At 37.6% G+C, this 144,179-nt stretch overlaps 2 protein-coding genes across 3 annotated transcripts; one reads left to right on the forward strand and one right to left on the reverse strand.

The window, feature by feature from the left end:
- Positions 1 to 38,772: 38,772 nt before the first annotated feature.
- On the forward strand, positions 38,773 to 59,026 carry CALB1 (calbindin 1). 2 transcript variants are annotated; one of them, XM_004431154.3, is made up of 11 exons: positions 38,773 to 39,008; positions 39,522 to 39,598; positions 43,487 to 43,561; positions 50,689 to 50,772; positions 50,884 to 50,940; positions 54,116 to 54,193; positions 56,931 to 56,986; positions 57,077 to 57,116; positions 57,247 to 57,300; positions 58,367 to 58,438; positions 58,783 to 59,026. In XM_004431154.3, the coding sequence occupies exons 1-11, from the start codon at positions 38,930 to 38,932 to the stop codon at positions 58,894 to 58,896; spliced, it is 786 nt and encodes a 261-aa protein (XP_004431211.1). In that variant the 5' UTR covers positions 38,773 to 38,929; the 3' UTR covers positions 58,897 to 59,026. The 2 variants fall into 2 exon arrangements, with proteins under 2 accessions (XP_004431211.1, XP_087303819.1); XM_087447693.1 differs by lacking the exon at positions 43,487 to 43,561.
- A 6,755-nt stretch (positions 59,027 to 65,781) lies between these two features.
- On the reverse strand, positions 65,782 to 116,922 carry DECR1 (2,4-dienoyl-CoA reductase 1). Its single transcript, XM_014788043.2, has 10 exons — positions 116,597 to 116,922; positions 103,502 to 103,704; positions 102,250 to 102,307; positions 102,043 to 102,129; positions 100,921 to 101,068; positions 73,903 to 74,002; positions 69,588 to 69,660; positions 66,569 to 66,715; positions 66,057 to 66,119; positions 65,782 to 65,954 (listed from the first exon to the last, which is right to left on the reverse strand). The coding sequence occupies exons 1-10, from the start codon at positions 116,645 to 116,647 to the stop codon at positions 65,895 to 65,897; spliced, it is 990 nt and encodes a 329-aa protein (XP_014643529.1). The 5' UTR covers positions 116,648 to 116,922; the 3' UTR covers positions 65,782 to 65,894.
- Positions 116,923 to 144,179: the final 27,257 nt, after the last annotated feature.

Raw genomic sequence — 144,179 nt, forward strand, 5'->3', positions numbered from 1 at the left:
AATAACACCAATTAGTTTTACATTTTTGTTATGGTAGGAGCTGGAATCAAAGAAGAATTTGATCAATATTTCTGATTAAGAATCTAAGATAACCAAACTCTACTTTTAAAAAAAATAACTTTCAAGTAAGTCATTAGTAATTATTTGGCTAGGTCCTCATTAAATATGCAGTAAAGATTTATGGCTATTCAATAAATTCATTAGAAAAAGTAGTGGAATATTGAAAAATAATATGGATTGAGGGGCCAGACAGACCTATGTTCTACCCAAGTTCTGCCACTAATTAGCTACGTGACAAAGAACAAGGCACTTAAACTCTCTGAACCCCTGTTCCTTCTGTCAAAGGTAATAATAATTTCTACCTCAAAATGACTACCCTACAGAGAAAAATTTAGGGAAACTCAAAGAATCTAGCACTTTCTAATACCTAGTAGGAACTCAGTAACAATAAGTTTCCCTCCTCTTCTCTCTCCTATTGAATAAATGCTCTTCATAATTGCCTAAAATATGCAGACCATTTATTCCTGGTAACTGTGAAGACCAGAGGTGGGTAACTTGTAAAAATATCCATAGGATACAAAAACACTGCAACAATATACACCAAAATGAACAAAAGGAACAGAATATACTTTCCACCATGCTTAAGCCAAGAAGGCCCCAATTTCATATGACAACTTTAAAAAATATCAGCAAAGAACAAGAAAAATTTGACCAAACCTAGGGAGTAAAATCCAGTTCACAAGCACAGGGCTGAGCCACAGAGGTAAATGGAGAACATTCTGAAGGGTTGTACTAATTTCCCCTAGCTGGTTGGTGAGACCGGGAAAAAATCATGAAGTCAAGAGAGTATTGGTCTTTTCTGACCAAAATTAGCTTGAGGAGCAACTAGAGAGAGTAAACTTAAAGATTTTGGGAAACCCACCAGAGCCCGTTAGGTAAAGAATGTAACCACAGCATTTGCGCCCAGGTTTCACTTGGTTTATGTAGCACACAAAATGAAATGGAGCTGTGCTGCCTGAAAATATCCACTATGACTCATGGAGTGGACATGTGTAAGGTGAGGCCTGAGGGCAAAACTATGACCACAGTAGCTCCCAGTGCTTACCAGAGAGGAAGTTTCCATTCATCTGTACAGTGAGAAAATAAAGATCAATGTTGTAAGTATGTACACAGCCAAATTTGCACTATTTAAGAGACTGTGAATTTTTCCTACTTCAGAGGATTAAAATGTTCTTTCTTTTGTAAGTCTGTGATAATAGCAGATAGTAGCTTTTCACTTAACTTGTAGAGGGAATCTAAAAATTAACAATACTATGTCTTTCTCCAATTTTTATAAATTTTATTCTCTGCGAAAAGGTGTAGAACTACTAATCTACATAATTGCTAAGGGATATCATACCTGCTAACATTAACTATCAAATAATCTAAGTTAATCATTTTAATCATTATTAATATGACTAGACAACAGAAAATTCTCAGAAGTGGAAAGAAAAATCAAAAGCCAAAAAAGAAGGCGATCAAGCTGTGTCGTCAGAACAAATAACCCCAGTGACTGTCCAGTTCTGGAAACAGGAGAGAACTTTTGTTAAATTCTAAGTAGAATTCTCAATGAGATGTGAGAAGATAATAATGCACTGTGGGATTTTTTTAAGTAAACATCTATTTTAAAAAAGAGCACAAGAGAAGAGCAGACTTTTTAGTAATGAAAAAAAATGATTGACAACATAGATATATCAATAGAAAAATGATTTTCAGGAAGAGTATTGCTCTGGTAGCCAAGTCTGTGAATCAGAACTTGAGAAATTCTTCCAGAAACAGGATTATGACCCTTTTCCAGTAAACTATCACTCTTGTGTAAAAACAAACATTTGTTGAAGAATGACTATAATAATAAATGAATGAATGAATTATAGGAACAAAGTATCACAAACCTATAACAATTATGAACCTTTACAGCAGAGGCTGTTTCTCTTCATTTTTATGCAGGCCTGACTTCCATCTGCCAGGACCTGAAATTAAAAAAAAAAATACTGGTTTTCTCCAGCTGCCTAAGCACACTCTGACTGCAGATGAAGCAGACCAGAAATGCTGGAGAATTAATGCCTCTTACCCCTGGAGTAGCCCTCAACCAATAACTGATGGGAGAGTATAAATATCCCAGCTCTCTCACCCACTTGGCAAGGATAACTCTGATGTATGTCTTCTACTCTGGCTTCCAGGAATTTCCCAGAAGGATTAAGCTCCAGTTGCTCACAATGGTAAATTGTCCCAATTCCCTAATCCCTTAGTTATACTTCCTAGAAACTACTTGCCCTAGAATCTGAGCTAAAATAACACTTCTGCTCCAAATAATTAGTCAAAATTTATAAGGAACACTATTGTAAATGCACAAAAGTAGACCACAAACGTAATTGGAAATTGAAAACTCCCTTAGAACTTGATACAAGTAGGCATAAAATAACAAACTAGCAGACTTGAGTAACAAATAGCAGATTTGATATAATGAGTTATACAGATGAGAATATTATCAAAGATCTACCTTCTCATACAGCACCAGACAAAGAGGATTTCTCAGACAAATTCAAAGAACAGATAATTTCTGTCATTTAAATTACTACAGAGAATAAAGAGGTTTTCACTGTTAATTTTATGAAACTAGTATAACTTTAATTCTAAAAACTAATTGACTGTATGCCCACCTGTGAGTACACACACACCCACACATTCACTAACTACAAAGCAATCTCATTTGGGAGCATACTGAAAAAAATCTAATTAAAATATCAGCAAATCAAATTGAGCATTATATCAAAAGTATATTGCAGCATGACCAAGTTGACTTTATTCTAGGAGAACAAGGATAACTCAACTTTGGAAGTTCAATTCTATAGTTCATTCTGTTGATAGATCCATAGATTAAAGCCATATATTTATTCTTAGAAATAAATGATGATACAAAAGGTATTAAATGTAACTTATCTATTCCTACATAATGAATAAAACTTCCTTAATATGATTCAGCCTAAAAGAAAAAAATTAGCATCATCATCTTTAATGGTGAAAAAATTAGACGCATTACTATTAAAGTCAGAGATAAAACAAGGATGTTTGCTGTCACTTCCATTGACATTGCTCTGAAATTTCTAGTCAATACAATGAGACAAGAAAAAGATGGGTACACATAGGAAAGCAAGCAAGCAAATTATCATGATTTGCAAATGATATAATTATCTACCCTAAAAAAGACAAGAGAATCAAATAAAAAATTTTGAGAGCCATTACAAAATGTAGTAGGTGAGGGGCCAGCCCGGTGCCTTAGCGGTTAAGTGCGCGCGCTCTGCTGCTGGCAGCCCAGGGTTTGGATCCTAGGCGTGCACTGACGCACCGCTTCTCCGGCCATGTTGAGACGGCGTCCCATGTACAGCAACTAGAAGGATGTGCAAGTATGACATTACAACTATCTACTGGGGCTTTTGGGAGAAAAAGGAGGAGGATTGGCAGTGGATGTTAGCTCAGAGCCGGTCTTCCTCGGCAAAAAGAGGAGGATTAGCATGGATGTTAGCTCAGGGCTGATCTTCCTCACAAAAAAAAAAAAAATGTAGTAGGTGACTAAATTACAGTATTAATAAACAAGAATCAGTAAATTCTAAGCATTAGTAATAATCATTTAGATGTTTGAATGGAACAGTCCCATTCACACTTCTATCGAAATAAAAGCTATATTATTCCTAGATATGAAACTAAAAAGAACTATATAAAACCTCAGTGAAGAAAACTATAAAACTTTACAGGTGAGCATAAAAAGACATTCTGAATAAAGTGTATAATATGCCAGATTCTTAGATGGGAGGACTCAATATTGTAAAGATTTTAGTTTTCTCCAACATAATCTATAAATTGAATGTGCTTCTAATTAAATTTATTATAGAACTAATGGAAATGAAAAATACCAATGTAATTGTTAATTTTATGAAGAAGAACATATTCATGAGGATGACCAAGAAATTCTTGAAAGAGAAAAATAAGAGGAACTGGTTCTACTGACAAGAAGATTCACAAAAAGCTACAATTACTAAAACAATATATCTTTGGCATAGGAGTAGACAAATAGATGAAAAACACAAAATAAGATCCAAATCCTTAAATATATGAACTTTTATATTATAAATGTGGCATTTCAAATCTGTGGTATAAAAGGATGAATAAATCTCTGCCTAACAGGAAAATAGGCAGCGATTAATCACAAGCAATTTACAGAATAAGAAAAATAAATAATGAGCCAAGAATACTCAATAGGGAAAGGATAGCCTCTTCAATAAACGGTGTTGAGAAAACTGGATAACCACATGCAGAAAATGAAATTGGACCTCTATTTTATATCACTCACAAAAATTAACTCAAAGTGGATTAAAGACTTACGTATAAGACCTGAAATCTAACACAACTAGAAGAAAACACAAGGAAAACACTCCTATATTGGTCTTGGCAATGATTTTTTGGACACGACACCAAAAGCACAATCAACAAAAGCAAAAATCAATGAGTGAGACCACATCAAACTAAAAAGCTTCAAAAGGTGCTCAACGTCACTAATTATCAGTGAAATGCAAGTCAGAGCCATAATGAGATATCACTTCACACCTATTACATTGGCTATTATCAAAAAGACATGAAATAAGTATTGGCAAGGGTGTGGAGACAGTGAACCCTTGTGCCCTGTTGGTGGGAATGTGAACTGGTGCAGTCACTATAGAAAACAGTATGGAGGTTCTTCAAAAAATTAAAAATAGAACTACCAGATGATCCAGTAATCCCACTTCTGGGTATTTATCTGAAGAAAACAAAAACACTAACTCAAAAAGACATGTGCCCCCGATGTTTGTTACAGCATTATTTAAAATAGCCAAGATATGAAAACAACCTAAGTGTCCCTCAACAGATGAATAGACAAAGATGTTATATACATGTATATATAAAAAACATCTTTTATAATTAAAATATAATTAAATAATTATATTAGAAAAAATTATATTATAAAAATATAAATTATATAATTTATATAATTACATAATTTAAATATTAAAATAACATATAATTATGTATATATAACATTAATATTCCATCATATATATATGTGTGTATATATATATATATATATACACACATATATATTCGGCCATGAGAAAGAAGGAAATCCAGCCATTTGCAGCATGGATGGAACTTGAGGCATCATGCTAAGTGAGTTAAGCCAGACAGAGACACACAAATACTGAACAATATCACTTATATGTGGAATCTAAAAAAAGCCGAACTCGTAGAAACAGAGAGTAGAACAGTAGTTACCACGGTCGGGGGCAAGGGAATTGGGGAGACGTTGCTGAAGGGTACAAACTTGGAACTAAAAGATGAATAAGTTCTGGAGATCTAATGCACGGCATAGCAATTACAGTCAACAATATTCTATTATATACTTCCAAGTTGCTAAGAGACTAGATCTGAAATATTTTCCACTACAGAAAAGAAGTGATAATTATGTGATGTGATAGAGATGGTAGCTAACACTACGGTGGTAAATCATATTGTAACATATAAATCAAATATATATCAAATGTATAAATCAACACATTGTACACCTTAAACTTACACAATGTTATATGTCAATTATATCTCAAAAAAATTTTTTAAAAAGAAGAAAGAAAGGAAAGCAACAATATGAAAAATTGCTCATTTTAGTTAATAATTTTAAACATTCAAATAAAAATAATAGGATTGTATCATCTTTTAACCTATCAGATTGGCAAAGTTTAAACGTTTTAAGATGCATGGTCCTAGCAAGAATGTGAGACAATAGACACTGATGCATTTTTGATGGAAATGTAGTTTGAAAACATCTTTCAAGAGAGCCATCTCAATATCGTTCAAACTTATATACTATTTGATTCAACAATTTAATTTCTGAGAATATATTCAAAGAAATAATAGGACAAAAGTATATGTACAAAGATGTTTATTGAAACATTACAATAGCAAAGAACAAATGGATTGTTCTTTGTGGAAATAATATTAAATAAGTTCTCAAAAAGATCAATTTTGCATTCACTTGGAAAGGGGTCCACAAAATACCTTTAAGTCAAATAAGCATCTTACAGTCTTACATATATATCATGAATAATTATGAATTTGTATACATATACATAACATATAATTTTAAAGGATGGAAGTATGTAATACATTAACAGCAAATAGCTTTATAAGATGAGATCACCAAAGAACTTTAAAATTTTCTGTTTCATAATTTTTACCATGATTTCTATTACCAGGAAAATATCTTCGATTTTGAAACAAAAAATGAATAAAAAACATCAAATTTTTAAATTTTGAGGAGAGTCCATTTTGACTCACATTTTTATTTCTTTTTTTTTTTTTTTTTTCTTTTTTTTTTTTTCCCCCCCAAAGCCCCAGTAGATAGTTGTATGGCATAGTTGCACATCCTTCTAGTTGCTGTATGTGGGACGTGGCCTCAGCATGGCCGGACAAGCGGTGTGTCAGTGTGCGCCCAGGATCCGAACCCGGGCCGCCAGTAGCGGAGCGCGCACACTTAACCACTAAGCCACGGGGCCAGCCCCACATTTTTATTTCTAAATGTCCTTCCAATGACATCACTGTCTAAATAGAAGTTTACGTCATCCACAAGCAGCAGTAAAGTAGAGGATTGGTTTTTATAGAGCTTATAAAGTTGTGATTTAAAGCAAAGCACACTTTTGATACTAGATCCACAATAAAGCCGAGTTTTGATGGTTTTGAGAAAAAACTTCTACTAACAAAGCGATGTCTATAGCTCCAAGATATTTGAAATTCTTACCAAAGAGACTCTGCATACAGTAGGAAAAACTAATCAAGGGGTTTTTTTTTTGAAGGTTAATGTTGAATAAAAATCAGGAGAAGATAAAGTACAGTTGGTGACTTAATATATTATAGATAACAGAATGACTGATTTTAATATTAGGCTTTTCAACTAGTTTGGGCACAGCAACTCATTTGCTCATTTACGTTTTCTGGATACCCAAGGAGGTCATTTACAAGATCAAAGGAATGTGAATTTTCATTAGATTGATCAAAATAAGCCAGATACATTCTTTCTTTCAAAGACATCCATTAGCTTTAATGGAAAGAACATGTTTGTGTCAAGTGAATATATTTTCTTTGTTAGTCTGCTCAAACAAACATGAAAATACTGTAACATTTTCATTTATACTAAAACTTTACTAACACCACAAAAAGGTATGCACGGTTTTTTATACACAAAGGAGTACATCTAACAGTGTATGTTAGCCTATGTACAATGTAATTCTATGAAATCATAACGAGCCAACAGAGTGAGTCTTTTAAATAAATGTTCTATACCTAGCAGTGTCAAAGCATTTTATGTTCCAAATATATATTTAACCCCTCAAATGCAATAGTTTGTAAAAACAGCACTGTCTGCTGCATAAATAATATGTACAGTCTTTGAAAATTCATAGTTACACAATTATCCTTCAAGTGAATCTCAGGTTTTATCTTGGTAGGCCGATAAAAGGAAGTTGTGTGAAAAAAATATAAGTAATATCTATTTAAAACAGCATGTTTATAACAGGTTCTTCAAGAGCAGAAATATTGCGTGAAATATTTTATTTTATCTTTTTGAGGAAGATTGGCCCTGTGCTAACATCTGTTGCCAATCTTCCTTTTTTTTTTTTCCTCCCCAAAGCCCCAGTACATAGTTGTGTGTCATAGTTGTAGAGTTGTAGCTCTTCTGTGTGGGACGCCGCCTCAGCACGGCCTGATGAGCAGTGAGTGGGTCTGCGCCGAGAATCTGAACCAGTGAAGCCCGGGCTGCCGAAGCGGAACAAGCAAACGTAACCGCTCCGCCGCTGGACCAGCCTCATGTGAAATATTTGTATCTGGAAGATATGGGACTCTGTGCTTGAATTCAACTTTCATGATAAACAATTTAGTTCCATAAACAAACCCTTGGTTGATGATTTCTCTCTATTTAGTAAACTAATTTGTATGCAACCCAAACTTACAGTTTAACTTTCATAAGCAATATTCCTAGCACCTAAGTCTATGTAAAAACCAAAATGCCCATATATTATTTTGATTAAATAGTGGAAAAAGCAGCCAATTTGACGGGAAAAAAAAATGAGCTAAACATATTTTAATTTTAAAATTTAAATTAAATTTTAAATTTAATTTTGATATTAAAAGCCAAAATAATAGGGTTGTTGAGTAAATTTTCACTTTCAAATTTCTCTGGCATTGGTCAACTCTGTCTAATTGTCTCAGGACAAAGTTGTTAGGTTGGATTATTGAGAGGTATCGTGGAGGGGTAGAAGCACACAACACAAGTTAGTTGATTATGACAGAGAAGAAAGGAGGAGAAGCAAGAGAACACCAAGAGGAGAACAGGCAGCTTCCCAGTTAAATCTTTCAACAGCTTAGATAAGTGTTATTGTCCCCATATTACAAATGAGGAAACAGGCATAAGAGAAGTGGAATAATTTTTCCAAAGTCACAAAAGTGATAAATATTGGATTCAAGTTTTAAACCCAAGTTTCTGACCCCAAACCAGAGCTTTTCCTCTTCACCAGGCTGCCTCCATGGGGCTCAAACCAGTCAGTACAGCATAGACATTTTTGGCAATATGGATTTATTTCATATCTAGATCTATTTGAATGTTACATATGAATCACTCTATTCAAGAGACTAGTACAAGTAGGTGGAGACCAAGACCCCTTGGTAAACAAGAAACAGAGCTCAGACTGGAATCTAAGGTCTGGAAAGAATAACCCACCTTTCCCATGCACTTAGCTAATAATCTTTTAAATTCTCTACAGTGACAAAAAAAATAACAAAATATTAAGAGAATTAAACTTCCTAGTTCTGGTATCAGGGAGTTGATTCAACTTCACAGTAGCCTGGGGAAAATTGCTTTGTCTGTCTCAGACTCAGTTTCCTCAACAGGAAAGGATTCAAGATATTGGGCATTTGATTGCTATCTCTATTCTTGCTAAAGAGACAAGAGGGAACACCGACACTGGGGGAAATATAACATCCTAAATAATATCTCTCCCTCTTGAAGTTTTTTAAAAAATAAGAATAGTTGTTGTTTTGTTCCAAAGTAACCATAACTTGATGGAAGAAAAGGAGAGAAGGTAAAATGACTGTTTACCCTGCCTGATTCTCTCCTGGAACTAACAACTCTTCTGGATTCCAGTCAGTTGCCTCTTTCAGGGCACTATCAATACCGTAGTGGCATAAAGGAGTTATTGCATCTTGTTATAGGGAACCATTTCCCCATCACCCTGATTACTCGTACATTGGTTTGCTTTGAACTCCCTGAGTAAAAAGTATTGTACCCTGTATTTTTCTAGGTTCCCATTAGCTGCAGTACTCTCCCTATTTCCCACTAAGCAATGTAATCTTAACTTTTTCTCATCAATAAGAAACCACAGGATGGAGAAACACACTTGCTAATTGCACTAATAATGATAGGGACCATTGAAAATTACCATATTTTGCAGATTAGAAGATACATAAACGAACATGATTAAAACTCAAAGATACTATTCCACTAAACATACTTTTTCTTGGCATTTGCTTGCTTTGTATTATTTACACAAATGTCCTTTGTTCTAACTGTGCCATGACAGTGAAATATCATCAAGTATTAGTGACACTTTAACCACTTAATCTTTTCTAAGCAATGGGGTGAGACACTCTGATTTTAAAGTCTGTGTATTTCTTTTCCCCTGCAGAGCAAGAACAGGAGGAAAAAAGATTTAAAGCTCTACTTATAAGGAAAATTTCATTTTAAATGAAGGTCATTAAATGCTAGAACAAGGATAGAGAAAGGTCAAATTAGAACAAAGATGTGTTTTAACTAGAGAATAGACTTTCCACCTCCTGGAAAGATTCAGTTATGGTTCAAGGACAATCAATTCCTATAAATTTAAAAACTCTTAGTCTGCAACAACACATTAAAAGATGGACCATTGTCACCTCTTCAATTTATAGACAAGGAAACAGAGACACAGAGGGATGAAATGACTGCTCAATACCAAACCATCTATTTGGGAATCACCAAAATTAGATTCATAGCTCAGACTTAAATTTTTCTACCTTGGAAAACTTATTTTCACAGTTATAGTTGACAAAAAATAAACAAAAACATGTTACTTGTGATTTTGGGAACATTGGTTGTAGAGCTGAAAATTCAAATCACAATGCTATGTCACTCTAGAAAATATTGAAGCTACATTTCCATTTTTACCGTTTCTCGTTACATATATATTACTCCTTTTGTATCACTCTATGAACTTTTATTCTTCAGAGAACTGATTATATAGCCAGGGCTGTAGCTTGCTTGGATTTGGGAGTTTGTATTAAATAAAAAGAAGTTTGAACTCCAAATTTAAATATATATGAAAGAAGTACAAGTTTCAAATTTGTACCTCATCAAGTTTTGATGAGGGAAAATATACAGAAAAAATCTAAAAATATGCACTTATTTTATGGCAAAAATTTACAAGGAGAAACATAAAAGTATTTTAACATATAAGACTAAAATAATAATAATAACAACAACAAGATAAGAAAATAGTGCTTTCACTACAAAAGTGAGAAATTAACAGGAAGAAAACTTTGGGTCAAAGCTTTATAGATACATAAAGTTATATATATATATATATATATACTGCTAAAAACAAGACAACGGGCCCAAAATGGAGTTGCTTATGCTGAGCCCCAAGTCACCAACAGAGACTTAATTACAGTTTCGGCTCTCCCAGAAATGGAATCTTAAACCAGCCAATTAGGAATCGCTTGATCAGTGCTAGTTGGTCATTTGCCTGATGGACCCATGTCATCCCCTAAATGAAAATAACCTTACAATAACCAACCTGCTTTTTTATCTAGTATAATGTCCTTGCTCCTGCTCCCTTCTGCCTATAAAAGTCATTCATTGTGTACAGCTCCTCAGAGCTCCTTTCTATTTGCTAGGTTGGATGCTGCCTGATTCTAATCAATTTTTGCTCAAATAAACTCTTAAAATTTTAATATGCTTCAGTTTCTCTTTTAACAGTTCTGGTGTCAGAAGAGGGACCAAGGGAGATCCCTGAAGACCCCCAGGAGCAACAAGCAACCAGACGTAGGTACCTGTTGAGCCCCTTGAGCTCACTGCTTTCTCGTTGCCTCTGGAGGTCGTGGTTAAGTCCCTCTTGGATCCCAGCTCTGCAGCTTTTGTGTTATGAGCTTTCAGACTTCATCTGAGCATTTCTTTTTCCAGATTGGGTCCAGAAAACAACCAGAGTTGGACTAGGTCCAACTTAGAAACCAGACTGGGTTCGGAGTTGGACTGGGTCTGAATTAAGCTGGATTGGGTCCAGTGTGAGGGTGAATAAAATTTTGTTCTAAGGCTGAACAAGCAAGTTCATCTTACCAAAGGTAATCTTGAATTACAGTGGCCACAGTGAAGAACTTATAACCATCTTGGATAAGCTTACCCATTTATGACATACTGTAGAGAAAAAAGGTCTCAGCAAGACACTTACTATAAAGGGTAGAGGGAAAATTATTTTTCCTCCTCTACAGTTTCTGGATGGACCAGGATGGTGGGACCAGGATGAGACCCCTGGGGACACTCCACTCACACCAGGGTCTGGAGACAGGATCCTGGAAAACTGACAAAAGCCGGCAAAGGGTGAGAATTCTTATGAAAGTTAGCTCTCCCAGATCTCTGTCTGTGCGGTGCCTGGTCAAGAGAGGAAGGTAACATTTCACTTTGGCCCTTCCTTTCTAAATTCAGATTGGCAGGCTGTTGAAGGAAGTCATTGAGAGGATGTGACCACCGGTTGACCCACAAGCTGGACCTGGGCAATCGGAGGCTCCTCACCCTCTCCCCTGTCCTTGGAATGCATGTTCTGCACACCATTCTCACAGTGGAAGCCATTTTCAAGGATGCAGCCTTGAGAGAGCCATTTGTTGTTGGGATCAGCTGGACGGTATACATAACTAAACCCAGTTATGGCCTCTATATAAACTTTTAAGATTCCAGCGATGAGATCCTCTCATCTGCAGACACCAAAGACAAGCCTCATATGTAAGTTCCTTTGCTTATTAAACCTGCCACCTGCCAATCTGGAGTGGTCTACCTCTTTCTTGGGTCTCTCCTTGCCCTCCATGTATGGGGACAAGATTCAGATTTCACCGGGGAAGCACCTGAGGTTTCGAACCAACAGTTGGCAAGCCAGGCAGGGGAAATGGGTCTCGAGAAAGAGGCATCCATGGGAGAAATCCTGAGCTGGCCATCGACCTCTATGTGGGGAGAGGGGGCCCATATGTTAGACGCCTGTGGACTGCCATGTGAGTACGAGGATGCCCTGAAAATGCTCACTGGTCTAATGTGCTTGTTTGAGGAACTGTTCACAGCACATTGCAGCAAAGAAGGAAAATAAATGGCTGCTGCAGTGGACTGGCCTCTACCTGGGCAGTTCGGCTGGCCACTGATGCCCAACTGGAGGCTAAAGCTCAAATTAGAAAGTTGGAAGAAGAGCTGAGTTTAGAGAAAGACATACAGTTGTCCACTACTCTGCTATCTTTGGGGCTGACAGATAAGACAGGAGAGCAGGATAATAAATTGGAGACCTGAGTGTGACATTGTGCAAAACTGGGAGGCCACAAACTGCCACAAATTAAGGTTCAAGTGCTTGTGACAAAGCCTAGTTGGGACACTAAGAAGTGGAATGCGTGGGAAAGTGAGGAGAGCCACGAGGAGGATGTGGTGATTGACAGTGAAATGGACGAAACGCCCCATGCCATCTGACTTCTAACGCAAAGCAAAGCGAAAGCACAGTGACAACAGCCCCAGCCAGAAGGGCAGCCCCCGACTCAGGAAACCTTCATGATGAGAGAATGTACTCCCATTGGACTTACTGATGCAGCTGCCAAGTTCCAGCACAGGCCAGGGAAAGTATCCAGACATGGTTAGTGGCTATGGTATACAGGGATGATGGCATTTCTCTAACCAGGCAGGAGACAGAGAAAAGGAACAACATCGCCACACGCCCTGCCTTCTGGCAGCCTCTGCATGGTGCTGGAGGGTTCAAGATACTCATTCCCTTATAGATTGGATTATTCTAGCCTGCAGGGAGGCTTGGCCCAATGAGGGGGATCTCCCTGGGCACGTGGGACCCTGGAAATCTATAGAGGAGGTGCAACAACTTCTTAGGGAGTTGGGAATGAGACAGGCTATCTGTGCCCCTTTATCTGAAGGCTCTGATTGGGCCACATTCACTGCAGGAATGAAAGCCAAGATAGTCTAGTCCTCCCCCCAGCACCTGGTATGGGACGCTGATATCCATGCTGAGCCCAGTCGTAGAACAAGACATTTATGACGTTGGGCAACCCATTGCTGATCTGGGGGAAACTGACAAATCCCAGGAACAGGTATGGGCTGTGGGAAAGACTCAAGACAGAGAGGGAGCTTGAAAAAACAATAGGCTATCCCAATTGGCTATAAAGGCTCTGGCCAACTCCTAAAATTTTTAACATGTCTCAGTTTATCTTTTAGTAGTTCACACACACACACACACACACACATATATATATGCACATATGGATATATGTATATGCATAGACTATATATGTATACATAAATAGAGATTTGTATACACAAATACACATAGTTTATGTGCGTGTGTGTGTGTGTGTGTGTGTGTGTACAGATTAAATAGGTAGATAAATCCTGTTCACTCTAATTTTCATCACATCAATTCCCTCTCACTGAATCCAAAATTTTATATTATTAGGACACTCAACAACCAACAAAGTTCCTAACCGGGCTATGACTTCTGGTCACTTAATATTTGCCTGCATAAAACATTACTAATAATTGTATAAGGTTCACAGTTTGAATACAAAGGAATATTGAAAAATCTAGTCTTCTAACCATTGACAAAGAAACAAAAAAACCTCCAGGGATATTGCTCAGCAAATAAAAATTAAAGAAACATATTTCAGTTGTTTTGCAATGTCTCTCTTTTTGCAATTTTTGATGACTACAAAGGGACGTAATTTTTCCTTCACTATTTACACTTCACACCCACTAATGTCAATGAAAATGACACTTGGGAAACAAATGCCAAATTTGTCTTTAGTGTTGCTGGAGCCCCCAAAGTGGCAAGCCAACAATATGCATAGATGATGACATGGTAAATAAATCTCCCTGGGCTAATTCCACAGCTGAGTAACAAGTTTGCACTAGCAAATTCTAATTATGCTAACTAGTTTCTTTATCATCCCCCATGGCAATATAGACCTGCTTCAAGATCACAGGGGTCAAGTGATGAACTAGGTAACCTTCCCAGGCTGTGGACTTTAGTTACTGTTTTTTCCATATAACACTTTATTTAGATGCCAGTCATTTAATGTATTTGCTTTCGAATCACATGCAATTGACCTATCTCCATAATAAAAGCATTTGGAATTACACAGTTCAGAATTTCTCGTATTCATTTCAGGGCTGCTACTACTTATTAAGAATCCCACAAGCTCTAATATGTTACTAAAAATGAATATTTTCTCAAGGGATAATTATGACCTCTTGGATACCAACAAGTACATAACGGAATATATTAAACACATGTAAGCAAAAATTTGTATTTCATTAGTTAAGATCCAAATGTTCTTAAAGAACTCCAAATACTTTTGTTTTAAATTAACAAACACAGTTATTTTACATAAAGGCCAATACCTTCTCTTTTCTGAAGGATTATACATTATATACAAAAATAATTTGGGCTAAATATCAGAAATATTTTCATTTACAGCCGGTCATGGAGTTCTCAGTTCTCTCAGTGCACAATATAAACATGCCGAAAACATAGCCCAGTCTCTTGGGCTCTTAAAAACTACTTAAATATATGCATTCTGTGTCTATGGTGAATGTTTTCTCTTCCCATCCCTCAACCACCCCTCCATCCTCACTCTGCTATTCTTACAGGGGAGGGACTGTGTAGATAAGAAAACTCCATATGGAAGGATCATGGGATGGATGTTCAAGTTGTGGCACCTCAATGCCACAGTCCTCTGTACTGGTGAAAGCTTTTTGAAGCTGCTGGTTTCAGAATATCATAGAACTTCAGAGTTGGAGGGGACCTTAATGTCAGTTAGTCCAACCCCCTTTCTGGTTCTTGAAGTTCATCTTTGACAGCCCATGATACAGAATATCCCACCTACCAAGATTCCATTTCTGGATAGTTTTGACCTTCAGTCTTTTTCTCAAATTTTGAAATTAAAATCCCCAAACTTTCTATCCATTGGCCTTCTAAGGTAACTTTTTAATATAAGGCAAGAGACAGGCAGATAGTGTAGGACATTTTAAGTGGTGAAGAAGCCAATAACCTAGAAAAGTCAAAGAGAGGAGAAAAAAGCCCCAAGAAAAGCCAGCTCTCTCCAGCCAAAGGATCAAAAGAAGGGACTGTCTATTAAAACGGTAAAATTTTAGACAATAACCACCCTATTCCAACCAAACATCACAAACAAGATAAACCCAAAGTAATCCACGTCAAGATATAGAATACTCAAATTTCTGACAACTAAAGACAGAAAAAAACTGGAAAACAGTCTAAGGCAACACATTACTAATAGTGGAAAAGCTATTGGAATGATAACTCATCTCTCATCGGAAACCATGGAAACAAGAAGAAGGAGGAAAACATCTTTCAAGCACTGAAAGAAAAGAACTATCAATCCCAAATTCTATGCCCAGTGAAAGCATTCTTAAGGAATGAAAGAGAAATCATGACATTCCCAGATGAAGGAAAACTTAAGAATTTGCCACCTGCAGACCCACTCTAAAAGAATAGCTAAATGAAGTTTTTGAAACAGAAAGGAAATGGAACATCAGGAAGGAAGATAGAACAATGACAAAAGTAAAATTATGGGTACATATAACAGACTTTTCTCCTTTTGAGTTTTCTAAATTGTGTTTGACAGTTAAAACAAGACATCTAACATTGTTTTAACAATTACTAATCGAACTGAACATATATATTTATTGAAATCTGCACACACAAAAAAATCCAGTTGTAAAGAAAGAATTCAAACTTAGGAAACAGCTTAACTTGAAAAACCTAAAATGTTGAAGTAAGAGAACTCTAAGTCAGCAGTAAAGTATGACGTTGCAGTTCGGTTGAATCATAAATATTTAGAAAAAGAGTAAAGAGCTAAAATTTAGTGACTGATGGTGTGGAGAAAATATAGGGTTGAAGATGCTGAAGATGGCTAATAGCTAAGCCGAGAAAGGCTGAAAAAGACGTACAGACTGTACACCTGGCTCTACGACTATTAGTTGTAACTTGAGATTCAGTTTCCTGAACTCTAAAAGAGCTGTGCCAAACAATACCAAAGATCTCCTCAAATTCTAAGATTCTAAGTTCTGTCCCCCACAGAACTAAAAGTGTCACACAGTAAAATGAGCTGCTGATTTTGTGAGTATAGAGGTATACACTGGGGTTGAGGAGGTGGGTTTTGGTTACAACCTACAAAAGGAAAGGCTATTAAAACTACTGATGGATTGCAATAACCAGTGCATTTGCCACCCTCTCTCTCTACAGGCTCCATCCTAATATCAGATCACTAATCGTGATCTAGTTGCTAGCAGTTGTGTGCTGGATGAAGATGGCTCAAGCCGGCCCTCAAGAGCCAATTATTAAATATTGAGGAATTTTGCAAGACAATTGTTAAACCTTTGGTAGCATGAAATTAGCCTTGGTAAGAGTATCTACACCACAGAAGTGGGCAAACACTACAAAACAACATTTTATTAAGAGACTAGTTCACCAGCACACCACAGAACAGCAATTCTCCTTCCATAGGCTATAGATTTATTCATATTCTGACCCCTGCCTACATCTCCAGCCTCGCCTCTCACCATCAACATCTCTCCATTCTCCCACGTTAAACCCTTCAGCAATACTTAAAATGTGCAGTTCCCCAAGCACTCTATGCTCCCTCTTGCCTCTATGCTTTTGTAAATGTTGTTCTTTCTGCCCAGAACACCCTCTACCATCACCAACACCACCATCCCTAACTCCCTACATCCACCATCATCACTAAGCCCCTTATATGTACCTTCAACTCTACTTTTGCCTAGATAATTCCTTCTTGTGCTTAGATATGATCTCTTCCAGGAACCTTTCCTTGCCCCAGTTGACTGAGTTAGGTACTCTCTGTATTCTACCATAGTACTCGGCATTATCTTTTTATAACACATATCACATTGTGCGGAAATTTCTTGTTTACTTCTCTGTATCTCTAACTAAAGGATAAACCCCTTGCAGATAGAGAGCTTCTCATTTAGCATTGCATCCCCAGCTTCTATACAGAGGAGGGCACATAGTGATTGCTGAAAAATTGTTGTTGAATAAAAACTTTATTAACAAATTTCAGACCAGTATTTGCTTTTCGGGTTCATTATCTTCCATGGAAAAACATTTTCAATTATATGAATGGGAGAGGTTGGAACATAAGATTTGTTTTATGCAAAATTACTTCAAATTCAACTTCATTCGCACAAATATATTTCACAAAGTGAAAAATGGCTCTTAAACTACATATACTTGCATATATACTTAGTGCATATTCATAGATAGAGCTCTGTCTATTTATCTTCAAATAATTTTTAAATAATGCTCATCATCATTAACATTATGACTATCGGTGCTTCAGTTGATTTGCATTTCCATGGCACCAAACACCACAGTGCTAGTTGCGGTATCTCTAAGCACATTCTAATTGCTTTCCATCCATCTATCAAGATGTTTGTTTACTATTCATCAATGACCTCCCTGGCACATACATGATGTTTTAAGGAAAATAATAAAATAAAAAAATAGCATTTTCCAAGAGGAAACTAAGAGTATAATGTAAAGTCTCAGTCTAATTTAGCCCTAACTATACCAAAGCTTTATTATTCCAAGAAACAAAATAGAAAATGATCCAACTTTCAAATTTTCCTGATGTCAGAGAACATTCTTAATGTTTTGTTTCCAGAAGATATACTCACAAAGGTGCTAGACTAAAATTTGTTATGTATCAAGTAGATTCTCTTTGTTTGCTTTTGTTATGTTTTATTTGTTACTGATTATCGTCTTTTACATTCATTTTTTGGGTGCCTTAAAATATTCCTTTTTTCATCTTCTATGAAAGCTTTTTCCCAAAAGCTTTTTTGATTTTGTGTCATAGATAACTGAAAGGAGATATCCTGAGTCACTGAGACTGCATTCAACTTTATTTATTCATAATTTTTTTTGTGAGGGAGATCAGCCCTGAGCTAACATCCATGCTAATCCTCCTCTTTTTGCCGAGGAAGACCGGCTCTGAGCTGACATCTATTGCGAATCCTCCTCCTTTTTTTCCCCAAAGCCCAGTAGATAGTTGTATGTCATAGCTGCCCATCCTTCTAGTTGCTGTATGTGGGACGCGGCCTCAGCATGGCCGGAAAAGCGGTGCCTCGGTGCGCGCCCGGGATCCAAACCTAGGCCGCCAGTAGCGGAGCACACACACTTAACTGCTAAGCCATGGGGCCGGCCCAGCACTCAACTTTAATAATCACAAAGTACCTCAAAAACATAAAGAGCTCTCATCATGATCCACAGACCTCACCTTCACACTTTACTTTGTGCTGGCATTGTTTCCTATGCAGAAGTCAGAAGGTCATCCAAAACAGCACCTCTAGTTAATGAATTACGATCCATGAATTGAAATTAACAATTACCACCCAATAATCACACACCAATAAAATTGCCATGGAATTTTGCTATCATAAAGGGCATGGAAATGGTTTCCCCAGTCAGTTATAATGGATGAGGGCTGGATGCATCTTAAGATAAGAATCTTGAATCTAATTGAGTACTTTAATATGCTAACCTTAATGAATGCTTATTATAATTGCATTAATCACTAACTACTTGACCTGGCTAACACCTTACCAGGCACTTTACCTATGTTTTTTAATCTTACAATTCCATGAGATAGACATCACATTTTACACATTTTAGAACTACTCTTGACCAAGGTCACAAAATTAGCAAATACAAAAGTCAGGATTTTAAACAGGTCGTCCTAACTGCAAAGCCTGTGCTTTTCCTGATATCCTGTGGTTCCTAATCAGGGATATCTGTTTCCATTTGACGAATAATAGAATAACAGTAAAAGATGTTGAATTTTTAAAAAACTCCTCATATACTCCAAGAAAGATTGTCAGACTGGATAAAAAAGAAAAACCCAATAATATGCTGTCCAAATGAGACATACCTTAGATTCAAAAACTAGAAATAGGTTGAAAGTAAAAGGATAGAAAAACATATAAAATGCAATCAGTAACCATTAGAGAGCTAGAGAGGCTATATTAACATCAGACAAACAGATTTTAAAATAAGAAATATTGTAAGAGACAAAGTATATTTTATAATGATAAAAGCATCAAGACGCCAGGAATATATAACAATCATAAAGGTACACAACTTAAGAACATATTGTCTAAATAAATGAAGCAAAAACTGACAAAATTTAAAGGAGAAATAGATAATTAAACAATAGTTGAATATTTCAATAACCCACTGAATAATTGAAGGAACGTCTAATAGAAATTCAACAAGTATATAGAAGATGTGAAGAACAATATCTACCAACTTGACCAAACTTACGATATTAAAACAGACTATCCAATGACTGCCAATAATGAATTCTTTTCAAATGCACATGAAGTGTTATCCAGGATAGACAATATGATGAGCCATAAAACAAGTCTCAATAAATGTAAAAAGAATGAAATTATACATTACATATTTTATGTCCATAACAGAACTAAATTAGATATCAAAAACAGAAAGAAATAAGGTAAAACTGAAAATATTTGTAAATTAAACAATACACTTCCAAGTATGCTAGGGATAAAAAAGGAATCACAAGGGAAATTTTAAAATACTTTGAACTGAATGAAAACAAAATCACAACATATCAAAAGGTTTGGGATGCAGCTAAAGCAATACTTAGAGGGATATTTATAGCTTTAAACACCTATATCAGAAAAGAAAAGAAGTCTCAAAGAATAACCTAAACTTCCACTATAACAACCAGAAAAAGAAGAGCAACATAAACTGAAAGCAAGCTGAAATAAGGAAATATAAAGTCTAAATTAGAAACAAATGAACTAGAAAATGGAAAATCAGCAGGAAAAAAATCAATGAATTCCAAAGCTGGTCCTTTGAAAATATCAACAAAATTGGCCAACCCTTACTTCAGACTAATCCACAAAATAAGAGAGAAGATCCAAATTACCAAAAATAAAGAATAAAAAGGAGGCCTTACTACCATTCCTACCTAAACTAAAAGCATTATAATAGGATACTGTGAACAATTTTATGCCAACAAATTAAACATCTTAGATGAAATGAACAAATTCCTAGAAAGACACAAATTACAAAAAATGATCAAGAAGAAATAGAAAATCTAAATAGACTTATAACAAGTAATGAAATTGAATTAGTAATTTAAAATCTTCCCAAAAGAAAATTTCAGTCTTAGATGGCTTTACTGGTGAATTCCAACAAATATTTAAATAAAAAATAATACCAATTCTTCACAAACTCTTTCAGAAAACAGAAGAGAAAACACTTCTCAACACATCCTATAAGGCTAGTATTACTCTAATACCTAAACCAGGCAAAGACATCATAAGAAAAGAAAACTACAGACCAATATTTGTCATGAATATTGATTCAAAAATATTAATAAGAATATCAAATAAATAAATATTAAATTTTTTTAAATTAACAAAATATTAGAAAATTGAATTCAGCAATATGCTAAAAGATTATAAAATTGTCCCATTTGCAGCAACATGGATGGACCTTGAGGGTATTATGTTAAGCAAAATAAGAAGGACAAACACTGCATGATTTCACTCATATGTGGAAGATAAACAAACACATGGATAAAGAGAACAGATTAGTGATTACCAGAGGGGAAGGGGATTGTGAGTTGGGTGAAACAGGTAATGGGGCACATATGTAAGATGACGGATTAAAATTAGACTATTGGGGGTGAGCATGATGCATCCACACAGAAACTGATAAATAATAATGTACACCTGAAATTACACAATGTTATAAACAATTATGACCTCAATAAAATAACTGAAAAAAAAAAGATTATATAACATGACCAAGTGGATTTGTTCCTAGGAATATAAGGTTGGTTTAATATCCAAAAATCGAATAATGTAATATACAATATTAACAGAATAAAGAACTAAGAACCAAAATTGAAGAAGACACAAAGAAATGGAAAGATATTCCGTGCTCTTGGATTGGAAGAATTAACATAGTTAAGATGTCCATACTTCCTAAAGCAATCTATAGAGTCAATGCAATCCCTATCAAAGTTCCAACAACATTTTTCACAGAAATAGAACAAAGAATCCTAAAATTCATATGGAACAACAAAAGACCCCGAATAGCTAAAGGAATCCTGAGAAAAAAGAACAAAGCTGGAGGTATCACACTCCCTGATTTCAAAATATACTACAAAGCTATAGTAACCAAAACAGCATGGTACTGGCACAAAAACAGACATACAGATCAATGGAATAGAATCGAAAGCCCAGAAATAAACCCACACATCTATGGACAGCTAATCTTTGACAAAGGAGCCAAGAACATACAATGGAGAAAAGAAAGTCTCCTCAACAAATGGTGTTGGGAAAACTGGACAGCCACATGCAAAAAATGAAAGTAGACCATTACCTTACACCATACACAAAAATTAACTCCAAATGGATTAAAGACTTGAATGTAAGACCTGAAACTATGAAACTTCTAGAAGAAAACATAGGCAGTACGCTCTTCGACATTGGTCTTAACAACATCTTTTCAAACACCATGTCTGACCGGGCAAGAGAAACAATAGAAAAAATAAACACATGGGACTACATCAAACTAAAAAGCTTCTGCACAGCAAAGGAAACCATCAACAAAACGAAAAGACAACCTAACAATTGGGAGAAGATATTTGCAAACCATACATCTGATAAGGGATTAATCTCTAAAAATATATAAAGAACTCATGCATCTCAACAACAAAAAAACTACCAACCCAATTAAAAGATGGGCAAAACACCTGAACAGACATTTCTCCCAAGAAGATATACAGATGGCCAACAGACACATGAAAGGATGTTCAAAATCATTGACTATCAGGGAAATGCAGGTCAAAACTATAATGAGATATCACCTCACGCCCGTCAGAATGGTATAATTAACAAGACAGGAAACAACATGTGTTGCAGAGGATGTGGAGAGAAGGGAACTCTCATACACTGCTGGTGGGAGTGCAAACTGGTGCAGCCACTGTGGAAAACAGTATGGAGATTCTTCGAAAGATCAGGGATAGAACTACCATGTGATCCAGCTATTCCACTGCTGGGTATTTATCCAAAGAACTTGAAAACACCAATGTGTAAAGATACACGCACCCCTCTGTTCATTGCAGTGTTATTCACAATAGCCAAGACTTGGAAGCAACCTAAGTGCCCATCAAGGGACGAATGGATAAAGAAGATGTGGTATATATACACAATGGAATACTACTCAGCCATAAGAAACGATGAAATCCAGCCATTTGTGACAACATGGATGGACATTGAGGGTATTATGCAAAGTGAAATAAGTCAGAGGGAGAAGGTCAAATACCGTATGATTTCCTTCATTAAGTAGTAGATAATAACAACAATAAACAAACACATAGAGACAGAGATTGGATTGGTGGTTACCAGAGGGGAAGGGGGGAGGGAGGAGGGTGAAAGGGATAATTCGGTACATGTGTGTGGTGATGGGTTGTAATTAATATTTGGGTGGTGAACATGATGTAATCTATGCAGAAATAGAAGTATAATGATGTACACCTGAAATTTATACAATGTTATAAACCAATGTTACTGCAATAAACAAAAAATTAAAATAAAATAAAAAAGACAAAGAAGTCAACTTAAAAAATAAAGAAATAAAGAAATAAAGAACTAAGAACCATATGTGTAGTTTGTGTGTCTATATCTGTCATATCAACTGACACACAAGAAAGTATTTGACAAAAATCCAAAACAAATTCATGATTTTAAAAACTCTTAACAAAGCAGGGATAGAAAGGAACTCACTTAAACTGACAAAGGATGTCTCTGAAAAAAATCTATAGCTAGTATCATAATTAATGGAGGAATACTGAATGCTTTCCACCTAGGAAGACAAACAAGGCAAAGATGTCTGCTCTCACCACTTATATTCAAATTGTTCTGGAGGTTCTAAGAAGTGCAATAAGCCAGAGAGAGAAGAAGTAGGAGGAAGGGGAGGAAGAAGAGGAGCAGAGGGAGGAAGAGTGGGAAAGAGGGGAAGGGGAGAAGGGGGAGGAAGAGGAGGAAAGGAAGAAGGAAAAGAAATAAAGAATATCAGATTGGAAATGAAGAAGTAAAAATGTCTTTGTTCACAGGTAAATTATTCAAAATGTAGAAAACCCTATGGAATTCACAAAAGTGCTAGAATTAATGAATGAGTCTGGCAGGGTCACAGGATACAAGAACAAGACACCAAAATCAACTGTATTTCTACATACTACCAATAAATAATCTGAAAGTGAAATTAAAAAGTTCTCACCACAAGAGGAAAAAATTTTGTAACTAGGTATGATGATGGATGTTAACTAGACTTATTGTGGTGATCATTTTGCAATATACGCAAATATCAAATCACTGTGCTGTACAAGTGAAACTAATATAAGGTTATATGTCAATTATACCTCAATAAAAAAAATTAATTCAAAAGGATTATAGAACTAAATGTAAGAAATAGAATTTAAGAACTAAAAAATAACTTCAGAGAAAATTTTTATGACCTTGAATTAAGTAAATATCTCCTAGATACAACCCCAAAATATAAGCCATAAGAGAAAAGGATGATAAATTAAACTTCATTAAAACTTAAAACTTTTGCACTTCAAAAGACACCATTAACAAAATAAAAAGGCAAGCCACAGACTGAAATGAAATATTTGCATATCATATATCTGGTGACAGACTTGTATACAGTATAAATAAAGAATTCAACATTTAAGAGAAAGACAAACAACCCAACTCACAAAAGGACAAAGGCTTGAGTAGACATTTCACCTAGGTAGACATATGCTTGACTAATAAGAACATGAAGGACGCACAAAATTATTAATAATAAGGAAAATGCAAATGAAAATCACAATGAGATACCACTATACACCAACTGGAATGGCTATAATCAAAAAGACAGACAATAACAACTGCTGGTGAGAATGTGGAAGAACCAAAACCCTCAAGATTGCTAATGGGAATGTAAATGTAAATGACACAGCCACTTTGGAAAACAGTTTGGAAGTTTCTTAAAAAGTTAAATCTCAATTTATCATATGGTTTTGCAATTCCATTCCCAAGAATCTACCCAAGAGCAATTAGAACATATGCCTACACAGAGTCTTGTATGTGAAGGTTCATACCTGCATTGGTCATAATAACCAATAACTGGAAACAATTCAAATGTCCACTAACCGGTAAATGAATAAGCAAAATGTGCTATATCCATACAATGGAATACTATTCAGCAATAAAAAGGAAGGAAATATTAACACATGCCACAACAGGAATGAACCTCAAGAACGTTAGAAGCCAGATGCTAAAGACTACACATTCTATGATTCCATTAATATGAAATATCAAGAAAAGTGAAATTTATAGAGACAGAAGCAGATCAGTGATTGCCTGGGACTAGTGGAATGTAAGTAGAGATTTACAACAAACAGGCTTAAGATAAATTCAAGAGGTAAGGGAAAATTTCTTAAACTGTATTGTGGTGGTAGTCTCAAACTCTGTAAATCTATTAAATGTCACTGAATTATACACTAACATTGGGTGAACTTTATCATATATTTTAATAAAGCCATTAAAAAGTACTAAATAAACAGGATTCCTCAACTTTGGTTGTTTATTTGAATAACCTGGGTAATTTTAAGATATACTCAGTTCTGGGACCCATTGTCTGATATTCTGATTTAATATTCTTGAGAGCTGGGCATCAGGCAGTTTTTAAAGCTTTCTAGGTGATTCCAACATGCAGTCATTGTCAAGAATCACTGCAATAAAGGTTTGTCCTTCCTTGAAGCCCTTAATATATGGTATGCTAATCTCACCATTCCCACTCTCTATTAATTTATTCAACAATTTATTCAACATTCATTATATCCCAGACACGGTGTTTGACACTGAGGAGACAAAAAATAAGGAAGACCTCATCTCTGTCTCCACGGACTAATGGACAGGTGAGAGGTACAATTCAATAATTATGGCAGTATAATAAATTTTATAACAAAAGTAAGTACACAGTTAGTGGAAGTACAAATAAAAGAATGGTCAGTTCTGAGCGACAAAAGGAAAAGTCAAGAAAAGCTTAAGGGATAGTGATTCTTAATCCTGGAAGATTAGAAGGAGAGGAAATGGTGGACAAAAATATACAAAGCACAGAGTATCGGAGGAAAAGCAAGAAATTCACTGCAGCTGAAAAACTAGTGAAAGAAAAAGGAACATTGAGAGAACCTATGGAGGCGGGCAAAGTGAAATTACAGAGGATTTCATATGCCACATAATGGGAATCCACTGAATGAAAGTGACATGGTCATATCTGTCCTTCAGAAAGTGCACCCTAGCAGCATTGTAACTAATGAATTAGAGGATTTCCACTTCTGGCCAAAATGGAGCAATAAGAACCAAATTTACACACACATTTGAACACACACACCTGTAAAAAACAGAAAAACTGTACAAATTATATATGAAACAATAGTTTTCAAGACAATAGAGATCAGGCAACAAAAAACAGGTATCCCTGAGAGACAGGAAACAAATAAGCTCAATCATTGCTCTAGCTCACTGCCTTGAGAAAGTTCCAGTCCATGGTGTAGGGAAGAAGAATCCAGACAGAATATAGTAGACTTCTGAGCTGAGGAGACAATGCCTAAAGGCTGAGGAGAACAAGGTGGCTCAAGTTTACAGGCCAATTTTATTAGAGAGGAGAACGTTGCACAGAGAGAGAACTCTGGAAATCTATAGAGGGTCCTTTTAGAATCTTCAGCTAAGTACTGACCAGTAGTTGCATGTGAGGAGACTAATCTGAGGCTGGGAAGAAAGCACACCAGAAAGGATGAGGAAAAGGAATACTCAGTGCTCACATATGGCTGAAAACAATACCTCTTCCCACCAGACAGACTGGAAAACCTCATAATTTGTGGGGTATTGGGTAAAGTACAACAAGAAGATCTTATCTAAGTAGTAGGGAATAATTAGCCTTAGACTAAACACTGCTCTGGCCTCACCTAACAAATCTTCAAAGCAGGACACAAACAGATCAAACTGTATACCATAATATGAAGTGTCCCACAATAGTGTTCAAGAATATATATAGGAATACAAAAATATGCCCCACCCAACAAGGTAAATGTACAATGTCTGGAATCCAATAAAAATTACCAGGCATGCAAAGAACCATGCAAATATAATCCATACTGAGGAGATAAGTCAATTGATCAAAACTGACCAAGAAGCGACACAGATATTAGAATTTGCAGATGAGAACATTAAAACAGTTATAACCGTACTGTATGTATTCCAGAAATCAAGTAGAGACATTGAAGATATAAAAAAGACTTAAACTGAACTAGTAGAGATGAAAACTACAATGTTTGAGATGAAAAATACACTGGATAAGGTTAACATTGAATTAGAGATTGCAGAGCAAAGATCAGTGAACTCGCAAACAGAGCAATAGAAACTCCAAAATGAAACATACACAGAAAAAAATAATTTTAAAAACTGAAAATAGCATCAGTGAACTGTGGAACAACTTCTAGTGACCTAATATACATATAATTGGAGTTTTCAAAAGGATGGAGGGCGAAGGAAAAGACAGAAAGAAAGATGAAAAATTTTCCAAATTTTAAGAAAAATCAAACCTACAAATCCAAGAAGGAAAGTGAAAACTAAGCACAAGAAACATAAAGTAAATTATACCAAGGCACATCATAATCAAACTTCTCAAAACCAGTGCCAATGACAAATCTTAAAAGCAACCAGAAAACAAAAGCCACTTTACATATAGAGAAACGAAGATAAAGCAGATTTCTCATCAAAAACAAGGCAAGTGAGAAGATAGTGGAGCAACATTTTTAAGTACTGAAAAAAAGTCTACTGTCAAAAAAACTTGGGAAAGGATAGTCTTTTCAATGTTTGGATATTCATATGCAAAAAAATGAGCTTTGAGACATACCTCATGTCATACACAAAAATTAGCTCAAAATGGATCATAGACTTAAATGTAAAACCTAAAACTACAAAAATTTTAGAAGCATAAGAATTTATGAACTTGCATTAGGCAAAGATTTCTTAGATACAAACCAAGAGCATAAGCCATAAAAGAAAATACTGAAAAAATAGACTTCATCAAAATTAAAAAGTTTCAATCTTCAAAAGACAGTGTTAAGAGAATAAAAAGACAAGCCACACACTGAGGGAAAATATTTGCAAATCACATATCCAATAAGGACTTATATTCGGAATATATGTTAAAAAATAAAACCTCAAAATTCAATAAGAAGAAGGCAAGCACTCCAATTTATAAAAAGCTTTAATAGACATTTCAGCAAAGAAGACACGCAGATGGCAAATAAGCACGTGAAAAGATGCTCAGCATCGTTAGTCATCAGTGAAATGCAAATCAAAACCACAATCACAGTAAGATACCACTATATACCTGTTATAATACCTAAAATAAAAAGATGACTACACCAAGTGTTGGCAAAAATGTGAAAGAACTGGAAATCTAATACAGTGCTGGTGGGAATACAAAAATAGGACAACCACTTTGGAAAGCAATTTAGCAGTTTCTTAAAAATTCAGATATATACCTCCCACATAACTCGGCCATTCTACATCTAGGTGTTTTTCTAAGAGAAATGAAAACGTATATTTATACAAAGACTTGTGCATGGATGTCCACAGCAGCTTTATTTGTAATGGCCAAAATTGAAAACAAACCAAATGAATATCAATAGGTGAATGGATAAACAAATTGTGGTGTATTCATACAATAGAATACTATTCAGCAATAAAAAAATGAACTATTGATATACATAGCAACATAAATGAATCTCAAAATACATTATGCTAAATTTAAAAAGCCAGACAAAAAAAGTGTCTATTGTATGATCTCATTTACATAAAACCCTAGAAAATGCAAACTGATCTATAGTGACATAAACCCATCAGGAGTTGCCTGGAGATGAGGAAGAGGTGATCAGGAGGAGTAGGAGGTAAGAAAGGGCACAAAAAAGTGAGTATGAAGACATTTTTGAGGTGGTGGATATGTTCACAATCTTGATTGTGGTGATGGTTTCACAAGAGTTATTCATTTGTCAAAACTCGTCAAATTGTACACTATAAATATGTGCAGTTTATTGTATGGTAATTATACCTCTATAAAGCTATTTTTTAGAGGAAGAATGAATTAGAGAAGGCATCCAGAGGAGAGGCAGGGAACCATCTAAGAGGCTATTGTAATAGTCTAGGAACTGAATGGGCTGAAGGGGCAGACTAAAGAGTGGCCATGGGGGTGAAGGAGAGGATTTTATCATTATTTTGGAATAAACAAATTGGAGGTGGTGGGCAGGATAGTCCAGACTCATAGACCTGTGGCTTGGGAAACTGAATAGCCATTAACCAAAATGTGAAATATAGAATGGGAGCACATTGGTTGAGATAAGAGTTGGAATATAATGAGTTCAATTTTGGGTGTGAATTCTGCAGATTTAATATCTCTGAGTATTTTCAGCCATACTTCCATACAGCTATTTAATCAGTTTTTAAATTTGCCTTCAATAATTCAGTATGTTTTTTCCCCATGATCCTCTTCCCTTCTTGTCTATCCTCCCTATCCATTTGAATTTAGATCTCAGACAGGCAGAATACAAGCAATATATAATGTATTGAAGATTCAGATCCTTAATTAAGAATCCATACATCTTTATACTTAAATCACTTTTAAAAATATTTATTGATGATGTACTATGTGTCAGGCACTTATGAAACAATGAAGGAAAAGATAGACTTGGTCCCTGTCCTCATAGAACTTGGAATCTGGTGAGAAAAAGAGATGTTAAAAGCTAGAGTGATGAGGTTATGATAGAGGTAGTATACACGGTTCTCTCTGGCCATATAGCAGGATTATATAACCTGACAGAAAATTTAGAACAGGACTTCTTGAAAAAGTGATACTTAATTTTAGTCCCAAATGGTGATTAGGAGTTGGCCCAGCAAAGAGAGTACATGAAGATGCTCCAGGAAGAGGGAAGCACATGTGCGAATGCCCTGGAGAAAAAAAAAGAGAGTCTTGAAGAACCAAAAAAAGTTCGCTATGAACGGAGCACAGAATACAAGAGGTCAAGTGTGCTGGAAAGAGATGATTCTAAAAAGAAGTCAGACACAAGACTTTGTTAATGACTTTGAAATTCTTGAACAGTACATACTCATTTCATTGATTAACTTGTTATCCATTTTCAATTTCCTATTACATTTTTTTAAAAGGCTAATTTTTTAATTCATTGCATGTATTGATGAGAACTTTCCACCTTTTGTACTTTTAAATGTTAACAAAAGTCTATTGGGAAAAAAAGTGCAATAATAAAATCAAAGATATTACCATATAATGACTTTCTTCAAGTCAAGTATTAATTCAGATTAAAATCGAGATGTGATAAATTTCCTGCCTGTTATTAGCCAGATGAAGTTCCTGAATATAGTTCCTTTTATCTGGGCTTTTAAAACCACTTTATAAATAACTGCATAATCCAGTTGAGAGGCCAGGCAGAGAAGACAGAGAACAGTAAGCTACTCAAAGTTACTTTACAGACAGAAGTATTATCTCTTTGAGAAAGACCAAGAGAGAGAGCAACCTGGCAAGATCCAAACCCGAATGAAGCTGCTGACGGGCAGCCCTCCAACAGGGAAATACTGGGCGAAAAGGGACAATTATCCCAAAAAGAGAATAACATGGGCAAATGCACATTCCAAATATTCAGGTGGTTTTTTGTGACTAGAGAGCTGTATATTACAGGAATGGTGTTGGAAATAAGGCTGAAAACATATTGTATAGGTCTTTGGATTCTAGGATGAGAGATTTAAATTCTATTCTTCATGTAAATGGGTAGCCACTGAAATTTTTTAAAGGGAATTAACAATTTCATCAAGTTTAAAATATCATTGACTTAAGATACATGATTATCATGTATCAACTTGCCAATCATAGAACACTAATTGTAAGATGCCTCACAATATCAGATAGTAAAATACGAAAATATATGGAGTTTAGAATTTATGAAAATTGTGGTTAGTTGAAGAAGGCTGATGACTTTAGATAACTACTCTAAAGAAAAAAACTTGATAAAATCTGCCTTTTGTGTTTTATATCCCTTTCTCTTCATAAATCAAGTGATTCTATGTCTGCAAAAGTGAAAACACAGTTAATACAAATGAAAATATATGTAACAGTATTTGCTGGTGTTTGTAACTAAGGAGGTTAGATAATGGGTTTAATGAGGCCAGCGATTTCAGAATTATCCTAAGTAGGCCAGTAAATCACCAAGAAGATCATTTTTGCTCAAGGCCATAGTCTGTACTCCTTACTAGATATCTATTTAACAAATGCATACTACCTACCGCAAAAACACCAGATCAAGCAGAGTCACAAAATTATAGAACTGAAGAGTTGGGAAGGATCATAGAAGTTATAAAGTCAAAATGCCCTCAGTGAGTGCCTCCCCTCGACAACCCTCCTCACAGCCTGCGATTCAGCCTTCCACATTCTTTCTTGCTAAACTATAACTCCCATGAGGATGAGACTGTCTTCTTCACCACTGTAGTCACCTAAATAATGTAGTATGGTCAATAAATATTTTTGAGCAAGTGAATGAGTGTTGTAGCACCCAGGCAGCAGTGCCCATCTTTGTAGAAGAGCTCAAATCAATAGAAGAGTCTGTTTAAACTGCAGTAAAAGCCACCTTTGGGGCCTTCTGATAAAGTCTGCCCCATTTTCCACAGGTAAGCCTTGCAAGTACGTGAAGGAAGCTTCTTCCACAAGCCAAACTTAGCTATTTCATTCCACAATTTGCTGTATATCATTGTTTCCAAGACTTTCTACTGTCCCCTATATGAGCTACATTTGATCATTTCTTTTTCTGAAACGTGTGGCACTCAAAATGAAATGTAATTCTTTCCAGTGGTTGCCTACCTGGACCAGAGTACAGAATTCTCTGTGACTAAATCTACACAAGTCCTTCAATACCCAGGAAAACTACATCAAATGGCAAGATGACGCTGATGAGGTATCTTGCAAAGAACATATGTAGGTAAAACCATGAACTCCTCCCAAAAAACGTAATTTGTCTATTAAGGACATGTCTCTGAGGAGCTAGGATGTGAAGAGAGAGTGATTCATTATATTCCACATGCAATTGGACCCGTAGTAAAAGATTTCTGGGAGTCTTCTGAATGGAGGCTAAGTAAGCATTCATTAAACCTGGGAAGTTCAGAGTCTTCCAATTTGTATAGTGAATTGGAACCGCAGTAGCCTGAATATGAATGGAGATGTAGTAATTCAGTAACATGAAATGGGAAATACAGTTTAATTATCCTGGAGATTTTTTTTTGCCAATAAATTGCTTCTACTTTTATGACAATATTGGATGATGAACCCTTTCACCTTAATGTTGGGTAACGAGGCCTATAAAGTAAGTCACAGAAATGCTTTGTTTGCAATGCTGTTTTTAGAAACTCCAATCTTATGGGAAAATCTTTTTCACTATTAAAAGCTTTTGTAGTTCTTCGAGAATGCTAGAAATGAAATGATTCCCATGCATTTAAGATCCTTCCTACCTTAATTAAGGAATCAAAAGTTTTGGGGACAGTAGTGAGAAGTATTTCTTAAGTTACCTCAAATCTATATAGAACATACACTTCGTTACTGGCACTATCAAGTAGGATTTTATCTAGAAATGTCTGAAAATAGTTTGAAAAAAGATATTGTTTTGGGGTGACAGTCTAGGATAATAGACCAATAATAGTTTCAAGGAAAAACATTTTCCACGGAATTATTTTTCCGACATTAAAAATATATATGGGATAAAAATTCCACCTTAAAAAAATAAAAGGTAAATGTTAAGAATTAATAGTGAATGCAAATTTAGGGGAGAATAACAATCTATTTTTACCCATTAGATTAACACAAAGTTTAAAAGGCAATAACATTCATAGCTATTGGAGATAAGTTATCCTCAGATTTTATTCATTTGAGTATAAGTTGCTACAAATTGGAGAAAATAATCTGGAAGTGTGTATTAAAATTTAAAATATGCATACTTCTAAATAGCAATACTACTTTTGGAAACTCTGTCCTGTTGTAATCTAAAACACATGTACCTAAGATAAATGGATAAAGATGTTTGCTGTATCACGATTTGTCACAGTAAACAACTAGAAATAACTTGAATGTCTATAATTATGTTTAATCAACAAAAAAATATTATTTGACCATAAAAAAGTATGAATTAGATGTTGGTGTTAATATTATAGGGATGCCCTTGAATTAATAACAAAAAATTACAGAGTAATATACAGAATATAATCTCTTTTCTGTGAAACCAAATAACAAAAATCTCCATTTGTACATTTGTATATGCATGGAGCTTTTACTATTGATTACCTCAGAATAGTGACAGCACTAAGAGATGATTTAAAAAGAGGTTTTAGTTCTCCAAACTACATTAGTTCCCTCAAAACCACTCCACATAAACAGAAAAAGAAGTAAAAAGAGTGTGCTTGCTATTTGCAAATAGCTCCAAGAAAGTCACCTATTCCTTTCCCACCTCCCTCCTATGAAATCACCACACCTAAACATTGCTACATGGAAATTCTGAAGTCGTCATAGCTTCGGAGAAGTAAAATGGAAAAGAGATGGCTTTTTCATATACATCTTTTCAAAAATTTTTTAAATAGTCATGTAATATTTTTGGAATTTAAAATGAAACTCTCGACTCACCAAGAAAAAAAGAGAGAAGGCACAAATAAGTAAAATCAGAAATGAAAGAGGAGAGGTTACAACAGAAACCTCAGAAATACAAAAGATTATAAGAGAATACTATGAAAAACTATATGCCAACCAATTCGACAATCTGGAAGAAATGGATAAATTCTTAGAATCATACAACCTTCCAAAACTGGATCAAGAAGAAGTAGAGAATTTGAATAGACCAATCACCAGTAAGGAGATCGAAACAGTAATCACAAACCTCCCCAAAAATAAAAGTCCAGGACCAGACGGCTTCCCTGGTGAATTCTACCAAACATTCAAAGAAGACTTAATACCTATCCTTCTCAAACTCTTCCAAAAAATTGAGGAGGGGGGGAAGCTCCCTAACTCATTCTACGAAGCTGACATTACCCTGATACCAAAACCAGACAAGGACAACACAAAAAAAGAAAATTACAGGCCAATATCACTGATGAACATCGATGCGAAAATCCTCAACAAAATACTAGCAAATCGCATACAACAATACGTTAAAAAGATTATACACCATGATCAAGTGGGATTTATTCCAGGTATGCAGGGATGGTTTAACATTCGAAAATCAATCAACGTAATACACCACATTAATAAAATGAAGAACAAAAATCACATGATCATCTCAATAGGTGCAGAGAAAGCATTTGACAAGATCCAGCATCCATTTATGATAAAAACTCTGAATAAAATGGGTATAGAAGGAAAGTACCTCAACATAATAAAGACCATATATGAGAAACCCACAGCTAATATCATCCTCAATGGTGAAAAACTGAAAGCTATCCCTCTAAGAACAGGAACCAGACAAGGATGCCCACTGTCACCACTCCTATTTAACATAGTATTGGAAGTCCTAGCCAGAGCAATCATGCAAGAGAAAGAAATAAAAGGGATCCAAATTGGAAAGGAAGAAGTGAAACTGTCACTATTTGCAGATGACATGATTTTATATATAGAAAACCCTAAAGAATCCACCAGAAAACTTTTAGAAGTAATAAACGAATATGGTAAAGCTGCAGGATACAAAATCAACATACAAAAATCAGTTGCATTTCTGTACACTAACAACGAAGTAGCAGAAAGAGAAATTAAGAATACCATCCCATTTACAATTGCAACAAAAAGAATAAAATACCTAGGAATAAACTTAACCAAAGAGGTGAAAGATCTGTACACCAAAAACTATAAAACATTGCTGAAAGAAATTGAAGAAGACACAAAGAAATGGAAAGATATTCCGTGCTCTTGGATTGGAAGAATTAACATAGTTAAGATGTTCATACTTCCTAAAGCCATCTATAGATTCAATGCAATCCCTATCAAAGTTCCAACAACATTTTTCACAGAAATAGAACAAAGAATCCTAAAATTCATATGGAACAACAAAAGACCCCGAATAGCTAAAGGAATCCTGAGAAAAAAGAACAAAGCTGGAGGTATCACACTCCCTGATTTCAAAATATACTACAAAGCTATAGTAACCAAAACAGCATGGTACTGGCACAAAAACAGACACACAGATCAATGGAACAGAATCGAAAGCCCAGAAATAAACCCACACATCTATGGACAGCTAATCTTTGACAAAGGAGCCAAGAACATACAATGGGGAAAAGAAAGTCTCTTCAACAAATGGTGTTTGGAAAACTGGACAGCCATATGCAAAAAAATGAAAGTAGATCCTTACCTTACACCATACACAAAAATTAACTCCAAATGGATTAAACACTTGAATGTAAGACCTGAAACTGTGAAAGTTCTAGAAGAAAACATAGGCAGTACGCTCTTCGACATCGGTCTTAGCAACATCTTTTCAAACACCACATCTGACCGGGCAAGGGAAACAATAGAAAAAATAAACAAATGGGACTACATCAAACTAAAAAGCTTCTGCACAGCAAAGGAAACCATCAACAAAATGAAAAGACAACCTAACAATTGGGAGAAGATATTTGCAAACCATACATCTGATAAGGGCTTAATCTCCAAAATATATAAAGAACTCATGCATCTCAACAACAAAAAAACTACCAACCCGATTAAAAAATGGGCAAAACACCTGAACAGACATTTCTCCAAAGAAGATATACAGATGGCAACAGACACATGAAAAGATGTTGAAAATCACTAACTATCAGGGAAATGCAAATCAAAACTACAATGAGATATCACCTCACGCCCGTCAGAATGGCTTTAATTAACAAGACAGGAAACAACATGTGTTGGAGAGGATGTGGAGAGAAGGGAACTCTCATACACTGCTGGTGGGAGTGCAAACTGGTGCAGCCACTATGGAAAACAGTATGGAGATTCCTCAAAAAATCAAGGATAGAACTACCATATGATCCAGCTATTCCACTGTTGGGTATTTATCCAAAGAACTTGAAAACACCAATTTGCAAAGGTACATGCACCCCTGTGTTCATTGCAGCCTTATTCACAATAGCCAAGACTTGGAAGCAACCTAAGTGCCCATAAAGGGACGAATGGATAAACAAGCTGTGGTATATATACACAATGGAATACTACTCAGCCATAAGAAACGATGAAATCCAGCCATTTGTGACAACATGGATGGACATTGAGGGTATAATGCAAAGTGAAATAAGTCAGAGGGAGAAGGCCAAATACCGTATGATTTCCTTCATTAAGTAGTAGATAATAACAACAATAAACAAACACATAGAGACAGAGATTGGATTGGTGGTTACCAGAGGGGAAGGGGGGAGGGAGGAGGGTGAAAGGGATAATTCGGTACATGTGTGTGGTGATGGGTTGTAATTAGTATTTTGGTGTTGAACATGATGTAGTCCATGCAGAAATAGAAGTACAATGATGTACACCTGAATTTTTTGCAATGTTATAAACCAATGTTACTGCAATAAACAAAAAATTAAAAAAAAAATAAAATAAAATAAAATGAAACTCTCAAAAAAAGTTGTGGTGGAACTATTTAGGAATTTATACCACTGTATGTGTGTGTGTGTGTGCGCGCGCGCGCATGGTGGGGGGAAGGGAGGTTCAGGAAGGAAATTAGTTGTAATTACTAAAAACAATAGAAATATTAGTTCTCTTTTCATTGGTTTGTTCGATTCATGTTTCTTCGTTTTTTTTTTTTTTTTTCCTGGTATTTTTCTTTGTCTCAGAACTGTACCCGAAGTCTAAACATTGTTAACTGTTAGGACTAGAACGAGTCAGAGTGTTTCCTCAAATCATTCCATAGTCAATGCTTTCTCATCCTCTCTTTAAGGTTTATTCTCTAGCATTTGCTTCCAAGGTCACATACCATATTTTTCATACAAAGTTCCTGCTGCTAATATAGTGGCAAACAGGACCTTTTTTAGAATTAGTTTTCCAGGAGTTATGATGAGCTTGCACAAGCTATCCATCTTTCACTCCCATGACCATTTCTCCTTATAACTAAAAGTGCTCACCATGGAACAAAGTTTTCTCTGTGCTTGTTTAAGCAAAGTTAGACACCTTAAGCTTCAACTCCCGCACATGCAGAAAAATTAGGAGGTTTATGGATATATAGTAGCTTGTACATACTGTCATTATATCAACATATACTGTCATATGTATGCATGTGACTGTATCCTCCTAAGTCTAAGCTTCAAGAAGGCAAGCACCGTGCATTTTATTTTACTGTTTTCCACTGTCTAGCAGAGTGCTTGACATAATAAGTACTAATAAATGTTCATTGGATGAATGAAAGTATAAATAACTGAACATTTAATGAGTGCCTGTTTAGTCCAAGAATACAGTTATTTACCGCCTGTGTAAAATAAGAAAAATGGTATTGCTCTGTATATCAGCCTCGGAGACTAAAGGTGAGAATCAGATAAGGTAACTCAAGTGAACATAATTTGTGTCCTGCAAAGTACTATGGAAGTGAGAACTCCGTTGAAAAGACTATTCAAATAGGCCAGCTTTGAAACAATGAGTCTCTGAAAAGGACACACATAAAAGGTTCTACAAATCCACTACTGGGTAGAGTTATAGGCTCAGAAACATAAAATTGGGAGTTCTCATGCTCAATTACAAACAGCTAAAAAAACAGAGCTGGGTGAATTCACTTTCATTCACTTTAATTCTATTTTGGCTGTATTTGAGAAATCTTGTTGCTTCATTTTGTTTATACCACTGTAACCAGACACTTAAGATATATCTTCAGGGCTGGCCCTGTGGCTTGGTGGTTAAGTGCGCGCGCTGCGATGCTGGTGGCCCGGGTTCGGATCCCGGTTGCGCATCGAGGCACCACTTCTCCGTTCATCCTGAGGCCGAGTCCCACATACAGCAACTAGAAGGATGTGCAGCTACGACACACAACTATCCACTGGGGCTTTGGGGGGAAAAATAAAATAAATAAAATCTTTAAAAAAAAAAAAAAAAAAAAAAGATATATCTTCAGTGGACCTCAAGGTCTCCAAAGATTCAAAACCAAATATTTTAGAAGTATCTATGTTAATAATAAATTATCTAAATACATAATTTATTACAGTAAAATATACAACATGTATTCAGTTAGGTAGTTTTTTCTAACTCTGATGGTAACTTCCAATTTCTGAAAAATTCTTCAATAGGGATTGCTTGGCATAGCAAATAGGAGAGAGAGATGTGTCTTAAGGCCACAGAAGGGGGCCTTGGCTGGGTCCCTAACTCACCTAAGAGGGAACTTGGACCACATCCTTAGTTTTTCTTTGCTTTAGTTTACTCACTCTTTCTAAACTCAAAGGAGGGAAACCATAGTATCTCTAAGATCACTTCCTTCTCTAACATTTTAAGATTTTATAATTTAATTCCATCACTTTCCAATTATAATTCTACTTCAAGCCGAAAAAAATGTATACAATCCTGCTTTCTCACATTGCAAGACTTTTTCATATAAACCATCTTAAGAAACATTCATATGATGGTCCTCACAAACACAAAATAGAGTGGATACCGATATCAATAGATTCATTGTATACATTAAGAAAATTAATACTTGCCAAGCTTTCACCTGACTTTGTTCAAACAAATACTAAAATGTCTTGGAGAAATTATGCATACACACACCACAAAAGCGTCATTTATGCAGTTCTACCCTTCATCAGCTTTCCTCTTCCATCTGAAAATCAAAATCTCTCCACTTATTTTACTATAATATTCAAGAATAAGATTCTTTATGGACTAGGAGAATGTGGGGGTAAATGAGTCTCTGTTTTCAGCATCCAGTCTCTGAGCTAAAGATCTCCCACCACCTGCTGCTTCCTACACTCCAAAACTCCTGCTCCAGCTAGCTTTCTTGGGAGGAGAGGAGAAAACTGGAAGGGAGGGGAAGAAGATTAGTGCGAGCAAGAGGCGGGAGCGAGGAATGGGAGGCAGGAGGAGGCGTGGCCCGGCTCAGGCAGTCAGGATAAATACTGAGAACTGGGTGCGGGGTGCGGAGAGAGAACTCCGGAGGAACGCCTGAGCTGAGCAGCACCGAGGACAGCGCCCGGCAGCTCCCGCGCCTTGGTCTTCCTCGGCAGCCCAGAATCTCTCTTACACATACACATACGCACACAGGCACACACACCCCGAGGCTCTCGCTCACCCCACACTCGCAGACACACTCACACACACAGACACGTACTCACACGCAGACACACACTCGCTGTACAATGGCAGAATCCCACCTGCAATCATCCCTGATCACAGCCTCACAGTTTTTCGAGATCTGGCTTCATTTCGACGTTGACGGTGATTATCTTCTCTCTTTTTAACTGTTTGAAGACCCTTGTCCATGCCCTCTCCTACCCTTTCCTTCCCCTGAGGCTCCTGATCCCATTAACCCTCTTTTCTTTACTTCTTCCCCCGTCTCCCTAATCGTCTGTCTCCAGCTGGCTGCTGAGCCATCAACTTGAAAGTTTGTATATTGTTTCTATGTTATCTCAAAACCTTAAACTTTTTCCTCTCCAAGAATAGTAATAGTAGAAGGGAGGAGTGAGAGAGATCAGGAATTGGGGGACACTGCTCCTCAAAGTTTCTATGGCTACTCTCAGTATCCCTACCATACTCCTTTGCCCTTAGTGGGTCTAAAGTTTGACACCCCGGGAGGGGAGCACTGCCATGTCCGTATGCTTTGCGGGTCAATCAACTTGGAGGCAAGAGAGAGCCTCTCGGGCTGACAGAAAGATAGCTATCGTGGAAATTGAACGGGGAAGAAACTCAGAATGAGATGTCTGACTCCTCGGTGCCTCTTTGTCTTTGCAGGAAGTGGTTACCTGGAAGGAAAGGAGCTGCAGAACTTGATTCAGGAACTCCAGCAGGCGCGGAAGAAGGCTGGATTGGTAGGTTCAAGTTTGCAGAGGAAAAAAACCTTGACCTTAAAATAAAAATATTCTAGCGTTTTTGTAAAGAGTCAGCGGGATCCAGTAGTTTCCAGGGAATGTAAACATGTATTGACTGAGAAAGGGGACAAAGAGCGCCTTTCCAAATTGTGTAGGGGAAAACAGAAGGAGAAAGACAGGAAGAGAGAGAGATTCCCTAAAGGGAAAAACCTTACAATCTGAAATCGGAGCTTTTAAAATATAGATTCTATACTTGAACTTGTTTTAATAGTGCTTAAAAAGAAAGTTGGGGTGCCTGAGATCTCTTAGCAGATCACTACCTCCACGATTGAGTTCAGTTAGGTAATATTTAACTTCTGTTTAACTGCGTGAGAAGTAAGGGGGTAGAAATACATTTCTGCCCCTTGGTGGTCAGCAAACAGATCTGCAGACTATGGATCTCGTATTCTACTGCCAGTTATTACATTTGTGATGTTGATGTGGTTGGAGAGATGAGAAAATATCTTGTCTTGACCTTCCTCACTGAGGGAAGGGTAGACAACTTGTAACATAATAATGAACAAGAATTTAGCAAGAAAGGGGTTTATTTCTGTTGAGAAGTAAAAACCCAAAAGTTAGAGATGTAAAAAGTAAAGTAATTTTAAGAATTTCCTGTATTTTTAAAAAGCAAAGTGATACTCTGATGGGAAGCAATTAATAGTGTTTTGAACATAAGCTATATTTGTGATTTAAGCCATTAGTTAATTAAACAAATGACACTTCTTACTAATTATGAATGATGTCCTTTGGGCATAAATTAACCTGTTAAGAAAAGATGTTGTCAGCATAAAAGTAAAATACACTTAGCTTTAATATATAGATGAGATAATTGTATAAAGAAAAATAGGCTAAGAATTTTACTAATCTATTGGAGTTTATGTAAGACTGCATTTCAGAAGGCAGTATTGGATTTAGGTTAGTTAGATGATAAGGATCTTTGGCCTTTTTGAAAGAGATTTTACAGATTATATATCTTTAGAGGAAAATATAGGTGTGTGTGATCCTTTAGCAGATCACCACCTCTAGCACTGATATATGTGTCAGTAACATATATATCAAGAATATATATCAGTGCTATATATCTCATGAATCACCTTTTTGTTCTATGTAGATTCAAAATTGTATGATATACAGCTCTGTACAACATATTCAAAAGAATCTCAAAGGACTCTAAAATGTATTATAATGCATTACATAACTATCATTGCTAAAAGCATTGACTAAATTGATTTCAAATCAGATAATGCTCTAGAGATTGTTTTACCCACATTTAATATTACACAAATCTGAAAGTATAATAGAATGGAATCAAATAAAATAGAAAATATTTTATACACTCTCTCTCCACACACTCCTCCTACCTTACATGTTGCCATGTAAATAAATTCATGCAATACTATCATTACAGCTCTATGTATCTTTGACTAATAAAACAAAAACAATTCTCTTCCTCACTTAAAAATATATAATTAACATAGCTAATTGGAAGACTCCTACTTGCCATAAAATTTAGAATTAAAACCTTGGAAGATGCTTCCAGCAGCTAAATTATGATATTTTAATTTTTCTAGAAGTAATTTTAATGTTGAGATTGATTTTCATCTTAGAAATTCGAATATTTAGAAGCTCTATACATTTTTTCAGATTTTTCTTTTCCTTTTCCCATTTTAACATTTGTGCTTTTCTGTAAACAATGACTTTGTGTTAGAGTTTTAAAGATTTTAGAGTTTATTTTTTCCTACTGCCTACACTCAAATTTTAGAATATTTGAAGCTCTAATTATTAGACTATAATTCAATAATACCAAACTTGAGCATAGGTACAGGATTATAGCACGGTTGCTTAGTACTTTGATAATTGAAGATTTTTCTGGATTAGGTATATAGGCTTTGGATAGTTAAAATCTAATCAAGATCTGGATTGAGAGGTTCATGTACTAGACAAATATTTCACTATACTACTGGCCCCATTGCAGTAAACCTACTTTTATGTATTTCATCTCTTTTTTTAGAACATAAAGATTGACCTTATCAACCAGATTTCTTTGCATTTCTGGCCGTAGGATAACAGATTTCACTGTAATAATGAATGAATTGTTTGGCTTGTCATATTAATAATACGAAATTGCAAAAATTTCACTAATATTAACTATCAGTGAACATTAACATTAATGAAATATAACCACCCAATATATTTTCAGATCTATCCTTTTACACTAAAGATGGTATTCAGTCTTTAAATTTGCATTCATTTTTATAAAGCTTTAATTTATTTTGTTATTATTATCATTATCATTATGTTTTTACACCATTTAAAACATAGATTTTGACATAATTATCACCCAAAAAGCTCAGAAACTGAATGTTGTCTGCTAGCTAACCCAGTGATATTTATGGTTTTAAGATTGAAAAACAAAGGCTTTGTTTTCTGTTTACTTTAAGGTATGTGCAACAAACATACCAACTCACAGTCCCCCTGTTGCCATGGGTGGACTCCTTCATCTTCTTAAATTGCTGCTCTAATAAAACTTAATAAATGCAAATTGCAATTAATCCACAGTAGAAAAGTTTTATTTTAAAGATTACATTATAATTAAATTGCTTAATTACAATTTGTTACCTCAGTCCTACTAAAGATATTTACTTTGGTTCAAAAAGGATTTTGTAACACTAGTGGTAATGATATACAGCCTCCATATAACCCTTAAATTATATTAAGGCTAATACATCTATCCCTAGAGCAAACTGTGTGGTAGATAATCCACCATCTTGTTAGTTATGATAAAACTGAGACCTTAATTTACTTTCCCAAGGACACAGAACAGGACATTAGTAAAGACTGACCTATTTTAAACAGACTTCAGTTAATGCAACAGGGCTATTTTAAATGGGCCATGTTGGAGACCCAAGGGTATAAATTCAACTTCCTGAATACTAGTTCCATATTCAGATAACTAGTCTACAGTTCATAGCTCTCCAATCTGTCAACATGTGAAAGATTATATAAACAATACAATAGATTGAAAAAAATAAGTCAAATGAGGTGAAAGCATTCACTTTGTCACTCTTAAACATGTCTTATTGTACTAAAGTACATGGGGGAGAGAAATCATCTTGGAAAAAAAGAGAAACAAGAAAATACTGGACTGCTGCTCCCTAAGTTACTCTTGGAGGCAAAGCATACATAACTAGTGGCCTAAAATAAGGTCATCAATATTGTCCGCCTTTAATGAAAGCATAAATTGGTCGTCATTTTTATATCTGATACATATTTTTCCGACATTTAACTTTTTAACATTTAATAAATGAACACCATTTCCATGCTGGAAACATTCTTTGCTTACAAAGTGAGTCACTCTTCAACACTCACATTTTTTGCTTATCCAGACTGAAAACACATATTATTACTTTCCATGGATAAAGCACATTAGAATAAGGAAAATATTTAGGGACAATTAGTGCAGCAATTTAAAAGAATCTTTCCTGAAGCAAGTAATGTGTAAAGTACATTAACAGTGATCATTATATTTGAATTCACTAAAGGTTATGAACTGAATAATTCTGACTACATTTTCCAAGGATAGCATTTTCTGAAAACTAATAATAGAAGATAAATAACAGTGATTGATTCAGAAATGATAATCATAATTGTAACTCTTATTTGAAACCAGTAAATACTGTGTATCAGTTATGTCTTTCTCACGAGAATATATAGTTAATCAGTATGCATAATCCTAAATGGTTCCAATTCAGGTTTGTCTTTGCAATAAGTTATTAACACCATCACAAGCACAAGTGAGTTTGTTTGTTTGTTTTTACAAAATTCTTACCTGCTTTTATATAATTTTAGGAGTTATCACCTGAGATGAAAACTTTTGTGGATCACTATGGGCAGAGAGATGACGGAAAAATAGGAATTGTAGAGGTAAGGAACTTATTCATTTTTCTGATGTAGTTTTAATAAATGAGCTTCATTTTGTAGTGATATCTTATCTTTTGACAATGCCTTTTCCTATTGAGGACAACTTTTTTTGTCTATGAATCAAGGAAGCAAAATTCTGATTATGCATGAATTCTTTGGCATTCTCATATTTGTGAAAGAGCTGTTGCTTCTCTTACTTCTACTTTGCCAAAGTCTGATGTCTCAACTACTTTCCTTATCTCTACAACCTATCAGAGAAATTGAGTGCATAGCTTTTTCTGGAAACATTAATAAGGTCATATTATTAAGCGTGTTAAATCACAAGCACAATTACATTCTTTATATATAATGCCCTTAGTGTATTGGGTTGTGAAGTATTCTGGCTGTCAACAAGATTTAGTCATAATTCATCTTTGATTCAGAGAATTAACCTGGTCTTCAAATAACTGATCTTATACAACACCTGTGATGTCAACGTGAAATCCACTTATTTTTAAATAGCTCCTACAAGCAGAGTTGAGGAAGAACATACTATTATTATCTCTGTAATTAAAACATTTCCCTGGAGTATACACTTTCCCCTTTGCCTGTGTGTAACTCATTACTATATAAATAGACAAACTGACAGTAATGGGACTTACAGATTGACATAGAGGCCAACTAATCAAGATATGAAACCATCAAGGATAAGAAAATAACTTTTAAATGAACATAAATGAGATGAAGTAAATCTATTCAAAACTAGTTGGGAAATCTGAAATGAGTTAACTTATAGATGTGGCTATTTCAGAGTTTGGCATACTTCATAATTCTAGTAGAGGAAAGACTGTCATCTTATATTTAACATATTTCACCTTGAAGGACTCCAATGGGCTCAGCTATTTATTTTACTTAATTTTTTCAGCAACACTAGGTTGAACGGTAGTATAAAAACCGTGGGTCAGGGGGCCAGCCCCATGGCCGAGTGGTTAGAATTCATCACGCTCTGCTTCAGCGGCCCGGGTTCGCGGGTTTGGATTCCCAGTGCAAACCTACACCACACATCAAGCCATGCAGTGGCGGCAACCCACATGCTAAATAGAGGAAGACTGGCACAGTTGTTAGCTCAGGGCTAATCTTCCTCAAGCAAAAGAAAAAAAGAGGAAGATGGGCAATGGATGCTATATCAGGGTGAATCTTCCTCAGCAAAAAAAACAAAAACATGGATCCAATTCACATGGATTTTACATTTTTAAATGCATGTAAAGTGATGAATCTGTTTTGAATCCAGGTTTTACATTATATGATATCATATATTCATTTATTAATTATAATTTGATGTCATCTTTGAATGAGAGGCTAGGGGTCACTAGCAGATTCATTGTCCTAGATGTTTGATGAAAGAAATTTCCCCAAAAGTTTGAGATAAGAAACTGTCATAGGAAAGAAACATTTTCTGTGTGAGGAAAGATAGTTAACAGAGGAGGAGAAGAAGTTAATGAAGGCCGAAATGAAGAATTGAGGAACTTTTATAGCAATAACAATAAGAAAAGCAATTTACGTTGGTATGACATTACATAATTTATAAAGTGTTTTCAAATACGGTATTTGATTTGATCATCATAACAACAAAATGAAATAAGCCTAAATATAAAATGAGAATCTATTTTTATAGTTGGGGAAACTAAGGCTTCAATAGAATTTGCCTAAAGTCAAAGAAAAGATAAGAAACGAATGGTGGAACAACTAGAACCCAGCCATCTTCCTCTAAACTACTCTGCCTTTTTTTATAATAATCTGTACATTTTCTGCATTAAAAAATACATATTTTCAAGCTTCAGTTGGTTTACTATTTATGGCAAGGCTGTATGTTGAGCCTGGTTGAACAGGCATACAACAAGTATAGAGAAGTTATCTGGCCAAAACACTTAAAACATGATTTGGGCAAAACTTTCAGATCAGCTAAAGCAGAAGGAGTTTAGAGGGAGAGAAGTGAGAAACATAAGAATTGATTAGAAGGTTTAGGTATTCCAGGACATGAAACCTTTCGATAGACAAGACCCTTGGAAAAAACTAGCCAAAATTTCTCATTTTAAGGATGAAGAAACAGAAGCCAAGAAAGGTCGAGGGATGTGTCCAAGATCTCACTGGCAGGAAGTGACAAAACCCATATACAGGCCACAATCTGACTCTGATTCCAGATTTCATGTCATTAATCTGAGTTATCAGCCAAGGCGCAGGAGGTGGGGGTGGAGGGGGTGATTAGTGGGAGAGAAGAGAATTGGAGAATGGGAGGCCAGGGAAGAGAGATTGCTGCAGTAGTGCATGTGAACTTTGATCCTGTTTACAGCGGTTAAGAAGAGAGAAAGGAGAGGTTCTGAGAATCATTGGAAACAAGAAATTGAAAGCTACAGATTATACGTAGAAATAGGGACAGGAAGAGGGGGAACCCTGAATTTATAGTGTGCCCTCTAGTGTCACTAGGAAGGTGTGTTAACTGAAGGTCATCCTTTCTGTTTTCCAATTTGATACATAATATCACTTGCAAAGACATCCTGCGTATAACATGGACACAAATACACAAATCCAGCCAGCTATGAAGGAATGGGAAAATCCCATGTCTTCCAAAATTTATGATTATCTACCTGCTCACATCAGGCACACCCCAACTTTGGTGTTCATAGAAAAAACAGGTTGGATTTGCCTATATGTTTTGCCCACTTAATAGGTGTACTCATAGGCCCATCAAAATCTAATCAGAGTAAATCAAATTATATTCATGCAGTAGTCTGGTCTCCTGGTAGAAACAGGCCAAATTGATTTGGCTCTAACTGAAACATATTGTTCAAAAGATCAAAAAATATAGTGGTTAATTTACAAAGTTTTCTCCTGATGAAGTTGACCAAAATTTTCCAACAACATGCCTTTGCTACTAGAAACATGTAAAAAGAAGGGTAATGTACAGATGTGCTTTCTTCTGAACCTTTTAATTTCATGTCTTTAAATAGATTTTAAAATTCACACAAATACAGTTCAATAATAAAGAGATTGTTAATATGAACCTAAATCAGGAGCATTGAAATTCTGAGATAATTTAAGAAATACTTTGACTGTCAAAAAATGTCCTAAATTTATTCAGACTAATAGCTCTATTGCAGTGAAAGCTGATTAAAATAATTAAAGAGGAAGACTGAACAATTTAGTAGATAATAGAAATTTCTTCTCTGATGCTTACATTAGGTATAGATATTTCCCTTAGCTGGATGTCAAATCTGTAAGCTTTTCACCCGATCCCTTGGGCCACGTGTGGGTACCTACCATCCTCTCTAGTCTTATTGTGTCTATTTGTCCAGGTCAACACATCCACTAAAAAAATAGATCTAAAAGCTATTTTAATAAAACTGCAATAACTCTCCCAGAGAAGCAGGCACTTCTCCAGACTTCCCCTCTTTCCTTCCACAGTGGGATTTGAGCATGTGAATTTAGCCACAGTGAATGTAATTTTTTATGGTAGAGTACTTTTCCACCTCAGAACATGGGGAAATAAGGGACAATGAAATCTGATTTTAAACTTCGCTCTGAATAAATTTTTTTAAATAATTTATTAGAAAAACTTTTTTGATTAAAGATTTTAATGGAGGGTGATGAAGGTAAGGGACCACGGCCTCAAAATCAAGAAAGTCAGACTGTCTGACGTCAAATCTACCTCAAACTATAAGCTATGTGATAGCAGCCCACTTATCTTCTCTGAGCCCCTGTTTCCTTGGCTGTGAACAGTGGTGACATATAAGTATCAACATCAAACATAATAATACACGTCAAACAAATAGATCAACCCTGATACACTGTAAATAAATGTATTTGTTATTATTATTAGAAATAAAAATAACTCTGGAAAATCTACACCATTCTTCTGAATGCCAAGCCTTTTACCCACTTCTTATACAATTTGTCAAATTCAAATTATTAAATTCGACTAGCCTTAAATGTATATGAGAAGAATATTTGCCTTCCAAATTTCCTGTACTCACTTCTCATTGGCTAGGAAAAGTATTTTCCTGGTTCCCAAATGAAAAAAGTGAATACTCTGCTAATATGTGTTGAAAGAGGTTAACATGCACCATGATTGTCTTAAGAAGTGAGGAATTATGCCTTATGTCCGCTTTGAAGCACCTCGCTCAGTCATTTATGTTTCTAGTAAAGCTGTCCTTCATGTGTGCTCTCATTGCACATAGTGCTTAGCTTTATCACTCTGTCTATCTCCTGCTTTGAAATTGTCGGGGAAAAAAGTGGAAATGATCTGCCTCCCTGTAAGGTTCTTACTTGCGGTGACTCTGACTCCTCTCCAGTATGTGGTCGGTTCTGAATAGCAGCCGTGTGAGCCATAGCATGGGATTTCAACCTACTCCAAAACATAAGGCAAGCGTTCCACATTATGCCTAGAAATAGAAAAGAGATGTGAAGACCCCTGTCACAGTTTGAGCTCCCTGGGAAACAGATCTGAGTTGAAGAGTAGCAATAAATGAGAGGTTTATTAGGAAGTGCCTTGGGGATAAATACCTGTCAAAGGGAAAGGAAAAGAACAAGACTGGGCAGAGGGAGATGATGGGCTGGGATACAGTCTCAACAGAGGCTTCAGCGGACCCCACAGTGAGCTCTGAAGCTGGGACGACCCTCCAGAGGTGTCCCAAGTTTTGAGTGAGAGGGCTGGGCCTTTACCTCTCTGTGTGGATCAGTCAGAGGATGCAGCCTCCTTGGGAATGCAGCTCTCTTCAGCCCAGGGAGTCTCCCAAGGGGCCTGACAGCTCTTGCCACAGCAACACTCCCAACACTCTGGGTGGAATGTCACAACGTCCACCCGAATCCCTATCTGCAGCACAGCGGTAAGGTATTTGAATTATCCCCAAAGGAACTTCATTTCCATGTATTTGCAGCCTCTGCTGACCCTAGACAAATAGTCAATTGCCTTCATTCATTGGTTCAGGAAAATCTTTACTGAAATTTTTGCAGGTGCTGGGCAAAGTGAATAAGACACTGACCCTCTCCTCAAGATATATGTAGACTAGTGGGGGAGACAGGCAAACAGGAAGAAATGTTAGCTTCCCCACTCTCAGTGACAGGCAACCAGTTCTCAGAAATAAAGCTCTGAGGGATTTTCATTGTGGCCACAGCTACCCCATCTTCCACTCATTCCCTTTATATTCTTCACTCTCTTCTCCAACCTGTAACAATGTTTTGGGAGTTCATAAAAGAGCAGGCAAGCAGCCCAAGAACTAAGAAATCACCAATGTCTCAGCTTGTTTATACCTGTATAATATATCCTTTAACTTAAGATAATGTCTCAAAGTAGAACCATCCAGTTTGTAGGCACTACATATGGGGGCGAAACTAAGGGAGAGTGCCAGACATCTTATTAGAATATTTAGTATGACTCAGTCAGAAAACATTTTATTATTTATTTTGAAACGAAGGTCACCAGTAGGGTTGTGCGTTAACATAAGCATTCATTTAGGAAACAGAAAATAGCCAATGCCAACTCTTCCTGTATTTATTGGTGTGTACCTTGTCAGATACCACTTTGTAAGTTTTTGGTGGACCTCCCCATAGACCACCCATTTCAGGAGGGCAGAGACTATTCTTTGTCTGCATCCCCTAAGTGCCCAGTGTGGTGCTTTGCATGTTATGTGCCTGATATAAATGCTTGTGGATTGGTTGATAATTTTACTTCATTAAAAATACCTACTTAACATGATTTATAATATTGGGGTTTTTTTACTATCTTCATTGCAATTTTCTATATTGCTTGAATTTTAATAATTATTTTTTATTGTTTTCAACAAAATCATTTTTCTTAAAAAAAATTATACTTATCAAAACCCACCAAATAAATGAAAACAGAAAAAAATAAAAGAATGAGCTGGTGAGCAATGACCAAGTGTAAAATTAGGGAAATTTTAACCATCTTTGTTTCAAAAATTAAAAGGATGAAATTGAAAAAAAGGAGAGACTTTCCTATAATTTAGTTGAACTCTCGGAACTTATACTGACCTTAGGGTTGCTCTAGACCACAAGTTCTTGGTCTAACATCCAGGGATGAAGGTCTATGTCTACACTTCAGGGGATTCATAAACTTACCGAAATTAGATGAAATATAGTTAAGATGTAGTGATTCTAATAGATTCTCAAAGTCATTTTGAACCCAATACATTTAAGAGACCTTGGTTTCTATTTCAACTCCTTATTTTACTAAGTTCCAGAAATGGCTGAGGGAGTTGCTGAGGACCACAGCTAATTAGTAGCTGAGCCAGAAATAAAACCCATGCCTGCAGTGGGGCCATCAATCCAGCTCCCTCCCTCCCTGCACACAAAAGATAGATTATATTCATCTTAAAATGGGATCTGGAGCTCTTTCTTCATCCAAAAAAAAAAGAAGCATTGAAGCTATGAAATGAGATCTAAGGAGAAATGTCACAGGGTCACGCAAAGGAGATCATAAAATAAACCCAAGCCCTGGATTCAAGCAGTGGATGTCCCTTTAGCAGAAACCATCAACTTGAGAACTGATTTTCCCTCTTACTGTTCAGTTTCCACTGTTCATCATGAATTGCCTTTCCACCTCTCTTTCCACTGACTTACAATTGCCTTCAGTTTATCTTCCCTTGCATCTCTTAGTAGGCTTTCTCTTCAGGCTTGGGAATGCATTTTTTCCCTCCTTTCTTTCTCCTATATTCATATTTCTCATAGTTTCTTTCCTTCTACATGAAACGTGTGCCATTCTATGCACCCTGAAAGAAGCAAGACTCCTCTGTGGCACAGAACAGATGTAGGGTCAAGCCACCGGGATGAATTTGCTCCTCTGTCCAGCAGATGAGGAGTGGTCAAGCCAGTCCTATCTGAGCCCCTCTGCCTGCATGAGGCAACCGCCCCCTGACCAGAGGACCAGCTGCTCCAGGGCACCCAAGCATCGGAAGACATGATGGCACTTTGTGGAGACAAAGTATCAGGAGGGGAAAGTCAATTCTAATGTTTTTCCTCTCCTCGTTTTCTAGGCAATAAACCAGCTCCTAATGAATACGTTCAAGAAAAACAAGCAGGAGGTAAAGCCAGAGACTTGCGTTCGAGCTCCTTACAACTTTTTAAATCTTTTCCAGTTGGCTCATGTATTACCCACAGAGGAGAACTTCCTGCTGCTCTTCCGATGCCAGCAGCTGAAGTCCTGTGAGGAATTCATGAAGGTATGAGAAAGCTCTGTCGCTGAGTGGCGTCCTCGGAAAGCTGCTTCAAGTAGGAAAATTATTGGCTTGTTTTTAATGTGTTTGGTTTTCCTTATCCGAAATTACTTACAGACATGGAGAAAATATGATACTGATCACAGTGGCTTCATCGAAACTGAGGAGCTTAAGGTAAACAAATAAAAACTTGTCCTAAGTTTCTTCCTTTCAAATACAATTATCAACTTTGCAGCTTTCTAGAAAACCTCCCACAAAAGAAACTAATGTTGAGCAATGGCACATTTTCACCCACTCGTCCACATCGTTAATGAAGTACCAGATCAAAAAAGAGACTTCAAGTACTTCTTGAAATTCTGTTCAGCAACGCAAGAAATTAGCATTTTCTGTGGTGTACACAAATTGTTATATAAAGTAGATAGATAGATAGATAGATAGATAGATAGATAGATCGATAGATAATAGACATATTATAATGATATACTAAGCAGAATAAGCCACTCCTTTTCATTGAAATTTGACATTTTATTTTATAAATTGAACAACTATATAAATAGATTTCTCTTTCAAGAGAAAGACAAAGAAACAATTATTGGACACCTACTATATGCCAGGTACTTTACACACATTATCTTCTTTAATCTTGGTGTGAGTTCTATGAAATTAGTATTACCCCACTGTGGAAAAAGTTTAAGAGAAGTTAAGTGATATACTGAAAGTCACACAGAAATAACACAGAGGGCTGTGATGTTTAAACCCAGCCTCGTCTTCCTCCAAGGCCCCTGATATTCCATACAGCCTCCTGCCTCTCAACAACAGCAAAAAAACCCAACAAAGTCCTAATATAATCAAATATAATCAAATCAAAACCTACAACTTTGAAATTTAATTTACAGATGTACAGAGGAGGTGGCAGGGGAGGTGGAGGATATACTAAAGAAAAAGGCAAAGATCTGAAATCAAGTCTTATCTCTGTACAAATCTCTATATCCTTGTCTGATTTTTTTATCTCTTAAATGAAGGTAATAATACCTTCCTCTCAGATTTATTGTGAAGCTCAAGTGAGATGTTGCACATGGAAGATTTTGTGAAATACAAGGCACAATAAATTATATATTATATAATTATATATTATATATATATATTAAAAATTATATATTATTCGTGAACTCAATTTCCTAGGCTTTCAGAAATGCGGAAGCATCTTTCTCTCATTTCCTTAAGCCAAGTCCAAGACTTCTCAGTCTGGAAGATCTTTTTTTCTCTATCTTCAGGATATAGAGTTACTACAAGGGAAGCAAATTAATATTTATTGAGCAGCTACTATGTGGCAGGCACAGTACTAGGTGCTTGAAATGTATTTTAACATTTAATCCTCATAGAAAACTTGCAAGGCAGGTATTATCATTCCCATTACACAAACAGAGAAATTGAAGTTCAGAGAGATTAGATAATTTTTCAAGATTATACAGCTGCCTAGGAAAAGAACCTACATTTGGACTTAGATTATCGGATAATGCTAATAATGTTTTTCTCCCCCCACAACACCACACACTTTTAAGCTTCAGTCATCAAGAGCTAGCTCTTTTGCTGCTATATAAGGAGATATGAAGATCAAACATGTTTCCTTGTCATGGTTTAACATGGTGTGAGTCTCAAACAGTTTTAGAGATGGAACTGGGGCATTTGTACCACTGCAAAATTGCTAAAATCTATTCAACTTCAGTCTCTTGGAAATGAGAACATTTTTAATGTAAAGTCTCTGAAAACATTATCTTTCACACACTTGCAGCTCAGCAACCTGGAGCACACAAGGTGACAGTTGAGCTATTGTGTTTTTATTCTATTGGACCAAAAAAATTCTTTTAGAAAATCATTTCAAGTTCATAATGAAAACCTTAGCTCATTTCCAATACTGACACTCTTTGTTCTAAATTTTATTCTCAGAAAGAGATTCTAAATAGAAGTCCTCCTCACTGGCAAATTTTGAAGATTAGTTGGCATTCTTTTTTAATGGATCTTTCAAGAAAGCTAATTTTAAGGTCCATAATAGAGTAAAACATCGCTTGCTCTCAGACACGACTTTGAATCTCAGCGCCCCAAGGTTTCTCCCAGGCTATTTTTGTGACCACCATTTTAGTTTCCGATGAGGATTTTTAACCCAATTAATCTCTGACAAAAGCCTCATAAGGCTCAAAAATAAAATTCACCCCCAACAGATAACTTTGAATTTTCCATGCTTCATTTTGGATTTGAAGTGGAATGTTTGAAGGGAAAATAAATTTATCAAACTAAGAAGAAAGGTCTCCTTCCATGAAAAGAATCAGCCCAGCAGAACTGGTACTTTGGGAGGGAGATACACTGCTGCAGAACCAAAGAAACCCAATCTTTCAATAATGTCTGAGCACAGTATTTGTTCAGTTTTCCATAATTGCATTAATTCATCTTCTGAGAAAATAAAGGAATTGCAAATGAACAGCACTAGATCAAATGAAAGATATTATATGCTTAAGTACTTACACTGTCATTTATATGGCAAGCTTTTGTAAAGCTTTTATTTGATTCACTTCTCTGTTAAACAAAAGTTAAACTCACTCCTAAACTCCAACTGTCAAATTAATAATCATCTTTTTTTCATCCTTCCCACATTAATCTCTATTTAATATGACTCGCATGTCCTTCAGAGATTAGATAGCATCATCTGTGGCCAACTGTTTAAGTCTGACCAGAGAGCTGAAGCATTCAAACCAAGGTGCTTTGGACTGCGTCAAGCCTGTAAGCTAAACCAACTGGCCCTCTGGTGAGACATGCTTCATACTGGCTATAAACTGATGTGGAAATAGAGCTTGTGAGGGCAGAAAATGCCCTTGAAATTAGAGGTAGACCTCCACCCAGTTTACTGATCGTTTTTCATCACATATTATGAAGATATAGAGAGCGGCCCTTGTGTTTCTTGCAGAAGAGTCACATGAGTATTTGTAAAGATATCATTACGCAGAAATGCATCCACTGGGCTGGCTGGTTTTACAAGTTTTTACTCTGATTTCTACGCAGTGCGCAATCCAGATACTCCTTTAATTGAAATCATAAAAGCATAATGTTGCCCAGACTACAACAGATCAGGTCTCAGTAAAAGGCAGATATTGTACCTGTCAAAGGCAGTATCATTGCTGCAATGTGAGGAGGACCACATGGTTTAGTCTCCCTCTGAGCTCCTCTCCTCACCCAGTTCTACCCTCAAAATGGGACTTTTTTTGCATTCCCAGGATGTTACGTTTCAAGGCATGCTGAAATGGAAGCAGACTATATGTTATTGACAAAATTTATCTGAGTGTTCTTTGATTAACAGAACTTTCTAAAGGATCTGCTGGAAAAAGCAAACAAGACTGTTGATGATACAAAACTAGCCGAGTATACAGACCTAATGGTAAGACTGATCTTGACAAGATTGTGCCCAAAAGACTATAAAATATTACTGTGTTCTTGCTAATTTCCAAGGCTACACAGGATGAAATAAATAAACCATGATATGGACATCACATGCACATAGGTATCATTTCACTTGAAAAGTGAAATACTTAAGAATGCTTACACCTCGTAAGCTGAGTGCAGTAGGCATTGGCTTTATGAGCATTTCCTTTCTTGTGGAGCTAGGTAATTTTTATCTGTCAAAAGATTTTTTTCTTATAAAGCCAGTATAATTATATTATTAAATTATATAATTTATACATATGTAAGTTACATTATAGATAAATAATTTATATCACTAAAACTCATTTATTGTAGAGGTTTTGAATCAATTTTTATCATGACTTAGGAAATCATAGACTTTGTTAGAATTTAAAGAGAACTTTTATCTACCTTCTTCATTGAGCAACTAAAAATGGCTATTTCCTCCTTTTTTTTTGTGAGGAAGATCAGCCCTAAGCTAACATCTGCCAATCCTCCTCTCTTTTTTTTGTTGAGGAAGACTGGCTCTGGGCTAACATCCATACCCATCTTCCTCTACTTTATATGGGACACCGCCACAGCATGGCTTGACAAGCGGTGCGTCGGTGTGCACCCGGGATCCGAACTGGTGAACCCCAGGCCACTGCAGCAGAGCACAAGCACTTAACAGCTTGCACCACCGAGCCAGCCCCTCCTCCTTCCTTCTTTAGATTCTTATTGTGCAATATTGTCTTGGTGCTTTGGGTGAAGAAATATAAATATAGCCTGAGCCTGATGCTATGGTAAATAGGATAACCAAGATCTATTGTAGCATATTGATAACAGAACCAAGGAAATTGCTTTATGCATAGGCACTTAATGTTTCAGGAATGAATGAATGAATAAATTTAGGAAGTTCTAGATAAAATAATCCAATGCCCATAAATTTAATTAATTTCAAGTGGGTAAAATTTGCTAATTTTGACTCATTACAGCATTAGGACTTTGAGAAAAAAGTCTTTGCCAAATTGATTAAGCCATAGGACAATATTTTGGTGACATTATTTTAATTTTTGAAATTCAGATGAAGTTTTAAATTATCCAGATCAGCACATATATTTTTACATGCTTTAAGTACTGTAAAGGTACAGTGAATTCTTACCTCATGGATTTAAACAAATAACCCATAAAACATAGGTGCATATTATAAAAATTATGTTAGATTGATAAAGGAGTTAGACTTTTTAGTTACCCTAAGAAATAATCTTATAAAGAATTTGCTTATATTTAATGTAACTGAGGTTTACTTTCAGCCTGTCAGCCTACTTTTATGTGGGTAAAAAAAAAAACACTAGAACTTAACCACCGCCTTTTTCACTATACAGTGATATTTATTATAAAGTAGGACTAATCTTTAGTTTCAAAACAATCAAAAAAAGTTTTCATTGTAAGAAAGTGTCCTCTTTAATTCCTCATTACATTTTCACTTATCAGAGGATTAGCATACAAATGTGTCACAGTGGGCAGATCTAAGCTCTGAATAACTTTTGAGAAGTAGACAATAACCTACATTTAGCAATTTTCTGTTTTGTGCCAATCTTAAGGGATGTCTATTTAAAGTAAAAACTCCTTTCCAGGTAGAAGTTTGAAGCAGCCTTTTTAAAACCACTCAGATGGGAGTTTTCCCCCTGTTGGATGGCCTGACCTATCTGACTAAATGCCATAAACCAGTTCAAATCCGGGAAGCAAATTAATCAAGAACTAATTAACATTTAAATATATATGTGGGGAAGTATTTCCCTGTGGGCACTAAACTGTGTGATCTGGTGTCCAGTATCTTGGTAGACAGTGTGCCAATATTAGTACTTACGGTTAATGAATTACAAAATGCTGTGTCAGTATCAGATCCTGAAAAAATCTGCCTCCTACAAAGGATTCCTAGAACATCTCAAACCACAGAATGCCCTTCTTCTCACTAAAGAGACCTCGCTAAACCTATATCCGTACCACCCTGATCACATTCCTTTCTTTAAAAAGCAAAATAATGCTACTTTTCACATATTTAGTATACATATTTGATATATTTCATATATAGTCCTTCTATATAATATTGTACAGCAATAGTTGCTACTTTCTAACAACGTGAATGCTTCCTGGTTACGAGTATGAGTGTGTTTACATCTGGGCGTGTCTTGGTGTATGATGTGTATGTAGTGCAATGGGGAGGTAGGAAGCTTTACTATCTAGTATCCAACGGAAAGTAAAACAATTCAAAATTACTCAAAAATCCTATTCTCCAAGTATTTATTAATATTATCTGCCTATTGCTTCTGTTTGTACTCTTTTATGCGCTAAAAGTGGGAAACAAATTAAATATTTATTTTCATACCATTGTTTGGAGAGTTTCAGGATGTGCTATATACTGCCAGACACCATCTCTTCCACACCTTGGTACACATATATATACACATATTTGCAAGAAAAATAAATGACAGTATTCTAGAAGCCTAGCTAAGATCAATATGCCTCTATTTGACTATTCTATATTGTTCTGATAAACTTTGGCAATTAACACAAGTTATAGAATTGAAAATTTGCACTGAAATTTTAAGAAATGCTAGTTTCTAGAATTTTGCTGTCTATATAATTGATAAACTGCTTTATTTTGAATTTTCTTCTCCTTCATGCAATAAATCATTCTTCATTGGCAACAATAATGACATTCTGTCTTTCAGCTGAAACTATTTGATTCAAATAATGATGGGAAGCTGGAATTAACTGAGATGGCCAGGTGAGTTTAGGAACTATGCAAATATTATTATAATAAGCTGACCCTTGTCTAAAAATCTTATCTATTAATATAATGTTTTTCTCTCAAAAGGTTACTACCAGTGCAGGAGAATTTTCTTCTTAAATTTCAGGTATTTCTCTCTTTTCTCTATCATAAATAATATTTTCCTCGAAAAGTTAGAATGTGGGAAATTTGCTGAGAGAAACACAATGAAATGTAATAGTAGCATTTTAACCTTTGCTCTCTTCTCTATCATCTAGGGAGTCAAAATGTGTGGGAAAGAGTTCAATAAAGCTTTTGAGTTGTATGATCAGGTAAAAGTTCATTCTTATCTATAATCTGATTCTTTAGAAGAATTTGGAAAATACTCACCAAGGGAAAAAAACTTCAACTCAAGCTTCATATTAAAAGAAACATGAGCTATTAAAATTACTAAGCCACAGGCCAGCCAGGTGGCATGGTGGTTAAGTTTGCATGCTCTGCTTCGGCGGCCTGGGGTTCGTGGGTTCGGATCCCGGCGCAGACCTACCCCGGTCATCAGCCACGCTGTGGCGGCGTTCCACATACAAAATAGAGGAAGATTGGCACAGATGTTAGCTCAGGGCCAATCTTCCTCACCAAAAATAAATAAATAAATAAATTACTAAGCCAATTCATTCTTGTCATAGGAAATGTATTATGGTTTGTCCCAAATTCAACAAATCTTGATTCAAATCCCACGCTACAGTTTTACCTGCTGTGAGGCTTTAAATAAGATACCAAACTCCTCTGAACTTCAATTTCCTCATTTAAGAGGAATAAGAGATAATAATACCCACTTTACAGGGTGGAATGAGGATTAAGCTAGATGAAAACATCCAGCAGAATCCCTCTGTGCAGTAGATGGTAACAGCAATGTGTGCGAGGAAAGGTTGTGATGTCACTAGTTAACATTTTTTATTTCTCATAATTTCTCTACTCCTTGACCAAACTAGTCCTTGTGGGCTCTAGCACAGCTCTGCCACCACCTGGGGTGACATCAGGGCAGTCACATAGCTTCCCCAGGCCTCAGTGTCCTCACTCATGTGAACACTATTTATGACTACTTACTTACTTCAACAGGAGGTGATATTATTAACACAAAGTGAAATATTAAATGTGAAAGTACTTTGAAAAGTTCAAAGCATTTTACAAATGTAGGGTGTTGAATGACAGGCAATTCACATCTATTTTGGAACTTTAGAGCAGTTAAAATTTTGAGTGTCTGACATAAGAGGTTAGAATATCTGCCAAGTATGCAGTAGGGAGATTTTCTAAGGATTTCAATTATTTCCGTTTTACTACATTCCCCCTTATTGTGGATGGAGTTAGTTGTGTACTGTTTTATTTCTCCTCCCTCAGGATGGCAATGGATACATAGATGAAAATGAACTGGATGCTTTACTGAAGGATCTGTGTGAGAAGAATAAACAGGTAATTTAGTTACCATTCCACTTACTTCTTAAGCAGACTTTACAGATCAATCCAGAAGCAACCACACATCCATTTTTGGAAATCTATTTTAAAAATTTATAGAGGAGCAGAAGTAGATTTGAGTGCTTAACCTGATTTGGTACTGGCCTAAATCAGTTTAACTGTGATAAATATATCTTAAAAACAACCTTGTGATTATTCACATTTGTATAAGAATTTAATCCAGCTCTTTTCTTAATGGATTGATGTGACGAGCAGTTTTCATCTTACATTTTTATCAGTTGACAGTGGTTAACTAACTTCCATATTTAACTGAATTACAATGCCATCTATGTTCTATACAGGATCTGGATATTAATAATATTCCAACATACAAGAAAAGCATAATGGCTTTATCGGATGGAGGGAAGCTGTACCGAACGGATCTTGCTCTTATTCTCTGTGCTGGAGACAACTAGAGTTGGTGACCACGACACTATTTGCTAGCGATACATTGTATCTAAAAAATAACTGTGCACTATAAGGGAGTAGGCTGTTTTTTCTTTTGTATCTGTAAATTTAACTGCATATAGATAATTATCCAGGATGTGTGGCACTTTCTTTTCAGCTTGTTTCTATACTGTTTGTAATGTACAGTTTTGTAACCACATGACTGAAAAGGAGAACGTCTATGCTTAGGCCAGACAATACATCCAATTAAAAAAAATAATAATCTCACATATTCCTGCTTTCATAAATTTGGTTGGACAAGATTTCCCTAAAAATTCCACTAGGATTAATCTCTAAAATTCTAGTCTCTGACGTGTAAATGCACATTTGTCACTGAATAGGAGAATATTTCTGACAATCATAGGTGTGTCCCATGAAATAGTTCGAAGTCGTATTTCCAGTTATTAGGAGGAATGAGCTTTTGCATCTAAAATACCAAAATGTCAATCAATAGTTAATTGTGGCTCTAAGAAGTTAACAGTCTCACTAGACAAGATTTAGTTTATTAATCAACAACACGTCAATGCTTGAATCCATATGAAGCTCCTGGTTCAAACTGATTTGATAAGAAAGAAAGCAGCACCAGACAACACGCACACCTGTCTGATTCTATCTCTGTATTTCCAACAAGCCTTCTGTGAGAGAGTATGACCTTACTCCATTTCCTAAACTGTTTTCACGTATTGCAGATTATAAGTATTCTAGTAAACTGCTGTTTTTCTGTCATATTCTGTGTAATCTCTGATTAAATTATATATACCGAGGATCCTGGTGTCTAGTTTGCATATTTCCTGGATTTTCTTTCAATGCAGAACTGTTCATTTCCACCAAGGGTATCTGCTGCCTCTGAAAATATTTTTTTCTAGCTATAACAACTATTTTTTACTACATAATTGAATTTTAATGTAAAACTCATAGCACCCTGATTGTTGAATGTTATATCATTGATAATTTTGTGTATTCTGTGAATTCTATATTTCATATTGAGATAAGCATTCAAAATAGTTCTATTTCGATCTGCAAATAGTTTCAAATAAGTTAAAAATAATATCTGAAGAGGAATGCTAATGTAATCATTTATCTTATTTAACAAGGGAGATTCTAAAACATTCATTTGACCCATATCCAAGTCACAGTTTCATATATTTGTAGCTAGAATATCCTATACTGGTTATAGTTGACATGTAATGGTTGATGATTTCTGATTTTTTGATTGTGAAGCAGGGAGCTATGAGACAGATGTGTCTGTGTGAAATTTATAAAGTTACTGCCAAAGAGTTAATAGTTCTGAATCAGTTTGAATGTTCCCATTCTATAAATTCAGCACTGATTTTCTCAAGTCATAGAAATAACAAAAAAAAAGTGAAGTATCTCTTTCTCCCAAGAATGAACAGAAAAGAGATCTGCCAAAAAATAAAATTTATCAAATGATTGATGTAAGTGAGTGGTAGATTGGCTTTGCTTCTGGTGTGTAAATGGAAGCACTGACTTTAGGCTGAATTTAACCACTAAGAATAAAGGAAGAGGAAAACAACACTAATCTCTTGTATTTTTGTTTCTTCCTCAAAAAGTCAGTGAACATGTAACCCATGATCAATCCAGGTGGGTGCAGGATGCTCAAATCACTACAGCCTAAGAAATCTAAGTAAATGTAAACCTGCCTGCCTCAGTAAATTATTAGATGTCAAATTGAATTAAAAGGTACTGCTGACATTAAGATTTACAACTAAAGAACTCTCAAAAAATCCAAAGATTTGGGGTTTTTACCCAACTGACATAATCAAATATTTCTTCATGAAAGATCTTCTCCAAAAGAATAGGAGAAATATACAGAATTTCCCTAAATTTCATCTGTAGGAAAATAGCTACTCATTACAAAGTATACACCAAAACTAGACCAGGCTTGGCACTGTTACAATAATAGCATGGAAAAAGAAAGAACAACAACAATTCTGATAGGAGTAGATCTGAGGGACTTCCTAGGTGCTGATAGTAATAACAGTCATGAATCCAGCACTCAGCCTGTCATAGTGGACTTGAACTCCGGAGCACTTTCAGGGAAAGAAATCCTTATAACTCAGCTCAGTCAGTCACACTTACACATGAGGGACAGGCCAGGCTCCAGGAGCAGAGAACAGAGTGAAGAGTGGAAAATGAATCTGAAAGGGCAAATGTGAGGTAGTTTACACAACAGCTACTCGACATCACAAACAAAATTCATTATAGGTACATCATCAATCTAAATGTGAAAGGCGTGCAGACAACATAAGAGACTGTCTTCACTACCTCATGCCTGGAAAGATTTCTTAACAACCAACTATGAAAAAACAGATTGAAAAACTGGACTCTATTAAAACTAAGAACTCTGTTCCCAAAAAGACAATATTAAGAGAGTGAAAACTCAAATGTCTAAGTGTGAGGATATATTTGTGTTGGCTCGCACCCTCAGGAGTTCCCGGGTAAAATCTGAAACCGGCCCCCATACACAGAGGGCAGGGAGAGACCGAAGACAGAGGCCGGTGGGTAGGTGGCAGTTTTAATAAGCAAGGGGACTTACATCCCAGGCTTGTTTTGGGCAGCCACAAGATGATATCTCTGCTCCTACCCACCAGAATCTTACAAGTTTATATAGAGGCCTTAACTGGGTTCAGTCACACATTTAGTCCAGATGGTCTCAACAAAACCTTACTCTCTCGAGGGTGCATCCTTGAAATGGCTCCGGCTTGTGGGAATGGCAGGCAGAAGGTACATTCCAAGGACAGGGGAGGGGGAAAGCCCATAACCAGCTTGCAAGTCAACTAGCAGTCACATCCTCTCAATGACTTCCTCCAACAATTTGTAACCCATATAACTGACAAAGTTACATATCCAAAATATATAAGCATTACTCCTAAAAATAAATTTTAAAAAAATATAACCCAATAGAAAAATGTGTAAGAAAGTTGAACTGGCATTTCACAAATAAAAGGATATCTAAATATCTAAAAACAATAAAAGTAAGCAACTTTATTAGTAATCAAGAGACATTGCTACAAAAAAAAGTCAGAAACACAAGAATATGTATTGTGTGTTTCTATTCACATAAACTTACAAAGCAGTTTAGCTATGGTGCTAGAAGTCAAGACAGCGGTTAGTTTTAGGGAGAGAAAGGGAATCATGATGGGGTACACAAGCAAGGCTTCTGGATTCCTGGTGATGTTGTTTCTTATCTGGGTAGTGGTTACACAAATATATTTGTTTTGTGATAATTCATGACTTGTGTACTTTTAGAGAAATCATATGTCAACTAAAAAGTTAAAAATATTAATTGTGTGCAAGCAGGGATTTAGGGAAGCCTCTCTGAAGAAGCCAGCCACATAAAGATCAGGAAAAGTACATTCCTAGGACAAAGAAGCAGCTAGTGCAAAGGCTCCAGGGTGAACAACCCTAAGGAAGTGAAAGAAAGCTGCTGTGGCAGAGCCTGGGATGGGAGCAGAGAGGGAGCACAAGGCAGAGCAGGCAAGATTTCCTCTGCCAGGGTAAGGAAGGAGTTGAGATTTTATACAAAGCACCATATATTCAGTCTCCAAACCCAAGGATTACTTTACCTTGCAGCTGAGAAATGTAAGCTCTTATCAGAAAATTAAAGTTAAAGGGATTAAGGTTGAAAATGAATTTGTGAAAGTCTAATACATATTTTTATGTTCAATGAACAAAATAATAAAATTGATCAAAAAAAAAAAATTAATGGGCATTTTCCCCTTGAAGGCTTTTGCAATAGAACTGTATCTCATAGAGACTCTGTTATTGTCTCTTGGTTTAAATTATGATCCCAAGAAACTGGTCCCGTTGGGCAGGAGACATGAGCTTGACTAACTGTGTGACCTTGGGCAAGTCATAACTTACTTGTGCCTCAGCTCCTTCAACTATAAAATGAAGGGGCTGAGAACAGTATCTTCTAAGACTTTTCCAGCCCTAAATTCTATTATTCAAAGTCACTTAAATTCTTGCTGCTTTAGTTTTTCCACAAGAACAATAAAGAAACAAGAGCTGTTACTCCATACCTGAAACATTTCCTGGAGATGTTTTCATCTATTAATCATAAAATGAGGGATATTGTCACCAATAATCCTCACTTGAATTTGCTGAGTATTAACTCTTCCATTAGTGCATTAGCAGCAGGATTCGTAGAGAAGTTACTAAGTAGAGTGACAAATGGTAATTCTTAAGGTGAAACATTGATATGGTTACAGCCCAAAGGTGGTATGTCATAAAATATAGTGATTATCCATCAATGTTTGTTTCTCTTTCAGACTTCCTAAGAAATTTCTTTCTTAGGAAAACCTTTAATTAACTGATATTCTCATGATTTCTCTTTTTTGGTCCTCTCTGCCATGTTTGTAAGCTTTGCTTCCTCATTCATCATTTGTAATAACATATATTAATGAAGCAAACTCTAAGAGATGATTAATAGGAGAAAAATTTGTATACAAATTCAGACAAATCAAAATTTTTACAATACCCAATTAAGACATCAATAGGTAAAAAGACAAACAAGACATTCATAAGTGTAGAAAAGTATTCAATATCACTAATAATTAAATAAACACGTTTGAAGGAGCTATCACTTTTTACTTATGAAATTGGTAAATAGTTTGAAAGTGGGAATACCCCATATTTGTAGGTATTTGTTGAAAATGGCATTATCATACACAGCTCAGGGTGTTCTAAACCCATACAAACCTTAGGAATAACAATTTGGAAACATGTCTGAAAGGTCTTTAAAAGCTTTATAACCTTTGATTACTAATATTATTTCTAGGAATCTATCATGAGGAAAAAATTCCAAATTCTGAAAATGTTTTATGCACAAAGATGTTCGTCACAGTTTTATATATAATACTGAAAAATAAAAATAACCTAATTCCAAGAATAAAGAATTAAAGTATGATACATGTAAACAATGAAATACAAAAAATCATATTTATGAAAAAAACCAGAATCTGATTTATCATACAATCTCAACTGTTAACAAAAAGGAGAGAGGTTGAGAAAATACTGGGGAAAAAAACAATATTTATAAAGTTATAAAAAGGTAAACACTGAATATTAACTAAACCAGAAATTGGAATATGTTATATTGCTAGAATTAGTGGAGGGGAAGAGTGTATATTGCAGAAGAAAAAGAATAGTTAAAAGAGCTGAAGATGGTTACTATGAAAAGAGAGCTGTGGAGCGGGGACTACAGTCATACTCTTTCCTGTGTAAGTTATATAAACAAATTACTTTCATAAAAAATAAAAATTAAATAAAAAAGCAAAAGGCTGAAAATAAATATGCCAAAACCCAAAATACTAACAGAAGTTGTCTGTAGGAAGTTAGTTTTTTATTTTTTCTATTCTCTTGTATTCTCACCTTTTCTGTGATAAGCATGTTATAAGGATGAAAAGGGAGAAAGACAGCAGGGCCCCATGTATGTTTTACATTTTATATGATGTTTTTACTTCTTGCATCTCACTTAATCCTCATAACAACCTGTGAAGCAGATACTATAATCCTGAATTTTATCATGAAGAAAATAAGAAGTGATGAAAGTTACACAAGGTCACTTATAACCACTGGCACTTTTTTTTCCTATACCACAAGAGGTATTGATAACTTAAACAGGAAGGAGACCTATGTAGATAGATGAGAGGAAAACAAGGATTAGTGTTAAGGTAAAATGCAGACTGTGTACCTGCATTGCCAGAGTGTAAAGAAAAAGTGTACCATCCTAAAAAAGCCCAGTGAAAGCCACTACAATTAGGACTGTAAAGGCCACTTATTGCAAACCTGTAACATTAGCCATTTATGTACACAATTTAAATGTAATTTATGTTCACAATTAACTGTCAATGTAATAAGGGTTTTCATATGTGGCTTATAGCACATAAATTCAAATAGGAAAGTAGATTCCTTTGCAAATCTATTCAGAGGAAGTTATGATGGAAGCAGGCCCCCTCGCTTAGTAATCTGGGTAATGGGCATAGTCAGTCTAGTGAGTATGTTACGAGTGATTCCTATGAAAGCAAAATAGACCTTTTTTAAAATATAAGCTCAAAGTTACAGCTATATAGCCTTGAAACTGTGGTTTTCTTATTACTTGCTTCTCAAGATAACAAATTAATCAAATCAAATATGAAATAAAATAAAATTATACACAAAAATATTTTATAAGCTTTATTTATCTTCCCTACCCAGAGAAATCTCTTCTTCTTTTAGAGTTAAGATGGAATGCTATCTCCTAGGTGTCAATTCCTCTAAACTCTGAAGACAGAATGGATTACTTCCACCTCCACACTTTAACACTGCTGGAATCATATTTATCATGATGCATCATAAATAATTATTTATAGGTCTGTCTATCCTGCTAGATAATGAGGTTCAAGAGGGCCAAGGCTGTAGATTATTGCTGTTTTATCCTCAGTACCAAGTAAAAAGCCTGGCTACAAAACAAGTCCTCATAAAATTTGTTTGAATTAATATTGAGCTATCTAAAGGAGATAATTCACAAGTCCAATGAAAAGGAAAAACAGTAGGAAGACAGAGTCCATTAACTTTACTGTAGACCCTTTACTTTCTTATAGGCCCCATCACCACGGGCATGGTTTAATATGTAAATCAAACGCTACTTTCACCATTAAGTTTCTCCTGATTTTTCCAGGTTAAAAATATCTGTTCCTTTCTCTGCACTTTCAAGCACTTTTTACCTCTCTAAGCCTCACTCGCTCTTATTTTTTTTTAATTTTTTGAAGGGACAATATCTCATCTTATTTATCCTTGAATACACCATGTCCACCCACCACTGGCCTGGCACACCACAGCCACTCAATGACTGCTGGTTACTTAACAATTTATTAGACTTGAAAATACTTGAAAGATTACAGACAGTTTGTATCATTTCTATTCCTTGACTTTTTCTGTAACCAAGACAGAGGCCAGAGTGGTCTTAGGAACCTTTAGTCTTTCTGATGAGTCCTTCTATTGTCTCCCACTGCTCCTTGGTGACCTAACACAAAAAGAAAAAGTCAATTTAATGTGGTTCTTGCATATTTTTAAAGCTTAGTATCTTAGCTGCTCATATTATATTATATACCCAAAATGGCATTACCTTACTCAGACTGTTGAATTCCCCTGAAATAAGTACTTCCTCTCCACCATCAAATCTAATGACCTGAAAAAAAATATTAAAAACTTCTGAAACTAACTCCTGTTAAAAACTTTCATAACCATTAGCCATTTTCCCATCCTAATTGGATGGAATACCTCCTTGGCACCTTCCATCAAAGCCCAAATTTTAAAGACAAAATTGATGATTAAACCTAAATTGACTTACTCTCTTTAGAATCCTCTTTCCATCATCTTCACAATTTCAAACTGTACCCAATCTTAAAGATCATCTTAAAGGCATGGCTAACCAGAGCAATTTGTACTTAATAAAATTAATTTATCAATGAATACATTTCATAAGCTAAACAGTATATATTAATAATTATTTTTATATTATTTACAGCTAAATATTTTAAATCATATTTACATTCAATATTGTCAAGACTAGCTCCACAATATGCCTCCCCACCCTAAATCCACCTCCCAAAAGTCAAGAGAAACAAGAATGCTTACTGCTCCATTAATCCAAGAAGCATAATCACTACAAAGGAAAGCAGCAAGATTTGCAAGTTCTTCCACAGTTCCTAGCCGACCACAGGGAATTCTGTTGATCATGTCTTTCTCAAATGCTCCAGTTGGGTCAAGACGGCTAAAGGCACCCTTAGAAATTAAGAAAACAGTTCAGTTGCATTTTTTTTAATGCAATCTCTTTCCTATTTAAGACACAAATTTGCATAAAATAGAATGTTACTATGGTAGCCTATTCATACCTTAGGCCTTGTAAGCAACAGAGAACTTTGCCAAATTCTTCCACATTCACTTTAGCTCCAAACAGGTCATTTTACCTAATATTGACCTTAAAAAATCACTAGAAAATGCAACCTTTTCACCTTAGTTTCTTCATTTGTGAAATGAGAATTTGTCTTAACTACCTCAAAAAATTGTTGCCATGTATGAGAAATGAGAAAATCTACAGCCATGCACTGTACAATGACGTTTTGGTCAACGACAGACTGCATACACAACAGTTGTCCCACAAGATTAGTACCATGGAGCCCAGTGTGTAGTAGGGTATTCCATCTAGGTTTGTGTAGGTACTGCAGGGGAAGAAGAAATTTTCCTCTACCCTTCTAGGTTCTTCTATCTGGTCTAAGAATTAAATTGATATGAGACAGATTAACAAGAGAAAAACAAACAAAAGTTTAATAACATGTACACATGGGAGAAACCCAGGAAAACCAAGTAACTTGCCAAAATAGCTGAAGCCCTCACCTTAAATACCATCCTCAACTAAAGACAAAAGAAGACGTTGGCAGTGTGGAGAGTCAGGGACTTCAAAGGGAAGGAGGGCAATTCACAGGTAGGTGAAAAGGAGCAAATATTTGGAAAACAAGTGTTTGGCTATACAGATCAGAAGATCATAGAGAGGAGCCCAACAAACAGGCTTTTCTAGGTTCCTCCCTGACTACCACCTAATTCATGCTATGCTAAGGTGATAGCTCGCTCCCTGAGATCAGTCTTTTTATCTGAATTCTTTTAGGCAGTCATGGGGGAGGTAACAAGAAAAACTTTCTAAGTCTGTTGTTTCTTAAAAAATCATCAGCCTAAAATAATCCTCAGGTTAAAGAGACACATTTTAGGGTGGCAAATTTTGCTCCCCTTCAGTACACTTGATGACCTTTGCACAAGGACGAAATCGCCTCCTGACACGTTTCTCAGAACGTATCACTTCACTAAGCGACAGGTGACGGTGTACAAAAGTACTCTGAAATATGGACAAGCCTGTTTGTGGTGGAGGTAGGGGTGCTACTGTCATTGACTTGGTAAACACAGAAAAATGACTCAAGTAGGAAGTATGTAAGAGGAAATTCCTCTTCTCCCTTCTTCTCAAAATAATAGGAAAGGAAGAAAACAAATATGTAGGAATATTAAATTCAAGGAGATCCCACAGAGAGAAAAACCATAACTAAATCTGCCAAACAATTCCTGTCTTCTGTTAATGATGTGAAGGAGCAGACAAGATGAAGTATGTATGTGCACTGCTTAATAAAAACGACTGAATTTTTCTACACTACTGCCTGGCAGTCTAGGTGCCAGTTTTCTTCAATAACACAGGTATGAGACAGAGCAGCACTCACTCCGTTGAGCCCTGCAGCTCTCCCCGGGCAGGGAGGAAGCAGCAGAGACAAGGGAGCAACTGCCTCCAATCCCGGTTCCACGAGTGCTCGCTGGGGAGTTTCTGTACTGCGATCTTCTCTCAGTCCCTGTAAACCATATGCCTGTTATATAGCTTATCTAGTTTTTATATGTCTACTACTAGACTATAAGCTCCTTGACGGAAAGCACTTTGTCACAAATGTTTTGTACCTTTCTCAGTACTTCTGCACACAGTAGGCACTCAGTAAATACATGCTAAACAAATAAATAACATGAGGGTGATTTTTCCTTGATATTAACATCCTAGAAAGAAGCTTCTGTGACTAGAGACTCCTTTCCAGATAGTGCTCAGCATAGCACCATCCTGAATCATGTGTTTTAATAAATGCTTTTGAGTTATTTTTCCATTAATTTTATTACACTCTTTATTATTGCAGTGTCAATCAAATAAGATATTCAATCAAGTTTCACACACTAAGGTAGTGTTTCTTTCCATTTTCCTCTCTTTAAATTGATAAATAAACTAATACAGCCATTTTCATGTTAATATTTAAAACCCAAGAACTACCTACGACCCAAATGCTCCTTAGCATTATTTTCCAATGTGTTTATACAACTGAAACAAGTTATCAGACTTCACCTGGGCCTTCAAAACTACATCTCTATTGGGATTGTGAATTCTTGCTTTACACGAAAACAAAAAGTATGCAAGTGAAGTTATTTGGGGTAATGTGAGAGAAGAGAGAACCTGTGGACCTTGTGGGCAACATCTATAACAGCATTAGGGATAATTATGAGTTGCATTGAGTATCTGTAAGGATTATTGATTATAAGTGAAATGCATGCCATCAGAAGGATTTTTAATGAGAGGGACGTGGGAGTTAGATGACATGCATAATTGAGCATTGGAAAGGGAAAAGGCACAGATATGAGTCAAAGAAAATGCTACCTATAGCAACAGCAAGCCTGTATGATAAATTTTTAGAGCATCTCTTAAACTAAAAATATAGTTATATTTCCATGATTTTAAAAAAAGGATGTCAATCGAAGTAAGAATCTTTAAAATATGGTAAAAACTAAGAATATAAGACAATAACAGATCATTGAAGCAAATGGGACAAAATAAAAAAACTGATGGCATAAAAGATCCCAGAAGATTTAGACACCGAATTAGAGCTTGTCAAGAAGTTGTGAAGCTGCGCATTCCCGCCCACCTCCTCACGTCTTCTGTTGGCTAATGGAAGAACCCTCTCCCCACCACCAGGGCTCCAAACTCAGGCGTCCCTGGAAAGTCCTGCACAACAATCAGAATATACCTATCACTGTTTCGTGCCTTAATCATTCACAAGGTGATCACAAGCAAACTAAAACTTACTTTGGTTTTTATAGGCCCCGGTTGAATCACGTTGAATCGCATTCCATATTTACTCCATTCAGCTGCAAGAGACCTAAAAATTAAAATAAACAACACAGATGCTAAAATATTATACTACATGTTAAAAATAACAACCAAGACTCACTGCATGCTTACTCCATGCCAGAGACTACAATCCAACAAGTAGGTACTATTATTATTCCCCATGTTACAGACAAGGAAACTGAGTCACAGAGAGGTTAAATGATTTGCTCTGGGTCATATGGCTAGTGAGTCAATCCTAAGTGGTCCAGCTCCAGAATTTGTGCCCTTAATCACTCTGCTACACTATCCTCCATTTACCTTTCAGTGTCCTTAATCACTATGGGATTCACATTTTACATTCACATCTCATCATTCACATTTTAGAACCAAATCCAATATCAATATATATTTTTAGAGTAGGTTTCATTACTTAGCATAAAAAAGTGAGAGACTCATGCCCCTCCCCGACGTTTTCTGGAGTTCAATCGCACATTTATGAAGTTCAATATAACTTTATTTACAGTACATTGGATTACAATTTTGCAACATCACAAGTGGTCTAATTCAGTAAGAGATGGATTACATAGAGAGTTAAAACATGAACCACATCCATGTTTAACTAGATTTTAATAGAATTGTTGAACTGAGCTCGAGAGGAAATAGGAACCTAACAAAATCTTACCAAATGCCCTAAAGGAAAATATGACACTAATAGCAAACATGGAAACTTGAAGCAACTTGTTTTAAAAGCCTACTTGACAGATAGGTGTAACTTTTATTATCTAAACTTATTTTAGGAATTTATATTTGTGTGTATATATACCTAATCTAGTATTAAAAATGACTTAACGGTAACTTAAAAAAATACATATCACATAAATGAGGAAGAAGGGGGAGGGGGAGAAAGGGAGAAAGAGAGAAAGAGAGGGAAAAAAAAGAAACAAGGTTAAGGAAATACAAAGGAGCCAAGAATGAAGCCAATACCTAAATGTATTGCGACATTTCATATAATTACAATAAGCAGTCCAAAAATTTGTATCTACTCTTTCCATGACAGTATGCAAAAAAGGTAAGCCTAATCAGTTATACAACGCGCAGTGCCCGTAAGGAAAAAAGCAAGCTAATTTCTCAGAAGAAGCACAATTGATTCTGATAAAAAAATCAGAAAAAATTTCTTCCAAGAAGACTTATAAAAGCAAAATTATGTAATATAATAATGTCCTTAAGATACTGTATCCTTGCAATAGATACAAAGGGATAAGTTTAATGTGATATCCATTAACATGGCTGACAGCATCACTTCAAAGGCCAATTCAGTAAAACCAATTCTATAGGATAGGGGGCATGTGCTCCAAGCAGTCTGTAAATCTGACTTAATCCACAAGTGCATTTTAGAGAAATGGGTGGGCTGCATCTCTTTCAGGCAAATCAGACATAAAAATTGCCTCTTTGAGTGATGCTTTTGGCAGAGTACATGACCACACCTACCCTGGGCACGTATTTGTAGTGCACCTACTCCATACTGCTAGGTGAGTAGTAACTTTGCGTCTTATCAGAAGTACTGAGCTGAACAGAGTATATAGTAGCATCCTCTGAAAAACTGAGCAATCTATTAAGGAAACCTACCTAGAGGAAAAGCCGTCCTATCTCTGCTCAGAGGTGTGCCAGATAAATGTGTTCCAGTGCTAGCTCTCATTAAACTAGCTTACATTCTGAAGAACTATTGCAACATGATAAGGAATCCGCCTCATCAGCTCACTGGGCATGTTAAGATGCTGAACACAATACATTCCATATATGTTAGCCATCATTGTTGCTCTATCAACAGATGTTTACTGTGTACTTACTAGGTGTCAAGACTCCATAAGTGGGCCGGCCCTGTGGCTTGGTGGTTAAGTGCGTGCGCTGCAATGCTGGTGGCCCGGGTTCGGATCCCGGGTGCGCATTGAGGCACCACTTCTCTGTCCATCCTGAGGCCGAGTCCCACATACAGCAACTAGAAGGATGTGCAGCTATGACATACAACTATCTACTGGGGCTTTGGGGGGAAAAAATAAAATAAATAAAATCTTTAAAAAAAAAAAAAAAAAAAAAAAAACTCCATAAGTGTTGTTTACCTTCAAATAAAGAAAGGTAGTCCTTGCTCTCAAGAGCAGTCCCTCTCTCTTGAGAGGTCAGTTTAGCTGTATAACGAACTAGTTACTGTACTGGGAGTTGTGTAATGTGTGTCACGGCTGCTTAAAGGAAGAAGTACCTAAGTCTACTGGAAGTGAGAGGGAAGGCTTCCTTGAACAGGTGATATTTCAGTTGACACTTGAAGAAGCATTAGGGCTTTATTGTGGGAGGCAAGGGGGAAGGAGAAGAGGATGGAAAATAATAGAGGGTAAGAAAGAGAAAGAAGACAGCCCAGGCATATGGGCCAGTATGAGTAAAGGACACAGGCACAAACAACACGCAGTATCTGGGGACCTACAGGGCCTTATCCGGTACAACTGTTTACTATCAAGTATGAGAAGAGAGCTGATGGGGACTCAGGCTGGAGAGGAAGGTACATTTATTGAACATCTACTATGTACAATACATTATGCAGTAATACAAAAAAAAAGTAGCACAAAACCATAGTCCTTAAAGGACATGAAATTGAAACCTTTAACAAGATACAAAGGTCCCAACAAAACAAGTATTATATTGAACAAATGGGGCCAAAATAGTCAAGTTCCAATCCCTTATTTCCAATACCATTTGACCTTAAAAAAAGGTAATTATCTCTATTCAGACTAAGACTCAACTTCTGAGTAGAGTAATATTAATCTTTTTATCTCAAACAAATGTGTATTACTGATTTAAATGTTAAAAAGTACTTTGCAACTACTGGAAAAAGAGAATAATTATGCAGTTTAGCAAGCAACGAACACCAGCTATGGACCAGATCCCACTAAGCAGTGAGTATACAAAGATACATAAGCTTTGGTCCCTTTCCTCACAGAACTCACATTCTAGTGAGGAAGTAAGATAGCTTTAATGACATGTTAAAAAGCAGTCTATCATACCCCTACTATATATTGGTACACGACCTTCATTTTAGACTCTATAACACAGGATGGCATTTATTTATTAGTGTATGAGTCTTCTCACTAGACTAGAATAAACCACGTTTTAAGGGCACACAGAGTAGAGAATGATTAATTCTGTTCTAGACAAATGAGAGAAAATATCCCAGAGGAGGTGATATGACAAGAGGCTTGAAAGCAGGCAAAATATCGCAGCAATTTCCAACAGCAGCATAACCCAGCCATAGAGATAGGAAAATGCATGGCACCTTTAAGGAAATGTGGAGCAGTCCAAGGGCAACGAGAGACAGGAGTAATGGTATAAGAACATAGGCTCAGGCGAGGAGGAGGGCTCTCCTGCTTCTCTCACTGTCCTCTCCCTGGTCCCTAGCACAATAAATATTTATCAAATAAATCAATGAATAAACAGACGTCAGGGACAAGTCTGTTTAGAACGCCATACTGAATTTCGGTTTTTATTCCAAAGAGTAATGAAAAAATGATCTATGATTTTCAGCTAGGGAGTATTATAAAGATCCGTATTTTTAGAAAGATGATTCTGGTGGGAAGGTGATTAAAAAATAAAGAGGGAAGAGACTGGTAGCAGAGAAACACATTATAGAGTTGCTACAGTAAGCCACAACGAGAACCTACATTACAACAAAGACAGTGGAAAAGGCCAATGGGGAACAGATTCAAAAAGCAATCGTGCTGCTGAGAAAAGGCCACGAGACCTGGCAAGTGGTCGCTGGTCTACGCTTGCCCTATTAATCCTGTACAGTAGGTATAATAAAAGGATGAAGGTGTGTTTAAGAGAGGTCAGGGGTGGCACTAGTCAAGATGCACGGGAGAGAAGAAAAGGCTACAGTCTTGTGCTGTCTAACATGGTAGCCACGAGCCACACGCGGCTATTTAATTTTAATTTTAAAGTAATTAAAATTCAATAATAGTTAGTTCCTCAGTCACGGTAGCCACAATTCAAGGGTTCACTGGCCACACGTGGCTATTGGATAATGCAGATTTATAGAACATTTCCATCACTGCAGAAACTTCTATTGGACAGTGTTGCTATAGACAAATAGGACTTATCCAGGAGACAGAATGTCTGTCTCCAGGTGAATCCAAATTAATCTCTGTTCTACTTTTCTCTGGATGGAGACCAGAATGCAGGAATTTAGGTCCATGAGTTACTAAAGTACATTACTCACCTTTGGCGACAAGATTAACACGGTAGTACTCACTTGTGCATAGCTTCCACTCCTGCTTTGGCAGAAGCACTTGGTACTACAAAACCTGACCCAGTCTCAGCATAGATAGTTGTAATAGCAAGAAATGCTGCTCCTAAAATTTTAAAAGGATATAGTAATTAACAACACAGCTAAATCAATTCACATCAGGAAAACATGATTTATAAGAATGGGATCTGATTCAAGAGGGTATAACAAAAAGTGAACCATTTTTCAAAACTTCAGTAGCCCTAAATTAATGAAAGTAATCTAATAAAATTGCTGCAACTTGCTAGTAATGTTACTGTCATTCAAGATGGCCCAGCCTGTGCTTACTTGGGATCCTACACCAGGTGAGTCAACACCAAAGCCCAAATCTCAGAGGCATGGCCCTCCAACACCCTGCACCACAGCTGGGCAGGATTCCCATTAACCAAGCACCCACTTAACTAAGAATACATCAGAATCAAAACTAAATTAGCAGGGACTTCTGCTTCAGCCATGATGGACAAGCCTTCCTCCTGCAAACATCAAGAAAACTGCATAAGATACATGATACAACTATTTTTAGATACTATACAGCTGGCAGGGAAGGACAGCCACCTTGAGGGAAAAAACAAATGAAATGAGCCCTAAGAGTACCCTAGGTTTTGCCTAAAGGTACTATACATCTACTATACTATGTACTATATACATACACATACTACATACTGTAGCATATATTATACACTATACACATATACTATATAGACTGTGGCATAGGAGGAGGAATCCAAGCACAAATGCCATTCTCACCAAGTTGAGGAGACAGAGATCAGAGTTTGGGGAGGCTGAGGAAGTTGCAATTTGTGAGGAGAGGTCCCCCAAGGAGGAAAGTATACAGAGACACAGCTCCATAAATCTGCACAGGATCTCCTTGAGTATTAGCCAAATACCAAGTGTATGTGTTCAGGGTGAAATTCCATGAGGCCAGACAAAGAACAACCGCCAGGGAGCTGGAAGCCAAACAATTCCCAGAGGCCACACAGAGCTGGGAGAGAACGTGACCTTTCAGCAGCTTTGTTGAACATCCAGGGCTTTCAGTGGAGAGTTCAAAAAGGCCATGCCTCAGGAGGAGGGTTAAATTAACCCAAAAGTAAAGGCTACTCTAGATTCGCCCACATAAAGTTTAAAAATGAACACTGAAATGAGTGAGTTGATCCACAAGTAACTTAACTGTTTGCCAAAATAAAAGTCAACACAGTTCAAGGGAAAATTAAAATACACACATGCGTGCACACATACACACACACACACACACACAGTCAACAACATAACATTCATGGCATGCAGTCAAAAATTACTACACATAAAAAGAAACAAAAACAGGAGAAAAATCAGTTAGTCTCAGAAATGATAAAGATAGAATTGGCAGACAAAGACCTTTAAAATGATAGTATAAATATGCTGAAAGATTTCAAGGAAAATGAGTAAAATGAGAAAAGTGAAAAATACGAAAGTAGAACCAAATAGAATTTCTAAAGCTAAAACATACAACATCCGAAATGAAAAATTAAATGTGTGAGCTTAGTTGCAGAAGAAAAGATGCATGTCTTAAAGACACAGCAACATCAACCATCCAAAACAAAGGACAGAGGGGGGAAACAGTTGAGGAAAAACAGAAGGACAGAGCCGCAGTGAGCTGTGGAACAAATATGTAGCGTGCTAACACATGTATAATCGGTTCCCAGAAGGAAGGGGCAGAAAAGTCACTTGGAGAAATAAAGATTGAAAATTTTCCATATTTGATAAAAACTATAATCTATAGATTCAGGGAGCTAAACAAATGCCAAGCAGGATAAATACAAAGAAAATTTCATATCATAATGACATTATAATCAATCACTCAAAACCAGTGATAAAGAGAAATCTTAATAGTGATCAGAGAAAAAAATAAACAATATAAATACGGGAACAAAGATAAAAGTATTCACTGACATCGTCAGAAACAATGTTAGCTAGAGAACAATGGAATGGTATCTTTAAGGTGCTGAAAGAAAAAAAAATCTGCCAACCCTGCATCCTGTACACAGTGGAAATATCCTTCAAAAACGAAGGTGGTATTTTTTGACAAACAAAAGCTGAAAGAATCCACTGCTAGGAGACCTGCACTACAAGAAGTACTGAAGAAAGTTCTTCAGGCAAAATGAAAATGATACTTAATAGAAACTGAGACCTTCAGATGGAATGATGGATGTCAAAAATGGCAAATGTGTCAGTAAATACATAACATTTTTTCTTATTTTCTGAATTTCTTTTGAAAATAATTGACTATACAAAGCTATACTAAAAAGTGACACAAATGTATGTAATCAGTAGTGCCTGGGACATAGTAGTTTCTCAATCAATTGACCAAATGAATGCAAGTTTAAAATAATAATCTTTAGCTCCTGAGAAACCAGTGATTCTTCTACTTCTCATTTAGCCATAACACTGAATAAGATAATACTGTAAATTTAATATTTGCAAAAGGATCAAAATATATATTTTATAAAATAGTACATACTTTAACAAATTTAAAAGACTACAAGTTTGAAGGACTACAATAAAGATATTTTATCAGATATTTTTTTTTCTCCTCATATATTTAGTTTCTCTTTCCCTCTGCATTTTCCAGAGCAGAAACAAAACTCAGCACATCCTGGACAACATAGGAGTGGAAGAGGGGGCAGGAGTACCATTTTGAGGATACGAGAAATAAGAATGGTTGTTAGTCCTTATGGTAACTCCTTTTATATATCAAACTCAGCCTTTCAGATCTCTGAAAATTATGTTGCTTCCAAAATCACTCTGTGAAAGACAGGGCTGTAGACCATTAGTGTACACCATTACAGCACAGACAACGGATGCTAACTGCATCATTCTCACAGCAAAATTATAAAAATGACTTTAAAAACTGACAATTACTTATACAAACCAAAAGCTCCAATGGAAAGTGCTCTATCTTTTGATCAGATTTGACAGAAATGTTTATCGAAGTGTGGGAGAGGAGGAGTTAAGCCATTATTATATAATTCAGGTACAGAAAATGAAAGATATTACCTTCTTCTCTTTCTCCAAGTTTTATTTTCTCAGCCTAGAAACTTTGGGTAGCCCACTGCTTATAATGAGATACTGCTGCTTTTAATTCTCCCTGAGTGTAAAAAGGAGGTAAAAATTTGAAACGGCACTGTTCCCACAGGATGACTGCTGCACAGTGAAACAAGACAGCTGGAGTTCAAAGGATGCGCAGTGGTGCTAAAAGTTCAAAGTAAACAATTCCTAGAGTCCCAAGGTTAGTCACAGACAGATTTTTCTTTTTGTAGGAAGGCCAAGTATTTAAATTAGAATAATTGTTTAACCTAGAGAGGAGGTTTGGAAATGGCAAATTTCTAACATCCCAGGGCAGACAACAGAAATGAATGTATGTTATTTAGTGAGGTCAAGTAAATGGAGAAAGGCAGCAAGGGATGAAATAAATATTATGCTAGTTCATCCTTTCTTATTTCAAAATGGGAAAAAATAGTAACAAAGAAATACTAAAAATCACTGTCTATTAAAAATGATAAAATATGTGTAAGATTATGTTCCAATTTCAAAAGAAGACTCAAAATTTCTAAAAGCTGGTTTCAATCCAAATTATGAAAATTAAAATAATAAACACTTTTAGTTCCAATGACCAACAGAGGTGGAATAGTGTAAAGACACCCGGGCTCAAATACTGACTCCACTATTTACTAGCTGCGTAGCTGTGGGACCTTGACCAAGTCACTTCCTGCTCTAGGCCCTAGATTTATCATCTGCAAAACAGGAAAACAGAGAGTGTATAGAAAATGTCATTAAAGTCTAAAGATTACTTATTAACTAACTGTTGCTGTTGATTCTACCTAGTACTCTTTTACCTTCAGGCAAAAAGCCCCATTTTGAAACTGATAATATCTAGTTTTTTAACCACATCTATAACTTCAACTGATGTTATCTCTGGCTGCCTAGTACTCTGGCACTTTCGCTGAAATCTGACTCATGGTCTTAAACCTACAAAAACGTCTGTATCCACATCTCAAACCCAACTTCTCCCATCATCCTGGTAGATTTCAACGCCCAGGTGGACAAAGTCCATAGATCTTACAGCTCCACGATCTCATCCCCAACAACTTCACTGTCACCCAGTTGAGCACAACCTGAGCTCTGTCATCACTCCACAACACCGAATACACTGCCTCACCCTCGATGCTGTCCCTCCAGTGCTCTCACCCCTCATGCTACCTGTGCTCTTTGAGATCTCACTATAAATTCTGGGTGCTTTATCTCCCGTATTCTTGAGGCTTATTATTCCCCCCTAGACTAACATGTCTATTTACAGCCTAGACTACTACATGAATGAATCACTCAATTCATAGCCACCATATTCTCTCAAGATATCCACCCTGCAACCCCTCAATTCCAGAATGGCCTTTTCCAGTCTTACATAGAGGGAATTTTAATACTGTTACAAACTGTGGGTGAACGCCATCAGAAAGATGCATCCACAATTTCACCAGGGCACTCAATATCATTCATCAACTCTTTCAATATCCAGAGTAAGCCTCTCCACCTGTGTTTCTGATTCACAGCTCCTGAGACTAGAACATTTCTTCATTGGTTCATCTCTTCTTTCTCCTTCAACGCTTCTCTTCATTGGGCTCTCCCAGCAGTCATTAATCATGCTTCAATCTCCACTCTGAAAATATCTCTTCTTAAGATCTTTCAGTTTAACTTTACCCATCTCCAGAGGGTAAAGTCCACATCCCTCCACCTCTTCTCTTGCCTCTCCAGGCATTATACACCACATATAAGCAACACTGAATTCCTTGTACTTCCTAAACACACAATTGAGCTATTGTTTGCAGCTTTAACTCTTCTACTATTATTGCCAGCAATTAATCTTACTAACAATCACAGAAAGAAGAGAAAACTCTGCACTTCTCTTTTTGATGAGGGCACAGAGGACCCTGTCTCTCAGCCGCTTTTTGATAAGAGCCCAGATTGAATTTAAATCTAAAAATCATCAATGCACTAAAAAGTTACTCAAAGGAGGATTAAATGACTTAAAAGCATAGAACAACTCTTCTTAAAAGAACATTATGGAGGAACCTAACATTTTCTTTAATAGTTAACACTTATTGAGCACCAGTCTGGGCTAGGCACTGTTCTTAACACTTTAAGGCACCAGTTCATTTAATCATCACAGCAATCCTAGGAGGGAGATTCTATTATTATCCTCAATTACAGAAGAGACTGAGGCACAGAGAGGTAACTTACCCAAGTTCACACAACTAGTAGTGGTATAAGCAGGATCAGAACCAGACAATTTGGTTCTAGAGCCTACTCTTAACCACTCTCAACCACTATGTAAAATTGCCTCTCCAAGAAATTTCCAACTGCATAATTTAAAAGAAAAAAAAGAGAGGCGGAGTCAAGATGGCGGCGTAGGCAGACTCTGAACTCACCTCCTCCCGTGGACACAGCCAATTTACAACTACTCGTGGAAAAATTACCCCTGAGACAGAACTGAAAACTGGATAAGAGGAACTCCTGCAACAACGGACAATCCTAACTGGGGTAGAAGAGGCAGAGACTCCCTTCTGGAGAGAAAAATGCCGCCTTCACAAGCCGCCAGCTTCACGGCCACCGGGAGCAGCTCACAGGTACGCAGCCTCCCTGGAGGCGCGGGGCCCTGAGCCGGGGAGCGCCCCCGCTGTGGGCATTTTGTGGACCCAGCACAATCGAGACCAGCGGCATAATATCTGACTTTGCCTGCTACTAAAGCATTGGGGAGCACCCCCAGAAAAGCTGGCTCACAAAGAAACTAAAACCGGCTCTTAAAGGGCCCACGCGCAAACTCACCCGTTTCAGAAAGCATCCTAAAATCACCAGAAAGAAAGGTGCACAGTGCTTTGGTGAAAAGAGACTCACCTAAGAGGCCCTGAGTGCATCTCGGTGAGGGGTGAGACCTCTCCAGGGACTGGGACGTTGGCGGCGGCCGTTGTTGTGGCCTGGTGTGAGCGTGCTGACACAGACGCCATTGGAGTTCTCCCTGAGGCCTGCTAGCCCAGGGTCTGCCCCACCCGCTAGAGCACCGATTTAATCCAGCTCAGCCAGGGCAGGCAGCCCACCCTAGAGACTGGCCCCACCCAACAACAAGCCCTCAGGCAACTTGTGGGCCTGCATAGATTGGTGACTGGATTCTCTGCAGCCTGGCAACTGAGCCGACTTAAGCGGGGCAGGGTGTGCACAAGGAGCGGGTAGAGAGTGTGGGGCAGTGGTGGAGTGTGTGGGGCTGCCGCCGTGGAGAGACTGGATCCGCTTGGGGAGGTCGGGGTGCTCACACGGGGCAGGACTGTGTTGACTGTGGGTGTGGACCTGTGGGCAGCAGGGCTTGTCAGCTGCAGAAGACTTGTGCTTCTCAAAGACCCATATAGGGGGTTTGCCCCACCTTCCAAAGCCTCAAACAATTGGGTGCTCCTGTGCCTGAGGCCAGCCCCACCCAGCTGCAATCCTCAGAGAGCTGACAAGAGACCTAATAGGCTAGAGGCTTACAGCAATTGTAAGGCCCTGAGCCTAACAACCTGCCACACTGGGGGCCTACTCACTTAAAAGAAATACTGCAACACAAATGTGGTATTAGAACTTGCAGCCAACTGTGCTGGGGCTCCCCACACCTGATAAAGAGACTGAAGGGCCCACAACAACTACAAGCAGCTGAGCATTACAACAGCTGGCCAGGAGCATAACTCAGCCTCCCTGGGTGCCTACAGGGAGAGCAAACAGGCCACAACAGAAGGACACACGTAGCCCACATAGGGGTCACCCCTGGAACATTGAGAACTGAGGGAAGCACACTGGAAGCCTCCTAAGCCATCACTTACATAAGGTCACCTATCCAAGAGCAGGAGACGTAGCTGACCTACCTAATACGTAGACACAAGCACAGGGAAAGAGGCAAAATGAGGAGGCAAAAGAATACATTCCAAGTAAGGGAACAGGACAAAACCCCAGAAAAGGAACTAAGTGAAACAGAAATGAGCAACCTACCTGACAGAGAGTTCAAACTAAGAGTGTTAAGGATGCTCACTGATCTGGGGAGAAGAATAGATGAACTCAGTGAGAATGTCAACAAAGAAATGGAAGATATAAAAAAGAACCAATCAGAAATGAAGAATACAATACTGGAATTCTGAATAATGAAAAATTCATTAGAGGGACTCAAAAGCAGAGTAGAGGATACAGAAGAACAGATCTGTGAGCTGGACGAAAGACTAGAAGAAATTACCCAAGCTGAACAGGTAAAAGAGAAAAGAATTAAAAAGAGTGAGGACAGTCTAAGGGACCTGTGGGACAACATCAAGCGCACTAACATCCGTGTTATAGGTGTCCCAGAAGGAGAAGAACGAGACAAGGGGTCAGAGAATCTATTTCAAGAAATAATAGATGAAAACTTCCCTAACCTAAGGAAGGAAACAGACATCCAGGTACAGGAAGCACAGAGAGCCCCAAACAAGATAAACCCAAAGAGGCCCACACCAAGACACATCATAATCAAAATGTCCAGAATTAAAGATAAAGAGAGAATCCTAAAAGCTGCAAGTGAATATGAAGTTACATACAAAGGAAACCCCATAAGGCTATCAGCTGACTTCTCAGCAGAAACCTTACAGGCTAGAAGAGAATGGCACGATATATTTAAAGTGCTAAAAGGAAAAAACTTACAGCCAAGAATACTCTACCCAGCAAGGTTATCATTCAAAATGGAAGGAGAGATCAAAATTTTCCCAGATAAGCAAAAATTAAAGGAGTTTGTCACCAAGAAACCAGTGCTACAAGAAATGTTAAAGGGACTGATTTAAGGAGAAAAGAGAAGACCACAAATAGGAAAAATTATCTATTTCCATGATTAGAAAGTAATGGATACAAATGCACAAAAAAGAGGTTAGATATGATATCAAAAACATGAGGGAGGAGGGGAGTTAAAGAGTACAGCTTTCAGACAGAGGTCAAACTAAAGTGACCATCAATTCTGTATAGAAGAAGAAAGGAACAGAGAAGGACGACTAAAACACTGAGGAAAAAAAAAAAAGTTAAAAAATGGCAGTAAGTACATACTTATCAATAGCTACTTTAAACGTCAATGGACGAAATGCTCCAAGTAAAAGGCATAGGGTGGCTGACTGGATAAAAAAACAAGACCCATATATATGCTGCATACAAGAGACACACTTCAGACCTAAAGACACTCACAAACTGAAAGTGAAGGGATGGAAAAAGATACTCCACGCAAATGGCAATGAAAAGAAAGCTGGGGTAGCAGTACTCATATCAGACAAAATAGACTTTAAAACAAAAACTGTAAAAAGAGACAAGGGCATTACATAATGATCAAGGGAACAATCCAACAAGAGGATATAACACTTGTAAATATCTATGCACTCAATGTAGGTGCACCTAAATATATAAACCAATTATTAACAGACACAAAAACAGAAATAGACAGTAACACAATAATAGTAGGGGACTTTAACACTCCACTTACACCAACGGATAGATCATCCAAACAGAAGATCAATAAGAAAACATTGGCCTTAAACAACACACTAGAACAGATAGACCTAGTAGAGATATATAGAGCATTCCATCCAAAAACCAAAGAATACACGTTCTTTTCAAATGCACATGGAACATTCTCCAGGACTGATCACATATTAGGCCATAAAACAAGTCTCCATAAATTTAAGAAGATTGAAATAATACCAAGCATCTTTTCTGACCACAACGGTATGAAACTAGAAATCAGCTATAGGAAGAAAATCAGAAAAGCCACAAATACGTGGAGATTAAACAAAATGCTACTGAACAATGACTGGGTTAACGAAGAAATCAAAGAAGAAATCAAAAAATACCTGGAGACAAATGAAAATGAAAATACGACATGCCAGAATTTATGGGATACAGCAAAAGCGGTTCTAAGAGGGAAGTTTATAGCAATACAGGCCTATCTCAACAAACAAGAAAAATCTCAAATAAACAATCTAACAATGCACCTAAAGGAACTGGAAAAAGAAGAACAAACAAAGCCCAAAATCAGTAGAAGAAGGGAAATAATAAAAATCAGAGCAGAAATAAATGAAATAGAGACCAAAAACAATAGAAAAAATTAATAAAACCAAGAGCTGGTTCTTTGAAAAGATCAACAAAATAGACAAACCTTTAGCTAGACTCACCAAGAAAAAAGAGAGAAGGCACAAATAAGTAAAATCAGAAATGAAAGAGGAGAGGTTACAACAGACACCTCAGAAATACAAAAGATTATAAGAGAATACTATGAAAAGCTATATGCCAACCAATTCGACAATCTGGAAGAAATGGATAAATTCTTAGAATCATAAAACCTTCCAAAACTGGATCAAGAAGAAGTAGAGAATTTGAATAGACCAATCACCAGTAAGGAGATCGAAACAGTAATCACAAACCTCCCCAAAAATAAAAGTCCAGGACCAGACGGCTTCCCTGGTGAATTCTACCAAACATTCAAAGAAGACTTAATACCTATCCTTCTCAAACTCTTCCAAAAAATTGAGGAGTGGGGGAAGCTCCCTAACTCATTCTACAAAACTGACATTACCCTGATACCAAAACCAGACAAGGACAACACAAAAAAAGAAAATTACAGGCCAATATCACTGAGAACATCAATGCAAAAATCCTAAACAAAATACTAGCAAATTGCATACAACAATACGTTAAAAAGATTATACACCACGATCAAGCAGGATTTATTCCACGGATGCAGGGATGGTTTAACATTCACAAATCAATCAACATAATACACCACATTAATAAAATGAAGAATAAAAATCACATGATCATCTCAATAGATGCAGAGAAAGCATTTGACAAGATACAGCATCCACTTATGATAAAAACTCTGAATAAAATGGGGATAGAAGGAAAGTACCTCAACATAATAAAGATCATATATGAGAAACCCACAGCTAATATCATCCTCAATGGTGAAAAACTGAAAGCTATCCCTCTAAGAACAGGAACCAGACAAGGATGCCCACTGGCACCACTCCTATTTAACATAGTATTGGAAGTCCTAGCCAGAGCAATCATGCAAGAGAAAGAAATAAAAGGGATCCAAATTGGAAAGGAAAAAGTGAAACTGTCACTATTTGCAGATGACATGATTTTATATATAGAAAACCCTAAAGAATCCACCAGAAAACTTTTAGAAGTAATAAACGAATACGGTGAAGTTACAGGATACAAAATCAACATACAAAAATCAGTTGCATTTCTGTACACTAACAATGAAGTAGCAGAAAGAGAAATTAAGAATACCATCCCATTTACAATTGCAACAAAAAGAATAAAACACCTAGGAATAAACTTAACCAAAGAGGTGAAAGATCTGTACACCAAAAACTATAAAACATTGCTGAAAGAAATTGAAGAAGACACAAAGAAATGGAAAGATATTCCGTGCTCTTGGACTGGAAGAATTAACATAGTTAAGATGTCCATACTTCCTAAAGCCATCTATAGATTCAATGCAATCCCTATCAAAGTTCCAAGAACATTTTTCACAGAAATAGAACAAAGAATCCTAAAATTCATATGGAACAACAAAAGACCCCGAATAGCTAAAGGAATCCTGAGAAAAAAGAACAAAGCTGGAGGTATCACACTCCCTGATTTCAAAATATACTACAAAGCTATAGTAACCAAAACAGCATGGTACTGGCACAAAAACAGACATACAGATCAATGGAATAGAATCGAAAGCCCAGAAATAAACCCACACATCTATGGACAGCTAATCTTTGACAAAGGAGCCAAGAACATACAATGGGGAAAAGAAAGTCTCTTCAACAAATGGTGTTGGGAAAACTGGATAGCCACATGCAAAAAAATGAAAGTAGACCCTCACCTTACACCATACACAAAAATTAACTCCAAATGGATTAAACACTTGAATGTAAGACCTGAAACTGTGAAACTTCTAGAAGAAAACATAGGCAGTACGCTCTTCGACATTGGTCTTAGCAACATCTTTTCAAACACCACGTCTGACCGGGCAAGGGAAACAATAGAAAAAATAAACAAATGGGACTACATCAAACTAAAAAGCTTCTGCACAGCAAAGGAAACCATCAACAAAACGAAAAGACAACCTAACAATTGGGAGAAGATATTTGCAAACCATACTTCTGATAAGGGCTTAATCTCCAAAATATATAAAGAACTCATGCATCTCAACAACAAAAAAACTAACAACCCGATTAAAAAATGGGCAAAGGACCTGAACAGACATTGCTCCAAAGAAGATATACAGATGGCCAACAGACACATGAAAAGTTGTTCAAAGTCACTAACTATCAAGGAAATGCAAATCAAAACTACAATGAGATATCACCTCACGCCCGTCAGAATGGCTATAATTAACAAGACAGGAAACAACATGTGTTGGAGAGGATGTGGAGAGAAGGGAAGTCTCATACACTGCTGGTGGGAGTGCAAACTGGTGCAGCCACTATGGAAAACAGTATGGAGATTCCTCAAAAAATCAAGGATAGAACTACCATATGATCCAGCTATTCCACTGTTGGGTATTTATCCAAAGAACTTGAAAACACCAATTTGTAAAGGTACATGCACCCCTGTGTTCATTGCAGCGTTATTCACAACAGCCAAGACTTGGAAGCAACCTAAGTGCCTATCAAGGGACGAATAGATAAAGAAGATGTGGTATCTATACACAGTGGAATACTACTCAGCCATAAGAAACGATGAAATCCAGCCATTTGTGACAACGTGGATGGACATTGAGGGTATAATGCAAAGTGAAATAAGTCAGAGGGAGAAGGTCAAATACTGTATGATTTCCTTCATTAAGTAGTAGATAATAACAACAATAAACAAACACATAGGGACAGAGATTGGATTGGTGGTTACCAGAGGGGAGGGGGGGAGGGAGGAGTGTGAAAGGGTTAATTCGGTACATGTGTGTGGTGATGGGTTGTAATTTGTATTTTGGTGGTGAACATGATGTAATCTATGCAGAAATAGAAGTACAATGATGTACACCTGAAATTTTTACGTTATAAACCAATGTTACTGCAATAAACAAAAAATTTTAATAAATAAATAAATAAATAAAAGAAAAAAAAGATTGCTTTCCAAAATTTCCAAATCATGTTACCTTTATATTATCTTCACAAAACACCAAAGTAAAGTACAAGATTGCTACAAGAAATTTTAACAAATGAAGTTGAAATCTTCCATAAAACTAGCAAGATAAGTCTAGCAAGAAGTGGTTTTAAAAGGATACTAATGGGGGCCGGCTCCATGGCCTAATGGTTAAGTTTGGCACACTCTGCTTTGGTGTCCCAGGTTCACAGGTTCGGATCCTGGGCATGGACCTATACCACCCATCAGACATGCTGTGGTGGCGACCCACATACAGAACAGAGGAAGACTGGCACAGATGTTAGCTCAGGGCGAATCTCCCTCAAGCAAAATAGGAAGATTGGCAACAGATGTTAACTCAGGGTGAATCTTCCTCAGCAAAAAAAAAACAAAAAATACTAACACTGCCCTAATAAATTCCAACTGATGACTAGAAATGTGTTTTTAAACATTCTTTAAATGCATCCACTGTTCTAAGGAAGGACTGGACACAATACACAGAAATGTACCCATATGGTTCTTATATACTTTAAAATCTAAACAGCATATAACTTTTACTCACACTAGTGACAAGTAAGAAAGCCTCATTCTACTCCTGCTCTACCCTCCCCACGTCTGAAAAAAGGTGCATTTGCTTCCATACCAGTTGATTTTGTCAAATGATGGGTCATCTTCTTTTCCCCCTAATAGTAAAGCTGACAGACATAATTGAAAGAAGTATTAAATATGCCCTCAACTCACCTTGTTTTTGTGGGTCTCAAAAATGTTTCATTCCATAAACAAAGCATCACCTTTGTGCTCAGTGAAAAGTTAGGTACTGGTGGGGAGAGGAGTCGAGAAAGGGTAGAAAGGGTTTGCAGGTGTGGCAGAAGTAATGTATCCCGGTGGTGAAAGCATTTCCAATCTTGACGGACGGGAAAAGGAGACTTACAAAGTCTCCTTATTGTGTATGGCAAAATAACAACATCCAGCCTGTTTTTAAATGCTACTGTGTGCATTAAAGCCTCTGAGCAGGGCATCCTTCATTGAGGTGTGGAACTAGAGTTGGGCATGAAGATTCTGTATGGCTTCGGGAAAAGAGATCCTAGTCAGAGTATATGTAAAAGAACAGTCAACAAGCGGTGGTTATGGAAGGAAGTGAGATTGGACAGGCCAAGGACACTGGATGATGAAGGATGAGGTGACAGTAACTGGCCAAGTACAATATCAAAGGACTGGAAATAAAAATGTTTTAAAATTTACTGTTGTTGTTTTCAGTTCACACATTATGTAGTCTAGGACAGCAAGATCATTAAGAACCTTACGTTTTCAGATAATTTATTATAACTTAGCTGCACGAACACTGCAGCTTTTTTTTTTCTACTTAGTTCAAACTTATCAACTGTTTCTTCATGTCTATTGACCAAAAGGATCTTTTCTTCTTTTATCTTTCGTCAGTTGGTGAATTATTCATATTTCTTCTTTTCTTCCTCGAGCAATGAGGCTGCTGGTGAGATTACCTTAGGCATACTTCCAATGACACCCATCTATCCACAATTCCCTCTACAGACATTTCTTAATTATTTTCTTTTTTCCCTTCATTTTCCATAATTACTCTACCTAAACAGTGACCTTTCACTTCCTCCCTTTCCCTGACTCAGGCTCCATATGGTTCAAGCTTCCTTGGGCTGCTTCTGACTATCCCTTACTCTCAGATTCCTTGAATAACTGAAAATTATTTCCACCAAATTCTTTAAATGATCTGGGCTATCATATGTTCATTCATGTGCATGAAAAAGAACATGTACGTTTGTAAAGCAATTTATATTTTTCATGAAGCTTTTGTATCTAACACCTTGTTTTGTTACTAAATATTGGAGTAATAATTATCCAATCTGTTTTACAGAGGAGAAAGCTGAGTAGTGGTAAAAATATCCTGACTCACTAATTGTCCAAGTATTACACTAGGTGACCAGGACTTCAACTAAACTAGAGCTCCTTCTGTTTTCCCACTAGACCACTTAAAACAACAACAAAAAATTATGTAAAACGTCAATTTAAACAGTGATAGAGAGCACTTATAAGGTATTTAATAAACCATAGTTTCTCATTTGTAAAAGTGAGAATTAAAAACATCTATGCCATATATTTAAAAAGACTAACTCTATGCCTCAGTTTCCACCCATAACTATAAATGGGAATAAAATAACACATCTTACAGAGTCATTGCAGGTATTAAATGAGTTAAGAAATGTTTAGCACCTAGAACAAAACCTGATACAGAATAAGCACTCAATAAATGTTAAGTGTTCAAAAAAAGGTGGAAAGAAGGAAGGAGGGAGGAGAAGGGAGAGAGGAAGAGATGGAGAGAGAAAGGAAGAAAGAGTGGTTAAAATTAAGGCATTTCCTATAAATAATGCTTCACTTTTTGCTTATTCACTATTCTAACACCTTTTGGGTCATATCTGTATTTGATAACTAAAGAACTTGCAGTAATCACTACATAATTGTCATACGGTCTTATGTGGAAGGAAGTCTAGCGTCCTGGTATAAAGTAATCCATGTGACTCAATTAGCAAAGCTAGTCCAAAACCAAGTATACTATCTGGATAGGCTGCTGTACATTTTGTTAATTAATACATGTAAAAGAAGGAAAAATAAAATTTAAGAAAAATCAGGTCGTCAGCATCATGGTGGAGTGAGCTTTCCTGTAAACTCTTCCCCCGATAAGATACAACAAAAGGAACAGTGACAGACCAACAACAGAATCCTAGACAGTGAAAAGCAAGATTGGAAAGATCCACACTGCCGCACATCTGAGAGTGGAATGTGCTGGGCCCCCGGAGGAAGTGGGGAGAGGTAAGGAGAACTCCTCTCCCTCCCCATCAGATCAGCGATCCCGTCTGCATGGCTCCCGGAGAGGGGGAAGGGGCAGCCCTGTTCGGGGAAACCATAGGTCTTTGGGCTTTCTCAGCCAGTGGGAAACTCCCACACAGAGGACTCAGAACTGCTACCAGGTACCATCAACATCTGAGCACCCCAGAGAGCAGATAACAAGGGGCGAATGAGAAGCCTCCCACGCCAGGGAGACAGCAGGCAAAAGAGAGAGCACCCCCCCTCCCCGCAAACCAGACCCTGCAGCTCAGCCGACCAGATCAGACCAAGTGACCAGCGGATCACAGCGAACAGCCGCGGCAGAGCGCAGGGGGCTCAGATTACACAGCCCTTTACCCCCACACAGTGGCGGTAGGGGGAAACTGCAACCAGATATTTCCAGGATGAGGAAAAACAAAGCCAACACAGGAACCACAATGCAAAGGCACATGAAATCACCAGTCCAGAAGGAAAATGACAAGCACCCAGAAACCAACTCTGAAGACACAGAAATCCATAACCTAAACAACAGAGATTTCAAAATAGCTATCATAAAAACACTCAACGAAATATGAGACAACACAGACAAATAATTCAATGAGATTAGGAGTTTCTTCACAAAAGAGATTGAAATCATAAAGAAAAACCAATCAGTGCTGATGGAGATGAAGAACACAATGGAAGAGATAAAGGAGAATCTGGAATCTTTAAAGAACAGAGCTGACACTATGGAGGAAAGAATTAGCATTATAGAGGATAGGAATACAGATATGTTCCAGATGGAAGAGGAGAGAGAACTAAGACTAAAAAGAAAGGAAGAAAGACTCCGAGAAATATCTGACTCTATTAGGAAATGTAACATAAGAAATGTAGGTATTCCTGAGGGAGAAGAGAGGGAAAGAGGAACAGAGAGCCTATTCAAGGAAATAATAGCTGAGAATTTCCCAAATCTGGGGAAGGAGCAGGAAATACCAGTAAGCGAAGCCAACAGATCACCTAAATACATCAACAGGCAAAGGCCCACTCCACGACACCTAGTGGTAAGGCTAGCCAAAGTCAATGACAAAGAAACAACATTAAGGGCAGCTAGAAAAAACAAAAAATAACGTACAAAGGAACTTCTATCAGGCTTTCAGCGGATTTCTCAACAGAAACTTTACAGGCTAGGAGAGACTGGAATGATATATTCAAAATACTGAAAGACAAAAATTTTCAGCCAAGAATACTCTATCCAGCAAAAATATCCTTCAAATATGATGGAGAAATAATAACTTTCCCAAATAAACAAAAGCTAAGGGAGTTCATGGCCACGAGACCCCCACTACAAGAAATACTCAAGAAGGCCCTCAGGCCTGAAAAAAAAGAAGACAAAGGGAATACAAAGCTTGGAGCAAGGAGAAAAATAGGTAGACAAACTCAGAAAAATAGTAGATCTTTACCGGAATAGGTTAGCAACCACTTAAATATCAAAATCAAAGATCAAAGGAAGGAATTCACCAAAAATAAATTTAACCTCATCACTGTAAACACACATCCACAACACAAGATAGAATAAGGTATAACAAGAACGACTTAGAAGGGGAAGAGGAAAGTGATTGAATTGACTTAGTATAAGGAAATAGGAGGCCATCAGATAATGGAATATCTCATACACAAGATTGTTGACACAAACTTCAAGGTAACCACTAAACAAATAATCAGAACAAAATCACATATGATAAACAAAGAACAAACTAGAAGAGTCATAAGACAGTACAACCAAACTGAATTGGCAGTCTGAAACAAATGGGACAAGAAACAAAGGAAACACAAAAGAACCAGAAAATAAAGTGACAAAATAGCAACGTTAAGCCCTCATATAGCAATAATTACCCTAAATGTAAATGGATTGAACTCTCCAATCAAAAGATACAGAGTGGCAGGATGGATTAAAAAGCAAGACCCAACAATATGCTGCCTCCAGGAAACACATCTCAGCTCTAAAGACAAGCACAGGCTCAGAGTGAAAGGACAGAAGACAATACTCCAAGCTAATGGCAAACAAAAGAAAGCAGGTCTTGCCATACTTATATCAGACAAAGTAGACTTCAAGATAAAACCGGTCAAGAGACACACAGAAGGGAAATATATAATGATAAAAGGGACACTCCACCAAGAAGACATACCACTTTTAAATATATATGCACCCAACATAGGAGCACCAATGTACATAAAGCAACTATTAACAAACCTAAAAGGAGACATTAACAACAACACAATAATAGTAGGGGATCTTAATACCCCACTTACATCAATGGATAGATCATCCAGACAAAAAGTCAATAAAGAAATAGTAGACTTAAATGAAAAAATGGATGAGATGGACCTAGTAGACATATACAGAGCACTCCATCCAAAAACAGCTGACTACACATTCTTCTCAAGCACGCATACAACATTCTCAAGGATAGACCATATGTTGGGAAACAAAGCAAGCCTCAATAAATTTAAGATTGAAATCATAACAAGCATCTTTTCAGACCATAATGCTATGAAACTAGAAATGAACCATGAAAAAAAAACTGGGAAAGTGACAAAAAATGTGGAGATTAAACAACATGCTACTGAACAACCTTTGGATCATTGATGAAATTAAAGGAGAAATCAAAAACTATCTGGAAACAAATGAAAATGAAAATATGCCATACCAAACCATACGGGATGCAGCAAAAGTGGTCATGAGAGGGAAACTCATAGCGATACAAGCCCACCTTAACAAACAAGAAAAAGCCCAAATAAGCAACCTTAAATTACACCTACAGAACTAGAAAAAGAAGAACAAACAAAGCCCAAAGTCAGCAGAAGGAGAGAAATAATAAAAATCAGAGCAGAAATAAATTAAATTGAGACCAAAAAAACAGTAGAAAGGATTAATGAAACAAAGAGTTGGTTCTTTGAAAAGATAAACAAAATTGACAAACCCTTAGCCAGGCTTACTAAAAAAAAAGAGAAAAGGCTCAAGTAAATACAATTAGAAATGAAAGAGGAGAAATTACAATGGATATCACGGAAATACAGAGGATTATAAGAGAATACTATGAGAAATTATATGCCCACATATTGGACAATCTAGAAGAAATGGATAAATTCTTAGACTCACACAACCTCCCAAAACTGAACCAAGAAGAAATGGAGAATCTGAATAGCCCGATCATAAGTAAAGAGATTGAAATAGTAATCAAAAAATAAAAGTCCAGGACCAGATGGCTTCTCCAGTGAATTTTACTAAACATTCAAAGAAGATTTAATACCCATCCTTCTCAAACTATTCCAAAACATAGAGGAAGATGGAACACTTCCTAAATCATTCTACGAGGCCAACATCACCCTGATACCAAAGTCAGACAAAGACAATACAAAGAAGGAAAATTACAGGCCAATATCACTGATGAACATACATGCAAAAATCCTCAACAAAATATTGGCAAACCGAATACAACAATACGTTAACAAGATCATACATACACCATGATCAAGTGGGATTTATACCAGGGACGCAGGGATGGTTCAACATCCACAAATCAATCAACGTGATACATCACATCAACAAAACAAAGAATACAAACCACATGGTCATCTCAATAGACACAGAGAAGGCATTTGACAAGATACAACATCCATTTATGATAAAAACTCTCAACAAAATGGGAATAGAAGGAAAGTACCTCAACATAATAAAGGCTATTTATGACAAACCCACAGCCAACATCATACTCAACAAGGAAAGACTGAAAGCCATTCCTCTGAGAACAGGAATGAGGCAGGGCTGCCCACTATCACCACTCCTGTTCAACAGAGTACTGGAGATTTTGGCCAGAGCAATTAGGCAAGAAAAAGGAATAAAAGGAATCCAAATAGGTAACAAAGAAGTGAAACTCTCACTATTTGCAGATGAAATGATTTTATATATAGAAAACCCTAAAGAATCCGTTGGAAAACTATTAGAAATAATCAACAACTACAGCAAAGTTGCAGGGTACAAAATCAATCTACAAAAATCAGTTGCGTTTCTGTATGCTAATAACGAACTAACAGAAACAGAGCTCAAAAAGATAATACCATTTAATTGCATCAAAAAGAATAAAATACCTAGGAATAAATCTTACCAAGGAGGTGAAAGACCTATACAATGAGAACTACAAGACATTATTGAAAGAAATCGATGATGACATAAAGAAATGGAAAGATATCCCATGCATGTGGATTGGAAGAATAAAGGTAGATAAAATGTCCATATTACCTACAGATTCAATGCAATCCCAATCAGAATCCTAATGACATTCTTCACAGAAATAGAAAAAAGAATACTAAAATTCATATGGAGCAACAAAAGACCACGAATAGCTAAAGCAATCCTAAGAAAAAAGAACAAAGCAGGAGGCATCACAATCCCTGACTTCAAAACATTCTACAAAGCAATAGTAATCAAAACAGCATGGTACTGGTACAAAAACAGACACACAGATCAATGGAACAAAATTGAAAGCCCAGAAATAAAACCAAACATATACAGACAGCTAATTTTCGACAAAGGAGCTAACAACATACAATGGAAAAAGGAAAGTCTCTTCAATAAATGGTGTTGGGAAAACTGGACAGCCACATGCAAAAGAATGAAAGTGGACCATCTGCTATCGCCATTCACAAAAATTAACTGAAAATGGATCAAAGACCTGAAGGTGAGACCTGAAACTATAAAACTCATAGAAGAAAATACAGGCAACATGCTATTTGACATTGGTCATAAAGGAATCTTTTCGGATGACATGCCTACCCAGACTAGGGAAACTAAAGAAAAAATAAACAAGTGGGACTTTATCAGATTAAAGAGCTTCTACAAGACAAACAAAATCAGAATCAAGATGAACAGACAACCCACCAGCTGCAAGAGAATATTTGCAAAACATACATCTGACAAGGGGTTGATCTCCATAATATATAAAGAACTCACACAACTGAATAACAAAAAAACAAACAACCTGATCAAAAAATGGGCAGAGGAAATGAACAGACACTTCTCCAAAGAAGATATACAGATGGCCAATAGGCACATGAAAAGAGGTTCAATATCACTAATCATCAGGGAAATGCAAATCAAAACAACACTAAGATATCACCTTGCGCCCGTTAGAATGGCTATAATCACCAAGACAAAAAACAACAAATGTTGGAGAGGATGTGGAGAAACAGGGACCCTCATACACAGCTGGTGGGAATGCAAACTGCTGCAGCCTCTATGGAAAATGGTATGGAGATTCCTCAAAGAATTAAAAATAGAGATGCCCTATGATCCAGCCATGCCACTACTGGGAATCTATCCAACGAACCTGAAATCAACAATCCAAAGAGGCTTATGCACCCCTATGTTCACTGCAGCATTATTCACTATAGCTAAGTGGAAGCAACCTAAGTGTCCCTCAACTGACGATTGGATCAAGAAAATGTGGTATATATATACAATGGAACACTACTCAGCCAAAAAAAAAAGACAAAATCGTCCCATTTGCAACAACATGGATGGGCCTGGAGGGTATTACGTTAAGTGAAATAAGCCAGAAAGAGAAAGACAAACACTGTAGGATCTCACTCATATGTGGAATATAAACCAACACATGGACAGAGAAAACTGTATTGTGGTTACCAGGGGCAATGGGGGTGGGGGGTGGGCACAAGGGGTGAAAGGAGACATATATATGGTGATGGACAAACAAAAATGTACAACCCAAAATTTCACAATGTTAAAAACTATCAAAACATCAATAAAAAAAATTTAAGAAAAATCAGTTTTCTTCAGATGGAATCCAAAAAAATATATTCTTAAAAGACAATAATGGATATGTGGCCAATATTTTTACTTAAATGTTAAGTAATTTAAGATTTGAAAAACAGCCAAATATGAAATATATCATACTGTGTTGAGCACTTATCTAATGTGTCTTTGACAGTGTCCTAAGAGGCATTTTTTGGATTTAGGTTAAACAGAACGTTAATTTCAAAAGGCAGGGCTGTAGCCAACACATCACTTGTTTGCAAAGACCAGAGCTGAAGACTGCCAGAGCAGCTGGAAAGGAGGAAGCAATATCGGGATATAAATTCCCCTCAAATATTCAGAGATCCCTGAACTAAGCAAGCACTGGAATGGTCTAAGAGACTCCATGAATAGTAATACCCAGAAGCTGAAAAAGTGAGCCTTAAGAAAATTTTAGCAAAACAAGTCCATCACTATACAAATAGGATAATACATGATAACCGAGAGGGGTTTAGCCCAGGAATGCAATGTTGGTTTAAAAATTCAAAAATTAATCAATGGAATTCACCATATTAACAGGCTTAAAAAAAAAAGGACCATCTCAATAAATATAGAAAGAAGGCTTGACTTGACAAATTTAACACCTATTCATGGTTTTTGAAAAAGAAGAAAATTGCCAGCAAACTAGATACAGAAGTGAATTTCATCAATTGATAAGGGGCATTTATGAAAACCTCCAAATAAACTCGTAATTAATGGTGACTGTCTGAGTGCTTTCCTCCCGATATCAGAAGGAAATGTATTTGATTTGTCTCCTGCTATCAGGAACAAAAAGGGATGCTTGCTTTCATCACTGCTATTCAACATTGTACTGTACAGTAAAATAAGGCAAGAAAAAGAAATAAAGAGTGTAAAGGAAGATGTAAAAATTGTCTTTTTTCACAAACATTGTCAACAGCATAGAAAATCTTAAGGAATCTACCAAAAAAGCTGTAAGAACTAATGAGTTTAGCAAGCTTGCAGAAAAAAGGTAAATATACAGAAACGAATCCATTGTATGTCTAAATACCACAAGCATACAATTAGAAAATAAAATTTAAAAAAAATAACACCAAAAATATAAAATACTTTAGCAGAAATGTAACAAAATTTGTATACAAAGACCTACACACTGAAAACAGCAAAACACTGCTTTAATTAAGGAAGACCTAAATAAATGGAAAGACATATCATGCAGATAGATTGAAAGACTTGATATTGTTAAGTCAACTCTCTCCAAAATAGTCTATAGATTTAACACAATCCTGGTCAAAATTCCAGTAGACTCTTTTGTAAAAATTGTTGAATTAATTCTAAAATTTATATGAAAATGCTAAAGACATAGAATAGTGAAAGCAATTTTGAAAAAGAAGAATAAAGTTGGAGGACCCACACTACCTGATGTCAAGTTAATATAAAGCTAAAGTAATCAATACATATAATATATATAACATATGTGTATATATTATAAAGCTAGGTAATCAAAATAATGATAGACATATAAATCAAATGAACAGAATAGAGACCTCAGAAATTGACCCACATATATATCATCAATTGATTTTTGAGAAACGTACCAAAGTTATTTCAATGTAGAGAGAATGGATAGACATATGTAAAACCTTAACCTCCAACGTTATCTCATACCATATGCAAAACATTAACTCAAAATGGATCACGGGCCTAAATGTAAGCGCGAAAACTATCAAATTTCCAAAAGAAAACAACGGAGAAATCACTTGTGACCCTGTGTTAGACAACGATCTCTTAGATAGGACTCAAAAAGCATGAGTTAAAGAAGAAAAATTTCATAAGTTGAACAACATCAAAGTTAAAAACCTTTCCTCTTCGGAAGTCATTATTAAGAACATGAAGGGGCCGCCCGGTGGCTTAGCAGTTAAGGCACGCTCTCCGCTACTGGCGGCCCGGGTTCGGATCCCAGGCGCGCACCGACGCACCGCTTCTCCGGCCATGCTGAGGCCGCATCCCACAAACAGCAACTACAAAGACGTGCAACTATGACATACAACTATCTACTGGGGCTTCGGGGAAGAAAAAAAGGAGGAGGATTGGCAATAGATGTTAGCTTAGAGCCGGTCTCCCTCAGCAAAAAGAGGAGGATTAGCACGGATGTTAGCTCGCGGCTGATCTCCCTCACAAAAAAAATAAATAAAATAACATGAAAAGACAAGTTACAGACTGGGAAAAAATATTTCAAAACATGTGTCTGATAAAGGATTTGTATTCAGAATACATAAAAATAACTTGTTCAATTCAATACCAAGAAGACAAATAACCTAATAAAAAATGGACAAAAGATGAGAACAGATGCTTTATCAAAGAATATGTACAAATGATGAATACACACATGAAAAGATGCTCAACTTCATTAGTCATTAGGGAAATGTAAGTTAACGCTGCAAATGAGGAACCACTACACAACCCTAGAATGGCTAAAATGAAACAGAGCCAAGCCAGTGTTAGCAAGAATGTAGCTCAACTGCAACTTATAAATAACTGTTGGGAACACAACGTGGTAGAGTCAATTTGGAAAACAGATGCATCAAAATTTAGTTTCTTCTGCTCGTCAAAAGCCACTGTTAAGGAAATGAAAAGACAAGCCATAGACTAGGAGGAAATTTTCCAAATACATACTATATCTGACAAAGTACTCAATCCAGATTATACAAAGAATTTCTACAAGTCAATAATAAAAAGACAAGCAATCCAATAAAAATGGGTTAAAAACTCAGATAGTGAGGACTAAGTGGAAGATGGCAAGAGGGAACTTTTAGGGGGTGGGGGAAATGTTCTATATCTTGGGGTTGGGGTAATGGTTACCTAAGCATTTAAATTTATCAAAACATCAATTTGTTCACATAAAATCTGTGGATTTCACTATATGTAAATTATGCCTCAATTTTAGCAAACTAAAATTATACATTAGAGTTATACTATGCCTTGATTTACTCTTTTATTTAATCTACCTGCATTTCAGCTTATAATAATCTTGGTTTCATTCTGTTTCCATACTGGTATATGAAAGAACTTTGTAAAGTATAAAGTACTATAGTGGTATAAAGTAGTATGAATGCTACTTCAATAAAATACTTCTTACGTGTCCTAAAATCACCTCTTGTGAGTTTCAAGAGGTGTCTCTTGTTTCTAGTGATCTAAGGTTTAATGGAAAAATTCATTATTTATCCTATCCATGTCCTTTGTGACAATACTCCCAAAAAAATACCCCTATTGGGGCTGGCCCGGTGGTGCAAGCGGTTAAGTGCTTGTGCTCTGCTTCGGTGGCCCGGGGTTCGCAGGTTCGGATCCCAGGCGCGCACCGACACAGCCCTTGTCAAGCCATGCTGTGGCAGCATCCCATACAACATAGAGGAAGATGGGCAGGAATGTTAGCCCAGGGCCAATCTTCCTTAGCAAAAAAAAAGGAGGAGGATTGGCATCGGATGTTAACTTCCTCACAAAAAAAAAAGAAACCCTATTAGTCTGCTTCATTCTTTCTTCAAGTTCTCTCAGTTCTTTAATAAAATTAGGTATTCTGTTCCACACTATTTTTACATTTATACATAATATCTTAGTGATGAATGGGCTTCAGCATGATATTTTCAACATCCTTCCCAATAAGGATCAACCATGTATTTACCGACCTTTGTGGCTATAAGAGCACATTGGGCTGATGTCTTTAGGAGTTTCCTAAATCTTTTATTTGTTCATAATTGTTAATTTTGCATCTATGCTGCTTAGGAACATACTTTAATAATGTCCCTCTAATTCTAGCTCCTCTGCCCCATTAAGGCCACAGGTCTCTTGATCTGCAGTCATCTGCTAGCCCCTCTCTGAGTGTACGTCACCACCAGTTCCTGCCCCCAGCAAGCCAGCAGCTGTCTTTCAGTTGCTGGTGCCCTTATTACTCTAGTCTGACTTCCCGGATATCTTACCTTGCCTGACTTCCTAGATGCCAGACCACCTAACATACTTCTGATCACAGTTTACTATGACTGCCTGCCCCCTGAACCCATTTACCCACTTTGACACACTTTGGAGATCATTAGCACCTGAGTTCCTTGACTGTCACTGTCATTTCAATACCAGAAGAGACCCTGTGCACTGTACTCTCCACTGCCCAGTGGTACAAGTCCTTAAAGCTCTGTCAGGTTACAGCATCAATAACTGACAGGAATATTGGAAGAATAAAAACTGGCTTCCATCTTTTAAGAAGTCTCAGCTAATATATTTTTAATGAAGCCCATCGAATTTTAATCCAATGTAATGAATAAAAATAGATCAAAGTCTATGTTAAAATGAAAGACAATAATGAGAAAAGAAAGGAGAGTCAGAAATGAAGAGTAACAGAGACAGGCAGGGGAAGAAATAAAAGAGACAAGGAGGCAGAGAAACACAAAGTGAGGAGAGAGACCGAGACGATGAGAGAAATAGAGAAACACAAGGGAAGAGCTGACAGAGAGAGGAAAAAATAGAGAAATGAGGAAGAAATGTGGAGAGAGAAAATCAGACAGAGGCAGAGGGAGGCAGAAGAGACAGAGAGATGAAGGATCCTCGGACAGAAAAAGGAAGAGAGAGGAGCCAGGCCACTCTTCTCTGTCTCCCCCTCTGATCATCATCCCTTCTGAAAAAAGACATAATCAAAAACAAAAAAAACTACACAAGCTCCAAATCTAACTCATATCTACTTGGCTGTATTGGGAATGGTGACCTGGGGTTTCAATTTCAATGAGTGCGTGGAGAAAGGATGGACGTTAGTAGCACACACACACTCACAAAAAGCCAGTGCCTCTCTAGCATCCCACTTTCTGCTCCTACATCCTTTCTCAAGTTGGTTTGAGAATTATCCACATTGCACAGAAGAAATTGAATCTAATGAGGCGAAGACTTCTGAACCACGGGAAGGAACCTGGACAGCTCTATGCCTTCCTCCCCGCCCCAAGCCCCAAAGAACATCCTTCGAGGAGCGCAAGGACTTTTCCTTCTTGTCCTTGCTCAGAATACTCTCCACCCTCTCTGAGAAAATAACCCATCCTTCAAGTCCCAACCCCAACTTGTTCAGGGACAGAGTCTTGTCCACCTCTGTCATTGAGCATGCAGCATAGAGCCTGTGACACAAAAGTCATCAGTAAGTGTTAATTGAACAAATATATGCTGGTTCTACACATATATGTATATACGCACATACATATATAGACATATTTACAATTCATATCGCATGAACTTTTATAAAGAAGTTTGTTCATAGCACAGCACTAAACAAAAATGTTCTCCTAGTAACTTTCCTCTAAATCTGTTCTGCCTCCAGGGTTCTCAACCTCATTGATGTCATCATCACCTAAATTACTACAAACCCCATCTACAAACTCTCTCATCTAATCAGTAAAGCCTGTTGATCTTATCTTTTAAACCTCTCCTAATTTATCCCCCATGTCGTCCATTCACATGTCAAAAGAAAAATCAAACCCTCCTGAATGGCATCCCTAAGCTTTTCCATCCCCCACATTGTTGCCAGTAACCTTTCTAATCAAGTCATATTCTTCATGAGACATCTTCAAGAGAAATCCATAAGGAAATAACTCTACAATCCTTCAGAATTAACATCAAATTTCCTATTTTGGTACTGAGAACTTTCCCAGTTATACCCAACTACCTCCTCATAATCATTTCCCACCACTTTCTCTCCCTATCTCTAACCACATGAAATTGCTCATCAGTCCCTAAACCCTTCTGTTTTTCCCCTCCACCAGGCCTCTTCCCATAGACATTCACATTTACTTTCCTTTCCCTTTTCCACATCTAGATCTTTGACAACTCAGTTCAAATTACATCTTGTTCCTTAACCTGATAATCATCCCTAGGGAGAGTTAGTCACTCTTGTCTCCAATTTCCAATGCACATGAAAAATATATGTATTATAGCTCATATCATAGCGTATGGCAATGATTTAAGTATCTTTCTTCTCCATTAATTATGAGTTGTGCAAATGCAGATACAGTCTCAGTAACTTTTGTAAGTATCCCAGGGCTTAGCACAGAGCCTGTGCAGAAGAGGGACTCAACAACTACGTGAAGAATAAGTAAACATACCTTTCTGTGCTTTAATTAGTTGTTTTCCAATTTCTAGTGTCACAAAGGCTGTACCATTTAGAACTATGTCGATTATGGTCTTCCAAGCATTAGGAGAGAGTCTTTCAGTGGGAGAAATAAAATTCCCTGCTGCATTGTTTATCACAATCTAATAAATGAATAAGACAAGTGATAAAAACTTTTAGATGAGGAAGAACATTTTCCCTCAAGGGCTTTTATTTCTGAAACTTATTAATCCAAATAATACAATAAAGCTCATGTTCATAGTCTGTTAGGAAACAATACCATGAGATTTGGTTTGATTTTACTTTTTTTGAGCCTGTGAAAATCTCCTTTGCTATTTACCAAGTTTCAGAATCCTAATCCCTGTCTCAAAATTAGGGTAGAGTCTATTATTAAGAATATAAATACAAGTTAAGCTTATCTACCATGTGACTACACTTTATTTCAAGGAATCTCAATTAAAATGCCTTTAATTTCTGGTGTCATTCTGGCTTAACTTACCCAATGAAGCTCTTGGTTGATGACCTGTTCCTTCCCTATCAATAAAGATTCCACTTAGTTCTATAACAGATTCTGTATTATTGGTCTGTTTGAAACTATCTTTAACATAAAAAAGTGCTCTCTTTGAGACTACTGGAGGAAATGGCTTCTTTCCGATATGTGAACCAAACAACAGCTAACTACTCATGCATATCTCAGGTCTTAAAAGGCGAAATCTGGAGTTTCTTGTAGGTTTCCTTGTTTGTATCAGGCTCCTCCACTGACAGAGATAATCAAAAGTTATTAAGAAAAGCAAAGAGCATGAATCATTTAAACTAGATATTGTGGTCTTGGATAACTGCTCTTCTTATTTCATAATCTTATTAAATAAAGTGAAATCAAATTTGTTCTATATGATTGTAAATGCATGTTTTAAGTATTCCTGAAAGGAAATGGTATAGCAACCTGTTCTGATCTGTTCCCTGCTTTAAGCAGAGCTGGCTTTTTGCTAGGGAGAGAAAATAGGTGCATCTCAACACAGCACCTGCTCACATCAGTATTTTATTTCCTTAGTGCATCTTGGTGGGAGTTATCAACATCAAACAGCTCTTGCTTCGGCTGCATCACCATCATACTTACATCAGGATGTCCCACGACTTTGATCAGTTCCGACACAGTGTTTTGCACCATCTCAGGATCCCTCACATCACACTGAATTGCATGAACCTGCAAAATAACAAAAAGAAAAAAGAATCCCACATTGTTCAGACTCCCTAAACCAAAAACATGAGTAAATTATTTATGCATAATTCCTAAATCTGATTTAAATAACTGTTTTTGATGTACCTTATTTCCAGTTTGAGAAGAAATCTGATCTGCAGTAGCTTTCAAAACATCAATCTTTCTAGAAATAAACACATGATATTTTGCATAAGTTCTGAAATAACTTCATATTATACTTTTGCTTAAAGAGCTTAAAGAGATGTATTTTTGAGAAAATATGAAAGCTATATTTACAAACAAATCAGTTTGAATGAATTCATTTTCTAAAAGTTAAATTCAAACAATTTTTATACAGCATCTGATTCTAATTTATTGAATTATTTACCTTTAAACTAGTTAATTTATATCTACTCATAGATTTAATATTATTTCCTTAATTACAATGGTTTCTATCTGCTTCCTTGCCCAAGCCTGCTTTAGAAAGAAAACACACTCATGATATAACGTAGGCTTATATTATATATAAAATCTATGTTATATATAAAATCTATTTTAGTAGATTTTAGACCAAATTGATGGGTTTGGACAACTTATATGCATTCAGAATCTTATCCTCTTGAAAGAAACACAAAAAATAAACCATGTAAATCATGTAGTGTTACAAAGAAAATAACATGTTAACACTCTTAAAAACATTACAACATAAAAACAAAAATGTTCTGGCCAATTTGCATTAAAGGGAACATCTGAAAGAAATTCCTTTGGCCCTTTGTAAATTACATAGTGACTTGTCATTCAGATTACTACTGGCCTATCTAAAAATTTTACACTATTCAAAACTGGAGGAAGGGTAGATTTTTTTACTAGTCTCTAAAGCTCTAGACTTGCACAGTTATAGGGTACCAGGATATACCTAAATAAGAAGAAATTTCTTCCACATGGTCTTACTCTTCCTACATTCATCACAACAATAGATATTTTGAAATATCTGCCCACCTTATAGAAAATGGAAGGATTATATCCATTATCCCGGTACAATGTTACCTATTGAAGCAGTAATTATAATCACTCCCACTGAAAACAAAGCAGCCTCATTGTACTACTTTTTAACCTCATCTTCACACAGAAAAAAAGTTCTATTACTGAATGTACAAAATGTATACGAAATGTATAAATCATCAGTTCCATAATCAACCATTTCTATTATCACAAATTGTAACTGACTTTTTCCAAGGAGATTTATTTAAATAATCTAAAGGATATTCAGAGATCAAGATGCAAATCAAACAACTCTGGCAAACAGTGTTTTCAATATGGCAGCACAAAACGTTTTCATCAATAGACTCTCACCAGGCAACTGCTGAGACTGACTTACCGGCTGGCTATCACACAGTGAGCCCCTAGGCTGGACAGAAGAGTTGTCATTCCTTTACCAAGGCCAGTACCTCCCCCGGTAATGAACACCACTTTTCCTTGAAAACTATTAGGTGGTAGCATCGCGTTTTGAAGGGGTGGAAAGAATTTGGACTGAAAAGCTTCAATGTTTTGATATAATATTTTCATTCCATAACTGAAAAACTAAACAGAAAAAAAAATGAATTGAAAGTTGCATACATGTTTTCCCACAGAAGAGATGAATTTTTAAAAACTTCAATAGTAATCAAATTCTTGGACTAACAAACTCACTGTAAACATACTGGTATTGTATTTAATCAATTATTACTCTTTTTCTATTGGAATGTTAAGTAACATAGCGGAATGGTTAAAAGCATGGGCTTAGGGCCTGCCCAGTGGCGTAGTGGTGAAGTTCGTGCACTCCACTTCAGTGGCCCGGGGTTCACAGGTTCGAATCCCAGGTGCGGACCAATGCACCACTCAGCAAGTCATAGCTGTGGTAGCATCCCATATACAAAATAGAGGAAGATGGGCACAGATGTTAGCTCAGAGCTAATCTTCCTCAGCGAAAAAGAGGAGTATTGGCAATGGACGTTAGCTCAGAGCCAGTCTCCCTCACCAAAAAAAAAAACCATGGGCTTTGGAACTAGACTACATAGGATAGAATTTTCTCCCTAGCTGTATAATTTTCAGCGAGTTATTTAACCTCTTTTTGCCTCAGTTCCTTCTGTAACTGGAGATAATAATAGAACCTTCTTCATAGGACGTGGTATTATATTAACATGAGTTACTATAAGTAAAATACCCAGAAAATTGTGTAGCACACAGTAAGCACTCTATAAAAACTAGCATCATTATTGCAGGTGTTTTGCTTAAATTTAACTTAAAAAAAACTTACATAAAGTATTTTTATCTTTTAACGAGAATAATTTGGATAAAAATCACATTCCATCTTTGAATCACTGAAGAAAATGATAAAAAGTTCTTTATAAGATTTATTAAATCAAATGCCTCTTCCTACGCTGTCTTCTGGATTTAGAACAGATAAAATATTTATGTTATATGTAAAATGGGAGAAAATCAAACCATTTTGAACTAAAACACATTTGTATTTCTCTATCTTATGCTATAGTTTACAGCTTATATTCTCACATTACTTGTGAAAATCACTGCCTTTCTCTCACACTTAATTATGAAAACAAACTTTTAAGTGTTGAACATAAAAACAAACAATAAAGAGCTAATATTCATTAAATGTGTCAGGATTAGATATCAAACTAACTAGTCTTCACCACCCCATGAAATAGGTATTATGTTTACCCCATTGTACAGCAGGGGCCCAGAGAAGTTAAACATACATATTGTGCAAGTAGCGGAACCAAGACCATGACCACCCTGTATATTGCCTCTCTGCACTCACTGAGCTCCTGCTGAGCTGACTGATCACACCAGTGAGGTAATCAGGTCATGGCTGCAAGATTAAAACTTCAGAATCTATCATTTCCTGCTGGAGTGTTCCTGTAAGCTAAATGGGCCGCCACCTGTTGATGTGGGATATCTAGAAATTTATCCTAAGGAAATAATCAGAAGTGTGGTCAATGATTTAGAATAAGGATGTTTATCAACTGGAAATTGCACAGGAAAGTGCTTATGATATGATGGTAAGTGAAAAAAGAAATGTTCATAAGTATAAATAAAAATATATGCTCCCATTTTATAGATGAGGAAACTGAAGCACAGAAAGGTCAAGTAACTAACTTTTAAAGACAAATAATAATAAGTAGCGAAGACTTGACTCAAATCCAAGATGTGTGACTTCAGAGTCCATCCATTACCAAGTCCATTCCAACCCCTAGCCACCCTGTATACAGCAGAGTGGAACCTTGCCCCATTTTTTGCACCATCCTCTCACCTTCTGGTGCCATATCAGACAATGCTCCCCTACTATTCACAGGGTTTTCATGGCCAATTTTTCAGAAGTGGGTGACGAGGTCCTTCTTCCTAGTCTGTCTAGTCTGGAAGCTCTGCTGAAACCCGTCCACCATGGGTGACCCTGCTGGTATTTGAAATCCCGGTGGCAGAGCTGTCAGCATCACAGCCACCACAGTGTGACAATGGACAGATGAGCGGTGTGGTTCCCTGACCAGGGAATGAAGGTAGGCCATGGGGTGCAAGCACCGAATCTTCACCACCAGGCCACCAGGCTGGCCGGCCGTTACCTTATACAGTTCATCATCTCCAGGGGATGGGATCATGTTTCATTATTTATTCTGCTTATTTGATTCTTTTTTAGTTATTTTTCTATTCAATAAGTATGATTTGATATTATAATCAGGAAAAAAGTTATTGCAAGACAAAATTTGAAAACCTCTATAAAATAAACAGTGAAGATAAATTTGCAAATCTAGTTATGCTCCATGCTGGTTATTATATTTCCTTTTAGCTTTGTATCCTTTTGCCAGGGCATGGTAATCCAAGCAACCTACAATAATCTTTCTCTACATAAATGGCAGTTCCACTTAAAGCTGCCACTGCCTCTAGAACTATTATATTAAGATGATGAATCAGGAAATTTGCATGAGTAGGCTGATGAGTTTGTCATTACCTAGTAGTAATGAAAAAATGTGTTCTAATTTTCCAAAGGCTCTGCGATGAATTTTTATTTATTTACTGTTGATTTGTATAGGGGATTTGATGTGGTGCTTTATGAAAGATAAATGAAGCAAGATATTTGCATGCAAAATGTCTTTTTTTATTTATCTTAAAACATTTTGTCAACTTCCTAACTGGTGGAGGAAGGAATACAAACATAAAAGTAATCACATTTGACAATAATTCCTAATGTGTCTATGACGTATCAGGTTTCTACATAGCACAGGCTCACCTGTTGTATCTTATTTGATCTGATCAATACTGATCTTACGGCTCCCCTTCCCCATCAAACCAAAAGTGAAGAAACTGATGTGCTATTTCAATTCACATGACCTTCTGATAATTCACAGCATATATGCTGTTGAATATAAATTCAAACCATCTGTTTGCCTAACAGCAAGTTGTTCATCTCAACATTAAGACCCACAGAGATAAACAGACCTCACAGGATCATACTATATTCAGACTCCTATTTCTACAAAGAAGGATCCCGAATAACCTGAAATAGCATTTTGGCTGTTTCTTTCTGAGTCATAAAAAGTGGATACAAAATGGGCTTTTAAAGATTTTCAAATCTTACTCTGTGGTTTTTCTAGAAATAAGTTATTTTTTGAAAATGGAAATAACACCTTTCATATCAAAATTGATTTTTCTGGAGATCTTTAAAATTTCTAAAATTTTTAAAACTCTCTCAAGTCTTCCAATTTTGGCAATACAGATTTATTTTTTAGCATTAGAAGTTCTAAAATCTCCCAGAAAGAAAACCAGCTACCATCTGCCTCCCCTTCCATACTCATCACTCTCCCACATCATATAAACAATATCTTCCTTCTTCACGTGTTCCTAAATTTTAGCATCTAAACTAATGAAAAGTGATAGTACTTCTAATCCTCAAAATGGCAATCCTGAAAGAGTCTTGACTGTCCCTTCCCTAGAGGATGAGGACTGTATATCAATGAGATTTATACCTAAATTACTTAAGTAATTTGGCTAGTCTAAAATGTCTAGAATAGGGCCAGCCCCATGGCTTAGTGGTTAAGTGCACGTGCTCCGCTACTGGCGGCCCGGAGTTTGGATCCCAGACGCGCACCAATGCACAGCTTCTCCGGCCATGCTGAGGCTGCGTCCCACATACAGCAACTAGAAGGCTGTGCAGCTATGTCATACAACTATCTACTGGGGCTTTGGGGGAAAAAAAAAGGAGGAGGATTGGCAATAGATGTTAGCTCAGAGCCAGTCTTCCTCAGCAAAAAGAGGAGGATTAGCATGGATGTTAGCTCAGGGCTGATCTTCCTCACAAAAAATAAAACAAAATAAAATAAAAAAATAAAATAAAATAAAATGTCTAGACTAAACATCTAAAATAGAAGCACATTGGTGATCCTAGGCCAAATACATTTTGTTAGGCCTGCCCAATGTTTTAAAAAATCTGAGCCAATATTTAGATACTGGGAGAATGTAGATAAAAATCAGGAGCTCCATCAACAGTTCAGTCCACCTTCCTCCAAGGCTGAGTTCATGCCCGGCTGAGCCAAGGACTGAGCACCGCCCAGCGCCCACTTATACAAGCAAAGCGAGCCCTGTTCACTGGGCGGCCTCTTCCATCCACAGGGCCTTCAGGGATCTGAGGCATTTGAGTGTGTGACTCCTAGTTTAAAAAAAAACCAAGAAATCAATACAGAAAAGGGAAAAAATAGTATTTTTTTATACCATGGAAAATTTTCTGAAGTTTCCTGTAAAACAAATTTCTGTAAAACTAATTGCTTAGTGTGCTAGGTATGTTATTAAGAAAATCCAGTTTCAAATCTGTAAAAATATAATAACCTCATATGGAAGTTGTGGAGCCAAACAAGTTAATATTTAAATAACTCTTAGCTTACCTATTTCACCATCATTGTCATCATTACTATTGATTGGGCCTCCATATTAAAATCCCATCCCTCAAAAACATTGATATCCTCCAGGGTCAGAAACACAAAAATTAAACTCGGGCATGGCATTCAAGCCATTGGACGATATGGCCTCAGCCTACCTTCCTAGCCCACCTCCCACCAGTTCCACCACGGAGGTGTGTGCTCTGTGCTCGCCACCCTCAGCCCTCCGGACACTTGCCAAGCACTTGCACCTTCTGGTCTTTGCTCCTGCTTTCTCTCTCCAGCCTGAACTACTCACTTGCTTTCTCAACCTAGCAGAATCAGCCTTCAAAACCAAGTACAAGTGTCAAAACCAGTTAACACTTTTTAACAGGTGCCTCTGTTAAAAACAGGCGGAATGAATCCCTCCCTCCATTAAGATGCAGTCTTCCACACTACACTATGAGTATCCAGGAAGGCAGAACAGTCCCCATTCATCACTGTAATAGGGTTTCTGGTACTAATTAGGCATTCAGTAAATGCTTGTTTTATTGGATGTAACACTGATTGGCCAGGTTTCAAAGCCCTTCGAAAGTGTGTGGGTGCAGACATGTAGTTTTTGGCAGATATATGATACAAATGCAGCTCTCTGTCACTTGTTTTAACCAGTTAAAATAGTCATTTCCAATGACTAAATCTTAAAAATTAGTTAACATCCAAGAAAAGAAAATCCAAATCTATTGATATATGAGTATTAACAAGTCATTTGCAAATAGAAAAACCGGGCAAAGGGTTTAAAAAGGTAGTCCACATAAAGAAAAATACATACAACCATATTTATTACTTAATAATCATATAAACAAAGGGAGATATCATTTTTCTCTCACTAGATTGATAAGATTCAAATTTTATAACACATAATACAAGAAATAGCTTATTAAAATTACACTCTTACAACGTGTTGACATGAATTGGGACAACTTGGAAGGCCACTTTGGCAACATTCATCAAAATGCTAACTATGAACACACTTTGACCCAGCAACTCCACATTTAGGAATTTATCCAACAGGTATACTCACGCATTTGAGGGGTGGGGAGAAGCTATGTTTGAAGATATGTATTAAGACAAAAATGAAATTAAGAAATTCTATGTATAATCACATCGAAAAGAACAAAATACTAAAAAATTTAAGAAGTGTAAGACTTATAAACTGAAAACTACAAAACATCATTAAGAAATTAAAGAAGACCTAGAGACAGCCCTGATGGCCTAGTGGTTAAAATTCCAAGCTCTCCGCCTCAGCAGCCCGGATTCGTTTCCCAGGCACAGAACCACACCACCCATCTGTCAGTTGCCATGCTGTGGTGGTGGCTCACATAGAAGACCTGGAAGGACTCAGAAGTAGGATATACAACCATGCACTGGGGCTTGGGGGAGAAGAAAAAAAAAAGAGGAAGATTGACAACAGATGTTAGCTCAGGGCAACTCTTTCCCGGCAAAAAACAAAAACTAAGAAGTTAAAGAATACCTAAATAAATGGAAAGACATCCTGTGTTCATGGATTGGAAAACTTAATTTTGTTAAGATGGCAATACTCTCCAAATTGATCTCCAGATTCGAAGCCATCCTTACCAAAATTCTACTTAGTCGTTGCACAAGTTGACAAGCTTATCATAAAATTCATTTTTAGGGACTCAAATGCAAGGGACTCAGAACAGGCAAACATATTTATTAAGGCAATGTTTGTGATAGAAAAGACTAGAACACAACCTATCTGCTTAGGTAACATACCCAATCAATTAGGGCACTTCCACATCACAAAATCCTCTGTGTCTAGCAAAAGAAGCTGGAACTTATATGCTGAATGTAAACACTGCTACATACATATTGTTTATTCAACCACTCAACAAATATTTGCTGAATGCCAACGTGAGGCATTATGTGTTAAGGGAAAAAGCCAAGGTAGAGAAAATACATATAATATGCTCCCATTTGTGTGTGTTTTTGCACATGCACAAAAACTGTTGGAAGGATCCATAAGGAACTATCCATAGCAGTAACCTCTTGGGAGAGGGACTTAGTGAATTGCTACCACACACACTTTTGTACTGACAATTATTGGACATGTTCATAAGTTAATTTCTCATTAAAAATAGTTAACACAAAATCAAATCATATATGCAAGCATACAATATATGAAGGATATAAAGTTACAGAAAGAAGAAAAGTAGCACAGAATCAGTGTCATGATAAGCATGTATGCCTTATTTGAAGTGTAAGTTTTCTATATTCCACACTTAAACATGAGCTATATTTATAATGACAATGAAATATTACCATATCTATTTTTTTGGAGTTTCTAAGTATCTGTTGGTTTAGGTCAGAATGAATATTTTTTTAAATCAAATTTACCCCAAATCAAATGCACATAATAAGTGCTTTGCAAACTGGGCCTTAACTGTTGTATAAAAATGTAAGCTTGGTAAAGACCAGACAATCTTATTTTTCAAAGGATGACAGTGATAGCTAGATGGACATGCTACTTGACGCTGCAGTGCAGAAAAGGATAGTCCTGCAGAATGAAGAACTGTCCCATCCACTAACGCCAATAGTGACCCTACAAACTTGAAAAGAATTGAAGAGCCCAAACTCTACCCACCCCCACGGCTTGCCACAGGTCACGTGACGCTCATTCTCTGTGCCTGTGTGGATTGCTTGAGCACCTCTGCCTGCTCCTTCACTTAAACAGGGCACTGCAGAGGCCACTGATAGTCTAAGCTCCCGCAGAACACAGATCTTGTTGCCACAGCAACTTGAAGGTAAGGCTGAGCAAATATAAAAGAAAGCTAGCTGGACTCCAAGCTCCAGGGGCTAGGCTGAATTACGCAGTTGTTGCCAGGAGCAAGACAGAAATTACACTTTTGAGTAATGATACATCTTATAGCGATGAACATGAGTTCTTGAAAAAGTAGTTGCTCTGTGCTACAGGGTGTACTTCTCATTTTTATTAAGTTCTTATTTGTCTGCAGTCAGATGTGGACCAAACAGCTGCTTCCTCATTACTACACAATAAAGGGAGATGAAATCAAAGAGATAAATTAGCACGCAATCTGAGATTTTCAACTGAGATCTTTAGTCCTGCTTGCCTCTCATTCGAGTCACCTCTTGTTGATCCCTATCATGTTAGCCAAAACGAACTACTATCTTTTTTGAACCAAGAAATAGAACCTCTGCTCTTGAAAAGGGTTTGTTTTGATTTGGGAATTTGCTTATACGAAAAAGTATTGGAGATAAACGTGGTATTAGGATTAGGATACAGTTAACACATTTGTTTTTAGCAAGTTTTTACTGAGCATCTACTATGCCTCGGGCGCTGTTCCAGGCAATGGCAATACAGCAGCCAGCAAAACAGATGCAATATTCTACCCTAAGAGAGATTATCTTTGAGGGAGGGGGATAAATAAACGAAGTGAAATACATAGTATACTAAAAGCCAATATGTCCTGTGGGAAAAAATAAGGCCTAGAATAGTAGACTGTTGTATTTTAAATAGAGTGGTCAGCGAAGGTCTCACTGAGGTGACACTTGAGCCAAGCCCTAAAGGAGCTGAGGGAATGAGTCACATGGTTCTTTCAGGCAGAGGGAAGAGTGAGAGCAAAGGCCCTGAGAAGGAAGTGTGCCCAGCACACTGAGGAAGAGTGAGAAAGCCAGTGCCACTGGAAAAGAAGGAAGGAGGGAAAGAGGGGCAGCAGGTGAGGTCAATGAGGTTAAAGGGACTGGACCGTGCAGGCTGAGTCAACCACTATGTGGACTTAGGCTTCTACTCTGAGTCCGGTGAGAAACATCTCCAAAGTTTTGAGCAGAGGATTAACATGATCTGCCTCAAGTTTTTAGAGGATCCTTCTGGCTGCTAAGCTGAGAATGGAACGTAGGAGGCAAGGCTGGAAGCAGGCAGACTAGGTATGATGCTTTTGTAGCAAGCCAGGCAGGAGATGACGACGGCTTGGATGCTGATGCCAGCATCAGGAGGGGAGGGAAGTCAGCAAATAAAATTACTTGCAGATGGGATCCAGAAAATGAGAATGTAATGAATTATCACCAGACCTAATATTGCCTGGTCCAATTATTTCCTCTAGCCTCAAAGCCCAACCTCAGCACACCTTGACCTATTTCCCTAAAAGCTGAAAAGAGGTCTTTCACTTTACTGAAAAGATAAGGCCAGTTGGCTGAGAGAGCCTTTTGCACCTCTCTTACCTTCACCTCAGTATCTGTGTTACCGTTTGCATTGCCTTTTTGTTTTAGGAGTAAGGTCTAACTGTGAGCTAGAAGGAGAGCGACACCGTCAGACAGAAGGCCTTAGTTTAGGGGAGAAACAAGGAGAACAGCAGAACTCAAGACGAGACAACACTTGCCACATGCATTTAACACGTGAATTGGCCTGAATTCAGAAGCCAACCAGCTGGAAGAGGTAGAAGGGGAAAGCTAAAGATGACTGAGTTTTCTAGTTTAAATAGCTTCGAGGGGAGTGATGCTATGACTGAAATGACTGGGTTGACATGAGAAGACCTAAGTTGGAGAACTGAAGATAAGGAGTTCTGTATTAGAAATGCCGTACCTGGAATACCTGTGGAATATTCAGGCGGAGATATCTAATCTGCAGTTGGAAATACGATTTTGAAGCATAGAGAATAAATTGGGGCTAAAGGTAAATGGCAACATCATTTCAAGGACTGTGAGAGCCTACAGTTCTATCATGGCTTTTGTGATGCAATGCAGTGTGGGAGTTTCCCCAGACTGGAAGGGATCAAAGAACAGTTGTCTCTTGACTCTTAACTATCTTCACCCAGCCACTCCTGATCTGAGTGAGTCATCACCTTAGGAAGGGAAAAACGTAGGACAGCTGAGACTGCTGATGATCTTCCACCTGGCATTTTCTTTAAAAACTAAGGGCTGCCAAACATCAATGGAATGCCTTCTAATATGAGCTGTAGGAACCCTTGGCTAACTTGAGAACTCCCCTCCTCTTTTGATGTGTTTTATAATGACCTGGGAAATAATCTGAGATCTAGATTTTTTCTTTTTTTGTGTGTGTGACGAAGACTGGCTCTGAGCTAACATCTGTTGCCAATCCTCCTCTTTTTGCCAAGGAAGATTGTCCCTAAACTAACATCTGTGGCCATCTTCCCCTATTTGGCACATGGGATGCCGCGACAGCGTGACCTGCCGAGTGGTGTGTAGGTCCACACCAGGGATCCAAAGCCATGAACCCCGGGCCGCCAAAGCAGAGTGCGTGAACTTCACCACGCCACCAGGCCAGCCCCGAGATCTAAATTTTTTTAATATTGCAAAGTTAGCTTTATAGTTTCGGGAGGGAGTTTGTTTTGACATTTCTTCACATGCATATCTGAGCTACAAGGCTACCATTCATCCACGTGATTCCCTCTAGTGACTCTTTCACTTCCTCTTTCTCTTCACCTAATACATCCCATCACCTAATACATCCCTTCCATCCCCATATCCCATGCATTTTACCTCCCCAGTATCTTTCCCCTCCACCCACTGCCTGACTTCAAAGGCCCATTTCTCCTGTCATGCACAAATACTGAGGGCCTACGCTACGTCATCTCTTATCTGGTCTCCAGCCTCCAGTCCCTCAACGCAACCCATCTGCAATGCTGCCCCAAGAGTACTGCAAACCTGCTCAAAGTACTTCTCTCCTTAGGGTCCTCCAATGGCTCCCAGCAGCTGCAGGAAGTCCAGATTCCTTAGGGTCACATAGCACACCAAGTCCTCATGCCCTGGCTCTTGTCCATCTCTCCAGCCTCATCTCCCTCTGCTTTCCCCTCTTGAAATTGACACTCAGGAAAACAAAATACTCAGGATTCCCCAAACACAAACTGTCTCCTACTTTCCTATCTTTAGACAAATTGATCCCCACCATCACCCAACATTCATCACTCAAAGCCAGCTCTGAGATTTCCATGCCTTCCCTAATACTCCCAGACAGAATTCACATTTTCACCTCCACCTCTGTAACTTAATCAAAGTATCTATATACCAGTTTAGAAATTCCAGTGGCCATTTAACATGTTCAAGACATCACTTAACCCCCTCGTCCCTCCAGCCCCCCCTCATAAATGCCCTCTCTCAGAGAGTAGCATTTCTATTAGCTCAGAGGCCAAAGATAGAAACCTGGGCTTCATCTCACACCGCAAATCCAAACCACTAAGTCCGGTTCATTGTAGTCCTAAATAGCTCCAACGCTGCCCTTAGTTCAGACTCGCAGCACTTTTGTTTGGACTTCTGGTCTCCTCATCTCAATTCTGATCTGATGATATCACTATCCAGCTCACAATTGTGATGGTGCCATATCATCTCCTCAGCATGGCCCAATCTTCTATTGGGCCCCCCACCACCAACCAATCACCAAGGTCTGTCAATTTACCTCCTAAATACCATCGACTTCAAGTCTCTCTGCATACACTGCCATTCCCCAGTTGAGGCTGCCATGGCCTCTCACTGGGAGAGAGGATTACCAGGTTTGACCATTTGCCTCCACTCTCGCCCCTGCTCCCAGTGGGTCACACAAAGGTCTCATTCCCAGTAGAACTGAGAGCAACTTGAGAGCAGTGTTCCTATTTTTTAATATTTGCATCCCCAGTGCCAGGCACTCGGGCCAGGCACAGAACCAGTTCTGAATAAACGTTTGTTGTGTTGAACCTAGTAAGTAACAGCACAGTTTAATACAGCACTTCATAAATAGGATGTATGACAAATGAAACATTTCTCTTCGTTCTTGGTAACAAAAATATTCCAATTAGGGGTTTTAATTGTAACAACTTGTATTTGCACACAAAAACATGCTGTTCCCTGGAACAACCTCCCACTTCACAGATGTGCAGACTTCTCTTCTGCCAGGAATTCAAACTCAAGCCTGCATCTGCCAGGAAGGCAACAGACCACATTAACTAGGGCCTCTCTTGCCTCCAAACTCTGATCCTCAAAACTTCCATTTTTCTTAAGCAAAGGAATGCAAAATTGTCAGACAATTAATTTTTAAATGAGTTCCCTTTCTCCCTCTCAAACTGTATCGTCTAATAGTATAAGAGCTGGGATAGGCTCTGTGGACCTTTTTACCACAATTGTAATGATTTTTTTTTTTTTTTTTAAAGATTTTATTTATTTTATTTTTCCCCCCAAAGCCCCAGTGGATAGTTGTGTGTCGTAGCTGCACGTCCTTCCAGTTGCTGTACGTGGGACTCGGCCTCAGGATGAACGGAGAAGTGGTGCCTCGATGCGCACCCGGGATCCGAACCCGGGCCACCAGCATCGCAGCGCGCGCACTTAACCACCAAGCCACAGGGCCGGCCCCACAATTGTAATGATTTGTGTTAAAAAAAATTTCTGAAGACTTTTCTGCCTGACAGAGCTGTTGCAGGATTCAAATGAGAAAGTTCTTCGAGAAGGGATGAGAAAATATACACTTCTTTTACAAAGACCTATAACCTAAATCTTTACAGGAAAAGAAAATAGTATCAACAAAAACCCTAGCCTTGAACTAACCTCACTTTCTAAAAGGAAGTTCCCTTACTTGGCTCACTAGACCATTTCCTTGTGTTCACATTTGGAATTTGTCCACATTTTTCAAAAAAGAACACCATGGCTGCCCATTCTTATCGAACTGAAAAAAGTTTTTTCACAGTGGGCAGATTAGTTTTTCCACTTGGCTAAGGAAACCCGCTTTTTGGTTTAGTTTAATTTATTAAGATTTTTAAATTTAGTTGGAGGAAGAGGTTGTCTTGGATAATATTGCTTCTTTTTATCTTTCTTTTCTTTCTTCCCCTCTTCACTTGCAAAATTTACTTGCATTATGGGTTCAGTGGAGAGATGTTGACGGAACAAAAGTATACGGGGAGACAGAGGTGGAAGCCAGCCCCTGATTCGTCCCTACTGGCATTACATCTAGGAAGTGGAGTCTAAACAGCTGGGGTTTCTTTCTTATTTTCTTTTCTTTTTATGTGAATATGTTTGTGTTAATGTTTAATTGCACAACATACATGAGTGAATTTTCTTCATTAAAAAAAGGACTGCAGATAAGGCCAATGCTCCCTACCGGCCCCACTCTCTCTCACTCCCCAAAAAGAAGTACCCTTCTCTTTTTCTACCCATTTACACACAACTTTGAAACTTCCAGGAATGTAAAACTTTACACACACACACACACACACACACACACTTTTCCCCTTCTTAACCCCAGTGCCTCGGTTCCTACTCCCCCGCGTTGCCTTGCGCCCCAGGACCCAGGGCCTCTCTCCTGCACCTAGGGTCTCCCTGTCCTCTCTCCTTGCGCCCCAGCCAGCACCTCTTGTCCTCTCTCCTCTCTCCAAGGGACCCCTGTCGTCGCTCCCCGTGCCCTGGAACTCCGAGTCCTCGCTGTGCGCTCCTCCCCGCACCCCGGGCCCCCCGGGCTTTGCTCTGCGCTCCCCCGGCCGCCGCCCCAGAAGCGGGCACGGGCGGGCTGCTCGCAGGGGCAAGCCAAGCCCTGGGCCCCTCCAGAGCCGCCTTACCCGCCGAGGAGCGAAGCCCCGAACAAAGAAAACCGGGCCTCGCAGCGCCATGGCGAGCCTCCAGACCTTAGCCCGGAAACCCGCCGAGTGCAGGGGGCGCGCCGGGATGGCCGAGCTCCGGGCCGGGCGGAGGCGGGGCCGGAACACCCGCGCCCAGTGACAGCAGGTCGGAGTCCCAGGGCGCTGCCGGGCTCTGCCTCTCCGACGCTTTTGCCTTCTCTCTGTGCCTCTGCAGTCCCGGGGAGTTGTGTAGGGCGAGGAATGGCGGTTTCGACGTCCTTGTGGGGGTGAACAAAGCAGTGCGCCAGAAAAGGGTTGCAGATGGCAGAAACACGCGCCACATGCACACTGCCCACCGAGTGCTAGCGCCTTTACAGTAATTTATGTTTATTCCTTAAGTGCACGTGTAAGTTCGTGGTTGGTGTGGCGCTGAGTCACACATCATCACAATAATAATATGTTGGATTTAAAACAAGGCCTCACTTTTCCTAAGGCAAAGCTGCTGAAATCTAAGAAAAGCAGCAGCTTCCGTTGGCTTTGACTCTTTGCGGAACATACAGCCGCCCCTTAACGCCAAGAGGCAATGCAGCTCTGAGCGTCCTGCTTTTGCTTTCTCTCTCTGAGGGGTTAATAATACATAAATTAAGAGCAAATGCAGACCTTTAGTTAATCATTCTCCATCTTAGTTTAAGGTACCTGTTGACACGCTGCATAAGCTCAGATCACATTTCTTTCTTCACTTCTAAAATGTGAATATTCATACCTAACTCAGGATTATTGTGAAGATTAAATGAGGATGTATGTGAAACCCCAAACTCAGGCTGATGCTAAGTGACAGAGAAGGTTTACTAAGCGCATGGCATCTTCTAAATGCTGAGAAAGAAAAAATAATCAACCCTTGACATTCAGAACCTTTCCTGGCACTCACAGGCAGACCATGCTAATCTCCTATTAGACATAAACCATCTCACAGAATACCAACCTCAGACAAGGTCAGAGATCTTGAGGTGAGACAAAGCAAGTCAACGTCATAATTTTGTCTGAGCACAGACAAAAGCAAATACACGGTGTCACTCCAAAAATACCTAACAACCCGTCTCTTGGCCAAAATGAGTGACTATTTATCAATTACAACTCTAACCTCATTCTAGTCTCCCCTCACTATAGATAAGATTTACTGAGGTCCCCCTTCATAGAATTGCCGGTGCTTTCTGACAGCATCCGATCTAGAGTGAATCCCCACTTCCTTAGATAATCTCCCAAATCATCCAACCAAAATCCAAATCCTATCATAGTTTCTTTCTAACACCCTTTTACTGAGACACTCCATGGTTTCCCATGATGTGTGTCCTCCCTCCCTGCAAAAAATAGTAAACCTGACTGGTTCAACCATAGGTGTGTCCCTGGTGATCTTTGGCTGGAGGGCATTGACAGTGCTCTTACAGTATTAACTCCTTGTCTCAGGTTGGGTTCCCTCAGAGCAGATCCTGGGATAAGGATCCCGTGCAAATGACTCATTTGGCAACTTTGGGAAACAACAGTAGGGAAGGGAGGCAGGCAATACAGGGTAAGTTAACCAGCCAGCTATGCAAGAGCCAGTGCCTCAGGGGAATCTCTGGGAGAAGTTGGAATTTGTGTCCCCCCACCATTCACATGTTGAAATCCTAGTATTAGGAGGTGGGGCCTTTGGGAGGTGATTAGGTTATGAGGGTAGAGCCCTCATGATGGAGACTAGAGCCCTTGTGAAAAAGACCCCAGAGAGCTAGCTTACCCCTTCCACTCCTTGTGAGGATACAACAAGGAGTCAGACTGCTGGGTGTTTACTGCAAAGAGCATGAAAACGCAAATGCGTAAAGATACGTGCACCCCCGTGTTCGTTACAATATTATTCACAATAGCCAAGACTGGGAAGCAACCTAGGTGCCCATTAAGGGACAAATGGATAAAGATGTGGTATATATACACAATGGAATACTACTCAGCTATAAGAAATGATGAAATCTCACCATTTGTGACAACATGGATGGACCTTGAGGGTATTATGTTAAGTGAAATAAGTCAGAGGGAGAAGGTCAAATACCCTGTAATCTCACTCATAAGCAGAAGATAAAAGCAACAACAAACAAACACATACAGACAGAGATTGGATTGGTGGTTACCAGAGGGGGAAGGGAGAGGGATGAGGACAAAAGGGATGATCAGGCACGTGTGTGTGTGTGTGTGTGTGTGTGTGTGTGTGTGTGTGTGTGTGTGGTGATAGATTGTAATTGGTCTTTGGGTAGTGAACATGACGTAATCTATACAGGAATTGAAATATAATGATGTACACCTGAAATTTATATAATGCTGTAAACCAATGTTACTGCAATAAAAAAGAAAAAAGAAAAAGAACTGTCCAAATACACACAGAAAAAGAAGTCAGCAGTCTGCAACCTGGAAGAGAGCTCTCACCAGAACTCAACCATGCTGGCACCCTGATCTTGGACTTCCAATTTCCACAACTGTGAGCAATAAGTTTCTATTTATGAGCTGCTCAGTCTATGGTATTTTGTTATAGCATCCTGAATGGACTAACACACATTGCCTCAGAGAAATCTCATCTGAGGGATGAGGGAACTGGGGTATTTACACACCAGTCCCTTGTCAGTGGCTGAGGGCTGCTGGGGGTGGGTGTTGATTCCTCAACCCTTCTGGCCTGTGGGCTTGGCATCATGGCTTCAGAGAAAGATCTCAAGAAAGGAGATGCAGACACTGGCAGTTGAAGGTAGATGGTGCCCTGAAGTGATAAGGCCTAAGGGATATAACAGTGAGATGCCCCATTGTCAACTTCACTTGTTTAATTCTCATAACTCTGTAAGGTGTATATGATTCCTTTCCCTATTTCACAGAGAGGTGTATAACAGAGCAGCTGAGGAACTTGCCTCAGACTGCACAGCCCACAAGCAGCGGAGCTGGGGTGGGACTGTAGCCGTCTAGCTCTGTATCACTGCCGTTGTTGTCTACTGCTGCACCACAAATTACCACCAAGTTAACTGTGGCAAAAGTCTGACTCCATGTTTTGATATTTGACTGCTGATAACTTTTAAGCCTCACCCCTCTCTTTCCCTTGTGTCTCATGTCCCAGATCTGGGCAAGGTGATAAGAAAGCCCAGATACTCCCTCCTTTGGCACAGGCAGCCAAGCTCCTTCTCACACATGGATACCCTCATTCCAGCCTCAGCCCCTAACCACAATAAAAACCCAAGCCACTCTTTTCTTCCTTTTCATATTAATGTTCCATGGCTGCCATAGCAAAGTGCCATACTTTCAGTGGGTGACTTAAACAATAGAAATTTAATTTTTCTCACTTCTGGAAGCTAGAAGCCTGAGATCAAGATGTTGGCAGAATTGGCTTCTTCTGAGGCCTCTCTCCTTGGCTTGTAGATGGCATCTTTTTCCTCTGACTTTACTCTGTACATTTTTGTGTCCAAATTTCCCCTTCTTATAAGGACACTAGTCATATTGGAATAGGGCCCACCTAATGACCTCATTTTACCTTACTTACCTCTTAAGATCCTATCTCCAAATATGATCAAATTCTGAGGTATTGGGGTTAGGACGTCAACAAATTAATTTGGGGGGGACACAATTCAGCCCATAACACTTACTCTCTCAAACTATTTTCAGACCAGCTTGGGAGGCCTGATTTATCTTCCCAAAAAGGCTCATTATATAAATAATAAACCTTTCATATTCTCTTGGTGTATGTGTATGTGTGTGGGTGGCTACATCAGTCTTGACATCCAAACCAAACTTTGGGTGGAAGTCCATCTTGTTTCCACAGATAAGTTACAACATTAGTGTTTTAAAACAACATACACTTATTATGTCATAGTTTCTATAGGTCAAGAGTCCAAGTATGGCTTACCCAGGTCCTCTGCTGAGGCTCTCATAAGACTGCAATCAAATTGTCCACTGGGCTGTGTTTTCATCTGGAGGCTCAACTGAAGAAGAATCTGCTTTCAACTCAAAATTCATTTCTTTGTGCTCATATGACTGAGGGCCCCAGCATCTGCTGGCTGTTGACTGGAGGCCACCCCCCGCTTCTAGAGGTCGCTTGCAATTCCTTTCTATGTGGGCTTCCTCAGTGTCACTGCTTATTTCATCAAGCCAGCAAGGAGAATCTCTCACCTCAGGGAGGACCCAGTCCCTCGTTTAAGTGAGGCCCACCCAGAATAATCTTAATCTCCTTTTAATTATGGTGATCTAGCCGTTAAGATTAAGCGTTCTCACCATCATAGCCTGGGTTTGTTTCCCAGTCAGGGAACCACACCACCTGTCTGTCAGTTGTCATACTGTGGTGGCTTCATGCTGCTGTGATACTAAAAGCTATGCCATCGGTATTTCAAATACCAGCAGGGTCACCCATAGTAGACAGGTTTCAGCAGAGCTTCCAGACTAAGACAGACTAGGAAGAAGAACCTGGTCACCCACTTCTGAAAAGTTGGCCATGAAAACCATATGAATGGCAGCAACACTGCAAAAAAGACCAGGCAGAGTTCTGCTCTGCTATACACAGAGTTGTTAGGAGTTGGAATCAACTTGACGGCACTAACAACCTTTTGATTAACTAAAAATCGACTGACTTGGGACCTCAATTACATCTACAAAATCCCTTCACCTTTGCCATATTCTATTGGCTAGAATTAAGTCACAGGTCCCATTCATACTCAAGGGGAGGGGATTATACAAGGTGTGAATACCAGGTGGTGATCATGGGGCAGGGGTCATCTTAGAATTCAGCCTCCCACAACCACTATGCTATACATGGGAAGGAAAGGAGGTTGCAGACGTTTTAGGTAGACCCACACTCTACCGCCAGTCAGAGGGGAATAGCTGTATAATACATTTAGGCAGGCTAGACATTGGGTACTCAGCTTAACTGTTGGTGCCCAAGCTTGGTACACCTTTGCAGAAACTAGGGCTTCAAAGGAACAAGCCAGCTGGAGAAAATATAGCTACCATGAACTGAAAACCAAAGAGGCCTCCCCAAATGCCTGTGTAAGGCCTAGGGCCCTTCTCATGATCCTGAGAGGGAAAGAGAAAGGCAGGGCTCTAAAGATGACTAAGGTTGAATTTCCCACAATTGTGGATGGATAGATGGGAGCTAGAAATGGGACTTAAATAAAATTAAATGATGTTACTTTCACTCCTAAATATGTGGTTGAAAATTTACACCCACTGTACCTGCCTTGAACGTGACATAGAAAGAAATGGATATGTTAAATTTGTTTTTTTAATTTTTAGTTTTTCTTGAAATCAAAGGTCCTAAAAACATACCATGACTTCTGCCATCCCACCTCATGGTTCCACTTTTGCATCTGGCAGACTCCTGTACCCCAGCAATGGCAGCTCCTCACACCTTCCTCTTCCCACCTCCCATCCCACATGCACACACATGTGCTACCACCTTAGTGTGGCTGTCTCTGGCCCCCATCATCAGGAGTCAGCTTCAATGTTATTTTCTCAGAGAAAGTTACCTTGACTTCTGAACTAGTTTAGGTCTCTCTACTAGAAGTGTATTCAAGTTTAATAGTATCTGAAGCTTATATACTTTGGGGAGCCCTCTTTAAGAAAAAGAATACAAAATTCAGTGCAAAAATGGATATTAATTTAGAATTAAGAAGAAATCATAAGAAATGCAAATGTCATAAAATTCACAATACCACAAATTTCACACAATCCAGAGAAATAAGGTAATATGTTTAAGTCAATGCTTACCATATCTCCATTTTTACTTTTCCCCTACAATTTTTGGCTGCATTCTCTTTGATCACCTCCTTATATATCAAAGATTTTGTGAGCACACTATCTATAGAGAAAGTAGAGAGTTCAGGTGCTAAATCATGTGACCTCTCCCATTCACATGATTTGCTGTTTGTGGGACTGCTACACATTTGTATCCAGCAAAGACAGAATTTCTGATAAATTCTATTGTGTGTGATTCCCATCACACACACACACAAGGATGGTGCGTCATAATAGTAAATACTGCACTGTTGAATATCCCTGACAGACGAGAACTTCCATTTGACTATGCATCCATGAAACCGTAACCTCTGCTTACAATTTTACACAACTGATACTAGCTTCTGGCTCCATACACTTCAGACATTTCAAACTTTGCGTCTCCTTCAATCTCCATATACTTCCAGGGCTGGGCACCATGGGACACATCTATGTCTCCATACCACCTCTGGCCCTGCACATACATGTCCCAGGGTGGGGGGAAAGTATATTTCTGGAAGATAGTCCTATAGCAGGACAACTAATGTTGACTTAACTCTATGGTGAAGTGACAAAAACCCTAAAATATTTCTCAGTTAATCCAAGTCAAACTTATCCCCAATTCAACTTCCTCTTGGCAAATCCCAAAACTTCCAGTGGTCACTCCAACATCATCCAACGTGAGAGGAGGTTTGACAAGTAGAGGTAGGGAGGAAAATAGTTATCTTAACCACTAATGTTAAGATATCTTACTTTTGCAAATTTTACTGAAAAATAAATGGCTCTGGGTCTTTGAAAGGGTTGTGCAAGCGAGGGGTCCTGAAATTGATTAGCTTCAGGTAAATCCACCTCTGCCCGTGCTATACATTTTCATAGAGCACTGTATTTCCCTTTTGTAGCTCTTATTACACTTGCAGTTGCGTCTCTTGTTTATATATATTAGAGAGGAAGTGGGGGGAGTGAGTGACTTTTTTATTTACTATCCTTCTATCCCCAATATCTGGCAGATGCCTGGTACATGGTGAGCCCTCAACAAATACTTGTTGAATAAATGAATAAGCACTGAGACTGTTGCCATCTTCTGAAGGCAGTACCATAAATATAAATTAGAGAACTTGGAGCGTTAATAGAAGCTATTAAGAAATAGATTGGGGGCATGAAAGAAAGAGGCCATTCCAAATGCAACGAGTTATTTCAATGAGGCAGGAGCCATGGGGTCTGACCTCAATGCTTGAGGATATATTATTCATGAAAGCTAATATTTCTCAACTTTTTTCTGTGTATCAGACTGTGTTCAGCACCCTATGTACACATTTCACTAGTCCTCACAAGCACTCGTGAGGTTGATACTATTATTATCCCCATTTGGGAAACTGAGGCACAGAGCAGTTAGGCAAACTGCCCAGCTAATAAATAACAGTGATGGAATCTGAACCCAACTCTGTCTGGCTCCAGGGCCCATGCTCTCAGCCACTATATTATTCTCTTTGCTGGTGGGGTGTAGACTTGGGAGTCAGATGCCCAGATTCAGGCTGAGCTACATGTCTCACTAGATGCATAATGTTTAGCAAGTTATGAACTTTTTCTGCTTGATTTCCTTACCTATGAAGGGCAGATATTAAGAGTGCCAACCTCTTAAGGCTCTACTGAGGTTTAAATGAAATAATAATTTTAAAGCACTTAGGACAGAGCCTGGCACATACAAAACAGCCAGTAAACACTCACTATTATGCTCATAGGCAATGAACAGTTGTTAGCCCAGAGTTAGGGGTGACCCCATGACATCAATATATAATGATTTTTTCTTTTCTCATGAAACTACAGGCTATAGCTATTAAGAAAGTTCAACAAGATTATTACCCAGAAGATAAACTACCCCAAGGAGGAAAAAAGGGGGAAACCTACAAAATACCTAGCTAGCTCATGCATTGTTGTCTAGAAATTACGCTTAGTGCTGTTTAATATTTTATTGTTAGAGATGTTGATGCAAATAATCCATAATCAAAGAAGTGGGGTGTACAGAGTGGTTACATACTGTCTTGGAACAAAGAGCATACATCACATATGACAGGAATGTCCCTTTTACACTTGCCACTTTGCTGGTACAACAGATGGGAGAACACAGCAGGTCAGTGGTCACAAGGTGAGCACAGCAGGTCAGTAATTAATCCTTAGTTTCCAAGAAGAGATGCTTATCCTTAAACAAATGCCAATATGGGAGGAAGTTACATCCCTATCTTTAAGGGCATCAGTCTTGTCTTTGGGACATAGTAAATATTTAAAGCAGATATACAATGCATGCTCAACAGGCTACATCAGGCCCTTTTGGAAAAACAAGGTCAGCTTGAATTAGTTTTAACCCAAATGGCTTCCTCTTATACTCCAATATATCCTATTGCTTTTCATTTATTTATCAGAGAGTTTTACAAAAACCTAACATGCAGTGTCCAAAATAAGTTTACAAAGTTGTGTTTGTATGAAATTGTGGCTCACGGTTTCTGCCCCAGCGGAAGAGGTTGAAGAGGGTGATCAGTCCAACTCAGTTTGGTAATGTAAGAGATATAAATTAAAAATAAGAGACAATTGTCCCTGTTGAAAATAAGGGAAGAGACTCCCTCCCTCCCTTTTTTTAGAGCATTTACTTTAGAAAACTTATCATTGTAAATTTTTTCTCTTTGAAATGTATGTAAATCTTTTTTTTTAAGACTAAATAAATCCATTGCCAGCTTTCTAACCCAGGAATGTCTTTCTCTAGGACCTGGAGGCATCTCTCTGAAATGTAATCGTGAAGGAAGATAGCACCCCGTCTCCTATTTTCTGTGGGGGAGTCGGAGCCTAACTTCAGAGAGGTAACTGGCTCCAACTTGCAAAACTACCTCCTATCATAAAGATATGAGAAGTTTATTTTTCCTTTGGATAAAGGCAATTAGCTAACACAGATGATCACTCCAATTACCACGTGAATTTAGGATAAACTATGTGTGACAAATGGTGCTGTCAAATCCACTTACTTGAGGACTAGTTATTGTTTATCTTGAGAACATACATGGAATGGGTTGTATCTGCCTGGCTATATAAAAGGGTGAGATTTCTTTCTGTCTTTGCAATCTCTTTAGCAGATTGCCTGTAATTCTGGTTTATGCTTATTTAATACCAAAACTTTTTCCTTTCTCTTCTGTCTTTGTAGAGAGGCTTTCTGGGGTGGCAGGAGATCTTGTTTTTAATTATGTTTCTCCAACAGCAACAAACCCCTCAGTGAGCAAAGCCTTCAATGCCCAGCGCTAGAGCCACATAATTATATCAGCCGTGGGCCCAGATTCCTGGGGTAATAAAGAACATCTTCCAGAAATGGCCAGAGGGTTGCTTAGCATTGTCTTGGAGAAGGAATAAAGTGACTGAGAAACCCTTTGACTGGTTTCCCTCTCACTACTGAAGAATAGCAGGAAGGCCTACCTGAAAGGGAGAGTCCAGCTTACTTTAGGTGGGAGGTCCTGGTCCCATATAAAGTAGAGGAAGATGGGCATGGATGTTAGCCCAGGGCCAGTCTTCCTCAGCAAAAAGAGGAGGATTGGCACGGATGTTAGCTCAGGGCTGATCTTCCTCACAAAAAATTAATTAATTAATTAATTGAAGTTGTCAATTTTTTGACACTTGATGTTCTAAAAGTCTGTGATTTCACAAATAAATTAGGTTTTGCAGAATTATTATAGGCCACCTGGTGTGGTACTAAGAAGGCCATTGTGAAATGTTATTAAGATAAAACAACTGATAGATACATCTTTCTTTAGCTTATTAGCTCTTATGTACCTTTGGTGTTTGACTACTTCATCTAATTTACACATTTTAGATGATTATGAGGTTTCAGATTTTCAAAGTGCTTTGCAATTATTAATTAGCCTCATAAATGTCTTCTGGAAGGGAGGCTAACCCATGATCCCATTATATAGGCTTATCTGTTCTCATTCTGTAAAGTCAAGTCTTACACTTTGCAATTTGAGGTTGTGGGGGATCAGAATTTGCCACCCCAAAATGTGTCCCTCTGGCTTGATTATTTTTAAGAATGAAAGACTCAGAAAGAAACTTTGACCTTCCCGTTAACTCCCTGAAAGAATTTAAGATAGAAGACCTGCCCCAGAAAGAAGCTCTCACCATAGCTATCTCTAGGTGTGGTAGACAGGAAGGCACCTAGTAAGACCCATTTTTTGTCAAAGTTCTCTCTCATTGTCTACAGATGGCCCAGCAAACATTTGTTTACCAAACCTTTGCTTTTCCATCTCCACGTAAATTGCCTTCCTCCCCTTTGAAGTCCCAAATCACTACCCACAACATCTTCCTTTGTCTTTAGCTGAAGATGGTATTTAAGGTAGTGGCTTCAGCCATTTTGGCAAGTTACTCAGCTTTCCTGGGTTTCTCTCATGTATACATGTTATTAAATTTGTTTGATTTTCTCCTATTAGTCTATCACATGTCAATTTAATTCTTAGACCTGCCAGAAGAACCTAGAGGGTAGAGGAATATTATTCCTCCCCCACAGTTTGGTAACGAGGACAGGAGAAAACTTAACTGGCTGGACGCTGCTCACTCCAGGACAACTCTGCAGCTGAGAGATCCTGGACCCTTGGGAAGAGCTGGCAGGAGATAAGAGTTCTTACCACGTCAGTCTCCCAGAGCTCTGCCTGTGGGGCCCAATGGAAGTGAGAGTGGTGAATTTTTTATTTTCTAAATTTAGATTAGCAGGAGAAAATATTTGTGAAGTTAACTTCTTGGACTCAGTGTCTCTGGGAAATTTGGTTTGAGTACTCTTTTGTTTATTGATCCTTTTCTTCTCAGAGATGGTCACTATTTTTATTTATCTCTCTCTTTTGTGTCATTTGTCATAAAAAGGAAAAAGCATAGGGCAAAACTCAGGCATCTCAAGCCTGGTGTCCAGGCTGGCCCCACAGTAAACTTTGCTGTGGCTTAACATGCACATGAGATAAAAGCTGTTGCTAAAGGGCATCTTGGAAGCCAAACTGGTGGCAAAATTGGTGGGCACGAGTTGAGCATTTAAGAGCCATTAGGGCACTTGTCACCACAAGAAGACTTCTGTGATAGGATAAGATGGTCATGGAAAAGGGTAGATGACACAGACCCCCCACCAACCTCAAGAAAATTTCTATGCAATGAGGTACTCTGTAAAATACACAATCCCCAACCTCACAGCATATCCCCCTTAGGTATTAGTTTGACTCCAAGAGACCCAAGACTTAGCAAAAGCTGTTAATGTGCATATAAGATGAGGTTTTTTCTTTTGTCTTGTTCTATTCCTTGAGAGCTTGGCTTTGTGACCTCTTTGGTCTCCACCATCCAGAGGATTCAAGTGCCAGCATGCATCTTGGTGGCCAGTGGAGTAGACTGGGTTCTGAGATGCATTTTCTTTGTCTGGCTGTAACAGCTCTCAGGGGAGTTTGTTATAAGGAGTCCCAGTCCATAAGGGTCCTTTGTCATCTCAACCTTTGTTGCTTGTTAGCCTTTCCACCTGTGCAATGAAGACCTTTGCTTTCTTAGACTGTTTTGGGGAGGGAACTTTCTGGATCTTAGGAGGGCTGCTTCTTTTGCACTCTCTTTTGAGGACACCTTTTACGTCCATGGTTAAGCCATAAAAGGCTTATTGGTTTGAGTGACTGTTATGATCCTACTCATCAATGGCCAGATGATGGATCATTTAAATTGGAAAAACTTCTAAGTTGGAAAAATTTTTAGAGAGCTCTCATTATAAACAACTGTTTTATTGGTACCTATGGAGAGACCAAATTAAAAAGGAAAACAAAGAAATAACTACTAACCTTAAGAACTTAATCAAATTTGGGGTCTCAGCTTCCTCTCATGGTCTTACTGATGCTAATGAAAGCATTAAGTAACCAAAAGAATAAAAAGAAGCTGAAGAGAAAGTCAAGGGACTCTTCTCAACAAGATGGAAATTTTTTAAAGGGTTTTTGCAAAATAAGGTAAATAAGGCAAATATTAAAAGGAGGGGAAACAAAGAGGAATCAGGAAGGGAAGAGTCACAAGACTCATCCCAGCAGGATGGGAATATTACAATGCTTATTTTAAAAAATAGGATAAATAAAACAGACTTTAATGGGGTTAAAAAAAGGTTTTAATACAGCACTGTGTAAAGTTGGGTGGGCCAAAAGGAACCCCGACTGGCCCCCCAACATTAAAGGGCCCAAACATGTCCACTCTATTTACTGTAGTTTGGAAAACTTTAAAAAGCCAGAAGGCAGAGATCACTATGAAAAAAGTGAGCTTGGGGCAAGAGTTAGGCTGCTTAATTAAGTTAAAGATTAACAAAAGGGTCAGGGTCCCTTGGCTCAACCTCTCGCTGGCAACTCAAAGCCGTTTGCACAGAAATGGGTAAAATAATCAGGAGGTGAAAAAGAAAAATTTGCAAGACTCCCTGATACAGAAACCCCACAAGCTGTGGCTATAAAACCCTGGTGGGACCCTGACTCAGGATGCAATTAGATTGAAAAAAACATAAAAGTGTAAAGGTTGATAGGATTATAAAGCTTGGAATGTTTGAGCTAATATTATATGAAGAGGTTATATCAACTTTGCCTGAGTGTTTTTTGTTTTTGTTTAATTTTTTATTTATTTATTTTTTCCCCCAAAGCCCCAGTAGATAGTTGTATGTCACAGATGCACATCCGTCCAGCTGCTGTACGTGGGACTCGGCCTCCGCATGACATGACCGGAGAAGCGGTGCGTCGGTGGGCGCCTGCATCCGAACCCCGCGGCCAGCAGTGGAGCGCACGCACTTAACCGCTAAGCCAGGGGGCCGGCCCTGCCTGAGGGTTTTTTGAAAATGGATGTTGTATCAGGCTGCGAAGGCTTCCGCTATCCAATATTATAAGACTGAGGCTTGTTGATGTAGTCCTAATGGAAGCTGTGATTAGAGGCATAAGCGTTGATGGAACTAAGATGAGATTTCGTAGGAGAACTAGTATATTTAATGGGCTTTACATGAAGTGATTGCATATCTTTTTCCTAATAAGCAAAATGTAGTTGGATGAATGCATTAGCCTTTTGCTATCATTCAGGCTATAACCCAAGTATTTGAGAAATTTAAAGCAACTATCTTTGTCTTACAAAAAAGGAGAGGAAACATTTGGAAATTTGACGTAACAAACAGTCTCGGGGGCCAGCCTGGTGGTGCAGCGGTTAAGTTTGCACGCTCGCTTTGGTGGCCCACAATAAGCGGGCCCAAACTTCCGGGTTCACAGGTTCAGATTTGGGGCATGGACTGACGCCCTGCTTGTCAAGCCATGCTGTGGCGGCATCCCATATAAAGTAGAGGAAGATGGGCGTGGATAGCCCAGGGCCAGTCTTCCTCAGCAAAAAGAAGAGGATTGACATTGGATGTTAACTCAGGGCTAATCTTCCTCACCAAAAAAAAAAAAAAAAAATCTTAAATGTCTTCTCCACAAATATTAGTAAAAAGATTTAGCAGGTGAACTTAACTCTTTCCAATTGCTAAAAAAATTTGGATCCAACGATTCTTTTATAAACTAGCCTCTAGTGGATACAATAGAGTTTTGTGTTGTACCTGATTCACAGCAAAAATTTAACAGAAGCTATAGGGACTCTGTATACGCCTGTGTGTTCATGTATGTCTCTATGTATATGTTGTAAATGTGAGATATTTTTCTACCTCTGGATGGTGTGGTTAAAAATTAAGAGCTCTATTTAATTGGCTTAAAGTAGGCAGTTATATAAATTATTTCTAAGTGTAATAAAAACTAACCCAAATGTTTTTCAAGTTGGCATGATGTGAAATAATCTTTGGTAAATAAAAGTTTGTTTGGTTTTGTTGGTTTGACTGAAATAGGCGCGTCCTCAGAGTTATCACCGTTCAGTTGTGATGCAGACAGGCGGCCTTTATTCTACCTGGGTTTATCAGCTAGATAAGCTCATGCTATCTCTGTCACAAAACTGCTCAGCCAAAATAATAATTTAGAATGATAGCTAATTTTGTCTAATGTCTCATGAAGTTTTTTTGGGTAATCTAAAGAAAATTGTTGGGAGCAAATTATTTAGACGTGAGATAAGAGTTTATAGATAAACTTTTAGCAATAATTATATTTTGTGGCATGTGTATTTAAACTAACTTCCAAAATCTCTTTGGTAATGAAACTTTAAAGTTTTGCTACATTAAATTAAATGATGGAAAATTCATTGAATATCTAGATCATTTCCAAATAAGATAAAATATTAGACATTAATTACTAAATACAGGTTTAGCTACTTTTGGCTTCTTATTACAGAGAAACTAAAAGATGTTTGGATCTATTAGTAAACATATCTTGTATTTTATTAAAATTGTAGTGTGAAATACCAAGTTTCTAGAAATTATAAAAAGTATGAATTTGCCAAGCCACAAAATTCTAAAGTAAAAGATAGTTTATAATTGTTTACTTCTTTGTTTTCACTAAAAATTAAGGTTTCTAAGGGTTAAAAATTCTAATTAATAGAGGCAAGCCTGGTGGCATAGTGGTTAAGTTTTCGTGCTCTGCATTGGCAGCCTGGGGTTTGCAGGTTTGGATCTTGGGCGCAGACCTACACACCACTTATCAAGCCATGCTGTGGCAGGTGTCCCATATATAAATTAGAGGAAGACAGGCATGTATGGTTGCCCAGGGCCAGTCTTCCTCAGCAAAAAAGAGAAGGATTGGCAACAGATGTTAGCTCAGGGCTAATCTTCCTCACACACAAAAAAATTCTAATTAATATGTATGATTAAAGCTACTAAAAATTAATGAGGGAAACATCTTTGAATTCAAGAAAAGTAAAATGTATGGTTTCAGTAAAAAAGGTAAGGAATGGAGATACTTTGTTTTGCTAAGAAAGTTGTAAAAGGTTTATAGAAAAAAAAAAACTATGATAAGGGAGTTTTGTGCATAGTCAAGTTGGCTAAGATTGAGATGAATTTAATTAAGTAAATGAGCTTTAATATCAGAAGTAAGCTAGTAAAAAATTTAAATTTAGTTTTTTCTCTCTCTTAAAAGGATCATTTTCTTGAACTTTTAGTCTGCTTTTGATAAAGAGATTATAAAAGATTTTTCTTTACCTTAGAGTAAATCCACCTAAAAGACAGAAATTATATGTTTTGTTAAAATAATTTGCTATGTTCAAAAGGGCTGAGGCCTCTCTATTAAGAGAAGTAAGGTGTTTTTTTAACTGTTTAATTCTCTATGTTTGCCTTTAATATTTTCTGTTGTCACTTTGATTAAATGGATAATTAAGCATTGTTTCACAGGGACCTATGACCCTTTGATGATTTAGACAAACTTCCCCAAAATTCAAATCCTAAGTAAAGTCTTTTGACGTAAAAGTAACAGAATTTCCAATGGGCCCATGGGACTTCTCAAGGAATTTGTTCTCTCTTCCTGTAAAGAGGGAGATATTAAACTAATTGGACTTATTTGTTGTGTTAAATTGCATGAGAAGCATTGTCAAATAATGTTTATCATAAACTTTATCAGATAAACCTTCTTAGGTTATATTGCATGGGTAAATGTTATTAAGTGTCTTAAAAATTATATAACATTCCTAAAATTCTGAGCTGTCCTGGTTATGTCATAATTCTAGTTTATATTAAAATGTTATATGTCACAGAAATAACCAAATTTCTTTGTCAGTTGCCATTTTTAAGACTTTTGTCATTAACAGACAGTTATTGTTCTACTCTGATGCTTTTGCAAATATCTTGCATCTTCAAAGGGCTTCATAGAAAGGACTCTGACACTTACTCTAGAATACAGGTTTCTGATAAACTTTCAGATCATAAATTTGAACTAGGTAAGAAATTACAGAACTCTAATGGAGAAACTGATGGCTTCATGAAACTGCTAACGAAAAATCAAGATCAAGAGTTGATTACATGGGACTAAATGAACCATCATTTTTGACTTTTTGTTTGAAATATTGCTGGTTTTTTTAATGTTTTGTTTTTCCAGATTTAAGGAAACCTTTTTCTCTTTTCTCTTAAGCTAACTATGACTTATAGCAATTTGGTAAATTAAACTTTTGTAAGAAATGGTTAGATATTCCATTCTCTTCAGTTAGAAGAATTAACATAGTTAAAATGTCCATACTTCCTAAAGCAATCTACAGATTCACTGCAATCCCTATCAAAGTTCCAATGACATTTTTCAAGGAAATAGAACAAAGAATCCTAAAATTTATATGGAAAAACAAAAGACCACAAATAGTGAAAGGAATTCTGAGAAAAAAGGACAAAGCTGGAGGTATCACACTCCCTGATTTCAAAACATACTACAAAGCTGTAGTAATCAAACCAGCATGGTACTGGCACAAAAACAGAGACACAGATCAATGGAACACAATCAAGAGCCCAGAAATAAACCCACACATCTATGGATAGCTAATTTTTTTTTTTGTTGGTGCATTTTTTTTATTGATTTTTTAATAGTTTATAACATTGTGAAATTTTTGGTTCTACGCTTTTGTTTGTCCATCACCATATATATGTCTCCATTCACCCCTTGTGCCCACCCCCTACTCCCATTGCCCCTGGTAACCACAATACAGGTTTCTCTGTCCATGTGTTGGTTTATATTCCACATATGAGTGAGATCATACAGTGTTTGTCTTTCTCTTTCTGGCTTATTTCACTTAACATAATACCCTCCAGACCCATCCATGTTGTTGCAAATGGAACGATTTTGTCTTTTTTATGGCTGAGTAGTATTCCATTGTGTGTGTATATATACATATATATATATACCACATCTTCTTGATCCAATAATCAGTCGAGGGACACTTGGGTTGCTTCCACTTCTTGGCTATAGTGAATAATGCTGCAATGAACACAGGGGTGCATAAGCCTCTTTGGATTGTTGATTTCAGGTTCTTTGGATAGATTCCCAGTAGTGGGAGAGCTGGATCATAGGGTATTTCTATTTTTCAGTTTTTGAGGAATCTCCATACTGTTTTCCATAGAGGCTGCACCAGTTTGCATTCGCACCAGCTGTGTATGAGGGTTCCTGTTTCTCCACATCCTCTCCAACATTTGTTGTTTTTTGTCTTAGTGATTATAGCCATTCTAACAGGCATGAGGTGATATCTTAGTGTTGTTTTGATTTGTATTTCCCTGATGATTAGTGATGTTGAACATCTTTTCATGTGCCTATTGGCCATCTGTATATCTTCTTTGGAGAAGTGTATGGACAGCTAATTTTTCACAAGGAAGCCAAGAACATACAATGGAGACAGGAAAATGTCTTCAATAAATGATGTTGGAAAAACTGAACAGGCATATGCAAAAGAATGAAAGTAGACCATTATCTTACACCATACACAAAAATTAACTCAAAGTGGATTAAAGATTTGAATATAAGACCTTAAACCATAAAACATCTAGAAGAAAATATAGGCAGTACACTCTTCGACATTGGTATTAGCAGCATACTTTCAAATACCATGTCTGATCTGGCAAGGGAAACAATAGAAAAAATAAACAAATGGGACTACATCAAACTAAAAATCTTCTGCACAGCAAAGGAAACCATCAACAAAACACAAAGACAACCTAGCAATTGGGAGAAGATATTTGCAAACCATATGTCCAAGGGTTAATATCCAAAATATATAAAGAACCCATACATATCAACAACAAAAACACTAACGACCCAATTAAAAAATGGTCAAAAGATCTGAACAGACACTTTTCCAAAGAAGATATACAGATGACCAACAGGCACATGAAAAGATGTTCAACATCACTAATTATTAGGGAAATGCAAATCAAAACTACAATGAGATATCACCTCATGCCCATCAGAATGGCTATAATTAACAAGACAAGAAATAACAAGCGTTGGAGGGGATGTGGAGAGGATGTGGAGAAAAGGGAAGTCTCATACACTGCTGATGGGAATACAGACTGGTGCAGCCCCTGTGGCAAACAGTATTGAGATTCCTCAAAAAATTAAGAATAGAACTTTACCATATGATCCAGCTATTCCACTGCTGGGTATTTATCCAAAGAATGAAAACATGAATGCATGAAGATGTATGCACCCCTATGTTCATTGCAGCATTATTCACAATAGCCAAGACTTGGAGGCAACGTAGGTGCCCATCAAGGGATGAATGGATAAAGAAGATGTGGTATATATATGCAATGGAATACCACTCAGCCACAAAAAAAATGATGAAATCTGGCCATTTGGGACAACGTGGATGGACCTTGAGGGTACGGTGCTAAGCAAAATAAAGTCAGAGGGAGAAAATCAAATACCATATGATCTCACACATAAGTAGAAGATAAAAACAACAACAAATAATCACATAGAGACAGAGATTGGATTGGTGGTTACCAGAGGGGAAGGGGGGAGGGAGGAGGGTGAAAGGGATGATTAGGCATATGTGTGTGGTGATGGATTGTAATTAGTATTTGGGTGGTAAACATGATGTAATCTAACAGAAATACAAATATAATGATGTACATCTGAAATTTGTATAATGTTATAAACTAATGTTACCTCAATAAAAAAAAATATATATATAAATAAATAAGAAACCTTTGTAAGCAGAATTGAAACATGTATCTTTTTTTCCCTATCGAATTCTCCAGAATTTGGAAACTCTTGATGAGTAAGTATTCTTATTTTCATGGCAATATAGTTATTTGCATAAGTTCAATAAGAGTCTGTTCTGCTTATAACAGGACACAATTGGAAACATTGGTTATATCACCAAGGCTTTGACTGGAATGTCATATTTGAGAGAGATATGCATCGACTCAGATATGACTGAACAACTTTAAGGAGCAAAGGTTGACTTTATAAAATAAATTAAGCTACTTGGAGATATTGGTCTAGTACCTTGCTTAAGTGTTCCCAGCAACCTTACCAGGTAAGTAAAGAAGGTCACTTTCTGGCAGGTGCAAGAACCACAGTATATTCTAGGGAGCCTCAGAAAAAGAGAGGAATGCACTGAAATCTACAGGTATTACAGGTGGAGTCTCATGACAAGTTTTGGCGTGGCTTTCCTGGCCACAAGAGGCCTTTAAAGTTTAATCTGAGATTTCTTATGAAATGTTCCAGCAAAGCAGAATTATAAAAGCCTATATGATCAATTGCTGTTCTTGCTGTACTTATGTACTTATGTAAATAATTGAGCCAATGAGTCTAAACTAATTGAGTCTAGTTTATTGGAACTAGACGTACTTTGCAAGCCAATTAGTCTTAATTTGGCTATCTTTGGTAAAAATGAGGGTTATCTAGAGAGAAAACTTATGTTTCAGTAGGAACTATAATATACATTCTAGTTGTGTTAATTGTCTTTGAGGTTTTTTTTTTTTGTTTTCTACCTGTAAACTGGATTGGATCCTGAATTCTTCTAGTTTCCTGAAATATCTGGCTATGAATCTCCAAATTAATGTTTTCAATTTTTTCCATCCTTTTCATTTGGAATCATTGAAAACTGAAACCACCCTTTTTCCTAAAGCCCTGCAAACTAAAACTGGACCACTTGATATAAACTTGAAAGATCACTACAATAACCCATGTTTAGACAATCTTCATGCCTGTTGCTCTGTAAGCCACTCAACAAGATAACCTGAACACCCAATGACATCATCAGAGACATTTCAACTGCAACAGATGCTTTGACTCTGACATCTAAAACTCTTGACTGGTTATCGCGTGAGCTCAGAAAACTGATTTATAATTTGCTTCAACCATTAACCTTTGTTTTCTTTTGTTTTCATAGAAATGCCTCTTAAGTGTCTAATTGCTTGCTTACACAACATAGGCCTAACTTTGGGAGCCCTCTTGCATTACTGCCTCCCAAAGTGAATTTAACTGGACTGTTATCGGTACTAAGAGACTGGTTGGTGTTGAGCGAGATGGAACAACCTACCAACTCAGCTTCTGGACTGTGAAACTGCTTGAAGTTTCAAAGTCGGAACTGTGGGGGATCAGAATTTGCCACCCCAAAATGTGTCTCTCTGGCTTGTTTTTTTTTTTTTTTTTGCTGAGGAAGATTCACCCTGAGCTAACATCAACTGCCAATCTTCCTCTTTTTGTATATGAGCCACTACCACAGCATGGCCACTGACAGACAAGTGGTATAGGTCTGCTCCCAGGGACTGAACCCGGGCCACCAAAGTGGAGTGTGCCGAACTTAAATACTAGGCCACCAGGGCTGGCCCTGGCTTTATTGTGTTTAAGAACAAAAGAATCAGAAAGAAACCTTGACCCTCCCCCTAGCTGCCTAAAACAATTTAAGATAGAAGACCTGTCCCAGAAAGAAGCTATCACCATAGATAATTCTAGGTGTAGTAGATGTAGTAGACCAGAAGGCACCTAGTAAAGCCCTTTCTTTTTTTTTTTTTGTGAGGTAGATGAGCCCTGAGCTAACATCTGTGCCCATCTTCCTCTATTTTATATGTGGGACACCTACCACAGCATGGCTTGATGAGCAGTGCATAGGTCCATGCCCAGGATCCGAACCTACAAGTCCCGGGCTGCTGAAGTGGAGCACGTGAACTCAACCACTACGCCACTGGGAGTAAGACCCATTTTTTATCAAAGTTCTCTCTCACTGTCTATCGATGGCCAAGCAAACATTTGCTTACCAAACTTTCACTTTTCCATCTCCATGTAAATTGCCTTCCTCCCCTTTGAAGTCCCAAACTACTACCTCCAATGTCCTCCTTTGTCTTTAGCTGAAGATGATATTTAAGGTGGCAGCTTCAGCCATTTTGGTGAGTTACTCAGTTTTCCTGGGTTTCTCTCATGTATATATGTTATTAAATTTGTTTGATTGTCTCCTATTATTCTATCGCATGTCAATTTAACTCTTAGACCAGCCAGAAGAACCTAGAGGGTAGAGGAATATTCTTCTGCCCCTACAGGGTCTTACATTCTTTTATCTTTCAATTTTTAAAAAATAAATTATGATCAAACAAACAATTTGATCCCAGTGATTCACTAGTTTAATCCATTAGTAATTCTAATAATGCATAGATTAACCTCATATGTATTGTTGTAGTTCCACATAAAGACACACCTTGAGTCAACACTGGTTCTCCACATGCTTCTCATTCCCCCACACCCCACCCACCTTCACAGTTCCAACATAAGTATAGGCTAGAAAGAGATGCAAAAGAGGTTCGAGTTGTTAAGTTCAACAAACACTTATATCATGTATCCATCACTATAGTAAATATTAGTGATATAAAAGTGATTTAGACAGCAGTGACACAAAAATGGTTTAGACACAGCCCCTACCCTCAAGGAACTAGAAAGGAAGGAAAGGAAAGGAAACTAATATTTGTTTAACACCTACTATGTATAGTGTAGTATCTCATTTAATGCTACTAATAATAATGCAAAGTAGCTATAATTTAAGCCCACTAATACATAAGAGAATGTGTCAGTTGTCACATTGTGGTGGCTGTGTGTTGCTCTGATGCTGAAAGCTAGGCCACCAGTATTTCAAATACCAGCAGGGTCACCCATGGTAGACAGGTTTCAGCAGAGCTTCCAGACTAGACAAACTAGGAAGAAGGACCTGGCCACCCACTTCCAAAAAAATTGGCCATGAAAACCTTATGAATACTAGCGGAGCATTGTCTGATATAGTTCCGGAAGGTGAGAGGATGGCACAAAAAGACCGGGCAGGATTCTGCTCTGTTGTACAGAGGGTCACTAAGAGTCAGAATCAACTCAACAGCACTAACAACAAATATATGAGAGGAGACTGAGCTACCTTTACTGTTACCCATGTGTGATCTTCAGACAATTAAATTCTAACCCTATTAAACCTACGTTTTAGTTTAACATTAGTTGGAAACTAATGGCAACATTAATGAAATTTGTGGGGAAGGCAAGATAGATTTTAAATGTTTTTAAGATAAGGTGAGGGAACCAAAGAAAGAAATTGAAGATATCTAAGAGAAAGAGGTAACTGATACAGCAAAACCTTGGGGTAAATGAGAGGAGATGGGATTAAGTGAAGCACAAATTGATTGATACTGAACTGAAGGGTCAAATCATACCCTGAAGCGAGAGATAAGATGGTAAGGATGAGGTATAGGTATACATTTTAAGATTTTATTTATTTTATTTTTCCCCCCAAAGCCCCAGTGGATAGTTGTGTGTCGTAGCTGCACATCCTTCTAGTTGCTGTATGTGGGACTCGGCCCCAGGATGAACGGAGAAGTGGTGCCTCGATGCACACCCGGGATCCGAACCCGGGCCACCAGCATCGCAGCGCGCGCACTTAACCACCAAGCCACAGGGCCGGCCCTAGGTATACATTTTAAAAGAGAAGAAGTTTGTCTTATGATGGGAGTAAAAGCAGAGTGGGACAGAAATTGCAAGGAAAACCTTGCATCAATTTCTTCAGCAAGAAATGATACTATATTCTTAGAAAGAGAAGAGGAGATGACCAGATTTGAGGAGACTGGCAAATGTGTGGAATAGCTCTCCAAGGTTATAGAGAGTGGATTTTTTTTTAAAGCAGGAAATGAGACTAATGAATGGTGTTCTGTAATTCAACTGATGTTAGAGTTTATGAATTTGCATTGGCTCCATATTTTCAAAGATAGGCAGATTTTATCCAAAAGCCTCAGTCTAGAAGGTTGTTGTATGCTTGACTCATGGTCGGGGGTTTGTTAGACAAGTGACTAGAGAGCTGAGAGTGAGAGCTCTGAGCATGAAAGTAGTTCAAGCGACAGATCCTGGTGTCTAGCTGGATATGAGGGAGGATAGAAGGAGACTGATAACCTGGGTAAAGTGGAGGGATCAAGTGGCTGAGACCTAGATGAGGCTAAACAGCAGGTGTAATGAGAATGAGCATATTAGAAAGCTAGAAGGCTGGGCAGCTCCAGTCAGAAAGTAGGATATTATTAAAGGTGGAGAAGTTTCTAGTGATGTAAAGACATAAAGTGTGGCCATTGAAGAGGTCCTGTGTGTGGAGTAGAGATGAAAGTCACAGGAGTTGAGAAAGTCAAAGAAATGTGAGCCTAGCGGGTAGAATGAGTTTTTCAGTTGTGTCTTACAATTACTTGAGAATGATGGCAGGAGTTGGAATGGAGCAAAAAACTCTCATATAGGTAGCAATGTTCTCAGTGAATATGGGCAAGTGATATGGACATACCTGCAGTAGGTAACAGTAAGAGGAGGTATAGTGGGTGGGTAGTCACACAAAGTGATCCTGACCTAGGAGAGATTTTGCAAGGCAGGGAAGAATAATGCACCAAAATGGAAGGTTTAAGGGGAAATAGTACTATCGGCCAATAAATATGGTGGATATTAGTACAAGAGGTACTGGAGTGACTATCCTAGAACCTGTCAAGGGAAGCTGTGATCTAGGGTGAGAGCCATGTTTCATTTAAGGAAGGTGTAGAGGGAAGTTTTCATGAAGACTTTAAAGATCTAGGAGGGTCTGTTTACAACAGAAACTAACAGGAGATGAGAGGAGATGCCACCAAGCTACAGGAAGCAGGGAGCATGGAGCAGAAAGCAGACCAATTTGCTACCAATCTTAAACTCTATCTGCATTGTGTCCTCTCTTTCAAATTTTTTTAACCTCTGATTATCAGATCTGTGTTGTTGCCAAGCAACAGATAAATTTTCATTTATCACTCTGACACTGCCTCATCTCTCCTCCTGGGAACGAGACAATAAATAGGGCAAAGTTATAGTATAAGCCAGCTGAGGAAGGACTTGGCCTGATAAGGGAAGGAAGTGGCTTTACCCTGAAGGAGCTGCAGGACCTAGCCAACATGTACCAGCAGGAACAAGGAACAAGTACTTATCGGACTATATTCTGAAGACACTGAACAAGAAGACGGAAAACAAATTTGGATAAGAGAGAGTTTATTGATTTGGGAGCATTCTTCAAGGAGAGAGATTTAACACCCTGGTAAGGATCCTTGGAAATATGACTATAATGCTTCTATGACGGCTCTTAGAAGCTTGAAGAAAGTGGTGGCCCACACTAAGAGAAGTAGAAATGTCACAATTGCCATGGCAGGTGGTGAATGCAGGGAGCAAAATCCTCAGAGAAGTGGGCATGCTAGAGTGGCTATACCATGTAAGGCTGGAAACTGCACCAGATGACAGAATTCTGGTTCAAGTCCTCCATTTATCAAAGTGACGAAGAATTCTCTGGTGAAAGGGACACTAGCATCACTGAGAAACTCAGTGGTGGCTCTCCTCTGTAGATCATGGCTGATGATAAAAGATGCTGTCACTGAACGGGGTTCACCAATAGCAACAGGGGTAATAGAATCCTGAAACAATAGTGTCCAGGTTGCAGCACATAACCATCAGAAGGGTACAACTATCCAAATGAGTGGCAAGATCATGATGTCTGAGGATGGTTGATAGAATATGGCACCCTTAGTGGGCAAAATAGAAGCTAGCCAACAAGGGCATGATGAACGAAAAGAATGAAGGATGAAACACACAATGAAAGAAATCAAGGATGGATAACACAAGGCTGAAGCAGCAGCCTCAATAAAAAGCCATAGTATCTTACCCAATTTCCTGACTTGAGCCAGTTTACCAAACCAGAACCCATGGACTAAGAAGAGGCAGGAGTGCCAGGAGGAAGGACATGGTGAGAATATGTGGTAATGGCTTCCCCCAAGCCCACCCTACTCCTAGGCCTTCCCCAAAGGAATCTATGGCCATTCCCTTGGGAAACCATACACTGAGAAAAAGGGAATGCCCAAACATTTTCAGGATTGTTGAATACAATCATTATTGATACCCAGGAACCCACAATATTATTATGGCCCCTAGTAAGAGTAGAGGTACGTAGGAGCCAGATAATCAATGGAGTTTTTGCCAAGGTCTGGCATACAGTGAGTCCACTGAGCACATGGACCTATCTGGTGGTCATTTCCCCAGTTCCCCAATGTATAATTGGAATGGACATACTTGGTAGTACAGCACCCACATTGGTTCTTTGGATAAGAACTATCAAAGTGGGAAAGGCCAACAGGGTGCCTCTGAAATTGCACAGCCAAGATAGTAAATAAAAACATTACAGGGGAATGGTAGATATTTGTGCCATTTTGGGTTCCCATAATATCTCCATTTAATTCACCATACTTGCCCCTACAAAGGTCCAGCCATTCCTGGAGAGTAAACAATAGACTCCTGCAACTCAACCAAGTAATAACCCCAAGTGGAGCTGCTGTACCAGATGTGATATCTTTATAAGAGAAGATCAATATGCCCTCAGGTAACTGGTTTGAGGTGGATGACATGATGAATGTGTTCTTTCCCAACCTTATCGGAAAGTGTCCACATTCAATTGGAAAAAATAATAAAAATATTTACAGTCTCGTCCCAGGGCTTTGTTGTGTCTCCTCCCTTCAGTCATAATACAGTCCTAAGAGATTCGAGTTGTCTGGACATCCCACAGAACATTGCTGGCATTATGCTAATCAGATTGGATTAACAAGAATTGGTAAATTTATTGGAGGCTTTGGTGAGACATGTATACTCCAGAAGAGTAAGAAAAAGATTCCTATAACTTGTTGAGGCTCCAACAAATCAGTGAAGTTTAAGGATTTGGGGGTCCAGGGTATACGTTTTTGTGTCCTATTTAAGAAAGATTCATGTTTTCTTTTAAAATATTTATTTTACCTTCATATTTAGATCTATAATCCATCTGGAATTGATATTGTTTGTGAAATGTCTGTGAGGTACGAGGTCACTCTTCATTTCTTCTATAGTGTTAACCACTGATGGAGAAAAAAATTTGCCATGCCAAAACATGAGGATTATTTTAGGCTGATTATGTTTAAGAAAAAAAGACTCAGAAAGTTTTTCTTGTTACCTCCCCCTTAACTGCCTAAAAGAATTTAGATATGACAAGAGATTTTCACATACTGAGGTATATGGGGTAACTATTAGGGTTCATAACTGATTCGGCTTGAACTAAAAAGCCTGACTTATGGCCTATCAAACATACGTTGTACATCTGCTTAACCATTAAAGTAAAGAATGCACTCTCTTAAGATAAGAATGCATACTTTCCTTCCTACCTCCTATTGGTAATGCCTGGCTTAGTTCCTTTCCCGACATCAGGTTCATGTTGACCTGCTAATTTGCAACTAAATACCTCATCGAAACTTTGATGAAAATGTATCCTGGGTGTGTTTAATGGATGTTTTTTGTTCTAAAAAGATAAATAACAATAAAAAACAAGACTGTACAGAAAACCATGCTTCTCCGGAACTCTTTCTAAGACCTTCCCGAATTATAATCCTCATGCTGGCTCAAGTAAAGAGTGGTTATTTCTCTTATCTATAGAAGGGTTACTGGTTATTTTGCATCGACATTTCAACGGTCTGTAACAGGAACAGAGCTATCACCAAAGATAAAGAATACGGGCTAAGTGTGTTGGGGGAGACTTGGCAGGGCCTAGAGATCAGAGTCCTCTCTATGTCATGTTGTCTCTTCAGGGCACAGCAAACATTTGTTTAGCAAACATTTGCTTTTCCATCTCCATGTGAATTGCCTTCCTCCCCTCTGAAGTCCCAAACCACTACCCCAATATCCTATTTTGTCATTAGCTAAAGATGGTATTTAAGGTGGTGGCTTCAGCCATTTTGGCGAGTTACTCAGTTTTCCTGGGTCTTTCCCGTGTACACATGTTATTAAACTGATTTTCTTCTGTTCATCTGTCTCCTGTCAAATTAATTCTTAGGCCAGCCAGAAGAATCAAGAAGTGTGGAGGAAAATTTCTTCATCCCCTACATCAATGTCCCCAGGATCATTTATCGCAAAAAAAAAAATTCCTTCCTCCATTGCTCTGTAGTATCACTTTTGAAAAATCAAATTATCTTATATGTGTAGATCTTTTTTAGGTCTCTCAATTTTGACACGTTTTCCTATTTTCCGTCCTTGTGCCAACAGAACACCGACTTACTAACAATGACTTTATAATGCATCTTGACATCTGGTAGCGCTTTGTTCTTCTTCAAAATTGCCTTGGCTATTGTCAGCCTTTGCATTTCCATATAGATTTTAGAATCTATATCAATTTCCAGTCAGAAAAATCTTCTGGGACGTTATTAAAATTGCATTGAAGCTATAGATCAACTTTGGGAGAAATGACATCTTAACAATCCATGAACATGGTATATTATCCTACATTTATTTACGACTTATTTTAATATCTGTCAATAATGTTTTGTAGTCAATAATGTTTTGTATCACCTCTTTTGATAGATTTCTTACTAGGTATTTGATGACTTTTGGTGCTATTATAATTATCTATTTTATATATGTCATTTTCTATTTATTTTCTGGAATAAAACTATACTATTAAATTTTATATATAGACATTGCATCCAGTGACCTTATTAAATTCACTTATTAATTCAAATAGTTTGCCAATAGATTCTCTCAGATTTTCAATGTACACAATTGTGTCATTTGTGAATAATGACAGTGTTATTTCTTTCTTTCCAATCCATATGCCTTTTCTTTTCCTCTTTGATTGCATTGGTTAGAACATTCAATATCATTTTGAAAATAAGTGCTAACAGCAAATATGTCTTTGTTTCATTCCTGATGTCAGGGAGGAAACATTCAATAATTTACCATAAAATGTAAACAGCATTTTTTTTTTGTAGATGCCCTTTATCAGATCAAGGATGTTCCCTCTATTCCTATTTTGCTGAGAATGAATGGATAGATGAATGGATGTTTAGTTTTTATCAAATGCTTTTACTGCAACTACTGAGATGATCATGATTTTTCTCCCTTTTTTCTGT

Source organism: Ceratotherium simum, chromosome 23 (assembly GCF_057802395.1).
Source record: "Ceratotherium simum simum isolate JZ-2026a chromosome 23, ASM5780239v1, whole genome shotgun sequence".
Classification (NCBI taxonomy): domain Eukaryota; kingdom Metazoa; phylum Chordata; class Mammalia; order Perissodactyla; family Rhinocerotidae; genus Ceratotherium; species Ceratotherium simum.

Excerpts from the sequence above, each read along its gene's own strand:
- DECR1 (XM_014788043.2), bottom strand. The coding sequence starts at position 116,647 with ATGGCGCTGCGAGGCCCGGTTTTCTTTGTTCGGGGCTTCGCTCCTCGG. Across the intron at positions 102,130-102,249 it reads CTTCTCAAACTGGAAATAAG|GTTCATGCAATTCAGTGTGA; the intron begins GTACATCAAAAA and ends GTTATTTTGCAG. Across the intron at positions 65,955-66,056 it reads AATTCAACAGTCTGAGTAAG|GTCACCAAGGAGCAGTGGGA; the intron begins GTAATGCCATTT and ends TTTTTGTGTTAG.
- CALB1 (XM_004431154.3), top strand. The coding sequence starts at position 38,930 with ATGGCAGAATCCCACCTGCAATCATCCCTGATCACAGCCTCACAGTTT. Across the intron at positions 39,599-43,486 it reads CGCGGAAGAAGGCTGGATTG|GAGTTATCACCTGAGATGAA; the intron begins GTAGGTTCAAGT and ends ATATAATTTTAG. Across the intron at positions 54,194-56,930 it reads CCGAGTATACAGACCTAATG|CTGAAACTATTTGATTCAAA; the intron begins GTAAGACTGATC and ends TCTGTCTTTCAG.